We start from the raw sequence: 131,471 nt of genomic DNA, 5'->3' as shown, positions 1-131,471 counted from the left end.
AATGTCTGCATTACAAATTTTACCCAAACTTAGCAGCTTAAAACAACGCATATTTATCATATGGCTTTCTCTGTGTCAGAAGTATGGGTGTGGCTTCGCTGGGTCCTCTGCTCAGGGTCTCACAAGGCTTCAGTCAAGCTGTCGGCTGGTGCTGTGGTCTCATCTTAAGGCTTGACTAGAGAAGGATTCATTTCCAAGCTGGCTCACGAGCTTGCTGGTAGGTGTTGTGTTGGTCTCAACCTATTGATGGTGAGTGATGCTGTCGTCTAGGAACCCCTGAGGCACTCACCTGGGCCATTCTACTTGTAGTGAGCCCCCCCCGATATTTCCCTGGCTGGAGCCAGTGTTGTGGTTGGGCCTGCCCTTGTGTCTCTTATTATGATTGCAGGACACACTTCAGCAAAAACCATCAGGGAACTTTGAGGAAGAAGATTTATTACTCATGGGTCCCTAGGGTACACGGTGCACCCGAGGGCCACACACTGAGTTCTCGGGGGGAGAGAAAGAGAGAGTGCACACAGACCTGGGGCGCTGCCTTCATTAGGGTCCAAGATTGGGGTGTCTAGGGTTTCCAGGGTTCACTCTTTTTTGGCTGATTTAAAGCATAAAAGTGGGAATTAGGGCATGGGAAGGGAGAAGTGGTCAATTATCTGGGTTACCCAGGGCTCTCTGAAAGTGGGACCTTCATGGGTGGGGACAGCCTAATTCCTTATCTGGTTGTTTGGCCAGTAGCTGTGTCACACAGCTGCCCATACATTTATGCCAGATGCCTGTCTTTTGAAATGGATACCTTGGCAATCAGAAGCTTAGTGTCAGGCTCCTACACTATAATAAAAAAGCTTAATGTCCGGCACTTACTCCAGAGTGGACTTCAGGTCCCTGCCGGCTGTTGGCAGAAGATGTCCTTCAGTGTCTTGCTGTGCGGGCCTCTCTATGGGGCCACTCACAACATGGCAGCTGGCTTCCCTCAGAGTGGGCGAGGGAGAAAGCAAGAGAGAGCAAAGAGGATCGGAGTTACATTTGTCCTGTAACCTACTCTCAGAGGGCACCTCCCATTGCTTTGGCTGTGTCCTGTTGGTTGGAAGTGAGTCACTAGGTGCAGCCCACACTCAGTGAGAGGGGACCACGCAGGGCACAATGATCAGGAGGCAAGAATCACTGAGGAGGGGGCAGCCGAGAAGCTTTGAAGCTGTTTGGGGCAGTGGCTTTCAAAGTGGGGTGCTCACACCTCGGGGTCATGCAAGTCAACTCATGGGGTACAGCCAGAAATTCTTATCACTTCTATTTAAATTTATTTTGATCTAAAAATTAAGAAATGAGACCCTACTAATTTTCAATATATGGATTGATACCACAAATATATAACCTATAAATAATATATGCTGTTGATACATGCTCTAAAGACATTTCGTGGTATGTGTGCACCATGGATATGGGGCACTGCGCTCTAAGCTCACATCCCCTCCTGACACCTGGCGAGGTGATTAAAAAACAGGTTCATCTTCCACTTCTGACCTTGGACACCGCATTTTCATATGTGGTGCCCGGGAATGAGTAGGAAGTGAAGACATGCAGGGATCCAGCTCGGATGCTGCTGTTTAGGAGTCTGTCAATAAAGGGAAGGAAAGAGAGCAGTACTGGAGGGGGGCTGGTGTAGGACAATCAAGAGAAACATTTTTAAAGAATGACCAGTCTTGAGTAGGTCTGTGAGTTTCAAAGATCAGAGATGTGGGATTAAAGGTTATTTCCTTCCCTATTTACTCATTTATTTTTTTCTAGTTTTTAAATAATGAATATATACTTCTTTGTGAATAAAATGGTAAAGTTCCACAAGAGAAAAGTAATAATGAGGATAATTTATTGGGGCTGCACTGTCCTGCTTGATAATAAAGGGACTCGAACATGGTATAACAAAAGCCTAACATTTATTAAGCACTTACTGTATGCCAGATCCTCCTCTCTACGTTTACAGTCATGGGCTCACCTTATGAGTAGGGGCTCTTATAGTTCCCATTTTGCAGATAAGGAAACTGAGTCTTGTCTAATGTCACAGTTAAAAAGTGTCTGAGTTGGAGGCTGAGCTCAGGCAGTCTTGTTATGCAGTCCCCCGGGACATCGTGCCATGCCACACAGGGAAAAGTCAGGAGCATCCTTGGGCAGAATGGGGACCAGTGAAAAGGGAGGAATCTTGTCCTTCAGAGGGCTGGCCCAGAAAGTCATTTACGGCCGATCCTTGAGTATGGCTCATAGTTTGTCTCAGGTCAGGAAAAAATTGTAGAGAAAAAGAGGAAAGACTGGTTTTTCCTTTTTATTTTTAGCTAGCACTTTCATTAAACATCTCAATTAATCCTGACAGCATCCTTGTATAGTAATTGCAGTCTATTTTCATTTTCATCATACCCATTTTACAGTTGAGCACGCTGAGATTCAAAAAGCTTAAGTGACTAATGTGAGGTCACAGCCAGTAAGTGGAGGAGCTGGGACTCAAGTTTTGGGCTGTCTGACTCCAAAACCCACTTTCCACTTACATGCCCTGGAGCAGGTAGAGGAATAATCCTAGGAGAGAAATCCTCAAAGAGAAAGCAGATTTCTACCATTGTCTGGGTCTGGGTAAAGGCACTCCCATCTGAGGACTTTCTCCTTTAATATTTACCCCCTCCATTGGGAGAGGTTGGAGTTTCTAAGAAGTGTCCCTGTCACCAGCTGTGTATGTTCTGTCCCCTCACCTGCAGCACCTGAGGTGCCATGAGGGCTTGTGTCTGTTGGTGACTGATTCCTCGGGGAGTCCCCAGAGATGGATGGGAAAGGCTGAGCCTATGATTCCATGCAAAATGCAGGAACCTGGTATAAGGAGCCTCCAGGATCCTGCTGGAAAGCTGTGGGCTGCAGGCCCAGAGCCTCGGAGTCGGGAGGCAGTGGCCATAAGGACAGGGGTTGAAATTGGAGCTTGACTCTCCTTTCTGTCGCTGCTCTGTCTTTCTGCCCCAGGGCTCTCTGTGCTGCTGCTGCCATTGGGAGCTGCAGCCCTGAACCCTGGAGGTGAGTCTTCGCAGCCAGCCCCATTAGTGACAGAAGGTGGGGGATGCATGCCAGGGTCTGGGTTCCTTCACCAACAAAGGGAAGTGGGGGAGAGGAAGCTTATTTTGCAAACGAGCCTCAGAAATGGTCTTCCTCTGGGGATAAGAGAAAACATTTCTTCCTCCCCAAAAGCCCAGTTTCCTGAGCACTTCCTCTTCTGACTGCAGCCATCCCTCGCCTCCATTCTCCGGCCCCCAGCTGGCAGCTGGCATCCTCCACTGCTGACCACGGTCTCCATCCCCACAGTGTTCTGTGGTCGGACGTGCCCTGCTTACTCTGCGTGTTTAGTGGCTCTGCCTGTCGCTGTCACCCCAGATTCATATCTCCATCTGGGGAGATCCTCAGCAATCACATGGTGGGTTGTGAAGGTACAGAGGCTCGAGGGTGGCGGAGGGGCACATCAGAGCCTGCAGGGCATCTGAGGCCTCAGCCCTGGGAGCAGCGCGGAAGCACCTTGTCAGGGAACACAGGTGGAAGGACGAGTGGAGGACACAGGGCAGTGGTGGTGTCACGGCCAAGAGATGTACAGTGAAGATCTCGGGCTTTAGCACCAGGGACTGGGTTAATGTCCCAGCTCTTCCCTGCCTGCTGGGTGAGATGCAGCAAGTTCCTTTTCCTCTCTGCTCTAAAGTGGAGACAGTTATGGTGATTACCCCTCATGAATGTCCTGAGATGCACAGTCAAACTATCTGATCACATGTTTCGTCGGGCAGAATGAATGCTGGGGGTGCCCTGCTGTGCTGCCTGTTAGTGCTTTAGAGGCTAGAAGTGATGAGGTCTGGGGATACAGGGAAAGGAGCTGTGGTGGTGTGTGGGGTGCTCCTTAGGGACCCCAGGCAGCAGCTAGTTGCTAACTGGGATGAAAGTATTTAACTGTTTGACAACCTGTACATCTGTATGGGGCTCACATGCTGTGTCTCAGGCCTCTGCACACTTCCCGTAATCTCTGCATCCACCGTTCAAGGATGTGTGGTCACCAGGTAGCATCGCCTCCAGCCAAGAAGGGGCACTAATATGGGAAAAAGGGGGTGGTGCAGGGAGAGGAGAGCGGCCTGACCCCATCTTCGTGTCCCCAGATGAGGATAAGTGCAGCTCTGGGCGGCATTGATGCCACAACTCCACTGTCTGCGTCAACGCTGTGGGCTCATACACGTGCTGCAGATGCCGAGGGTGTGTGCCCGAACCAGCATTCGTGAATAAGCAAATGACCACTCTGTGCGGAGGTACCTGTCCTGACCTAACCCCAAACTCCACCCCCAACACACCTGGACACTGTCACACCTAGTGACCCACTGTTCTGTCCCCTGCAGAGATCTTCCCCCCCTGGACTCCACTCCCTGGAATCAAGAGCCAGGTGAGTGGCCCCAGCAGGGCCCAGGAGGCAGGAATCCCTCTGTGCAGCCCACTCTGCCCACCCCTTTTCCCCAAGCTCCCCCGCCCACCCTCGAGGCCCCCTGACCCTCTGATCTCCGCTCTCCCCAGCGTCTCCTGCTTCTTTGAAAGAGTGTAGAATCTCAGCCCAGGACACCATCCAGGTGAGGGCAGGACCCAGAGGAGGCAGGGTGGAGGTACCCATAGAGGCCGGGGGAGGCTTTTTTTTGGAGGAGGCGGACCCCAACACCAGGACGCCCTGCTTGGAGGCCCCGCCTCTCCCGGGTGGGTGGGAATAGCAGACTCTACAAATTTGTTCTTCTTTTTTTCTTTTATTTACTGTATTTTCTTTCTTTTTTTTTTTGTGAGGAAGATCAGCCCTGAGCTAACATCCATGCTAATCCTCCTCTTGTTTTTTTTTGCTGAGGAAGACCGGCCCTGAGCTAACATCTATTGCCAATCCTCCTCCTTTTTTTTTTTTTACCCCCCAAAGCCCCAGTAGATAGTTGTATGTCATAGTTGCACATCCTTCTAGTTGCTGTATGTGGGAGGCGGCCTCAGTATGGCTGGAGAAGCGGTGTGTCGGTGCGCGCCCAGGATCCGAACCCAGGCCGCCAGTAGCGGAGCTCGAGCACTTAACCGCTGAGCCACGGGGCCCGCCCATGTTCTTTTTTTTCAGATTGTTTCAGCTATTCTGGACCCCTTGAAGTTGCATATAAATTTTAAGATGTGCTTGTCTATTTCTGAGAAAAATGTAACTAAGATATTGATAAAGATTGTGTTGAATCTGTTGATCAATTTGGGGGTGCTGCCATCTTAACATATTAAGTCTTCTGACCCATGAACATGGATGTTTTCCCATTTCTTTAGGTCTTCTTTGACTTCTTTTGACAATGTTTTATAGTTTTCAGTGCTCAAGTCTTGCACTTTTTAACATAGTATCATTTTTATACCTTTCTTCTCAGGAGAATTATAATGAACAGGTAAACCAGATGATGTTGTCTCCTGGAAAATGAGGAAAACACTTTGGACAAAGAGTATAAAAAACACTTTTTCATGTTTGTTACCAGTAGCTCTTCATGGCCCATTGAGGGAGAAAGTATGCAGGAAAGGTTAGACCTTCAGTTGCTGGAGGATTTGGGTTTTCTGGTCCATACGCCACGCTCATCTCACTTCCAGCAGAGTCAAGGAGCTGTGACCCAATTCCCCAGTTGCCTTGGATGAAACCCTCTGCCCCAACCTCTTTTTCTACAAAGATTCTTCCTCTGTTTGAAGACATATAACAAGGAAAGCCAGCTGCAAAGGACTTTCTTAAAATAGCATAAGAGAGGAAAGTCGTGTTCAGTCAAATACCTTCTTGTAGGATAAACAACTAATGCCAATTGTCCAAGACTTTCCTGATTTTAGTCCCAGGAATCACCTCAGTCATAGGCACACTAGGACAGTTGGTCTCTCTACTGACCTGCCTCAACTTCTTCACTCTCCATTTCTAAGGTTTACTCATTTATTCATTCAAAAAATATATTTTAGGGGCCAGCCCCATGGTGCAGTGGTTAAGTTCGGCACGCTCCACTTGGGCGGCCTGGGTGCATAGGCTCGGATCTCGGGCGTAGACCTGCACCACTTGTCAGCCATGCTGTGGCAGCGACCCCCATGCAAAATAGAGGAAGACTGGCACAGATGTTAGCTCAGGGAGAATCTTCCTCAGGAAAAAAATTATATATATATATTTTAACTCACCATGTGCTGCACACAGGTCGAGATGGATCCAGTTCCTAGTTTCACAGAGCTCACGGGTAAAAGCAAAAAAGTTTCTTCAGTTAGAGTAAAATCAGAATCCTGTGAATAGAGTCTCTCCATCCTTACGTTTTATAAGCTGAGCTGTGGGATAAGGTGCAAATTGTTACTGCACATTTTGTAAGTTGTATTTATACATTGCATATTATTTCATCCTCAGCATGTGATCTAGGCAAGATCTAAATCCACAGCAGCTACACTTACAAGAAATTCCCTGTGGGCTCCCAGTGACCAATTCTTTATCAAATTGAACATCAAGGAAAAAGATTGTAAATGATTATAACATATTAAATAAAAAATATCCATGAGTCCATAGTGACACCTGAAATATCAGCCAATAAATGTGGAAGATATGATAAAATTAGAATATTGGATTTTTTTTTCAATATCCAGTAAATGGCCACTAAAAGCATTGGGTGAAAGGCTGTTGGAGGACAGACCAGGGCCACAGTGCCAAAGAATCACCTCACAGATTACTGCTTCATTACAAGGGCCAAGGAGTACATCTACAATGTGGACATCTGACAGTCACCATCTGAGCTTAATGATCAGGCTTATAGTCATCAATAGTGGGCAACCTGACGTTAGATATCTCCTGATAAGACGTGAAGTTACAACATCCCATTTGTGGTAAATAAAGAATTACTGACAAATAAATCTAATCTAAACCTAATCCAGCCTCTAGACCAAGGGCTGACAAACTGTAGCATGCAGGACAAATGCAGGCAGCTGTCTGCTTTTGTGAATAAAGTTTTATTTGAACACAGCCACACCCATTCACTGATGTATTGTCTATGGCTGCTTTCTTTCTACAGTGTCAGAGTTGAGTAGTTGTGACAGAGAAGGTAAGGACACCGAGCTGAAAAAACATACTGCCTGGCTCCTTATAGTCAAGCTTGGTGGTAGCTGTTGTTTCAGACCTAACCTTCAGTATTCACGAAATACAGAGGACAGAAGGACAAGTTAATGACATCAAGAGGAAACAATCGGGAAAATCCAGAACTTGGGGCATTCAACAAGCCAATGGGCCTGGACCCTTCTAAAGTCAATATCATTTAAAAAAATGACTAGAGGCTATTCCATATCAAAAGAGACAAAAGTGACATAACAATCAAATTCAATGTCAGTTTTAGTGGGACTGGGTTCAGATGTACAGCCATTAAAGACATTTTGGAGGCAATTGGGATAATAAATATGTATCATATGTTAATATGTATGTATGTAATGTATCATATATTAAAAGTTATTATAAAATTGTTAATTTTCTTGGGTTTAATAATCATATTATGGTCGTGTAGAGAATATTATTGGAAATCTTCAACATTTGTTGAAGAAATATTGAAGAATGGAGTGTCATGATGTCTGCCAGTGACCATCAAATGTTTCAGTGAGAATATATACGTGTGTGTGTAGATTGAGAAAGACTTTTTACTGTGGCACTATGTTAATAGTTGCTGAATCTAGATGAGTGTCTATTGTATCACTTTTGCAAATTCGTTCTATGCTTAAAAATTGTAAATAAAAAAGTCTGAAAAATAAATATATTAATTAGTTATAAATTCATTAAAGATATGCTCTCATAAATTCCTAGATGTCCAGATCAAATTCCTTTTCTTCTGCGCAATGCGATATTTTATAAAACTCTGAATTTGTATGGCTATATGGTGATGGATTTAAAATAAAAATTAGAGGAGGAAGTCAAGATGGCGGCGTAAGCAGACTCTGAACTCACCTCCTCACGTGGACACAGCCAATTTACAACTATTCGTGGAAAAATTACCCCTGAGTCAGAACTGAAAACTGGATAAGAGGAACTCCAGCAACAACGGACAATCCTAATTGAGGTGGAAGAGGCAGAAACTCCCTTCTGGAGAGGAAAAACGCCGCCTTCACAAGCCGCCAGCTTCACGGCCGCCGGGAGCAGCGCACAGGTCCACAGCCTCCCTGGAGGCGCAGGGCCCTGAGCCGGGGAGCGCCTCCGCTGTGGGCATTTTATGGACCCAGCACAATCGAGACGAGTGGCATAATATCTGACTTTGCCTGCTACTAAAGCATTGGGGAGTAACCCCAGAAACGGTGGCTCACAAAGAAACTAAAACCGGCTCTTAAAGGGCCCACGCACAAACTCACCCATTTCAGAAAGCATCCTAAAATCATCAGAAAGGTGCACAGTGCTGTGGTGAAAGGAGACTCACCTAATAGGCCCTGAGTGCATCTTGGTGAGAGGTGAGACCCCTCCAGGGACTGGGACATTGGCAGCGGCCATTGTTGTGGCCTGGTGTGGGCGTGCTGACACAGACACCATTGGAGTTCTCCCTGGGGCCTGCTAGCCCAGGTCTGCCCCACCTGCTAGAGCACTGATTTAATCCAGCTCAGCCAGGGCAGGCAGCCCACCCTAGAGACTGGCCCCACCCAACAACAAGCCCTCAGGCAACTTGTGGGCCTGCATAGATTGGTGACTGGATTCTCTGCAGCCTGGCAACTGAGCCGACTTTAGCGGGGCAGGGCATGCACAAGGAGCGGGCGGAGTGTGTGGGGCTCCCACCGTGGAGAGAATGGGTCCACTTCGGGAGGTCGGGGCACGCACACGGGGCAGGACTGTGTTGACTGTGTGTGTGGACCTGTGGGCGGCAGGGCTTCTCAGCTGCAGAAGACTTGTGCTTCTCAAAGACCCACATAGGGGGTTTGCCCCACCCTCCAAAGCCTGAAACAATTGGGTGCTCCTGTGCCTGAGGCCAGCCCCACACAGCTGCAATCCTCAGAGAGCTGACAAGAGACCTAAAGGCTGGAGGCTTATAGCAATTGTAAGCCCCTAAGCCTAACAACCTGCCACGCTGGGGGCCTACTCACTTAAAAGAAATACTGCAACACAAATGTGGTATTAGAACTTGCAGCCAACTGTGCTGGGGCTCCCCACACCTGATAAAGAGACTGAAGGGCCCAAAACAACTACCAGCAGCTGAGCATTACAACAGCTGGCCAGGAGCATAACTCAGCCTCCCGGGGTGCCTACAGGGAGAGCAGACAGGCCACAACAGAAGGACACACGTAGCACACATAGGGGTCACCCCTGGAACATTGAGAACTGAGGGAAGCACACTGGAAGCCTCCTAAGGCATCACTTACATAAGGTCACCTATCCAAGAGCAGGAGACGTAGCTGACCTACCTAATATGTAGACACAAGCACAGGGAAAGAGGCAAAATGAGGAGGCAAAGGAATACATTCCAAGTAAGGGAACAGGACAAAACCACAGAAAAGGAACTAAGTGAAACAGAAATGAGCAACCTACCCAACAGAGAGTTCAAACAAAGAGTGTTAAGGATGCTCACTGATGTGGGGAGAAGAATAGATGAACTCAGTGAGTTCATCAACAAAGAAATGGAAGATATAAAAAAGAACCAATCAGAAATGAAGAATACAATACTGGAAATGAAAAATTCGCTAGAGGGACTCAAAGCAGAGTAGAGGATACAGAAGAACGGATCTGTGAGTTGGATGAAAGACTTGAAGAAATTACCCAAGCAGAACAGGTAAAAGAGAAAAGAATTAAAAAGAGTGAGGACAGTCTAAGGGACCTCGGGGACAACATCGAGTGTGCTAACATCCGTCTTATAGGTGTCCCGGAAGAAGAAGAGTGAGACAAAGGGGCAGAGAGTCTATTTCAAGAAATAATAGATGAAAACTTCCCTAACCTAAGGAGGGAAACAGACATCCAGGTACAGGATGTACAGAGAGCCCCAAACAAGATAAACCCAAAGAGGCCCACACCAAGACACATCATAATCAAAATGTCCAGAATTAAAGATAAAGAGAGAATCCTAAAAGCTGCAAGAGAAAGTCAAGTTACATACAAAGGAAACCCCATAAGGCTATCAGCTGACTTCTCAGCAGAAACCTTACAGGCTAGAAGAGAGTGGCATGATATATTTAAAGTGCTAAAAGGAAAAAACTTACAGCCAAGAATACTCTACCCAGCAAGGTTATCTTTCTATTTTTTTTCTTTTTCTTTTAATTAAGGTTATCTTTCAAAATGGAAGGAGAGATCAAAAATTTCCCAGACAAGCAAAAATTAAAGGAATTTGTTAACAAGAAACCAGTGCTACAAGAAATGTTAAAGTGACTGATTTAAGGGGAAAAGAGAAGACCACAAATAGGAAAAATTATCTATTTCCATGATAAGAATGTAATGGATACAAATGCACAAAAAAGAGGTTAGATATGATATCAAAAACATAAAAGGAGGGAAGAGGGGAGTTAAAGAATACAGCTTTCAGACAGAGGTCAAACTAAAGAGACCATCAATTCTGTATAGAAGAAGAAAGGAACAGAGAAGGACTACTAAAACACTGAGAAAAAAAAAGTTAAAAAATGGCAGTAAGTACATACTTATCAATAGCTACTTTAAACGTCAATGGACTAAATGCTCCAATTAAAAGGCATAGCGTGGCTGATTGGATAAAACAACAAGACCCATGTGTATGCTGCATACAAGAGACACACTTCAGACCTAAAGACACTCACAAACTGAAAGTGAAGGGATGGAAAAAGATACTCCACGCAAATGGCAATAAAAAGCAAGCTGGGGTAGCAGTACTCATATCAGACAAAATAGACTTTAAAACAAAAACTGTAAAAAGAGACAAAGAAGGGCATTACATAATGATCAAGGGAACAATCCAACAAGAGGATATAACACTTGTAAATATCTATGCACCCAATGTAGGTGCACCTAAATATATAAAGCAATTATTAACAGACGTAAAACCAGAAATAGACAGTAACACAATAATAGTAGGGGACTTTAACACTCCACTTACACCAACAGATCATCCAAACAGAAGATCAATAAGGAAACATTGGCCATAAATGACACACTAGAACAGATGGACCTAGTAGATATATACAGAGCATTCCATCCAAAAACCGAAGAATACACGTTCTTTTCAAATGCACATGGAATATTCTCCAGGATCGATCACATATGAGGCCACAAAACAAGTCTCCATAAATTTAAGAAGATTGAAATAATACCAAGCATCTTTTCTGACCACAACAGTATGAAACTAGAAATCAACTATAGGAAGAAAATCAGAAAAGCCACAAATACGTGGAGATTAAACAAAATGCTACTGAACAATGACTGGGTCAACGAAGAAATCAAAGAAGAAATAAAAAAATACCTGGAGACAAATGAAAATGAAAATACGACATGCCAGAATTTATGAGATACAGCAAAAGCGGTTCTAAGAGGGAAGTTTATAGCAATACAGGCCTATCTCAACAAACGAGAAAAATCTCAAATAAGCAATCTAACAATGCACCTAAAGGAACTGGAAAATGAATAACAAACAAAGCCCAAAATCAGTAGAAGAATGTAAATAATAAAAATCAGAGCAGAAATAAATGAAATAGAGACCAAAAAACCAATAGAAAAAATTAATAAAACCAAGAGCTTGTTCTTTGAAAAGATAAACAAAATTGACAAACGTTTAGCTAGACTCACCAAGAAAAAAAGAGAGAAGGCACAAATAAGTAAAATCAGAAATGAAAGAGGAGAAATTACAACAGACACCTCAGAAATACAAAAGATTATAAGAGAATACTATGAAAAGCTATATGCCAACCAATTCGACAATCTGGAAGAAATGGATAAATTCTTAGAATCATGCAACCTTCCAAAACTGGATCAAGAAGAAGTAGAGAATTTGAATAGACCAATGACCTGTAAGGAGATCGAAACGGTAATCACAAACCTCCCCAAAAATAAAAGTCCAGGACCAGACGGCTTCCCTGGTGAATTCTACCAAACATTCAAAGTAGACTTAGTACCTGTCCTTCTCAAATTCTTCCAAAAAATTGAGGAGGGGGGGAAGCTCCCTAACTCATTCTACGAAGCTGACATTACCCTGATACCAAAACCAGAAAAGGACAACACACAAAAAAGAAAATTACAGGCCAATATCACTGATGAACATCGATGCAAAATTCCTCAACAAAATACTAGCAAATCGTATACAACAATACTTTGAAAAGATTATACACCATGATCAAGTGGGATTTATTCCAGGTATGCAGGGATGGTTCAACATTCGCAAATCCATCAATGTGATACACCACATTAATAAAATGAAGAATAAAAATCACATGATCATCTCAATAGATGCAGAGAAAGCATTTGACAAGATACAGCATCCATTTATGATAAAAACTCTGAATAAAATAAAACTCTAAAAATAGAAGGAAAGTACCTCAACATAATAAAGGCCATATATGACAAACCCACAGCTAATATCATCCTCGATGGTGAAAAACTGAAAGCCATCCCTCTAAGAACAGGAACCAGACAAGGATGCCCACTGTCACCACTCCTATTTAACATAGTACTGGAAGTCCTAGCCAGAGCAATCAGGCAAGAGAAAGAAATAAAAGGGGTCCAAATTGGAAAGGAAGAAGTGAAACTATCACTATTTGCAGACGACATGATTTTATATGTAGAAAACTTTAAAGAATCCACCAAAAAACTTTTAGAAGTAATAGAAGAATATGGTAAAGTTGCAGGATACAAAGTCAACATACAAAAATCAGTTGCATTTCTATACACTAATAACGCAGTAGCAGAAAGAGAAATTAAGAATACAATCCCCTTTAAAATTGCAATAAAAAGAATAAAATACCTAGGAATAAACTTTACCGAAGAGGTGAAAGAGCTGTACACCGAAAACTATAAAACATTGCTGAAAGAAATTGAAGAGGAACAAAGAAATGGAAAGATATTCCGTGCTCTTGGATTGGAATAATTAACATAGTTAAGAGGTCCATACTTCCTAAAGCAATCTATAGTTCAATGCAATCCCTATCAAAGTTCCAACAACATTTTTCACAGAAATAGAACACAGAATCCTAAAATTTATATGGAACAACAAAAGACCCCGAATAGCTAATGGAATCCTTACAAAAAAGAACAAAGCTGGAGGTATCACACTCCCTGATTTCAAAATATACTACAAAGCTATAGTAACCAAAACAGCATGGTACTGGCACAAAAACAGACACACAGATCAATGGAATAGAATCAAAAGCCCAGAAATAAACCCACACATCTATGGACAGCTAATCTTTGACAAAGGAGCCAAGAACATACAATGGAGAAAAGAAAGTCTCTTCAACAAATGATGTTGGGAAAACTGGACAGCCACATGCAAAAAAATGAAAGTAGACCCTTACCTTACACCATACACAAAAATTAACTCAAAATGGATTAAAGACTTGAATGTAAGACCTGAAACTGTGAAACTTCTAGAAGAAAACATAGGCAGTACGCTCTTCAACATCGGTCTTAGCAACATATTTTCAAGCACATGTCTGACCAGGCAAGAGAAACAACAGAAAAAATAAACAAATGGGACTATATCAAACTAAAAATCTTCTGCACAGCAAAAGAAACCATCAACAAAACGAAAAGACAACCTAACAATTGGGAGAATATATTTGCAAACCATACATCTGATAAGGGGATAATCTCCAAAATATATGAAGGACTCATGCATCTCAACAACAAAAAAACTAACAACCCAATTAAAAAATGGGCAAAAGACCTGAACAGACATTTCTCCAAAGAAGATGTACAGATGGCCAACAGACACATGAAAAGATGTTCAACATCATTAAGTATCAGGGAAATGCAAATCAAACTACAATGAGATATCACCTCACACCTGTCAGAATGGCTATAATTAACAAGACAGGAAACAACATGTGTTGGAGAGGATGTGGAGAGAAGGGAACTCTCATACACTGCTGGTGGGAGTGCAAACTGGTGCAGCCGCTATGGAAAACAGTATGGAGATTCCTCAAAAAATCAAGGATAGAACTACCATATGATCCAGCTATTCCACTGCTGGGTATTTATCCAAAGAACTTGAAAACACCAATGCATAAAGATACGTGCACCCCTGTGTTCATTGCAGCGTTCTTCACAATAGCCAAGACTTGGAAGCAACCTAAGTGCCCATCAAGGGACGAATGGATTAGGAAGTTGTGGTATATATACACAATGGAATACTACTCAGCCATAAGAAACAATGAAATCCAGCCATTTGTGACAACATGGATGGACATTTACGGTATTATGCAAAGTGAAATAAGTCAGAGGGAGAAAGTCAAATACCGTATGATCTCCCTCATTAAGTAGCAGGTAACAACAACAACAAACAAACACATAGAGACAGAGATTGGATTGTTGTTTACCCGAGGGGAAGAGGAGAGGGAGGAGGGTGAAAGGGATAATTCGGCACATATGTGTGGTGATGGGTTGTAATTAGTATTTGGGTGGTGAACATGATGTAATGTATACAGAAACAGAAGTATAATGATGTACTCCTCAAATTTATACAATGTTATAAACCAATGTTACTGCAATAAAAAAAAATAAATGTAGAGGTATTTAACAGAAAAAGAAAAGCAAGTTCTAATTAATATATAGTAACCAAGGAAATCAAAATTAATATAACAAGGAGCTAATAGTGTCCAGCATTAGATTGTAAAAATCTACAAGGTTGAATAACATGGAATGTTGGCGAGACCAGAGTGAAATGGGTATTCTCATATGGTACTGGGGTAAATGGATATAGACACTTTATGTTGCAATTTGGTACTAGCTATGAAAATTTAAGATGCATACACCCTAGGGCCCAGCAATACCACTTCTTTTAATCTACCTTAGAGAAACACTCCCATTTTCACAGGAAGATATTTACAAGAAGGTTTTTTGCAGTATATTTGCCAAAGGGAAAGACTGAAAATATGCAGCAGTGGAATGGGCAACAGCAACGTGAGCCCTGGTGTGAACTGCAGAGTTTGGGTGACTATGACGCGTCAGTGTAAGTGTATCAGTTGTAACCAATGTACCACTCTGGGGAGTGATGTTGAAAACGGGAGAGGCTATACATATGTGGGGGTGAGGGGCATATGGGAAATCTCTGTACCTTCCTCTTGATTTTGATGTGAACCTAAAACTGCTCCAAAAAAACTGTCTATTTAAAAAAAGAGCAATTTGGCCGAGGCTCAAATCTCTTTTGGCTGCCCAGTTGCTCTCCTGCCCTCTAAGGTGCCCCTGAAACTATTACACTAACGTGGTCATTCTTACATTTTGGTTCTGAGCTCACCAGTGGGCTGGGAAAATCTTCCCAAAGCACTGTAATCCAATAAAAATCAAAAGCCTTTTTGTGTGTGTGTGTGTGTGAGGAAGATCAGCCCTGCGCTAAAATCTGTGCCCATTTTCCTCTACTTTATATGTGGGATGCCGCCACAGCACGGCTTGATGAGTGGTGCATAGGTCCACACCCAGAATCAGAACCCACAAACCCTGGGTCACCGAAGTGCAGCGTGTGAAATTAAGCACTAGGCCACCAGGCCAGCCCCACAAAAGCTTTGCTGTTTATGGTATTTAAGAGTGCACATTGATAGCCATTCCTTTTACTTAAAAATTAGTAAATTACAAATAACCAATTGGCAAGTAAAAATATGCATTTCCAGATTAAAAGTAATGTTTTTAGAGTTTTCTGAGGACTCTAAATTCAGTATTCTACCATGAAACCACCCTCACTGCTTGGCAAAGTTGGGAAAGTCTTTCAGCACAAGCGTGTTTGCAGATAAGTGAAGTTCCTCCATTTGTGGGGAAGAATGCTTTGTCAGATGTACAGCATCAGGACTGTTCTGAGTTGGTTTTGCTTTTCAATTACTGCTATTCTTGCTTTCTAATTACAAATGGCTGTTAATTTTTCTTAACAATCAGGAATGACAAAGTAAATGGGGATATATATGTTAAAATAAAAAAGCATAAAATACATCTGTCTATAGTATAGCTTCTATACCGACATGAAATGACCTACAATATACATAGTTGAGTGTAAAAAAGCAACTTGAAATTCAGTATGCACAGTATTGTTGAGTTAATTCTTATAAATAGTAAAATATTGTACATTCTTACAGGTGCAAAGTGAAGAGCCTAAGTTTGGGGGCAGTGATTAAAAGGTATGATAACTTCTGTAATGTCTGAGATGTTTCAACAAGAATATATTATTATTAATGTGGATTAAAAGGTTATAAGTTTTGCCTTGAGTTTCTAAGGAAGAATACACATTTTATTCATAATGGATAAAATTTCTGCTGAGGGAACTAGCATTGGGACAGGGTTCAAGAGAAAATGTGACAGAATCTCTAATTTGTGGGTGGTTATTTAAAACAACAACATAAGCAGACAGTATTTATGTACAATAAATAGAGGTTACAATAAGAGGTGTCTTCTGGGTGTTTGGAAGACTAGTCAGGTGTTCTCAGTAATTACCCATTTTTGTTTTGACATGAAGAGCAAGGAGAAATACAGAAAAAAGACAATGCCAAAATTTCTAAGGAAGAGCAGTGGTGTGGGAACACAGGCAGCTCTGGGGACCAGCCTCCCTGGGCCTTGTATGTGTGACTGTAGGAGCCACTGGTCTCACCTCAGTGTGGGGGCCATGATGCTCTGGGTGGAGGGGAACAGTAAGATACGAGTGTGCACGGACTCTCCCTCTCCCCACCCCTCCAGGACAATTCAGTCTTAGGTTGTTCAGTTCTTCTGCTTCCCAGAAACAAGCGCTAAGTTCTGTGTTAGATCATGGGGCTTAATTCTTCATATGAGGACAGGAGGTCAAGGATTTCACACACAGGTGTGGGGTCTCTGCTCTCCTCCACCCTCAATATCATGTGCACATGTCTGTCAAATAATCACCTATGCACCCAGTTCAGATTTCCAATTCCTCCTTCAAAACTAAAATATTTACTAATAGGGAGCAGTTTAACAAATTAGAGTTCAACTATAGTAGGAAAATCTATGGATCTGTGAAAAAAGATTGAAGGAATATGTACATGTGTACATAAAAAGGAATATTTTCATGTGAATATTCTAGTCACAGAATGTTACACATAGTTTAATACAGGTTTTTAAAACATATAGAAACATAAAAATATGTAGATGAATATTTAGAAAACTTATTGGGTGCATTACAATGTGTAAGTCATGAGAACCTCTGTAACAGAGAAAGAAAATGCATGTTCACATGGGCCTGTGGACTGCAGGGTCAGCTATGCGATGTGGAGGATATTTTTCATATTCTGCTGTATACATACATTGCTTGTCATTTAAAAAGAGAACACTCATATATTTCTTTTGATGGGAAAAAGAAAATTAAAGTTCTAAGTTTCTACAAAGCAAAAAGAAAGAAATTCACATATATGGAAAATTATCCACTTCTCACATGAAAGTGTTCACATCTAGAAGGGGCATCTTCTCTGGATTATGGGGGAATTTACAGGTTTTTCTTGGAGTGTTTGTATTTTCCAGACCAGTTACTCTGCCTGCAATGGCTCCCCCTGGAAACCACTAATTCTCCACGAGGCACACAATATCCATTGGACTGGGGTGAAGAGGAGCCACAGAACCAGACCCAGTCACCCAGTATGATACTTTCACTTCACTGCTTGAAAATGTCGAGCTGCTTCCTGAAGCAGACGGTATACAGCAATTTTCCCAACATGCAAATCCCCTGAAAACAAGGCCCCATAAAAAAAACCCCACTGCAATACAAAGGCCCAAGCAGTATTCCAGGTTCACCTTCTACCACGCTCTTGGGGTGCCAGAGCTGGGAAATTCGGCTTGTACTGACTGGGGTTTAAGTCCTGGCTCACCTGTTGGCTATTTATTTCACCTTAGACTAATTATTTCCCGTCTAGACGTCTCAGCTTCCTCGTCTCAAAGCCCTCTCATCATCTCCCCCAAGTCTCCCAGGCGTCGCTCCAGATTTTCCCATGCAGCTCTTCGGAGCCCCCACACTCTTCCCGCCATCAGTCTTGCACGTTCTCTCATCAGGGCTCCTCACCCACACACGCCACTCTGGCTGGGCCCTCCCGGCCCGCAGTGGTCTCCCTCTTTCCCTCACGTCAACTCCTTTCCAGGCTGTTTCTGCGCATTTCTCACACCGACCACGCACGCAGCTCCTGTTTCCCGGGTTCTCAGAATCCTCAACACCCAAGCGGTGGATTCCGAGTGGTGGTCCTGGATTCCTGCACGCTCTGCGCTGCAACTTCAATTCCACTGAGTGCACATCCACCGTCTCCGATTTCCAGGTACAGGAAAGAAGGAGTTCTGCTTCCCCGGCTCTGAAGGTCGCACACTTCCGTTTCCGGAAGCTGAGGACACCAAATTCCGGGAATCAGCCTGGCGGGGCTGAATCCTAGCTAAGGTGCCTTTTGTCCTCCAGACCAGGTGGAAGTCTTCCCTGCTCTTAAAACCCTCTGAAGTAGGGAGCTCGACAAGAAAGCTGTCTGACCTCATTATGATCGTTGTGGCATTGTAAGAGGGAAAGTCACAAACTACTCAAACGATCCATTGGTAAGAAATGGCAAAATGAGAAGCTATTTTGACTTCTTTAAGGAATGCTTACAGTCACAAAGACTGAATTACTTCCATCCATGTTGACAAAGAAAAATCTCCACGTAGAATTGAAAGAGAACAAGTTGTCAGGTGTTTTTAGTAAAATACTGTATAATTCTAAAAGTTTATGTTTATGAACATTTGAATGTTTGCAAGGCTATACACTTATTTAACTTTTATAATTAAAATATAGTTTTTTTCAGGTGTACATCATTATATTTCAATTTCTGTGTAGATTCTATCATGTTCACCACCCAAATACTAATTACCTTTCACCACCACGCACATGTGACTAATCACCCCTTTTGCCCTCCTCCCTCTCCCCTCCCCTGTGGTAGCCACGGATCCAATCTCTGTCTCTATGTGTTTGTCGTTCTTTTTGTCTTCTATTTATGCGTGAGTTCATGCTATATTTGACTTTGTCTCTGACTCGTTTCACTTAACATAATACCCTCAAGGTCCATCCATGTTGCCCAAATGTCCAGATTTCATCCTTTTTTTATGGCTGAGTAGTATTCCCTTGTGTATATATACTACATCTTCTTTATCCATTCGTTCCTTGATGGGCACCTAGGTTGCTTCCAAGTCTTGGATATTGTGAATAATGCTGCAATGAACACAGGGGTGCATGTGTCTACACACATTTGTGTTTTCATGTTCTTTGGGACAATACCCACCAGTGGAATAGCTGGATTGTATGGTAGCTCTATTCTTAACTTTTTGAGGACTCACCATACTGTTTTCCATAGTGGCTGCACCAGTTTGCCCTCCCACCAGCGGTATATGTGAGTTCCCTTATCCCCACATCCTCTCTAACACTTGTTGTTTCCTGTCTTGTTAATTATAGCCATTCTGATAGGTATGAGGTGATATCTCATTGTAGTTTTGATTTGCATTTCCCTGATAGTTAATGATGTTGAACATCTTTTCATGTGCCTGTTGGCCATCTGTATATCTTTTTTGGAGAAATGTCTGTTCAGGTTTTTTGCCCCTTTTTTAATTGGGTTGTTATTTTTTTTGTTGTTGTGATGTATGAGTTCTTTATATATTTTGGATATGAACCCATTATCAGATATATGGTTTGCAAATATCTTCTCCCAATGGTTAGGTTGTCTTTTAATTTTGTTGCTGGTTTTCTTTGCTCTGCAGAAACTTTTCAGTTTGGTGTAGTCCCATTTGTTTAATTTTTCTATTGTTTGCCTTGCCCAGTGAGACATGGTACTTGAAAATGTGCGGCTAAAATTGATGTCGAAGAGTACACTGCCTATGTTCTCTTCCAGAAGTTTCATCATTTCAGGTCTTACATTCAAGTCTTTAATCCATTTTGAGTTAATTTTTGTGTGTAGTGTAAGATAATGGCTTACTTTCATTCTTTTGCATGTGGCTGTCCAGTTTTCCCAGCACCAGTTATTGAAGAGACTTTCCTTTCTCCATTGTATGTTCTTGCCTCCCTTGTCAAAAATTAACTGTCCATAGATGTGTGGATTTTTTTTCTGGGCTCTCGATTCTGTTCCATTGATCTGTGTGTCTGTTTTTGTGCCAGTACCATGCTGTTTTGGTTACTATAGCTTTGTAGTATATTTTGAAACCAGGGAGTGTGATACCTCCAGCTTTGTTATTTTTTCTCAGGATTCCTGTGGCTATTCAGGGTCTTTTGTTGTTCCATATAAATTTTAGGATTCTTTCCTCTATTTCTGTGAAAAATGTTGTTGGAACTTTGATAAGGATTGCATTGAATCTATAGATTGCTTTAGGAGTATGGACATCTTAACTATGTGAATTCTTCCAATCCAACAGCATGGAATATCTTTCCATTCCTTTGTGTCTTCTTCAATTTCTTTCAGCAATGTTTTATAGTTGTCAGTGTACAGGTCTTTCACCTCTTTGGTTAAGTTTATTCCTAGGTATTTTATTGTTTTTGTTGCAGTTGAAATGGATTGTATTCTTAATTTCTCTTTCTGCTACTGCGTTGTTAGTGTATAGAAATGCAACTGAATTTTGTATGTTGATTTTGTATCAAGCAACTTTACTGTATTCATTTATTATTTCTAAAAGTTTTTTGGTAGATTCTTTAGGGTTTTCTATATATAAAATCATGTCATCTGCAAATAGTGACAGTTTCACTTCTTCCTTTCCCAAGTGGATCCCTTTTATTTCTTTCTCTTGCCTGATTGCTCTGGCTAGGACTTCCAATACTATGTTAAATAGGAGTGGTGAGAGTGGGCATCCTTGTCTGTTCCTGTTCTTAGAGGGATAGCTTTCAGTTTTTCATCATTGAGGATGATATTAGCTGTGAGTTTGTCATATATGGCCTTTATTATGTTGAGGTACTTTCCTTCTATCCCCATTTTATTCAGAGTTTTTATCATAAATGGATGCTGTATCTTGTCAAATGCTTTCTCTGCATCTATTGAGATGATCATGTGATTCTTATTTTTCATTTTATTAATGTGGTGTATCACGTTGATTGATTTGCAGGTGTTGAACCATCCCTGCATCCCTGGAATAAATCTCACTTGATCATGGTGTATGATATTTTTAATGTATTGTTGTATGCGATTTGCTAGTATTTTGTTGAGGATTTTTCCATCGATGTTCATCAGTGATATTGGCCTGTAATTTTCTTTTTTTGTGTTGTCCTTGTCTAGTTTTGGTATCAGGGTAATGTTAGCTTCATAGAATGTGTTAGGGAGCTTCTCCTCCCCTTCAATTTTTTGGAAGTGTTTGAGAAGGATAGGTATCAAGTCTTCTTTGAATGTTTGGTAGAATTCACCAGGGAAGCCATCTGGTCCTGGACTTTTATTTGTGGGGAGGTTTTTTTTTTTTTTAAGTATTGTGGAGGTTTTTTTTTTTTTTTATTTATTTTTTTATTGCAGTAACATTGGTTTATAACATTGCAAAATTTCAGGTGTACATCATTGTACTTCTATTTCTGCATGGACTACATCATGTTCACCACCAAAATACTAATTACAACCCATCACCACACACATGTACCGAATTATCCCTTTCACCCTCCACCCTCCCCTTCCCTCTGGTAACCACCAATCCAATCTCTGTCCCTATGTGTTTGTTTATTGTTGTTATTATCTACTACTTAATGAAGGAAATCATACGGTATTTGGCCTTCTCCCTCTGACTTATTTCACTTTGCATTATACCCTCAATGTCCATCCATGTTGTCACAAATGGCTGGATTTCGTCGTTTCTTATGGCTGTTTTATTTATTTTTATTTTTTTAATTAATTAATTAATTTTTAAATTATATATATATTTATTTTTTGTTTCTTGTGGTAACATTGGTTTATAACATTGTATAAGTTTCAGGTGTACATCATTATACTTCTATTTCTGCATGGATTACATCATGTTCTCATGTACGCCACCCAAATACTAATTACAATCCATCACCACACATGTGTGCCTAACTATCCCTTTCCCCCTGCTCTGGCGAGGTTTTGGATTACTGTTTCCATCTCCTTACTGGTGATTGGTCTATTCAAATTCTCTATTTCTTCTTGATTCAGTTTTGGAAGGTTGTATGATTCTAAGAATTTATCCATTTCTTTCAGATTGTCGAATTTTTTGGCATATAGCTTTTCATAGTATTCTCTTATAATCTTTTGTATTTCTGAGGTGTCTGTTGTAATTTCTCCTCTTTTATTTCTGATTTTACTTGTTTGAGCCTTCTCTCTTTTTTTTTCTTGGTGAGTCTAGCTAACGGTTTGTCAATTTTGTTTATCTTTTCAAAGAACCAGCTCTTGGTTTCATTAATTTTTTCTATTTTTTTAGTCTCTATTTTGTTTATTTCTGCTCAGATTTTTATTATTTCCCTCCTTCTACTCATTTTGGGCTTTGTTTGTTCTTTTTTTTCCAGTTCCTTTAGGTGCATTGTTAGATTGTTTATTTGAGAGTTTTCTTGTTTCTTGAGATAGGCCTGCATTCCTGTTAACTTCCTTCTTAGAACAGCTTTTGCTGTATCCTATAAATTCTGGCACATTGTATTTTCATTTTCATTTGTCTCCAGGTATTTTTTGATTTATCCTTTGATTTCTTCCTTGACCCAATCGTTGTTCAGTAGCATTTTCTTTAATCTCCATGTGTTTGTGGCTTTTCTGATTTTCTTCCTATAGTTGATTTCTAGTTTCATACCGTTGTGGTCACAATAGATGCTTGGTATTATTTCAATCTTCTTAAGTTTATGGAGACTTGTTTTGTGGCCTAATATGTGATCAATCCTGGAGAATGTTCCATGTGCATTTGAAAAGAATGTGTATTCTTTGGTTTTTGGATGGAATGTTCTGTATGTATCTACTAAGTCCATCTCTTCTAGTGTGTCATTTAAGGCCAATATTTCCTTATTGATTGTCTGTTTGGATGATCTATCCGTTGGTGTAAGTGGAGTGTTCAAGTCCCCTACTATTATTGTGTTACTGTCTATTTCTCCTTTTATGTATGTTAATCATTGCTTTGTATATTTAAGTGCTCCTACATTGGGTGCATAGATATTTACAAGTGTTATATCCTCTTGTTGGATTGTTCCCTGGATCATTATGTAGTGCCCTTCTTTCTCGCTTGTTACAGTTTTTTTTAAAAGTCTATTTTGTCTGATATGGATATTGCTACCCCAGCTTTCTTTTCATTGCCATTTGCATGGAGTATCTTTTTCCATCCCTTCACTTTCAGTTTGTGAGTGTCTTTAGGTCTGAAGTGTGTCTCTTGTATGCAGCACATATATGGCTCTTGCTTTTTTTATCCAATCAGCCACCCTATGCCTTTTAATTGAAGCATTTAGTCCATTGACACTTAAAGTAGCTATTGATAAGTATGTACTTACTGCCAGTTTTTTAACTTTTTTTCTCAGTGTTTTAGTAGTTCTTCTCTGTTCCTTTCTTCTCTTGCTCTCTTCCCTTGCAGTTTGATTGCTTTGTTTAGTATTATGTTTGGGTTCCTTTCTCTTAGTCTTTTATGTATTCATTATAGGTTTTGGTTTGTGATTACCATGAGGTTCATATATAGTAACCTACATATATAGCAATCTATATTAAGTTGATGGTCTCTTTAGTTTGACCTTTATCTGAAAGCTCTACTCTTTTACTCCCCTCATCCCACATTTTATGTTTTTGATATCATATCTGTCCTCATTTTTGTGCATGTGTATCCGTTACCCTCTTATCATGGAAATAGATAATTTTTCCTATTTGTTTTCTTCTCTTTTCCCCTTAAATAAGTGCCTTTAATATTTCTTGTAGGACTGGTTTCTTGGTGATAGAGTCTAATTTTTGTTTGTCCTGGAAACTCAATATCTCCCCTTCCATTTTTAATGACAACCTTGCAGGGTAGAGTATTCTTGGCTGTAGGTTTTTTCCTTTTAGCACTTTAAATATATCATGCCACTCTCTTCTAGCCTGTAATGTTTCTGCTGAGAAGTCAGCTGATAGCCTTATGGGTTTTCTTTGTATGTGACTTGTCTTTCTCTTGCAGCTTTTAACATTCTCTCTTTATCTTTAATTCTGGACATTTTAATTGTGATGTGTCTTGATGTGGGCCTCTCTGGCTTTATCTTGTTTGGTGCTCTCTGTGCTTCCTGTACCTGGAGGTCTGCTTCCTTCCTTAGGTTAGGGAAGTTTTCAGCTATTATTTCTTTAAATAGATTCTCTGCCCCTTTGTGTCTCTCTTCTACTTCTGGGACACATATAACACAGATGTTAGTGCACTTGACATTGTCCCAGAGGTCCCTTAGACTCATCCTCGCTCTTTTTAATTCTTTTTTCTTTTATCTGTTCAGCTTGGGTGATTTCCTCTAGTCTTTCATCCAGTTCACTGATCCGTTCTTTTGTATCCTCTACTCTGCTTTTAAGTCCCTCTAGTGAATTTTTCATTTCCAGTATTGTATTCTTCATTTCTGGTTGGTTCTTTTTTATATCTTCCATTTCTTTGTTGACGTTCTCACTGAGTTCACCCATTCTTCTCCCAAGATCAGTGAGCATCCTTATGACTCTTTGTTTGAACTCTCTGTTGGGTAGGTTGCTCATTTCTGTTTCACTTAGTTCCTTTTCTGGGGTTTTGTCCTCTTCTCTTACTTGGAACATATTCCTTTGCCTCCTCATTTTGCCTCTTTCCCTGTGCTTGTGTCTATGTATTAGGTAGGTCAGCTACATCTCCTGATCTTGGAGAGGTGACCTTATATAAGTGATGCCTTATGCCAACTCTAACTCTTAATGTGTTCTCTGCCCACAACATTTCCTGAACTTCATTATGCTTACAGAACATTATACATAGAGAACATCTGGTATCTTTTGTTAAACTGCAGATTCTGATCAGTAACCCTTAGGCCTTTACCTTTGGTTTGGAAGCAAGGCTTACTGTGAGGCAACCTCATGGTCCACATGTTAAATATTCACATAAGAATACTTTAAAAATTGATGTCTGAATTGGCCTGTAGTTCTTTCCTCCAACTCCAACACCAACCCCATGCAAACAGAAAATAAAGAAAAACAGGTACAGGTACTTTAAAGAAACACACCAAGCAGTCATTATCTGCAGATGGCATGAGTGTATACCAAGAGAACTTCAGAGAGTTCGAGAAATATTGAGAGTTCAATAAGATACCCATAGCAAGATCAACATTCAAAATCAATGGTTTTTTGATCAAAAGAAAATGCAATTTTAAAATACAATAAGAAAAACTCTTTATAGTTTTGTAAAAACTTCAAAAATACCTGGGAATAATCCTACAAGAGATGCATGAAGTTCTCAAGGAGTAAAGTGAAACTGGAAGGAACCATAACCTCCAGAGAGACAGAGTTTACTGGTGGGGTGGGGAATTCTTAATATTATGAGAAAGCCATTACCCCCAAATTCCTCTCCACAGTCCATGCAGTCATACAGTTCTAAGACATTTTTCATGGAACTTAGGAAACTAACTATAAAGTTTACTGTACATAGAAGAAAAGATGTGAAAGAAGAGGAAGCACAGTTGTGAAGAATAATTAGTGATCAAGTGTTCACATTTTCCCATTTCCTGCCCTCAGCTTTGTCTTGATTAAACTTTAATCAGCTTCTCTCTTTCCTACAGGCCCCACAATTCTGCTTACCCTCAAGTTTGAATAAAAACAAGAAAGTGGAACTTGCCCATCCCCCTTCAGCTTCTTCTGGGAATTGGCTGATGACAGGGAGACTCTCTCCTTGTCAGAAGTCATTGGTCATCTCCTCTTATCTGCCCAGCTTTCCCTCCAGATATTCTGATTTTCTCTGCCTGCCTCCTTCTTTACCCTATAAAAGAAAACCCTTGTCTACACGGTTATGAGAAGGTCACAGAGTTCTGAGGTCTGAGCATTCTCCCTGTTGCAATAGTCTTTCTACTTAAAGTGTCTCCTTATCCAACCAGATTTGGTTTTATTTGACATAGAATAGAGAGATGTGCCTCATGAGATTTATAAAATCAATAAAAGTATGGAATTTTAAAAAGTGTGGAATTTTTCTAGAAATAAAAATGTGGATCAATGAAACAGAATAAAGAATACCTCAAATACAGCAATTTAGTGTTCAAAAGAAATGGAATCTCAAGTCAATGTGTGAAAAGTGTCATGGGAAATCAGTATAGGAACAATTTTCTTTCCAATAAATGGTGTCAGGACAACAGGCTATTCATTTAGGTACAATTATTTACTAAACAAATTCCAGGTACATTAAAATCTACCAAAATTATAAAAGTATTAGAAAATGAAGGACAATATCCTAGACAAGAACTAAAGGAAAAATCCATACAGTAAATAATGGAAAAACTGGAGCAAAATAAAATTAAGTTTATGGTTACACCACCCTCAATTTCCTCTTTATCCCAATTGTCATGGGAATGACATTTACCCCATTTACATCAGTGTGAGCATGGACGTGTGGCATCGTTGAGTGAGACTGAGTTCCAAGGTACTCCTGGCCATGGTGGTCGGAAATTGTGCAGTGAACAGGGTGTGCACATCTTCCCTGACCCAGTGCCCAGCGTTCGACTCTGACTGGTGGCATCCTTAGTATCCATCCTCCCTGACAGCACGGTTACTGCATCCAGTCCCTGGGGGCAGCCCTGAGCTAGGCCAGTCCATTAGCAATCAGATTCCTGTTTGGGGGGCAGCTGGATTGTGTGTCTGGTTAATAACACACATACTCTTCAGGTTCTTGGGGCTTCTGTTAGGGGTGGGAGAAGGATCGAATCAAGAGACAACAATTATGATTTGTTAAAGTAGTTTAATGTAAAAATCTGCATTTGAAAGGAGTACCATGGCCCTATTTTCTGTGTTAAAACTCCAATTGATGTTTTGGGCTTGTGGCCCTCTATTCTTTTAACCCAGCAAATGTGGATGATCTTGCTCTAGGGGAAAATTTAAGTTCCAAACAAGGAAGTGCCAGCATTCCCATATGAATCAGAGGAACCCTAGAGACCTAAAATTGTTGAGACTGTTGCTTCCAGTTTAGCTGCCCCTCAAAGTCAAGTGAATATTTTCTCTTCTCCCCTTACCCTTCCCCAGAAGTAAAGCAGGTGACGTGGTTTTCAAGAAGAGAAGTTTATGTGACAAAAGACACCATAATCAGAGTTTGCAGACATGTGATACAATAAAATGTTTTGCATATTTAACAAAAGATATACAGATATAGATCCATATGACACACAAACACATACATACACGCACATATTGTTTACTCCTTAAAGTCAATAAGAAGAATGAATGAATAAAATAGAAAGTGTGCAAAATATAAAAGCAGATAATTCACAGAGAGAATCATTAATACAAAAATGCATGAAATTTGTTGAAATTTACACTGGTCAATGAGAAAAGTACAAATTGATGTGATAATAAGATAAACAGTTTACCCATCAAATTGGGGAAAAATGAAAACATTTAATAACGTGTAATTTCAAGATTCCAAGACATCTGTAATCCTTAAGCCCCCTAAGGGTTAACTACTAAGCTTATAGAATCTTAGAATTGTAAAGTTGAAAGGCACTTCACAAATCACCTAGTCTGGCCTTGTCATTCTGTGGAGGAAGGAACCTGTGCACCGTCAGAGAGGCTGGTTTGTATTCTTGAAGTATCTGACTTTTTCCATCCACAAATATATAATGAACAGACCTTCTTGACATTTTAAAGTCCCTATATCTCTCTTCTTTTATTAATTTTCTTCTAAAAGAGAGAAATGATTGACTAGAGCATAGAAACACCTAAGCCACAGGTCAACAAAATTTTTCATGTTAAAAATGAAAAATAGAAAAGTATGATAGTAGTATATTGATTGGATGTGGGCAATTGATCCTCTACTTTATCACATGGGTAATTTTTTTTTTTACTTTTCCTCATGTCTTTTTCTTTTATAGAGGTAACATTGGTTTATAATATTATATAAAATTCATGTGTACATCATTATACTTCTGTTTCTGCATGCAATACATCATGTTCACCACCCAAAGACTAATTACAATCCATCACCACACACATATACCTAATCATCCCTTTCGCCCTCCTCCCTCTCCCCTTTCCCTCTGGTAACCACAAATCCAATCTCTGTCTCATGTGTTTGTTGTTGTTTTTATCTTCTACTTATGAGTGAGATCATACGGTATTTGACCTTCTCCCTCTGACTTATTTCACTTTGCATAATACCCTCAATGTCCATCCATGTTGTCACAAATGGTTGGATTTCATCGTTTCTTAAGGCTGAGTAGTATTCCATTGTGTATATATACCACAGCTTCTTTATCCATTCGTCCCTTGATGGGCAATAGGTTGTTTCCAAGTTTTGGATATTGTGAATAACGCTACAATGAACAGAGTGGTGCATGTATGTTTATGCATTTGTGTTTTCACGTTCTTTGGGTAAATACCCACCAGTGGAATAGCTGGATCATATGGTAGTTCTATTCTTAACTTTTTGAGGAATCTCTGTACTGTTTTCCATAGTGGCTGCACCAGTTTTCACTCCCACCAGCAGCGTATGAGAGTTCCCTTCCCTCCACATCCTCTCCAACACTTGTTGTTTCCTGTCTTGTTAATTATAGCCATTCTGACAGGTGTGAGGTGATATCTCATTGTAGTTTTGATTTGCATTTCCCTGATAGTTAATGATGTTGAACATCTTTTCATGTGCCTGTTGGCCATCTGTATATCTTCTCTGGAGGAATGTCTTTTTAGGTCTTTTGCCCACTTTTTAATGGGGTTGTTAGTTTTTCTTATTGTTGAGATGTATTAGTTCTTTATATATTTTGGATATTAACCCCTTATCAGATATATGGTTTGCAAATATCTTCTCCCAATTGTTATCACCTGGGTAATTTGATAGGTCCCACTTGATAGATGTTTGGCAGAATTTAAGACAATGTAAAATGTGTATGCTCTCCAACTCCATATTTGAACCACTTGATACCTATTCTAAGGAATTTACAAATGTTCTCCCTATGGTGTTTTTGAGACATTCACTGCAGAATTATTGCAGCAATGAGAAACAGGAGGCCATCTAAATGTGCATCAAAAAAGGGAAGGAGAAAATGAAATTTATTCATATTGTGCAATCTAAATGTATGCAACAGCAGCCAAACAGAAAGATGGGGAGCTAGATGTATGACATGCAAACAGTCTTCAAGAAATATTGTTGACTGAGGGGCCAGTTCACAACAAAGTGCATAGTGTGAAAACTTTATGTTAACACATAACTACAGCTAAAGTAAATATAAATATTTCATACATAAAACAGCCATAAGAAGACTCTGAAAGGTGCAGAGAAGGCAGACAGCACAGGGACCCTGGGACCCAAGGAAGTACACAATGTGAATTCTGAGGGTTTTCTTTTTGCCTCACATACCCCAGGCTTGGAACTGAAGAGGTTACAGCCCAGAAATACCAACAGGTGCAGATACAAAATGTGTCCCCAGAAAAGCCTGCTCTCCCTAGCCATAGACCAAGAAAGGGGCAGCCTAGCACAACAGGAACCACTTCAGCAGTAACTGCCCCACTCCACCCAATCACCACAGAAAGAACTGTGGCCCCACCCTCACCCTGATCAGGAAAGATCAAGTGGGAAGCCCTGACCCCCACCCTCGCCCAGCTGTAATGAAGCACTCCTCCCACCCCTATGGGGTTGCATCAGAGAAGGAGCTGGGACTTGCATCGCGCCCATTGGTAAAAGCCCCTCTCTGTGGTGTTAGTGGAGGCCATGTGGGGAGGCATCTCCACAGCCCCAAGTCGGGTGGTGTAAGCAGAGTCCTCGTTGTGAGTGTGAACATCCACCCCACCCAGCAGTAACCAGGTAGCCCTCCCCCACTGGGGAGTCAGTGGAGCCCAAGTGGGAAACCTGGATTCCATCCTCACTTGCAGCACCAAGATGGCAGCCTTTTCCCCACTGGATGACGTCAGGGGAGTCGCCAAAACAGAAGGTTTTAATAATGTAATCTCTTAAGTTTATGAGTTTATGGTTTCAAAACATAACACCTGACATATAATACAAACGTGATTGTCATCCTAAGAACCAAGAAAATCTCAATTTCAGATGACACAAATGTTAGAATTATCTGACAGGTATTTTAAAGCACCAATCATAAAAAATGTTCCAATGTTCAATCAGAAACAAACCTTTGTGAAACAAATGAAAAAATAGACAGTCTCAGTGAAGAAATAGAAAACGCTGACAAACACAGATGATATAAAGAAGACCTAAGTGGTAATTTTAGACCTGAAAAGTCCAATAACTGAAATGAGAAATCTATAAAATGGGCTCAATAGCAGAATGGAGACAAAAGAGGGGGAAAAAATAAGTGAACTTGAACACAGAACAATAGAAATTATCCAATTTGAACATAGAATATAGAATACAAAAAATAAAATGAGCAGAGTCTCAGGGACTTTGGGGACTATAACAGAAATCTAATATTTGTGTCATTGAATTCCAGAGGGAGATTAAAAAAGAATGTGGATATGAAAAGTTATTCAGTAAACATGGCTAAAAATTTCCCCAATTTCCCAAAAGACAAAACCCAATAGATTCAAGAAGCTGAGGTTTCTCCAAACCAGACAAACTCAAATCCATGCCACGATACATCACAATCAAACTTTTGAAAACTAAAGACAAAGAAAAACCCTTGAAAGCAGTGAGAGATAATGATACCTTATCTTTAAGGGAAAAACAATTTGAATTACAGCTAATTTGTCATCAGAAACCACGGTGCCAGTGCAATTTAGCACATTTCTCAAATGTTGAAAGAAAAGAGTTGTCAGCCTAGAATTCCATATGCAGAAAAGATATCCTTCTGGAATTAAGGGGAAATCAAGACATCTTTTTTTTTTTGATAAAATTTACTTTTTCCCCAAATATTAAATAAACATGATATAATGGACTAAGTTGTGTCCCCCTAAAATTCATATGTTGAAGCCCTGACCCCCATGGGTGTATGGAGATAGGGGCTTTTAGGAGTGATTAAGGTTAAATGAGATCATGGGGTGGGGCCCTAATCACATAGGACTGATGTCCTTAAAGAAGAGGAAGGGACACCAGAGCTCTCTCTCTTCTCTTCCACCCGCAGAGGAGAGGCCATGTGAGGACACAGTGAGAAGGCAGCCATGTGGAAGCCAGGAGGCGACCTCACCAGAAACCAGCCCTGTTGTCGCCTGGATCTTAGACATCCAGCCTCCAGAACTGTGAGAGAATAAATTTCTGTTGTTTAAGCCACCCAGTCTATGCTATTTTGTTGTGGCAGCCCTAGCCAAGTATCACACATGGACCCTTAGCAAACAAAGAAAGTGTAGAATATGAAAACAAAGAAAATCACCATAATCGCACCACACAGACTACTGGAAAATTGGGGGAGTATGTTTTTGTCATCTTCTAAAACATATCACAAATATTTTTCTTTATCCATATGAATCAAGGACTGTTTTGACATCGTTGAAGAGCAAAACAAGTTAGTTTTATACCTGTCAGGGTTTAGGAAAGTTTGGGTAGCATGAGGGAAATCTTTGTGGTGATGGAATATTACATATCATGATTGCAGTGACAGTTACAGGAATCTACACACGTGATAAAATGACACCAAACTACAGACACGTTGTCCCGGTGTCAATTTCTTGGTTTAGATATTGGAGTATCATTACCTAAAAATGTAAACTTTGCAGGAAACGGAGTGAACGGTACACATGAACTCTTGGTATCATTTTTGCAACTTCCTGCGAATCTATATTTATTTCAAAACAGGAACTTAAAAATAAAGAAATCTGTTAATAGATAGTAAACAGATAGGTCTTTTCACTTTGAAGCAACGTCCTTGTAGGGGCAAAAAGACAAGCAGAATGATTCTTCACATCTGGGACGTCTTTTAGACACAGTATCATGCTTCCTATATCAAAAATGTGTGAAAACCAGCCTCAGGCAGGCTTTCATAACAAATACTAGTGATGCTGTGAAAAACTTAAAAACAGAACTGTGAGTTTCAGAGAAGTTAATCATCGGGAAGATTAGGGGGAAGACCAGGTCAGTGGTTTCCTAAGTCATCCCAAGAAGACAGAAGACATACTAAAAACTGGAAGTCGTTTTCACACGGACAGACCAAGATCAGACGTCCTCTGTGGCTGGGCTTGCTGGACTCTGCAAGATGAGAAACATATTTCTAAGGTTGCTGCCAGGTAGGAAGAACTATAACGATGGAGAGAGAAGACTAAAGCTATCTGGGAACTGTCTGTCCAGTTTGAGAATATTCTGTGTTCTTTGCCTGATTTCTGACTTGTTTTTCCACTATCTCTGTAAGGAAGAGCAGGGAAGAAATTTTAGGAAGGATATTACCTCAATTATCTTCAGTTTTCAAAGGAGAAACTTATTCCTACGGCAGACGTGGGGACCTAGAGATATTTCTCATTTTACCACCTGTATTAGTTCAGGTTCTCCAGAGAAACAAAACCAACAGCATGTATCTCTCTCTCTCTCTCTACATATCTAGATTTATTTTAAAGAAGTGGCTCATGAGATTGTGGAGGTTGGAGAGTCCAAAATCTGTAGGGAAGGCCAGCAGGCTGGAAACCTAGGGAAGATTTATTGTTGGATCTTAAGTCTGAAGCCAGTCTGGAAGCAGAATTCCCTCTTCCTTGGAGGTGGTCTGTCATTTTTCTCTTAAAGCATTCAACTCGTTGGATGAGGCCCACCCAGATTGTGGAGGGTAATCTGCCTTCTCTAAGTCCACTGATTTAAATGTTGATCTCGTCTAAAAAATACATTCACAGCAATATCGACACTGGTGTTTGATCCAATATCTGGGTACCATGACCTAGCCAAATGGATACATAAAATTAACCGTCACATCACCTATACTATTGTTTTTCAGAAGAGTAGACAACCAAATGCTCATAAAAATCTAATATGCTAAGAAAAACATAGTCCTTTAGTCTATCAGCTTTGTGTGGGTCGTGGAATGATTTGAAGGACAATAACAGTGAATTAGTAAATACTGATATCAGTGAGGTAGGCTTAATTCTGATTACTCTGTATGTCCTTCAATGCTTGGGATAGTACCTGTCCCCTAGTAGGTTAGGCGTCCCTTGTATGTTGTCCTCCTTGGTTGTAATTAGTTTCCAGGTTTTTATGAAAACAGCCACATTTCTTATCATCTGCTCTGTGGAACATGATTTTTTTAAAAAAAACTGAGTACATTTTGGAGTAACCATTGTGCAAAATGCTGTGGGAATTTGAAAGCAATGGAGAGCAAAGCTAGTTTCCTCCAGATATTTACATTTTCAGGTGTCTATGTAGAGTGTGCTCAGCAGACTAAATGACCTTATTCATACACATGGGACATTGGGACTCATCTGATCCTGCTCTGGTGCCACAGTTTAGAAAACAGAGGCGTGGTTGGTGGGGCATCTGAGGCATGGAATGCCTGCACCACTTTCCCAAGGGGCAGCTCCAGGCTGGTTTGGACTCAGCCCATCTGGCCCCGGAGCCTGGCCCTCTGCAGCACTGGACAGAGCTGTAGGAGAAAAGGACATTTTGTGGGCAAGGAGGGAACATTAGGAGTCTAGGACTCTGACCCCTGAGAGGACCAAGGTGAGCATGTGATTCTGCCTGACCCTAGAGTCTGACCCAGACACAGTGGGTCTCAGGTACCAGAAAGGTCATAGAGGAGCCGGAGAGAAACTCTGCTCTTCGTTTTCTTCCTTCACTCTTTCCCTTTAGCTGACCTACGTTGTCTGTTTACTCTGTGTCGGGCTCTGTGCTAACCCTTTGTTAGTCTTCACTAATCTACAAGCAGAGTAAAGATCAGCCTATTACGCTGTCATTGTACCCATTTTGCAGTGGGGAAAGTGTGGCTCAGAGAATGAGTGTTGATCCCAAAGCCACGCAGCCACCATGTGGACGTCTGGGATGCAGACTTGAGCACGTCCATCTCCTAATCCATCCTCCAAAAGTGTCCTCTGTCACCTTACACAGTGTGAAATGGCAGCACAGCCTTAAGAGGAATTCGTCTTTGTCTTTCCCTAGGAGGAAAGATCCTAAGCACACACAGATCTGAAAAGATTTTCAGAAAGTTTTTGGTCACATGATTGGGATGACAGATCCTAATAGGTAGACTGGTTATTGCCTGTAAAGCAGATTTCATTCCTTCAACTCATAGTTGTTTTCACACCACAAAGCTTGTTGCTGTCAGTTACTCACTTCTCAGGACTGGACTGGGAGACAAAGGGGGAAGGCTGTGCCCTCAGTGCACTACAGGAGGCCAGGACCTCAGCTGGAGGAAGCACAGAAGCTGTGGGCACTGCACCTGGAGAGTCCACTCACCAGGAGAGGGTGGGTCCACCTGCAGGCTCCTCAGTTCTCACTCGTCACCCGTCATCAGCTCCCCCATCTTGATTCCAGGGCTCCACGTCTTGCTGATATCACTGTGAGCTAGGGCTCACAATTCGGGCTGTCTGACCCCAAACCCACACTCTTCTTGTATGCCCAGAAGCATGTACTCTAAACAGGGGGGTGATCCTGGAAGAGAAATCATTGAAGCAGATTTCTGCCATCACCAGAGAACAAAGAACCTGGGTCTGGGCAAAGGCACTCCAATCTGAGGACTTTCTCCTTCAAGATTTCCCCCCTCCACTGGGAGAGGTTGGAGTTCCTAAGCTGTGTCCCTGTCATCAGCTGTCTGCGTTTATTCTGTCCCCACCACAGGCTCCACGAGGGCTGGGGCTGTCAGTGACTGATTCCTCGGGGAGTCCTGGAGATGGAGGGGAGAGGCTGTGTCCTCAATTCTGAGTCGAGTACAAGAGGCTCGGGGAGGCTGCTGGAAAGCTATGGGCTGCAGGGCCAGAGCCACCTCCCCAGGAGGCAATGGCCATCGGACAGGGGTTGAAGTTGGAGCTCGACTCCCCTCTCTTTGTCTTCTCTTGGTTGTTCTGTCGCAGCACTCTCACTGCTGCTGCTGTCGTCATTGGGACCTGCAGCCCGGAACCCTGGAGGTGAGTCTGCCCAGCAGCCCCACTAGTGACATAAGCTGGGAGCCCATTCTGGGGTCTGGGTTCTGTCCCCAACAAGTGGGGGAAGGAAGCTTATTCTGCACGTGAGGCTCAGAGACGGTCCTCTGGGGACAAGAGAAGCTGTCTCTTCCTCCCTAAATGTCCAGTGTTTTCTGAGTTCTCCCTCTTCTGAGGGAAGCCATCCCCCTCTTCCCTCCTCTCCTCTACTCAGGGTCCTCCCAGTTGGCAGCTGGCTTCCTCCATTTCTTGGGATCTCTGACCTTGGTCTTTGTCCCACAGCCTCTGCCCCCACAGCCTGTGCTCGCTGGTGCCCTCGGAACTCCACATGTGTCAGTGCCACCACCTGTCGCTGTGATCCCGGATTCAGCTCTTTGTCTGGGGAGATCATCACCAGCCCCGCGGAGAGCTGCGATGGTACAGAAGCTTGGGGGTTGCACAGGGGCATATGGAGATCGTGGGGGGAGAGTGTGGGACATCCAGTGTCCTCAGCCCTGAGAGCTGCACAGAAGCACTTTGTCAAGGATAAGAGAGGAGACAGGGCAGGGGAGGGTTGAGGGAAGTGAGCATCGGGTTTCATGATCAGTAGTGGAGTGTTGAGAGCTTACACAGTGGAGCTGGGCTATGTGGGTTCAAAGCCTAGCTCTGCCACTGGCTGGCTCTCTGACCTTTAGGAAATTATTTCTCCTCTATGTGCCTCAGTTTGGTTGTCTGTAAATTAGGGATAATCATTGTACCTAGCCCACATGGATGATGTGAGATTTAATATTTAGACTAGTACAGAGCAAATTATCAACAAAGGTGAGCTATCATTGTTGTTATTGCTGTTATTATTATTATTATTATTGTTCTCATAGCACAAAGAAAGGGGAGGAATAATGGCAGAAACAGGAGGAAAGAAGCACCCAGGGCCTGGAAGCTCAGGCTCTCCTATTAGAGGGAGCTCGCCAGGAACTCCTGCCCGGCTCACGATCATGGTCTCCCACCTTGTCCTCACAGCAGACCCGTGAGGCAAGGAGAGCCAGGACTGTGGTTTAAAGATCAAATTTGGGCTCAAAGAGGTTGAGTGACTTGTCTGAACTCCCACAACTAATAATGTGGTAGAATCTAAATCCAGGTGGAAAACGCAGGAGTTTTTATTATTCAGCAATGCAGGATCACAAAAGGAAATTATACAACCTCAAAGTGGTTAAGATGGTAAATTTTATGTTATGTACATGTTTCCACAATTTTAAAAAATGGGAAAAAAGGACAATCTATGGTTTTTACCAAGACACTTTCTTCATTGACTTGAAATAATCTTAGATGCATATTTACTGATAATAAAGGAAAATATTCCTAATATGTTAGAAAATATAAGTAAAAAATACCTCTAAAATTACCAGTGGTGTGTAGTGGACTTACGGGTCCATGATACTATATCAGGGAGATAGTAATTTCATCAGGGGAAAAAATGATGTTGTTTTGACACCTTCCCAGCCCACCCATGACCCTGGAGGTGTTCCTAAATGTTCCCTCATGCATTGGCACGTGTGTGTCTCATGGAGATTTGTAGGCTGGTTGACTATGCAGAGATCCTGCTGCTAATGTAGCTGGATCCCAGCTCCTTTCTGGGAACACACTTGTAGGGCTGAGAATTTCCCATCCTCATGTCTCCTTGCCTATACACCTCACTCTGAACGGTCCCCCACTCGACTCCACCCCATCCCATCAACCTTGAGGATAGGTCTCCAGCCATCGCAGCCATCACAGAACAGGAGGGAAGCCCCGTTGCCCAGGTGGGGGCTGAACAGGAACCCCTCAGTGTGTGTCCCTCCTGCTCCTGTCCTGTCCTGTCCTGGTGTTGACACCCACAGACTGGGTCGGGGGCCTTAGAAGGGAAATCTGCAGGCACAGAGAGGAGAGCTCTGATCTCGGGGAGACCAGTCATCTGTCCTGACTCGTTGTGATGCTGAGAGTCCTCTCAGGCTCTAAAGTCTTTGGTCCCCTGATGGAACGTACAGGAACCAAACATTTTTGTTACACAACAGTGTATAGACCCTGAGCTGCTCAAAGGGGACCTGGGTCATGGGCATCTTTCTTCTTGTATTTGGAGAACAAGGAGACCAAAATGCCAGAAAACACCCCCAGTGACTCAGTTGTAGCCGTTTTGTGCTACTTCCTCATTTCATATCCGACTCAGGCTCTGATAAGTGGGGACTTCCCTCAGGGGTGGAGAGAGCAAGACTCCCCCAGAGGCATCCTGGGGCATCTTCACAAGGCCTGACCCTGGGAGCTGGGGGAGTGCCTGATGAGGAGTGTGGGGTGTACTTGGGCCACTGTGAGTAAAGGGGGCTGGAAGCCAGCAGTGGGCAGGCTCCTGACCTCCTGGCTTCTCCCCAGGGGTCAATGATGAGCGTGACCTCCGGCCATGAGTCCCTCCACTTCCTCAGCATCAAGGGCGGCCTTCAATGCCAATGTCACCCTGACTGCAGCACACTTCCAGGTCCCCAACAGTGCAGAGAACTCCACAGGGGAGGGTCTGGAGCTGAATCAGTGCCTCCATCTATCCCTCAAGGAGAGGGGGATGCAGACATCTCCCCAGCCCCCGTCGTGGCACAGCAGAGTGTCTGAATCTATGTGCCCTCAGGCCCAGCCAGAGAGCAGTGATGGGCAGAGAAGTAGCAGAATTTCTGGCGTAGATGGCTCCAGCCCAGCCCAGTCCCAGGAGTGCCACCTGGGAGTTGAGTTCAGTCCAGTCCCTGTGTCAGGGTCAGGCTGGAGGCCAGGGTCTCTGCTCTGTGGGAACTCACCCATTGAGAGGTGACCCTTTATCCTGCTGTGTTCTAGACATCAATGAGTGTGGACCACCCTCGGCAGTGTCCTGTGGGAAATTCGCAGGCTGCCAGAACACGGAAGGGAGCTACTACTGCACATGCAGCCCAGGATATGAGCTTGTTTCTGGAGGAAGAATGTTCAGGAACGAGAGTGAGAACACGTGTCAAGGTAAGAACCACCCCACGTGTTCCGTCTCCTCGTCCATGAGGGTTGGGGTCACTTGTACCACTTTCTCCAGGCAGCAGAGAGCCGTCCTGGGCACCTGCCTAGTCACTCACCCCCTCTGAACTCCAAGGCTCAGAAGCATACATACAGGGTCATTTCAGTGACTTTGGAACATCGTCCTTGCCCACCTGGCATCTTATTTTCAGAAAACAAAAGAGAGGGATGCCATGAAGATACCTCATGTTCTCACAGTGTATTGCGCTGCAACGCAATATTCATCCTCTTCATCATTCACTGCCAGAAGCCTACACGGGCTCGGCCAAGCCAGGAGCCCTCTCAGATCCCCAGGCTATGATGGACTCAGCATCCCCATCCAGAAACTTGAGAGGGGGAGATTCGAGGGCAGGTCCACCTTCCCCGGCCAGCCTATCCATGGTCAACAACCACACCTGGTGAGGACGCCTCCGGGCCGTGACTTGGCTTCTTGGCTGCTCAACCTCCATGTAATCTCTGAACAAATCTCTGCCCTGACCCTCCACAATAATTTCAGTTCATGGGCCTGTGGACAACTCGGATGACCGGGACCCGGGAGGAAGGTGTGTTGACAGGGGTTGACAGGGTGACATGGACCCCATGCACTCACACTCAGAGAGGCAAGGGAACAGAAGAGGCTCCCATCTGGACCAAATGGCAAGAGAGGGTGCCGTCAGGAACCATTGCCCCAGGCTGACCCTCTCCTGAGGAGGTCAACCCAGGCCCCATGTGGATCTGTACCACTTGGGGACAGAAAATGGAGGCTGGACCCCACTCCATGGGGCCCACAGGTCTGCGTCCCTGGTGGGAGGCCAAGGGCTGAGAAAATGAAACATCTGCCACTCCTCGCCCATCAGCACCTTCTCCCCTCACTGGCCACCCAGCCCTCACCCACCACGGGCCTTGCTCAGCTGTGATTCTCTCCACTTCCTGCCAGTCCAGAGGATGTCTTCATGGGGATCAGAAAAGGCACCTTCACCACCCCAAGGCCACCTGGCTGGACCTCAGCCTCCACTGGCCACCCAGCCTGGTGCCCGCTGTCTGGGTGGCCCTGGACGTTCAGCATCATCTTCATTCTCCCTTCTGCTGCCAAAAGCCTCCTTCTTGATGGGCCAGGCTCAAGGGAGGGTCTTGGTCCATCTTCATGGAGCTGGATTCTCAGAGTTAGTGTGGATGGGACAGCACTGTCCCATCAGAACAACCGAGATTCTGAGGAGAACTCAGCGGGCGAGCAGCCACCCTGGGAAATGAGGACAAAGGCCATCCCTGGGAGCCAAGCTGGTCCTGCTCGGGGAATGCAGCATTTCCCCTGCACTCAGGCCCCAGTAAGGCCCAGCCTGGCTGCTGTCCAAATGCGCAGGCTGGGACACAGGTGGCCATGATGTACCCACCACAGCTGGAAGCTGCCCAGGGAGGCTGAGGGAGTCGGACCTGGCAGACAAGGAGGACTCAGGCCATTTCCAGCCACATCTGGACAACAGAGCGTCTAGGCCACCACATGCACCCACAAGCCTCCATGTGAATAAGAAAAAGCACCCACTCACCCGGGAAGAGACAGTGGCCCCTTCCAGATGCTTCTCTGCTAGGAAACATGCCAGACTCTCAGCCCCGAAGGCTGCCCGCAGCTGCAGGCGTCCGTCACCCTCTCTTCCCTTTGCAGACGTGGACGAATGTCAGCAGAAACCCAGAATCTGTAAAGGCCGCAGTGTCTGCATCAACACCCAGGGCAGCTACACCTGCAGGTGCCCACCCGGCTTGGAGCTCAACCTGACGGACCCGAAGCTGTGCACAGGTAGAGGCCCCGGGAAGACACAGCCTGGACCGGAGCTGGGGACGGAGCCAAGGCTGGTCCTGCAGCCCGAGGAGGAGGGAGAGGATCCTCACATTCCTGGAACAGCAAGGGCCTGCCGAGACCCTGCCCAGGGCTCACCTCCCAGAAAGGTCCCACCACAGAGCAGGGAGGTGTCGGGTCCTCTGGGCCTGGAGATCCCTTGTGGGCGCCCTCTCCCTGTGAGCACCCCCCAGACCTCGCCCTCTCCTCATCTGTCACGTGGGAGCAGAGGGAGGTGTCACTTCTGGCTCTGAGAAGGAGAACCTCGGTCCAGGGCTAAGGAGGAAGTGGATAAGGACCTTGATCAGGAAGTCCAGCTCTCATGACTCAGTTTCCCTTTTTGCCTCTCTTTTCGCCTGAAAAATGAGAACAGGTACCTGCTGATCCCATCTTAAGGGAAGCTGCCAGAGCAAGCTTTCACAGGAGCGTTGTGTCCTCAGCGCAGGCAGTGAGGAGACAGGGGACCTGGGTGGGGAAGGGCTGACCCTCTTGGTTCTGCTCTAACAAGGGCAGAGGTGTGGCACTGGGTGGCAGTGATGCCACAGCCCCACCCCCTCTGTCAACAGGTGCATAGCCATGGTGTCACAGCCGCCCTGGTTAGAGGCCTGTCGCAGGTCCCTTCAGTCCACCCTGCACCGTGCATGAGGGACTCAGTGTGTCTGGGATCACACTTGCACTCACAGTTGTGCCCTGTCCACCTCAGAGGTGCACATAAGCTCTGAGCTTAGGGAGTCTTTACAGTGGAAAATGCCATCACACAGTTGTGTCCTGACAGGCTAGGTGCTGGAAAGCGGGGCTTGGGGGTGTCTGCAGTGTGAAGTGCTGAGGAACTCAAGAGAAGGGGCAGTGAGAGGAGGGCAGAGCTGACCCTCCAGCTTTGTCCTCAGACGTGAATGAATGCACCTCGGGGCACAGTCCGTGTCACAATTCCACCCACTGCCTCAACGTCGTGGGCAGCTATGAGTGCCGCTGCCGCCCTGGCTGGAAGCCGGTTCCTGGGTCCCCTGATGGCCCCAACAACACCGTCTGTGAAGGTCTGGAGCTCAGACGCTGCCCTCCTGGAGACCCACACTCAGAGCATCTGATCACATCAGTGGCACCCACACAAACCTAGCAGACTGAGCAAGGGGGTGCCCTGCTGTGCCAGGCGTTAAGCCTTTGGAGACTAGATGTGAACAGATCTGGGGGTCCCGGGAGGAGCTGGGGTACCAAGGGGAAGCCTCCCGGGGCCCCCAGGCAGCATTAATCACTGACTGGGGTGAAGGTGTCACACTGTTTCACAACCTGTACGTCTGACCCGGCTCACCTGCTGCTGCGTCACCTCTGCACCTCCCATAACCTCGGGTCCCCCACTCAGGGGTGTGCCCTCACCAGGTGGCATCACCTCCCGCCAAGGGGGGAGGGGACACAACACGGAGAAAGGGGTGGGACGTGGAGAGGAGAGGGGCCTGATCCAGGCTGTGACCTGGCCTGACCCCATCTTCGTGTCCCCAGAGGAGGACAAGTGCAGCTCCGGGCGGCATCAGTGTCACAGCTCCACTGTCTGCTTCAACACCATGGGCTCCTACGGGTGCCACTGCCGCCCAGGGTGGACGCCGGTTCCTGGGTCCCCCGATGGCCCCAACAACACCATCTGCCAAGGTACTTGTCCTGATCCGACCCCAGACTCCACCCCCAGCACACACAGACACGCTCACACCTAGTGACCCACTGTTCTGTCCCCTGCAGAGATCTTCCCCCCCTGGACTCCACCCTCTGGAATCAAGAGCCAGGTGAGTGGCCCCAGCAGGGACCAGGGGGCAGGAATCCCTCTGTGCAGCCCACTCTGCCCGCCCCTTTTCCCCAAGTTCCCCGCCCACCCTCGAGGCTCCCTGACCCCCTCATCTCCCCTCTCCCCAGCATCTCTCCCGCTTCTTTGAAAGAGTCCAGAGTCTGCGCAGAGACTTCACGTCAGTCCCGGCCCAGGACACCATCCAGGTGAGGGCAGGACCCAGGGTAGGCAGGAGGAGGCACCCATAGAGGCCAGGGGAAGCTGTGGTCTGGAAGGAGGCAGACCCCAACACAAGGCGCCCTGCTCGGAGGCCCCGCCTCTCCTGGGGGGTGGGACGAGCTGACAGCAGGTATTTGTACTCGGTTAGACACCCAAGAGCACCTGCTGACACCTGCCCTCTTGCTTTCCTGGACTTTGGGTTTGTGTCATGGTTGACCTCTGAGTGGCTGGATTCCAGGGGCAAAGACCCAGGGAATCCCATCCAGTACCACCTTTATCCCAAAATAGATAGTCTCTGGGGTCTGTTCTCTGTGCTGAGTGGGCAGGGACTTCATGTAGACCCTCTGGCCCATGGCCCACTGGCTCTGTATCTCCATCCCCCAGAACCTTGTGCAGGAGGTGGATGATCTGTTGGAGACCCCAGAGGAACTGGAGACCCTGCCCCGCTCAGAGCAGCACTGTGTGGCCTCTAACCTGCTCTTTGGCCTGGAGGATGTCCTGAGAGGGCTGAGCAAGGCCCTGCCTGGTGGGTCATTTACCTTTAATTCAGCTGCAGGCACAGGTAAGTACTCGGGTCTGCCCAGGCTCCTGCTCTGCCCGTCTTCCACCTCACTCCTCCCCAACCTCACCGGAGCCGAGTGACCATGCTTGTATCTCAGTGTTACTCTTATTAACAAATTAAAATAGGGGGTTAAAAAGAAATGAAGAAAAACTGTATTAATAGCCGTTCTTATTGTAATATAAATTATCAGCAGATCAAATAATCATAATGAAGAATACAAGATAAAATAGGAATTGCTTTGAAAGATTACAGATTATTAAATTTGGAAGATTGTAAATTTAATATTATTTGATATTTAAGTATGATTTGTTTTATTGAGGTAAAATTCACATAACGTAGAATTCACCATGTTAATCAAAGTGTACAATTCAGTGGCATTTAGTACATTCACAGAGTTGTGAGCCATCGCCTCTATTTCTTTTTTTTTTTTTTTGTGAGGAAGATCCGCCCTGCGCTAACATCCATGATAATCCTCCTCTTTTTGCTGTGGAAGACCGGCTCTGAGCTAACATCTATTGCCAATCTTCCTCCTTTTTTTCCCCCAAAGCCCCAGTAGGTAGTTGTATGTCATAGTTGCATGTCCTGCTAGTTGCTGTATGTGGGACGCGGCCTCAGCATGGCCGGAGAAGCGATGCGTTGGTGTGCGCCCGGGATCCGAACCCGGGCTGCCAGTAGCGGAGCATGTGCACTTAACCGCTAAGCCACGGTGCTGGCCCCATTGCCTCTATTTCTGAAATATCTTCACCCAGAAGTAAGCACTGCACCCGCTAGGCAGTCACTCCTCATGCCTCCCCTCTGCCAGCCCCTAGCATCCACTAATCTGCTTTCTGTCTCCATGGATTTGCATATCCTGGACACATCACACACATAAAATCATACAACACGTGACCTTATAGTCCAGCTTCTGTCACCTAGCATAATGTTTTCAAGGTTCATCCATGCTGTAGCATGTATCAGTATTTCTTTCCTTTTTATGGTTGAATAATATTCCATTATAAGGATATACCACTCTGTTTATCCATTCACCCATTGATGGAAATTTGAGTTGTTGCTACCTTTTGACTGTTGTGAGTAGGTTACTATGAGTATTGGCGTGCAAGTTTTTGTTTGAATATCTGTTTTCAGTTCTTTGCATACATACGTAAAGTGGAATTGCTAAGTGATATGCTATTTTTTCAAAATGGCTGTACCATTTTCCTTTCTCACCAGCAATGTACAAGGGTTCCAATCTCCTCATCCTCAGAGACACTTGTTACTTCCCTTTTGTTTTTTTATTATTGCCTTTCTAGTGTCTGTGAGGTGATATCTCATTATGGTTGTGATTTTCATTTCCCTGATGACTAATGATATTTAACATCTTTTCATGCAATTGTTGAATATTTCTGTCTGTTTTTTGGAGAAATGTCTACTCAAGTCCTTTGCCTATTTTTTAACGTGGTTGTTTGATGTTTGGTTGTTGAGCTGTAAGAGTTCTTTATATATTCTGATAGTAGACCCCATGAGACATGTGATTTGCAAATATGTTCTCCCATTCCACAGATTTTCTTTTCACTTTCTTCATGGTCTTTTCAATTCAACGAACAGATGTTTCAATTTTGATGAAGTCCATTTTATTTATTTTTTCTTTTGTTGCCTGTGCATTTGGTGCCCTATCTAAGAATCTATTTCCAAATCCAAGGTCATGAAAATTTATCTCCTTATTTTCTCCTAATTTTGTTAGTGTTAGCTCCTAAATTTAGGTCTCTGACCCATTTTGAGGTTTTTTTTTTTTGTGTATTGTGTGAGGTAGGGGCCACCTTCCTTCTTTTGCTTGTGGATATGCAGATGTCCCAGCCCCATTTGTTGAAGAGACTATTCTTTCTCCATTGAAGGGCCTTGGCATTCCTTGTTGAAAATCAATTGACCGTAGATACATGGGTTTAATTCTGGACTCTCCATTCTATTTTGTTTGTCTATATGTCTATTCTAATGCTGGTACCATAGTGTTTTGATTACTGTAGGTTAGTAGTAAGTTTGAAATCAGAAGGTCTGAGTACTCCAAATTTGTCTTTCATTTTTAAGATTATTTTGGATGTTTGGGCCTCTTGCAATGCCATATAAGTTTTAGGATGAGCTTTTCCATGTCTCCAAAAAAATAATAAAATGTTGTTGGGACATTGATTATATTGCGTTGAATTTGTAGGTCATTTTGAGGGGTACTGCCATCTTAACAATATTAAGTCTTCCAATTCATGAACAAAGGAAGTCTTTCCATTTATTTAGAGTTTTTAACTTCTTTCAACTATCTTTTGTAGTCTTCTGTGTACAAATATTGAGCCTCCTTGGATAAATTTATTCCTAATATTTCATTGAAGATTTTTTTGAATTTACACATTTATCTTTATTTAGTTTTTATTTATTTTATTTTATTGAGGTCATAATAGTTTATAACATTGTGAAATTTCAGTTGTACATTATTATTTGTTGGTCACCATATAAATGTGCCCTTTACCCCTTATGCCACCCCCACAACCTGATTCCCCTCTGGTAACCACTAATCTGTTCTCTTTGTCAATGTGTTAGTTTATCTCCACATATGAGTGAAATCACGTGATGTTTGTCTTTCCCTGTCTGGCTTGTTTCACTTAATTAATGCCCTAAGGATCCATCCACATTGTTGTGAATGGACCAATTTTGTCTTATTTTATGGCTGAGTATTATTCCATTGTGTGTGTGTATGTATATATATATATATATATATATAGAGAGAGAGAGAGAGAGAGAGAGAGAGAGAGAGAGATATGTATATCATGCCTTCTTTATACAATCATCAGTTGATGGGCACCTGGGTTGCTTCCATGTCTTTGCTATTGTGAATAAATGCTGTAATGTACATAGGGGTGCATAAGTCTCTTTGAGTTTTTGATTTCAAGTTCTTTGGATAAAAACCAGTAGTGGGATAGCTGGGTCTTATGGTATTTCTATTTTTAATTTTTTGAGGTATCTCCATACTGTTTTCCATAGTGCCTGCACCAGTTTGCATTCCCACTAGCAGTGTATGAGGGTTCCCTTTTCTCCATATCCTCTCCAACATTTGTTATTTTTTGCCTTGGTGATTATAGCCATTCTAATGGGTGTAAGGTGATACCTTAGTGTAGTTTTGATTTGCATTTCCCTGATGATTACTGATGTTGAACATCTTTTCATGTGCCTGTTGGCAATCTGTATCTCTTCTTTGGAAAAATGTCTGTTCATATCCTCTGCCCATTTTTTTATTTGTGAGGAAGATCAGCCCTGAGCTAACATCCATGCTAATCCTCCTTCTTTTGCTGAGGAAGACTGGCTCTCAGCTAACATCTATTGCCAATCCTCCTCCTTTTTCTTTTTTGGTCCCCCAAAGCCCCAGTAGATAGTTGTATGTCATAGTTACACATCCTTGTAGTTGCTGTATGTGGGACGCGACCTCACCATGGCTGGAGAAGTGGTGCGTTGGTGTGCGCCCGGGATCTGAACCCTGGCCGCAAGTAGCGGATCGCATGCACTTAACAGCTAAGCCACGGGGCCGGCCCTCCTCTGCCCATTTTTTGATCGGGTTGTTCATTTTTCAGTTTTTGAGTTGTGTGGCGTCTTTATATATTTTGGAGGTTAATCCCTTGTTGGATGTATGATTTTCAAATATTTTCTCCCAGTTGATGGGTTGTCTTTTGTTTGTTCCTGGTCTCCTTTTCCTTGCAGAAGCTCTTTAGTCTGATGAAGTCCCATGTGTTTACTTTTTCTTTTGTTTCCCTTGCCCGAGTAGATACGGTATTGGAAAAGATCCTTCCGAGACCGATGTCAAAGAATGTACTGCCTATATTTTCTTGTAGCAGTTTTATGGTTTCATGTCTTACATTCAAGTCTTTGATCCATTTTGAGTTAATTTTTATGTACAGCGAAAGATAATGGTCAATTTTCATTTTTTTGTATGTGGCTGTCCAGTTTTCCCAACACCATTTATTGAAGAGACTTTCCTTTCTCCATTGTTATGTTCTTAGCTCCTTTGTCGAAGATTAGCTGTACATAGTTGTGAAGTTTTATTTCTTGACTCTCAATTCTATTCCATTCATCTCTGTGTCTGTTTTGTATCAGTACAATGCTGTTTTGATTACTATCGCTTTGTAGTATGTTTTGAAGTCAGAGATTGTGATGCCTCCAGCTTTGTTCTTTTCTCTCAGGAGTGCTTTGGCTATTCCAGGGCCTTTTGTTGTCCCATATGAATTTCAGGATTCTCTGTTCTATTTCCATGAAGAATGTCATTGGGATTCTGATTGGGATTGCATTGACTCTGTAGATTGCTTTAGGTAGTATGGGCATTTTAACTATATTTATTTTTCTAAACCATGTGCATGGAATACCTCTCCATTTATTTATATCATCATTGGTTTCTTTCAGTAATTTCTTAGAGTTTTCATTGAATAGGTCTTTCACCTCCTTGGTTAAATTTATTCTTAGATATTTTATTCTTTGATATTTTATTCTTTTTGTTGTGATTGTAAATGGGACTGTATTCTTGAGTTCTCTTTTTGTTAGTTCATTATTAGATTATCAAAATGCAACTGATTTTTGTAAGTTGATTTTGTATGCTTCAACATTGCTGTAGTTCTTGATTATTTCCAATAGATTCCTGATGGATTCTTTAGGGTTTTCTACATATAAGATCATGTCATCTGCAAACAGCAAGACTTTGACTTCTTCATTGCCTGTTTGGATTCCTTTTTCTTGCCTAATTGCTCTGGCCAAAATCTCTAGTACTGTGTTGAATAAGAGTGGCAGGAGTGGGTGCCCTTGTCTTGTTCCTGTTCTCAGAGGGATGGATTTCAGTTTTATCCCCATTGAGTATGATGTTGGCTGTGAGTTTGTCATATATGGCCTTTATAATGTTGAGGTGCTTTCTTTCTATATCCATTTTATTGAGAGTTTTTATCATAACTGGATGTTGGATCTTGTCAAATGCTTTCTCTGTATCTATTGAGATGATCATGTGGTATTTATTCCTCATTTTGTTAATGTGGTGTATCACATTGATTGATTTGTAGATGTTGAACTATCCTTGCATCCCTGCTAAAAGTCCCACTTGATCATGGTGTATGATCCTTTTAATGTATTGCTGTATTTGGTTTGCCTATATTTTGTTGAAGATTTTTGCATCTGTGTTCATCAGTGACATTGGCCCGTAATTTTCCTTCTTTGTGTTGTCCTTGTCTGGCTTTGGGATCAGGGTGATGTTGGCCTCATAAAATGTGTCAGGAAGTTTTCTGTATTCTCCAGTTTTTAAGAATAATTTGAGAAGGATAGGTATTAAATCTTCTTTGAATGTTTGGCAGAATTCTCCAGAGAAGCCTTCTGGTCTTGGACTTTTACTTTTTGGGAGGTTTTTGATTACTGTTTCATTCTCTTTTCTTGTGATTGATCTATTCAGATTCTCTATTTCTTCTGGATTCAGTTTTGGGAGATTGTATGAGTCTAAGAATTTATTCATTTCTTCTAGATTGTCCAATTTGTTGGTGTACAGCTTTTCATAGTATTCTCTTACAATCTTTTGTATTTCTGTGTTGTCTGTTGTAATTTCTCCTCTTTCATTTCTACTTTTATTTATTTGAGACTTCTCTTTTTTTTTCTTAGTGAGTATGATTAAGGGTTTGTCAATTTTGTTTATCTTTGCAAGGACCACCTCTTAGTTTCATTGATACTTTTCTTTTTTTTTAAATTTCATTTATTTCTGCTCTAATTTTATTATTTCCCTCCTTCTGCTGACTTTGTAAGCTGGCTTTCTTTGTTCTTCTTTTTCTAGTTCTGTTAGGTGTAGTGTAAGATTGCTTAGTTGAGAGTTTTCTTAGTTGTTAAGGTGGGTCTGCATTGCTATGAATTTCTCTCTTAGGATTGCTTCTGCTGCATCCGATATGAGTTGGTATGGTGTATTTTCATTCTCACATGTCTCTAGATATTTTTTGATTTCTATTTTAATTTCTTCAATGATCCATTGCTTGTTCAGTAGCATGTTGTTTAATCTCTACCTATTTGTAACTTTCCCAGCTTTTTTCTTCTTGTTGATTTCTAGTTTCATATCCTTATGGTCAGAAAAGATGTTTGGTATGATTTGAATCTTCTTAAGTTTATTCAGGCTTCCCTTGTTTCCCAATATGGCCTATCCTTGAGAATGTTCCATATACACTTGAGAAGAATGTGTATTCTGCTATTTTTCGATGGAATGTTCTATATATATCTATTAAGTCCATCTGGTCTAGTGTTTTGTTTATTCCACTATTTCCTTGTTGACACTCTGTTTGGATAATCTATCCACTGATGTAAGTGGGTCCCCTGCTACTATTAAGGTCCCCTACTATTATTCTGTTGTTGTTAATATCTCCTTTTAGGTTTGTTAATAGCTGCTTTATGTACTTTGGTGCTCCTGTGTTGGGTGCATATATATTTATAAGCGTTATGTCTTCTTGGTGGGGTGTCCCTTTTATTATCATTATATACTGCCCCTCTTTGTCTCTTATTGCCTGTTTTATCTTGAAGTCTACTTTGTCTGATATAAGTATGGCAACAGCTGCTTTCTTTTGTTTGCCGTTAGCTTGGAGTATCGTCTTCCATCCCTTCACTCTGAGCCTGTGTTTGTCTTTAGAGCTGAGATGTGTTTCCTGGGGGCATCATATTGTTGGGTCTTGTTTCTTCATCCATCCTGCCAGTCTCTGTCTTTTCATTGGAGAATTCAATCCATTACATTTAGAGTCATTATTGATATATGAAGGCTTAATGCTGCCATTTTATCACTCATTTTCTGATTGTTCTGTATTTCCTTTGTTTCTCATCCCATGTATTTTGGACTGCCTATTCAGTTTGGTGATTCTCTATGATGGTTCTCTCAGTTTTCTCTTTATTTATCATTTGTGTTTCTGTTCTGATTATTTGTTTAGTGGTTACCATAAGGTTTGTATAAAAAATCTCATAGATGAGATAGTCCATTTTCTGATAGCCTCTTATGTCCTTATTCTAAGCTGATTCCATCCCTTTCCTCGTCCCCTTCTAAGTTATTGTTGTCACAACTTATTCCATCTTGTGTTGTGAGTTTGTGGTTAAAATGAGGAGATTATAGTTATTTTTGGTTTTCCTTCCCTTTAGCTTTAATGTTATAATTAAGTGTTTGCTAACCGGTTCTGATAGAGAGCTACAATTTTCAGATTTTATCTGCCTATTTATCTCCTTTCTCAAGGCTTTGTAAACTCTTTCTTTTTTTTTTTTCAAGTATGAGGGCCTTCTCAATCATTTCTTGTAGGAGGGCTCTTGTGGCAATGGACTCTCTCTGCTTTTGTTTATCTGGGAAAGTTTTTATTTCTCCATGACATCTGAAGGATACTTTCAATGGATAGAGTATTCTTGGCTGAAAGTTTTTGTCTTTCAGAATTTTGAATATATCATCCCACTGTCTCCTAGCCTGTAAGGTTTCTGCTGAGAAATCTGTTGAACTCCTGATAGGGGTTCCTTTGTAAGTTACTTTCTTCTGCCTTGCTGCCCTTAATATTTTTTTTCTTTGTCATTGACTTTGGCAGTTTTACTACTATATGCCTTGGTGAAGGTCTTTTTACTTTGGTATAATTAAGAGTTCTATTAGCTTTTTTACTTCTAATTCCAGCTCCTTCTCAAGGTTTGGGAAGTTCTCAGCTGTTATTTCTTTGAATAAGCTTTCTGCTCCATTCTCCCTCTGTTCTCCCCTGGAATACCTATAATCCTTATGTTGCATTTCCTAATTGAATTGGATATTTCTCAGAGAATTTATGCATTTATTTTTAGTCTTAGTTCTCTCTCATCCACCATCTGAAGCATTTCTATATTTCTGTCCTCTGGATAGCTAATTCTATCCTCCATATTATCAGCTCTGGTACTCAAGGACTCCAGATTTTTCTTTCTCCCATTCATTGGGTTTTTCATCTCCTACATTTCTGATAGGTTTTTCTTTATAGTTTCAACCTCTTTTGTGGAGAATTCCCTCCATTCATTAATTTTTTCTTGATTTCATTGAACTATCTGAATTTTCTTGTAACTCGTTGAGTTTCATGATAGCTATTTTGAATTCTCTGTCATTTAGATTGTAAATTTCTATGCCTTCAGGATTGAATTCTGAGTGCTTGTCACTTTCCTTCTGGTCTGGAGTATTAATATTTTTCTTCATACTATTTGATGGCATGGATTTGTGCCTTCACACAAAGATAGTATCTGGTCACATTTCCACCTGCCACCCCTGAGAGTGGTGTCAGGAGCTGTGTATTCTGAGCCTTCCACGATCCCTGGCATCTGTGCTAGTCCTTTGGAATCTATGCTGACAGGTCCTGTCTGAGATTTCCACCTCCAGCTGCTGCTTTTCTGACACATGCATGGACACTCTGGTGGGGATCCTGTGCCCTGGTCTGCCAGGCAAGCTGATGTGCCGGGCCGTGGGAGGGGTGCTTAATTTTGCATGCACAATCCCGGGGGCATTCTAGCTCTGTCCTCGCTATCTGCCCTCCTGGGGTGCTGGCTTGATGAAGATACCCCCAAAATAGCTCAGTGTCCTCTGTGTGGAGCTTTCCCTCAGGGTGTGAGGGAACTTGAGAGCAAAGGAATTCCCATAGAGAGCTGCCCCTCTCCCCTCTTTTCTCAGAGCTGCATGTGGTGCTTCACCCTAGATTGCTGTGGGAGAGGGAGAGAAGATCCCCTTACCTCCTTCCACTTCCTCTGGGGGGTCCAGCACCTCCACCTTCAGAAGTATGCCTGCCTGGGTCTCTCTGATGTAGTTTCTGTTGTTCAAGTGTCCTCTGTTGGTTTATGAATTTCCTTTTCATTGTCTCTTGGGGTAAAGTCTAAGGGGAGAGCTCACTCCACCATGATGCTTGCACCACTCTCATTAAAGATTTTTGCATCTATCTTCATAAGGGATATTGGTTTACAGTTTTGTTTTCCTGTGATGTCTTTCTCTGGTTTTGTTTTCAGGGTAATGGTGATCTCATAGAATTATTTAGGTAATGCTCCATCCTCTTCTATTCTATGGAGGAGTTTACAAAGGATTCATGTTAATTCTTCCTTAAATGGTTGGTAGAATTCACCAGTGAAGCCATCTGGTCTGAGCTTTTCATTTTGGGAAGTTTGTGATTACTGATTCAATCTCTTTACCTGTTGTAGGCCTGTTCAGACTCTTTATTTCTTCTTCAGTCACTTTTGTAGTTTGTGTGTCTCTAGGAATTTGTCCATTTCATCTAGGTTATCTAATTTGTTGTTGAAAAATTACTCATAGTTTCTGCGACAATCCTTTGTAAATTCAGATGATATGCATATATATATACCATTATTATTTATACCAAATATTATATGCAATATTGTAGTATATATGAAATAATGGTTTTGTGTGGGACAAGAAATAATAGTATTACACATAATTTTGGTGTATATATATATATGTATATATATATACATACATCAAATAATGGTATTATGTCAACTACTGTGGCACAATTACTAATCTCACTCCCACAACACATAGAATGTCTCTGGAAGTGCATATATAAAGTAGCGGTACTGTTTTGTACACAAAATGATAGTATTACACGTAGTATTGTGACTATGCATATATATAAAGTCATGCTATTAAAGCACCACTACAGTCACAATTACTAACCTAAGTTGATTGTGTAACTCCCACATTCTATGTGTAACTCATAGAACTGTCCATGGAGGTGCTGGAGCAAGGAGACAGGAATGTCATCTTGAGTCAGAATCAGGCAAAGATGCTGCTGAACTGGGATGTGGTGCAGAAATCTGGTGACTCAGGTAACAGCTGAGATGGGGAGAAGGTCACTGAGGCTTCATAGTATAAGTGCCCAGGGATGTGACAAATAGAAAATTAAATGTTAAAGGGATATTTGGGATCTGGTGGAGACACAAGGAAAGAGTTCATCAGAAGAGAAGGGGTCCTGTTGGGGATGCCAAGACATCAACCTTAGCCTTCTCCTGCAGGCCCTTCTGTGGTGGGCCTTGTCTCCACTCCAGGGATGGGTAAGTTGCTGGCTGAGGCCCCCGTGGTCCTGGAGCCTGAGAAGAGGGAAGTTGTACATGAGACGCACAAGCAATTGCTGCAGGTAGTCTCCCCTGTCCTGTTCTCTGATGTCTTCACCGCCTTTATGAGCAACAAGGACACCCAGAACCTTAGCTCCCCAGTCACCTTCGTCTTTAACCACGTGAGTCCAGGTGGGATGGGCTGTGAGTGTGGAAGAGGTCTGAGTCCTGGGCACAGCCTCGGGGTTCAGGGAGGCTCCCTTGTGGGTGTGTCAGCTCCCCAGGAAAGCCCTTCATGTGCCAGCTTTGTGTCATCCCTTCTGAGCACCAGAACCACCAGCTCACACCTTCACCCTGTTCCTACAGTCAGTGAACACTGGACAAAGGCAGAGGGAGTTCTGTGTCTTCTGGGAACAAAGCCCAGATGGATGTGGTCATTGGGCCACCACAGGCTGTAGGGTGGTGAGCACCAGAGACACCAGCACCACCTGCCAGTGCACCCACCTCAGCAGCTTCGCCGTCCTCATGGCCCACTATGACATGCAGGTGAGGGCCCTGAGAGGGCTGCATTCAGTGTGCATCGCACTGTAACAAATTCCCACAACATAGCTGTTCAATAGAACCACAAATGTATTATCTCCCAGTTTCTGCAGGTCAGCAGTCCTGTGTGGTGTAGCTGGTTTTTCTGCTTAGGATCTTACAAGTCTTACAAGCCTCTCCTCTGAGGCTTGGGATCCACCTCTAAGCTCACTGGTCACTGGAAGAACTCAGTTCCTTGCAGTTGTAGGACTCAGGGCCCACTTTCTTGCTACTTGGCAACAGGGGACCATGCTCAGCATCTATGGGCTACCTGTGTTCCTTCTCACGTGGCCCTTTCATAGGATATCTCACAAAGTATCGGTGTTCCTGTCTGGAGGCAGACAGCAGAAGTTCCCTCACATAAAAACTCTCTCAAAATTTGAACCTTATCCTCCAGTAAGAGCCCAGATTTTAAAGGATTCACCTGGTTAGATCAGGCCCACTCAGGGTAAACTCCTTTTCTTAAATTCAGTTGATGTAGGACCTCCATCTGCAAAATCCCTTCACAGCAGCACCTAGATTGCCTTTTGATTAAAAATCTGGAAGAAGTTGTGTGTACACCGGGTGACCTGCTTACTTTCTTTGCGTCTCAAAAGCCAGAGACTCAATCAGGTGACCTCTAAAGAAAAATAAGCCCTTGTGAGTACCAGAGCTTGGTGCAGGGTCTGAGTTAATCAATTCAGAATCCCCTAAAATTCTAACATTGTGACCCTGTATGTACTTAGCCATAAAGATTACAAATTTACCTGGCTTCTCCATTCCTAATTTTTCTATGCCTAAAAATAAAAATAAAAATGGTGGAAGCAGTATCAGGAAGGCGTGACTGTGATGTCCTCTTTGCTGGGTCCCAGGAGGAGGACCCCGTACTGGCTGTGATCACCTATGTGGGGCTGAGCCTCTCTCTGCTGTGCCTCCTCCTGGCGGCCCTCACCTTCCTGCTGTGCAGAGCCATCCAGAACACCAGCACCTCGCTCCACCTGCAGCTCTCCCTCTGCCTCCTCCTGGCCCACCTCCTCTTCCTCACGGCCATCGACCGAACCGAGATCAAGGTACTGACCCTGTCCCAGTGGGCCCTCTGCCCTGCCCCAGGGGTGCTGAGTCCACGGAGCCACGCTGAACTGGACACTGTAATAAATGATCTTGTGTCTCGGGGAAGGTGAGGGGTGAGTAGCCAGTTTCACATTGACTGATGCAACTGGAAGACAAACCCTCTCTGACAACTCCTTCATGCTCCTCAGAGTCCTCCCCAGGGGCAAGGTGCAGGAGAGGTCCTGGGCCACCCTCCACCCTGACTATCCCTCCTGGTGACACCTTCCTCCACCCCCAGGTGCTGTGCACCCTCATCGCGGGTGCCTTACACTATCTCTACCTGGCCTCCTTCACCTGGATGCTGCTGGAGGGCCTGCACCTCTTCCTCACTGCTCGCAACCTGACGGTGGTCAACTACACCAGCACAAGCAGGTTCATGAAGAAGCTCATGTTCCCTGTGGGCTACGGGGTCCCGGCTGTGATTGTGGCCATTTCTGCAGCATCCAGGCCTCACCTTTATGGAACACTCACCCGGTAAATGCAAATTTCCTCTGTCCTTGTCTTCCCCAGCATGACCATGGTCATCGTAGAACCAACAGAGCACTTTGATCACACCAGAGCATAATATGGAGAGAGACACTAAGTAATAATCCAAAGGGCATTTTTCTGGGGGAAGATATTAATAGTTAAGGAGAATGTTTTCAGATCTCTGTCCTTGAAATTGCAAAGATGAAATCAAAAGAAGTTCTTAGGACGTCATTTAAAAAAATCTAACCTGCTTCTTTATCTAAATACAAAGGATATTCCAGTTTTTCATTTGTAAAAGTAGAGCTTTTCTTTTTTTTTTTAAAATTTTTTGTTTATTGCAGTAACATTGGTTTATAACATTGTAAAAATTTCAGGTGTACATCATTATACTTCTATTTCTGCATAGATTACATCATGTTCACCACCAAAATACTAATTACAACCCATCACCACACACATATACTGAATTATCCCTTTCACACTCCTCCCTCCCCCCTTCCCCTCTGGTAACCACCAATCCAATCTCTGTCCCTATGTGTTTGTTTATTGTTGTTATTATCTACTACTTAATGAAGGAAATCATACGGTATTTGACCTTCTCCTTCTGACTTATTTCACTTTGTATTATACCCTCAATGTCCATCCACATTGTCACAAATGGCTGGATTTCATAGTTTCTGATGGCTGAGTAGTATTCCATTGTGTATATATACCACAGCTTCTTTATCCATATCCATTCGTCCCTTGATGGGCACTTAGGTTGCTTCCAAGTCTTGGCTATTGTGAATAACGCTGCAATGAACACAGGGGTGCATGTACCTTTACAAATTGGTGTTTTCATGTTCTTTGGATAAATACCATAATCAAAATAATAGACTCTATCATAGTTAAGGTTTACAAGGTGCTTGTTGTGGGCCAGGCACTTTTCTAACCATTTTTACATGTGTTAATTAATCAACCCTCACACCAATACTATGAAGCAGATGCGTACTGTCATTTGCCCCATTTTACAGAGGGGTAGACTGAGGCACAGATAGTTTAAGTAAATGCCCAAAGGTGCACAGATAGAAAGTAGCAGAGCTGTGACTTGAATCCAGGCAGTCAAGCTCCTGAGCTTGCAGTCTTTTGTTTCCATCTTTTACTACCAGGTTTACTGTTTTTACATTTTTGTTGAAATATATTTCACATACCTAAAATTTACCCTTTTAAAGTGTCCAGATCAGAGGTTTTTAGAATAACCAGAGTTGTGCAGCCATCACCACAATCTAAGTTTAGAATGTTTTCAATTCCCCCAAAGAAACCTGGTGTACAGTAACCTTCACTCCCCATTCCCGCCACCCACGCCTCCACGCAGCCCCTGACAGTAACTCATCTGCTCTGTGTCTCTGAGGATCTGCCTATCCTGGATATTTCACTAAAGGGACTCATGCATGTGGTCTTTGTGACTGGATCCTTTCACTTAGCATGATGTTTTCGTGGATTGTCCATGTTGTAGCAAGTTTCATGAGCCCATTTTTTGTTGTTGTTGCTGGTGGTGTTGTTTTGTAAGTAATATTCCGCTATAAGGATATACCACATTTCGTTTATCCATCCATCAGTTGATAAACATTTAGATTATTTCCAATTTTTTTTCCGATTATGAACAATGCCACTATAAACATGCATGTACAAGTTTTTGTGTGAGTATATATGCTTTCATTTGTCTTGGGTATATATCTACAAGTAGAACTACTGGGTCATATGGCAAATCTATGTTGAGCATTCTGAAAAACTGCCACCTGTTTTCCAGTGGTGTACCATTTTACATTCCCACCAGCAGTATATGAGGATTTCAATTTTTCCACATCATTGTCAACAGTTATTGTCTACATTTTTATTCTAGCCATCCTAATGAATGTGCAGTGATATTTTATAGGGGTTTAGATTTGCATTGCCTTAGTGACTAATGATGTTGAGCATCTTTTCACGTGCTTATTGACCATTGGCATGTCTTCTTTGGAGAAATACTCATTCAAATTTTTTACCCATTTTTAATTGGGTTTTTGTCCTTTTATTGTTGAGTTGTAAGAGTTCTTAATATATTCTGGATGCTAGTCCATTATCAATACATGATTTAAATATTTCTTCCAATCTTTGCCTTTTCACTTTCTTGATAATGTGCTTTAAAGCGGAAAGTTTTTAATTTTAATGATGTCAAATTTACCTGTTTTCTTTTGTTGGTCATGCTTAGGATGTCATATCTAAGAAACCATTGCCTAACACAAGGATGCAAAGACTTATTCCAGTTTTTTTTTTCTAGAAATTTTATGGTTTTAGCTATTACAATTATGTCTATAATAGCTCTTGAGTTAATTTTTGTGTATTGCATGAGGTAGGGGCTTAATTTTGTCATTTTGCATGTGGATACTCAGTTTATTTATAATGTAATTACTGATATGGTAGGGTTTGTATGCCATTTGACTTTTCTTACCTGTATATCTTATATCTTTTTTTATTCTCCTATTCCTCATTTCCTGTCTTCTTTTGTGCTAAATAGACATTTTCTAATGTACCTTTTCAATTCCCTTGTTTCTTTTACTATGTGTTTTGAGTTGCCCTGCGGATTGCAATTAGCATCTAAATTAATTTCAATACTATACAAAAACTTTCTTCCAATATTTCTCTATTCCCTTCCTCCTCTTTTGTACTATTATTTTCATAAACCATTGATGCAGTTTTATAAGTACTGCTTTGTGCAGTTGTCTTTTAAAACAGGAGAAGAAAAGATTTACAAACAAGAAAAAGTTTATAGTGCCTTTCCTGATACCCATGTAGTTACCTTTACTGGCACTCTTTAGTCCTTTGTGTGGATTCAAGTTACTGCCTAGTTTCCTTTCCTATCAGCTTGAAGGTCTCATTTAGTATTTCTTGTAGGACAGTTATGCTAGCAAGACTTATCTTATTTTTGACTATCTTGAGATGACCTATTTTCTTTTTTTTTCAAGGAGAATTTAGCTAGATATGGAAGGCTTGGTCGATTAACTTTTTTTTGACTCTTTGAAGATGTCATCCCACTGCCTTCTGACCACCATGATTTCAGACAAGAAGTCATTTGTTAATCTTATTGAGGACCTCTTGTACGTGAAAAATCAGTTTTCTCTTGCCACTCTGTAGATTTCGTCTTTGACTCTTGTCAGTAGGTCTCTGATGTGCTGAAGTGTGGTTCTCTTTGAGTTTATTCCACTTGTAGTTCTTCAAATTTAGGGAGTTTTTGGCCATTCATTCTTTAAGTAATTTTCTGCCCTTTTGCTTTGTCTTTTTCTGGGATGTCAATTATGTCCATGTTGGTGCACTAGGTCTTGTGCCACAGGTCTCTGAGGTCCTGTTCATTTTTCTTCATTCATTTTCTTCCTCTCCCTGAGACTGCATAATCTCTATAGACCTATATTCAAATTCATTAATTCTTTCTTTTTGTTGTTTCTGAGGAAGATTTGCCCTGAGCTAACATCTGTTGCCAATCTTCCTCTATTTTGTATGTTGGTTGCCACCCTAGCACAGCCACAAGTGGTGTAGGTCTGCGCCCGGGATCCAAACCCGGGCCACTGAGGTGGAGCATGCCAAACTGAACCACTACGCCACTGGGGCTGGACCTCTAAAGTCTTTCCTTTGCCTGCTCTATTCTGTTGTCCAGCCCCTCAGAATAATTTTTCAATTCAATTATTGTACTTTTCAACTCCAGAATTCCTATTTGCTTCCATTCATAATTCATTCATATTCTTTATTTGGTGAAACATTGTTGTCATACTTGCCTTTAATTTTCCAGACATGGTTTATTTTAGTTCTTTTAATATATTTATAGTAACTCATTTAAGACCTTGTGTACTAAGCCCAAAACCTGTGCCTCCTCAGGGACATTTTCTTTTGACTGATTTTTTTCATGTGTATGATGCATACTGTTTGGTTTCTTTGTGTATATCATAAATTTTTGTTTAAAACCAAGTGTTATAGATCATATATTGTAACACTCCTGTTATCAGATTCCTCAAAGGTTGGTTGTTATTTCTAGTTTGTTGTTGTTTGTTTGTTACTGACTTTCCTGAACTAATTCTGTGCATTGATCATTCTCTGTAGTATGTGGCCTCTGAGTTTTCTGCTAGCTTTTTAAAGTTCTTGTTTTTATTTTTAAACCTGGGTGCCTAGGAGGTCTTACTTGGTTCAGGACAATTTAGTGGCGACTCAATCTTTGGGCATAAGATTTCCTTACATGCCTGGCCTATATGCTTTGAACTCTTTTACAAGGTATGTGTGTGAGAAGGCACACCTGCAAACTTCAGGAAGCTTGTGTAACAGACTGAGCTCTCACTTCCTGATGGCACAAAGCCTCAAGGTCAGCCAGAGGTGAGAGACTGGTGCCTTCTTTATTCCCAGTCCTTTCCTGAGCATGGGCACAGCCTTGTGCATCCTTATGTTTCCAGGAAGATTTCAGAGCTTTTCAAGATTCCCTGTGGTCCTTTAGTGCTCCAGTATTTTCTTTATATTCCCAGACAAGTTCTTGTTGGCTCATCCTGAAGTCACAGCCTTAGACAGCTAGTGGTGTGACAGTAGTTTGCTATTGTTTTGGTAAAGCCCATGGAGTAGGCCTTTTTGTCCCCCACTCAGAAGAGCTTTCAGTCAAATCAAATAGCCACCAAATTTTGAGAATAAAATGTTCCCAGGGAGTCAAAGTCTGAGAAAAAACTACCAGCTGTGCTGTCAGGATGATGGTGACGCCTTTAACAGATCTCTAAAAATAGTCATATCTCTCTGTTGTCTGAAAGGCTAGCAAGTCTTGGCTGCTGCACCACTAAGCTGGGGAGAGAACGAATGGAAATGGCTCCACGTTAAAACATCACAGACTCCTTCCTCTTTAGTCTCATTGAGGTTCAGTAGTTTCTCTTGGATAGACTACTTCTAGTTTGTTCTGTGGCTTTGGATAATTGCTAGAGTCTTGAAATTGTTGTTTTAGTCGTTTTGCTTATATTTTTGTTGTTTTAGATGGAGAGCACATTTACCAAGGTCTTCACTCCTCCATTCAGGAAGTCAGTCCCCCAGAACGTGCACTATTAACCAGGATGAACTGCTAAAATTCATGTTCACCTGTGTCAGCTGAGCTCTTTCCAGGTGTCCTCCTTGGACACATCAGTTCTTTCTTGATTACATTCTTCTCAGTGTGTGCTTCGCTGTCCTGAGATGTCTTGAGACACTCTCCTTGTCCTGAGTTGTCTTCCCCACTATCCACTTTACGCTCATGTGGGATCTAGAGTGGATTCTCTCACTCTGACAGTAAAACCTTGAGCAACAGATGTAAGCTGTCTATGCCTCAGTAACCAATCTTGATCATAAGAGAACTTTTGTTTTGCACTGTTGTTAAAATTAAATTGAGTAACTCAACAGCAAAAGACAAATAATGCAATTTAAAAATTGACAGATTTGAATAAACATTACTTTAAAGATATAAATGACCAATAAGTGCATGAAAAGGTGCTCAACGTCATTAGTCATTAGTGAAATGAAAATTAAAAACCACAAAATGCAGTATCACTTCACACCCATTAGGTTAAATGGCTAAAATTAAAAAAATGAAAGACAGGAAGAAACTGTTTGCAAGGATGTGGAAAAATTAGAACGCTCATACATTGCTCACTAGAATGTAAAATAGTGCAGCCACTTTGGAAAACAGTTTGACAGTTTCTCAAAGGTTGGACATATAGCTACCACATGAGCCAGCAATTCCACTCCTAGGTACATACCCCAAACAAGTGGAAAGATGTCCACACAAAAACTTGTACATGAGTGCTCACAGCAGCATTATTCAATATAGCCAAAAACTGGAAACCAACTAAATGTCTGCCAATTGATGAATGGATAAATAAAATGTGACATATCCATAAAAGGGAATACTATTTATCCATTAAAAAAGACTAAAAAATATTATTCATTCATGAAAACATGCTGCAACATGCATGAGCCTTCAAAACATTATGCTAAATGAAAGAATCCAGTCATAGCAGATCACATATTTTATGATTCCATTTATGTGAAATGTCCAATATAGACAAAACCATAGAGACAGAAAGAAGGTTAATGGTGCACTGGGGCTAGAGTCAGGGGTGGGATGCCTCAAATTCACTATGAGGTCTGACTGCTACTGTAAGTGAAGTTTCCTTTTTTTCTATCAAAAACATTTTATTAATATAAAATCTCATATTTTTAAAAATATATTTTTAGTACCAATGTTTGCATACCATACACTTTTTTCTTCACTTTGATTTTTTTCATTTAACAATGAATCTCAAAGATTCTTCAGCTATACATATAGAGCTTCTTTATTCCTTTTTTATAGATGTATAATATTTTGTTATATAAATGTTTCATAATTTGAATAACTAGCCCTATATTGGTGTGCATTTAGATTGTTTTCAGTCCTTTAGTTTTACAAACAGGTAGCAATTCCTGGAGTGGCGTCCGTCATTTTTAAAAAATTATTTTATTGAGGTCATATTGGCTTATAACATTGTGCAAATTTCAGGCGTACATTATTATATCTCACCTGCGTGTAGACTGCAACGTGTTCAGCGCCAATAGTCTAGTTTTTGTCCATCACCATACATGTGTGCCCCTTTACTCATTTCACCCTCCCCCACTCCCTTTCCCGGTGGTAGCCCCCAGTCTGTTCTCCTTATCTATGTGTTTATCTTCCACATGTGAGTTAAATTATACGGTATTTGTCTTCCTCTGTTTGACTTATTTTGCTTAGCATAATACTCTCATGGTCCATCTGTGTTGTTGCAAATGGCATGATTTTTATTTTTTATGGCTGAGTAGTATTTCATTGTATATATATGCCACATCTTCTTTATCCATCCATCGTTGATTGGCAGTTGGGTTACTTCCATCTCTTGGCTATTGTGCATAATGCTGTGATGAACTTAGGGCTGCATATATCTTTTTGAATTATTGATTTCATGTTCTTTGGATAAATACCCAGTGGTTGAATAGCTGGATCATATGGTATTCCTATTTTTAATTTCTTGAGAAATCTCCATACTGTTTTCCATAGTGGCTGCACCAGTTTGCATTCCCACTAGCAGTGTATGAGGGTTCCTTTTTCTCCAAATCCTCTCCAACATTTGTTATTTCTTGTCTTGTTAATTATAGCCATTCTGACAGGTGTGAGGTGATATCTCATTATAGTTTTGATTTGCATTGCCCTAACAATTAGTGATGTTGAACATCTTTTCATGTGCCTGTTGGCCATCTGTATATCTTCTTCAGAAAAATGTCTGTTCATATCCTCTGCCCATTTATTGATTGGGTTCTTCATTTTTTTTGTTGCTGAGTTATATGAGTTCTTTATATATTTTGGAAATTAACCTCTTGTTGGATATATGATTTGCAAATATATTCTCCCAGTTGGTGGGCTGTTTTCTTGTTTCATTGATGGTTTCCATTGCTGTGCAGAAGCTTTTTAGTCTGATGTAGTCCCATTTGTTTATTTTTAATTTTTTCCCTCACCTGAGTAGACATGGTATTCAAAAAGATACTGCTAGCACTCCATCCAAAAAGAACAGATTACATACTCTTCTCAAGCGCACTTGGAACATTCTCAAGGATAGACCATATGTTGGGAAACAAGGCAAACCTCTATAAATTTAAGAAGACTGAAATCATAACAAGCATCTTTTCTGACCATAATGCTACGAAACTAGACATCAACTACAAGAAAAAAGCTGGGAAAGTGACAAATATGTGGAGACTAAACAGCATGCTACTGACCAACGAATGGATCATTAAGGAAATTAAAAGAGAAATAAAAAATATCTAGAGACAAATGAGAATCAAAATACACCATACCAACTCATATGGGATGCAGTAAAAGCGGTCCTGAGAGGGAAATTCATAGCAATACCAGCTCACCTTAACAAACAACAAAAATACAAGTAAGAAATCTGAAACTACACCCAGCAGAATTAGAAAAAGAAGAACAAAAAAAGCCCAAGGTCAGCAGAAGGAGGGAAATAATAAAAATTAGTGCAGAAATAAATGAAATTGAAACCAAAAAAAAAAGAAGAAAGAATCAATGAAACGAAAAGCTGGTTCTTTGTGAAGATAAACAAAATTGACAAACTCTTAGCCAGACTCACTAAGAAAAAAAGATAGAAGGCTCAAGTCTATAAAATTAGAAATGAAAGAGGAGAAATCACACCAGATACCACAGAAACACAAAGGATTATAAGAGAATACTATGAAAAACTATATGCCAACAAATTGGTCAATCTAGAAGAAATGGATAAATTCTTAGAATCATACAACCTCCCAAATCTGAATCAAGAAAATTAGAGAACCTGAATAGACCAATCACAAGTAAAGAGATTGAAACAGTAATCAAAAACCTCCCCCGAAATAAATGTCCAGGACCAGCTGGCTTCTCTTGAGAATTTTACCAAACATTCAAAGAAGATTTAATACCTATCCTTTTCAACTATTCCAAAAAATAGAACAAGATGGAACACTTCCTAACACATTCTATGAGGCCAACATCACCAAAGCCAGACAAGGACAATACAAAGAAGGAAAATTACAGGCCAATATCCCTGATGAACATAGATGCAAAAATCCTCAACAAAATATTGACAAACTGAATACAGCAATACATTAAAAAGATCATACACCGTGATCAAGTGGGACTTATACCAGGGATACAGGGATGGTTCAACATCCACAAATCAATCAATGTGATACACCACATTAACAAATTGAGGAATAAAAACCATATGATCATCTCAATAGATGCAGAGAAGGCTTTTGACAAGATCCAACATCTGTTTATGATAAAAAACTCTCAACAAAATGGCTATAGAAGGAAAGTACTTCAACATGATAAAGGCCATATATGACAAACCCACAGCCAACATCATACTCAATGGGGAAAAACTGAAAGCCATCTCTCTGAGAACAGGAACAAGACAAGGGTGCCCACTCTCACCTCTCTTATTCAACATAGTGTTGGAAGTTCTGGGCAGAGCAATTAGGCAAGAAAAAGGAATAAAAGGAATCCAAATAGGCAATGAAGAAGTGAAACTCTTGCTGTTTGCAGATGACATGATTTTATATACAGAAAACTCTCAAGAATCCATCAGAAAACTATTAGAAATAATCAACAACTACAGCAAAGTTGCAGCATACAAAATCAACTTATAAAAATCAGCTGCATTTCTATACTCTAACGATGAATGAACAGAAAGAGAACTCGAGAATATAGTCCCATTTACAATCACAGCAAAAAGAATAAAATATCTAGGAATAAACTTAACCAAGGAGGTGAATGACATATACAATGAAAACTATGACATTATTGAAAGAAATCGATGATGACATAAAGAAATGGAAAGATATCCCATGTACATGGGTTGGAAGAATAAACATAGTTAAAATGTCCATACTACCTAAAGCAATCTACAGATTCAATGCAATCCCAATCAGAATCCCAATGACACTCTTTGCAGAAATAGAACAAGGAATCCTGAAATTCATATGGGGCAACAAAAGACCCTGGAATAGCCAAAGCAATCCTGAGAAAAAATAACAAAGCTGGAAGCATCACAATCCCTGACTTCAAAACATACTACAAAGTGATAGTAATCAAAACAGCATGGTACTGCTACAAAAATAGACACACAGATCAATGGAACAGAATTGAAACCCCAGAAATAAAACCTCACATCTACGGTCAGCTAATCTTCGATAAAAGAGCAAAGAACATACAATGGAGAAAGGAAAGTCTCTTCAATAAATGGTGCTGGGAAAACTGGACAGCCACTTGCAAAAGAATGAAAGTAGACCATCTGCTTTAGCCATACACAAAAATGAACTTAAAATGGATCGAAGACCTGAAGGTGAGACCTGAAACTATAAAACTCCTGGAAGAAAATATAGGCAGTGCACTATTCATCTTTGGTCATAAAGGGATCTTCTCGAATTCCATATCTACTCAGACAAGGGAAACAAAAGAAAAAATAAACAAGTGAGACTTCGTTAGACTAAAGAGCTTCTGCAAGGCAAATGAAACCAGGATCAAAATGAAAAGACAACCCATCAGCTGGGAGAAAATATTTGCAAACCATATATCCAACAAGGGGTTAATCTCCATAATATATAAAGAACTCACACATCTGAACAACAAAAAAACAAATAACCCAATAAAAGAATGGGCAGGGGGGGCCAGTCCCATGGCGTAGAAGTTAAATGTGCACACTCCGCTACTGGCGGCCTGGGTTCAGATCCCAGGCACGCACCGATGCACCGCTTGTCAGGCCATGCTGTGGCGGCGTCTCATATAAAGTGGAGGAAGATGGGCATGGATGTTAGCCCAGGGCCAGTCTTCCTCAGCAAAAAGAGGAGGATTGGCATGGATCTTAGCTCAGGGCTGATCTTCCTCACGAAAAATAAATGGACAGAGGATATGAACAGACATTTTTCCAAGGAAGATATACAGATGGCCAACAGGCATATGAAAAGATGTTCAACATCACTAATCATCAGGGAAATGCAAATCAAAACTACACTAAGATATCACCTTACACCCATTAGAATGGCTATAATCATCAAGACAAAAAATAACAAATGTTGGAGAGGCTGTGGAGAAAAGGGAACCCTCATTCACTGTTGGTGAGAGTGCAAACTGGTGCAGGATCTATGGAAAAAGTATGGAGATACCTCAAAAAACTAAAAATAGAAATACCTTATGATCCAGCTATCCCACTTCTTGGTATTTATCCAAAGAACTTGAAATCAAGAATCCCAAAGAGGCTTATGCACCCCTATGTTCATTGCAGCATTATTCACTATAGCCAAGACATGGAAGCAATGCAAGTGCCCATCAACAGGTGATTGGACAAAGAAGATGTGGTATATATGTACAATGGAATACTACTCAGCCATAAAAAAAGAGAAAATTGTCCCATTCACAACAACATGGATGGAGCTGGAGGGTATTATGTTAAGTGAAATAAGCCAGACAGAGAAAGACAGTGTATGACCTCTCTCATATGTGGAATATAAACTAACACACGGACAGAGAGAACAGTTTGGTGGTTACCAGGAGGAAGGGAGTTGGGGGGTGGGCACAAGGGGTGAAGGGGTGCATTTATATGGTGACTGACAAATAATAATGTACAAGTGGAATTTCACAATGTTATAAACTATTGTGATATCAATTAAAAAAAGGAAAAAAAGATACGGATAAGGTCGATGTTGAAGAGCATACTGCCTATGTTTTCTTCTAGGAGTTTTATGGTTTTAGGTCTTACATCCAAGTCTTTAATCCGTTTTGAGTTAATTTTTGTGTATAACGTAAGATAATGGACTACTTTCATTCTTTTGCATGTGGCAGTCCGGTTTTCCCAACACCATTTATTGAAGAGACTGTCCTTTCTCCATTGTATGTTCTTGGCTGCTTTGGCAAAGTTTAGCTGTCTGTAGATGTGTGGTTTTGTTTCTTGGCTCTGAATTCTGTTCCATTGACCTGTGTGTCTGTTTTTCTGCAAGTACCATGCTGTTTTGATTACTATAGCTTTGTAAGATATTTTGAAGTCAGGGAGTGTGAGACCTCCAGGTTTGTTTTTTTTCCTCAGGATTGCTTTGGCTATTCAAGGTCTTTTGTTGTTCCACATAAATTTTAGGATTCTTTGTTCTTTTTCCATGAAGAATGTCATTGGGATTCTGACTGGGATTGCATTGAATCTGTAGATTGCTTTAGGTAATATGGACATTTTAACTATGTTTATACTTCCAATCCATGAATTTGGAATATCTTTCCATTTCTTTATGTCTTCTTCGATTTCTTTCAATAATGTCTTATAGGTTTAAGTGTATAGATCTTTCACCTCCTTGGTTAAGTTTATTCTTAGGCATTGTATTCTTTTTGTTGTGATTGTTAATGGGATTGTAGTCTTGATTTCCTTTTCTGCTAGTTTGTTATTAGTGTATGGAGATGCAACTGATTTTTGTAAGTTGATTTTGTATTCTGCAGCTTTACTGTATTTGTTGATTATTTCTTATAGCATTTTCAGATTCTTTAGGGTTTTCTATATATAGAATTCTGTCCTCTGCAAATAGTGACAGTTTTACTTCTTCCTTTCCAATTTGGATGCCATTTATTTCTTTTTCTTGTATAATTGCTCTGGCTAAAACTTCCAGTACTATGTTGAATAAGAGTGGCAAGAGTGGGAATCCTTGCCTTGTTCCCATCTTCAGAGGAATAGCTTTCAGTTTTTTAACTGTTTAGTATGGTGTTGGCTGTGGGTTTGTCAAAAATGGCCTCTATTATGTTGAGATATTTTCCTTCTATTCCCATTTTATTGAGAGTTTTTATCATAAATGAATGTTGGATCTTGTCAAATGCTTTCTCTGCATCTATTGAGATCATCATGTGATTTTTATTTTCCATTTTTTTAATGTGTTGGATCACATTGATTTGTGGATTTTGAACCATCCCTGCATCCCTGGAATAAATCCCACCTGATCATGGTGTATGATCATTTTAATGTATTGTTGAATTCTATTGGCTCATATTTTGTTGAGGAATTTTGCATCTTTGTACAGTAATATTGGTCTGTAATTTTCCTTTTTTGTCTCATCCTTATCTGGTTTTGGTATTGGGCAATGTTGGCCTGCTCTGACTTTCTGTATTGTAGTTACCATGAGGTTTGTATAAAAGAGTTCATAGATTAGATAGTCCTTTTTCTGATAGCCTCTTATCTTCATTAGCCTGTGCAGGTGCCATCTCTTCCCTCTTCCCCTTCTATGTTGTAACTCATTCTAACTCTAGAATGAGTTAGGGAGTGTCCCATCCTCTTCCATATTTAGGAATCTTTCAAGAAGGATACGTATTAAGTCTTCGTTGAATGTTTGGTAGAATTCTCCAGAGAAGCCATCTGGTCCTGAACTTTTGTTTTTTGGGAGTATTTTGATTACTGTTTCAATCTCTTTACTTGTGATTGGTCTATCCAGATTGCCTGTTTCTTATTGATTCAGTTTTGGGAGGTTGTATGATTCTAAGAATCTATCCATTTCTTCTAGGTTATCCAATTTGTTCGTGTATAGCTTTTCATAGTATTTTTAAAATAATCTTTTGTATTTCTGTGATGTCTGTTGTAATTTCTCCTTTTTCATTTCTGATTTTATTTATTTGAATCTTCTCTCTTTTTTTCTTAGTGAGTCTGGGTAAGGGTCTGTCAATGTTATCTTTTCAAAGAACCAGCTCTTAGTTTCATTGATCTTTTCTATTGTTCTTTTAGTCTTGATTTCATTTATTTCTTCTCTGCTATTTATTATTTGCTCCCTTCTACTGACATTAGGCTTTGTTTGTTCTTCTTTTTTTAGGTCTTTTAGGTATAGTGTAAAGTTGTTTATTTGAGATTTTTCTTGTTTGTTGAGGTAGGCCTGTATTGCTATAAACTTGCCTCTTAGTATCACTTCTGCTGCAGCCCATAAATTTTGGTTCATTGTGTTTTCATTTTCATTTGTCTTGAGATATTTTTTGATTTCTCTCTTTTTTTTTGTGAGGAAGATCAGCCCTGAGCTAACATCCAATGCCAATCCTCCTCTTCCTTGCTGAAGAAGATTGGCCCTGGGCTAACATCTGTGCCCATCTTCCTCTACTTTACATGGGACGCTGCCACAGCATGGCTTAACAAGCGGTGCATCGGTGCGCACCTGGGATCCGAACTGGCAAACCCTGGGCTGCCACAGCGGAGCATGTGCACCTAACCACTGTGCCACTGGGCTAGCCCCTTGATTTCTCTTTTGATATCTTCATTGATCCAATGGATGTTCAGTAGCATGTTGCTTAGTCTCCACATATTTTTGACTCTTCCAGCTTTTTTCTTGTACTTGATTTCTAGTTTCATAGTATTGTGGTTGGAAAAGGTGTTTGATATGATTTCAATCTTCCTAAATTTATTGAGGCTTGCCTTGTTTCCCAACATATGGTCTATCTTTGAGACTGTTCCATGTGCACTTGAGAGGAGCGTGCATTCTGCTGTTTTTGGGTGGAATGTTCTATATATATCTATTGAGTTCGTCTGGTCTAGTGTTTCATTGAAGGCCACCTTTTCCTTGTTGACACTCTGTCTGGATGATCTATCCATTGATGTAAGTGGAGTGTTAAAGTCCCTTGCTATTATTGTGTTGCTGTTAATATCTCCCTTTAGGTATGCTAATGGTTGCTTTATATGCTTTGGTGCTTCTGTGTTTGGTGCATATATATTAATAAGTGTTATGTCTTCTTGGTGGAATGTCTGTTTTCTCATTACATAATGCCCATCTTGTTCTCTTTTTATCTTGAAGTCTGTTTTGTCTGACATAAATATGGCTGTACTCATTTTCTTTTGGTTGCCATTTGCTTGGGGTATCATCTTCCATCCCTTTACTCTGAGCCTATGTTTGTCTTTAGACCTGTGTTTACTGGAGGTAGCATCTTGTTGTGTCCTGTTTTTTAATCCATCCAGCCACACTGTGTCCTTTGATTGGTGAATTTAATTCATTTACATTTAGAGTGATTTTTGATATATGAGGGCTTAATATTGCCATTTTATCTCTTGTTTTCTGGTTGTTCTATATTTCCTTTGTTTCTTTTCCCTTCTATTTATGACTGCCATTTCAGTTTGGCAGTCTTCTGTTATGGTTTTCTCAGTTTTCTCTTTATTTATGATCTGTGATTCTGCTCTGACTTTCTGTATTGTAGTTACCATGAGGTTTGTATAAAAGAGTTCATAGATTAGATAGTCCTTTTTCTGATAGCCTCTTATCTTCATTAGCCTGTGCAGGTGCCTTCTCTTCCCTCTTCCCCTTCTATGTTGTCCCAAATTATTCTTTTTTGTGTTTTGAGTTTGTGACCAAAGAGAAGTTCTTTTTGATGCTTTCTTTCCCTTTATCCTTTATGTTATAATTAAGTCTTTGCTCACTTGTTCTGGTATACAGCTGCAATTTTCTGATTTTGTCACTTATGTCTTTGCTGCAAGCTTTGTAAACCTTTGCCTTTTTGTTTCAGGTAGGAGGTCTCCCTTCATTATTTATTGAAGTGGCAATGAACTCCCTCAGCTTTTGTTTGTCTGGGAAAGCTTTTATTTCTTCATACTATCTGAAAGGTTATTTTGCTGGATATAGTATTCTTGGCTAATAGTTTTTGTCTTCCAGTATTTTGAATATATCTTTTCACTCTCTCCTAGCATGTAATGTTTCTGCTGAGAAATCTGCTGAAAGTGTGATAGGATTTCCATTGTAGGTCATTTTCTTTTCTCTTGATACCCTTAATATTCTCTTTCTCATTGACTTTTGACAGTTTTAATTTTATATGCCTTTGAGAATGTCTCTTGCATTGAGATATTAGGAGTTCTATTGTCCAGAACTCCTATAGCTTCATATGTCTAGTTCTATATGCTTCCTATGTCCAGTTCCTGCCCCATGTTTGGGAAAATCTCAGCTAATATTTTTTTGAATAAGCCTTTTGCTCCTTTCTCTCTCTGTTCTCCTTCTGGGATGCCTATTATCCTTGTGTTACTTTTCCTTATTGAGTCCAATATTTTTCGTAGAATTTCTTCATTTTAAAAAAATCTTAGTTCTCTCTCTCTTCCTCCACCTGAATCACTTCTAGATTTCTATCTTGAAGCTCACTAATTCTCTCTTGCATATTCTCTGCTCTATTTTTAAAGCTTTCTATTTCTCATCTCATTAATTGTGTTCTTCATCTCAAGAATTATTTGTTTTTTTGAGTTTCACTCTCTTTGATATTGTACTCCTTCTGTTCATTAATTTTATTCTTGAGCTCGTTGAACTGTCTTTCTATGCTTTCCTGTAACTTCTTGAGTTTATTCTTGACAGCTATTTTGAATTCTCTGTCAGTTAGACTGTAATTTTCTGTGACTTCAGATTTGGTTTCTAGAGGGTTGTCACGCTCTGTCTGTTCTGCCGTGTTACTGTAGATCTTCGTGGTATTTGATGAATTGATCCTCTGCCAGTGCATTTGTAGTAATAACTACCTTTCTTGTTTGGGTACAGCTTTGGGTACCCAAACAAGCATACCCAAAAGCTGAGTTCTGAGCTGCTTCTGGTTGTATTTGAGAGCCTGCACTTTCCACCCTGCACTGCCTCTGCTAGAGGCGTCATCAGTGCCCTCCTTGTGCCACTTGTGCCTCTGAGGTTGCTGGTGCCTTGCTGCTTATGCTGTTGCTGCAGTCTTGGGTGTCTGCATGGGGGTCACCAGGCTGTGAGCACTTCTGCTGCTTCTGGGGTCACCTGGGTCTCATGTTCCTCCACTGGCTCCCTATGGACTCTCCATGGGCTGAGATGCTGCTGTCCTGTGCACCACCTGTGCTGCTGCTCCCTGTTTGTCAGAGTGTGCTGCCTGCACTGCTGCCAGGTGCCATGGGTTCACAGGTGTCACTGTCAGTGCTGGTGGCCCAGGGCCCTGGGAACTTGTAAACAGCCCCTGCTGCTGGTGGAGCCAGTGTTGCAGGTGCTGCCACTGGGGCTGGGTCACTGGTTCTGCTGTGACTCCTGAGGCCTCTGGTTACAGGTTCCACCTGCCACTACTGGGAGGGAGCAGACAGGCTATGCAGGGAGCCGTTGTGGTTGCTGCTTGATGGTGTGGCCTCTGGTCTCTGGTGTTCACTGGTCTGTTTTGCAAATTCAAGTCATGGTGACCTTCCCCAGGCAGGAAAATCCAAATTTTGCATACTGTCCCCATGTTGGAAAGTGTGGGCCACTGCTGAGGGTGGGAAATGGGACTGGGTCACTGGCTCCCCTGTGTCCTGAATTCTCAGGGCATTGTGCCACCTGCCAGTGCTGGGTGGGGGTGCAGGGGCTAAGGCACACCTAGTGTTTCAGCTCCCACAGTGTCTGTTCACAGGTGCATGCACTGGATCCATGGGGGATGGGCAAGGATCAAGCCACACCTCTTGTTTCTGGCCCCATAGCATCCGCTTGTAGGCACATGCACTGGCGTGGGGACCACTGCCCTGGGCCACTGCTGCCAGGGGAGGGAGTGGGGGCTTCTCCCCTGGTTCTACTGCTTCCTTGGGGTCCAGTCCACCCACCTTCAGATGTATAGATGCATGGATCTCTTAGGTGTCCTGTCGTGCTGTGTAGGGAGTCCTCTGTTGGTCAATGGATTTCCAAGTGGTTGTAACTTAGAGGGGAGAGACAAAGGGAACAACTCACTCCACCATGGTGCTGACATCACTCCAAAGTTTCTCTTTGAGGAGTTGAAAATGTTCTAAAGTTAGAATGTGATTATGGTTGCACAAATCTGAATATTCTGAAGATCATTGAGCTGTACAGTTTAAGTGGGTGAATTTTATGGTATGTGAAATATATCTCAATAAAGCCAGAAAAATTATTTTAAACTCAATGGATGGGTTTTGCAGCGGATGAATAATGAATAAATTGAATAGTGTAGGAAAGGCCCTTTAGAAGCACTCTTGAAAACTTGAGTCCTATGAACCTAAAAATTTACAGACTTCTCCCCTGCTTCAACATTGTTTATCTCAGTAATGTCCACTCATTGTTCATATCTCAACTGAACTATTATTTCACTGAGGAACCTTCCCTAAAAATCCTAAACTCTTAGACCCCAAACTAAGCATGACATCTATGATACATTCTCATAGCCTCCTGTTTTTGTTTTATTGTCACAGTGTGCCTAATTGTGTGTCTCCTACCCTATGTGAGATTTGTGGAACTTAAAATGATGTTTACTTTCTTCACCACTAGATCTTCAGAGCCAACCACAGAGCCTATCACAGAGAAGGCACTCAATATTTGTTGAAGGATGAATGAATGGGTGAATTTGCGTAATTGTTCTATATCCCTAAGGACCAATGCATATTTTTATTCTCTCTCTTGCTCAGCTGCTGGCTCCACTCAGAAAAGGGATTCATATGGAGCTTCCTTGGACCAGTCTGTGCCATCTTCTCTGTGAGTGATGACATCAGAGCCTCCTTAATGCTCAGCTGAGGGTAATTAGAAGAGCAGAATTATAAGTAAGGGGACAGGAGCAGGAATGTCCTTGGCTTCTCATGGATTTGGTTTGGTTTTCTAAACTGCTCTCAAACTACAAACTCTAACACTGTTGCTAAATATTAAAACTAATTAATTGTGTAATTGATGTTGGACAGGCTAGGATACAGAAACAGATGGAAATTTTACTCAATAGACTTTCTGTTGTTTCCTGAAGGTCAATGTAGCTTTCTTTCTGGTGACCCTCTGGATTTTGAAAAGCAAACTCTCTTCCCTCAACAGTGATGTGTCCACCCTCGAGAACACAAGGTAAGATGGAGAAGAGAGTGACAACCCCACAGACACGCGTGGTCCCAAAGCAAAGCCAAGTGCTTCAGTAACCCCTGATGTCCCTTCTCAGGGTCTTCTGAGGGAACTCGAGTAAACAAAGCCATTTATGCCTCAAAGGCAGCCCGATCAGATTCAGTGGTGTTTGTCTGACACGCAGCCAAAATGTTCTGTCCATCTGTAATCCCAGCTTGTAACTCCCTCAGAAATGGGAAGGATTGACATTTGTTGATAAACATTCTTTGGACTTTTGTCAGCAGTCCTATGACAAAAGTGCAAAGAACATTTATGTGCCTATGAAGAACTTAGAAAAATCTGTGACTGCTCCCAAAGCCCAGTCTACACTTTTATACCTCACTGTCAGTTAAGGCTCCTTCTCATCCCCCATCCATTTCTCTCTCTGGAAAAACTCCTAGTCACCATCAAATCTAGGAGACTTGGGCAGTCCTTTGCTCCAGGAACCCTTGTGCAAATTTAATGCTCTTTCTTCTATGTCCTATCATTATCCTTCCCAAATGAAAATAGAAATCTTGCCTTTGTTATTTTTAATGCCCAGGCCCCAGCACATGGCCTAAGGTGCAGTACATCCTCATTAGTGTTGGTTGAATGAAAGCAGGGATCTGTATGGAGCATCAAAAAATTTTTTGAAACTTACAATTTGACCCTTTGGATTTTGAAAAGCAAACTCTCAATCCAAATTAGAATGCTGTCCTGGACCCGAGTGGCACGTCTACTGTGTGGAATCATTGACAATAAAGACCAAATTGATCACAATGCAGTCTGAGAATTCATTACCAGCAGGGGAATGCAAGAGCATCCATGGGGCGGAGATGAGAATGGTTTGATTGTGTTGCTCTGGGTGCATCACGATCCTCCTTCGTTCTCCTCCCCAGGATGCTGACATTTAAAGCAACAGCTCAGCTCTTCATCTTGGGCTGCACGTGGTGTCTGGGAATCCTGCAGGTGGGTCCAGCTGCCCATGTCATGGCCTACCTCTTCACCATCATCAACAGCCTGCAGGGCGTCTTCATCTTCCTAGTGTACTGCCTCCTCAGCCAGCAGGTACCACTGTTCGACTCCCACTCAGGACTTTTCCCATCCTCACTCCTCTCAGTGAGCTGACCCAGAGTATACTTGCCTCTGCAGGTCCGGAAGCAGTATGGGAAATGGTTTAAAAGGGTCAGAAAAATCAAAGGCGAGTCTGAGACGTACACACTCTCCAGCAGGGCCATGTCTGATGCCTCCAAACCCAACATGGTAAGATCATGAAGTGCTCCCAGAATACTCCACTGACTGATCTGCTTGAGTAGCATGTGCCTCCCACACTGGGCAACCTGTGTATGCAGCAGGGGATGCCCTGGGTTGGCCCACACTTGGTTTACTGCTGGACTCATTTACCATTAGCAATTGGCTCAGTTTAAAAGCTATTTAAAAAAACATATTTTGCTCTTACTTCTTAGGGAATGGTGTTCATCTAGACTTTTATACATCACACTCTTACTGAACACCTGCTAGCTGCCGTGCATCTTACCTAAACAAGCAAGAATCCATGATGTAAAGTGGTGATGCACATTTCCTCAGAGCCACATTACTCTATCCTTTTCCTCTACACCCACTTCTATCTCACAGTCACTCAGCAGTACTCACAAAAAGGCTGAAATGGAGGAAAATGATGTACGCATTTATGAATTAAACAGAAATAAGTGGTAGCTAGCATATTAGGCTTTCTTAAAAACACTGCCTGATATTTCAGCACCCTCTACCCACTGCAAAACCAGCAAGGAAAAGCAGGAATGGCATGGGATGATTCATGGCAGTGATTAGTAAGAAGCGACACTTACTGGATTAAACTTTCAAAGTTCTTTTGCCTACATTTTCTCACCTCTTCCATATTCTATTAAATCCCTTGAGTCGTCCTTCCCATTTGAAAGAGCCTACTATGCTGCCAGGAAGTCCTTCTGCATTTCTCTTGTTACCTTGTTCACCCAGCAGTGGTTCTGCTGCTGAATCTTCTATCTCCTCCCTTTCTCAGCAAATTGTCTCATCACAGAGCAAGTCAGTTATTACCATGATACTTTGCATACCTCTTGCCATCAGCCATACCAACCAAACACCACGTGCATCCTCTCCACATCCTTGTGTCATTGACACAATTTCCCTTTTCTTTTCTGAAGACAGTGCTTCCACCTCCACTTTGGATCCCATCCTTCATGTCTTATCAATTATCCTTACATTATTGTTCACACATCCCCTCTCTCTCTCTTTCCCTTCCTCCCTCGCTCCCTCTTTCCTTCCCTCACCTTCTCAACAATGTTCTTCCCATAGTCATGGAAACACGTTTTATTCTCTTTTATCTTACAAACATGTATTAATTGGCCCTGTGATAGCTACCAGCCAAGAGTTGACTTTTCTCTGTGTCTCCATTTCCCTGCCTTAAACTCACTCCCTCAGCCCACGCAAATATGGCTTCTTTCCAGCATCCTTCCACCAAAACATACATCTCTTAGGCCTACAATGATCTTCATGTCCCTAAAAGTCCTTTCAGAAACTTCTGACACTATTCATCACTCCTTTCTCATGAAACTCTCCATCCTTATCCTTTCTAGATTCTACTTAAACCAGGCCCCACCCCCATATCTTTCTTTCATTCTCTCTACTTTTTCTCTCTGTCTCCTTTATAGCTCCATCTGGTGGTTTGGTTCCAGAACAACTTCAGTTCTCATGAAATTCTTTATTCCCAGACAACAGCAAGCATTCCTATATTCAGTCACCATCTAGATACAAATGATGGCCTTGTATGTTTCTCTAGCTCTGACTTATCCTCTGAGATCTCGAGGGGTATTTCCACTTGTTTATTTGACATTTTTGATATCTCAAAGACACCTTCAACTCAGCCTTCCAATATAAGACTTGCAATCTTTATCCTAATGCAATCCTTTCCCATGGTGTCTTTCTCTCTGAATGGCACTGCATCCATCCTGTGGCACAAGTTTGGAACCTGAAAGTTGCTCTCAACAATTATCTTATTTCCCATCACAACCTATCCATTATACAGTCCTATTGTTCTTATCTTCTCAACATGTCCCCAGTGTGTCCAGCTGGCTCAATCCCCATCACCCCATCCTCAGCTAGGCTGCCGTCTTTACCTGCTTGAACAGCTGCACTATCCTCCTAACTGACAATTCCTTTCTCCTCTTGTCACGTCCGAATGCATCCTTTACACAGAAGTCAGAGGGATCTTTTCAAAACACAAATAAAATCATGTCACTTCTTTGTTAAACCCATTACATGTAGGATCAAACCTGAAATCCATGAATCAATGAGAATTTTCTTGGGTTGTTCCCTGCTTACCTCTCCAGCTTCATCTATCACATACTCCCCATTATTCCACCCACATGAAATTCCTTTGAATTTTTAAAATTCACTTTGCTTCTTTGGAACAAAGGCTTTGCACATATTCCCTCTTCTTGAAACACTGTTTTGTCTTCCTTGAGTCAAAACTATGTAGGCCTTAAGACCTCAGCTCATATGTCAATTCCTCCAAGGAGCCTTCTCTGTCTGCTCGTATTAGGTCAGATTCTCTTGTTTTTCACTCTGATAGCCCTTGTACCTTTCCTGCACAGCATTTGTCCAGGTCATTTTACTCTTGGTTTTCACTGTATGATTAATGTCTGTCTTCCTCTTGATTTCAGCCCCATCAGGCACCATGTTGCTTTTCCTTCCTATTGTATCCCCAACATTTCACACAGGGCCAGACATGTAGAAATGCTCGATACATAATTGCTTCATGATTGACTAAGTTAATGAATGAACAAACTGCAGCTGCAGAAGGTGGCAGGAACTGTCTTGTTCATCAATCTCTCTCCAGCATCTAACACTTCCCACAGTTGTCTACTGAACAAACAAAAGAATGAATGAATGAACTGTCTGACCATGATGAGGGTAAAATATTAGAACAAACTATTGATCAGTTTATGGTGCCTCTTTCGGGAATTTCAAGATAATTCTCTGCCTTAGTTACTGCTTTATTATTAACCCTCATGGCTACATATTAACACCCAAATATTTCCTTATGATCTAGAGCTTTGAGTAGATCTTAGTTCCCAGACTGAAACAGATCTGGAATGAATTATCAGCTCTACCAAGTGCTTGCTACGTGAACTTTGTAAAATTGCTAAACATTTTAAATCCTCAATTGCCTCCTTCCTCTCCTCCCTTCAAATGAGACAGTTTTCTTAGACTCAGGACTAATTACTTGCGTCCATTTTCTGGCTTTCAAGTGGATTGTTCTTTGCTGGGAGGGGCTGAACACCCCTCCCACACGCTGTAAATGTTGATTCAGCCAAGGATGCACAATGTAACGGAGCAGGAGCTGATGCAGCATCCCGCAGTATAGCTGATGTCGTCCACACAAGGGAGGGTCCCACAGATCTGAGAGGCTCCATTCTTGCTGCATCACAGCCCTGGCCCACTCAGCACTTGCACTCATTCAGGAAGAATATAACAAATAATCCACACCTTTTTGTTTAAGGGAATGCTAACAGTACCTGACCCTCTACATTCCTGAGTCAGCTCAGCCTCAGCAAGGCCACATCCTCATCCCTGGGAGCTAGTTCCTAGGAGCCCCTGAAGCAAATTGAAGCTTCCCTCACTCCAGAATCCCAGAAAACTGATACTTTCACATCTATACTTTGATTGTATTTGTTCCATGCTGCTGTTGTAACAAATTACCACAGACTTACTGCTGAAAAGAACACAAATTTATCTTATAGTTCTAGAGGTAGAAAGTCCAAATGGTCTCATGGGACTAAAATCAAGGTATCTTCAGAGCTGCGTTCCTTCTGGAGATTCTAGAGGAATATCCATTTCCTCACCTTTCCCAGCTTCTAGGGGCTGCCTGCATTTCTGGGCTAGTAGCCCCTTGATCCACTCAATCTTCAAAGCCTGCAGTGTAGCATCTTCAAATCTCTCTGTCTCTCTCTCCTGTGCTTCTGTCATTATGTCTCCTTTCCCATGTTTGACTCTTTTGCCTCCTTCTTTTCTTTTTAAAAACCCTAGTCATTACATTGGCTCACCTGGAAAATCCTCGAAAATTTTTCCACCTCAAGATCCTCACCTTAATCCATGTTCCATGTAAAGTAACATACTCATAGGTTTCAGAGATTAAGATGTGGGCATCTTTGGGGATCATTATCCTGTCTACTACACCTGGTACATAGGTTTCGTCTACCTATTGTAGAGCCACCGAAATCTCCATGATATTATAGATATTTGAAGAAATATTTACCACCACTCCCACATTGACATACATATGAAGAAAGGAAACATATACTTTCTGTGAGAGAAATACAGTAATGGCATCAGAGAGCCACCGAAGTCTTCTAAATTCAAGTAATCTCATCAACTATTTCTACTATTTCTGGGCAAAGGACCAAGAAAATCCATTGCTTAGTATAACGTTATTTTCTGCTCTCTCCTAAAATTTGTAGTCTCTGTTGTGTTAAGATGTAAAGATGTCTCACTCTCATTCTGGCATCTCTTCCCTGGCTTCCTGCAGTCTCCTTCAAGAATAACACAATATTTTCACTTGTGCTCAGGTGTGAATAATTTCCTGAAGTACAGTATTTATAAACTTCTTGAGTAGACATAGGCATGTGTAGTTACCCATCTCAAAACCGGAAATTACACTGAGATTCCTATAGACCTAGAAATAAATGACTCATATTGGGGCTGGAAAGAATTACGGGAACAAAAGAGAATTTACTTCTTCCTCCTTTCTATCTTAAGTGAATAACAATAAATAATATTTCCCACGTTTCATTAATTTCTCACCTGCCCTCTTTTATGACTCCATGCATAAAGCAACATATCACAAACTCTGAAGCAGAGGGATCAGGAAACACACTTTGAAACAGATAGATTATTTTTTGTAGCAGATTTAGTGGATGTTATCTTCCGTAACTTAGGGGTTAGGAAATGCAGGGAGAAGGGACTTCTGAGAAAGACCAGGGTCTAGCAGAATGCAATCTGATAAGGCCTTTTGATCTTACACTGACAAATCCATCTGGCAAGGAAATTTTGTGATTAAGCCTTTCTTAAATTCTTATTTTTTTCAAAGGAAACTTTTAAGTTTCTTTCTGTAGTCTTATATATCATGTCTAAAATATTATCTTTCCAGGTTAATTAAAATATCTTTTCAACTATATCCTCTTATCCCATGGAAAATCAGAACTCTCATTCCTTGAGCCATTAAGAGATGATAAAAGAAGACTTTGTGGTGTGTGTTTCAAGAAATCCATGGTGTCAGCAATGTGAACGATGTCATTGTGGACATGCTTGACACTCAGTTCCTGTGAAATCTGGAATTTTCCTGTGCCCTACAGTATGCTCAGAAAACATTCAAGATATAAAATGCCAGGTGTGGTCCTATTCTAGGGGTTCAGCCCTTTTCTGAAGCCTCTCCTTCCTACAAAGATTCTTCCAGATGCTGAAAGTCTATGAGCAGGAAAAGCAGCCTCAGTGGATTTTCATACCAACAACATCCAAAAGAACAGGGATGTTCACACCATAGTCTGGATTTCTTAATTCCTTTGTTCTGTTTTCTATGGGTTTAATTATTCACTCATTCAAAAATATTGACTAATCACCGTGTCCAAGCCAGAGATCAGGAGAGACACAAGTCCTGCCTTGATGGAGCTTTCAGGGGGAAAGGAAGTGATTTTTACAGCTGGAGTTGACACTGAGGCAGAAAGGTTTCTATAAACCAAGTCACACAGCTGGACCCTTGAGTATAAACTATTTCACAGACACCATCTCCTTTCATCCTCACACCAAGATACAGATAGTTTGAAAGCTCAGATCATGATATGTATATTTTAGGCTTTGTGGGCCAGTGTATTAGTCAGGGTTCTCCAGAGAAATAGAACCTATATATACATATATATATATATATATAAATATATATATATATATATACATACACACACATATATATATAAACACCCATACACACTCGCATACATATATATGTATATATGAAAAGATTTACATATTATAAAGTAATGACTCACATGATAATGGAGGCTGAGAAGTCCCCCAATCTGCCACCTGCCATTTGAAAACCCAGGAAAGCCTGTGGTATAGTTTGAAGGCCTGAGAGCTAGAGAGCGATAGATTCTGGTCTGGGTCTGAAAGCCTGAGAACCAGGAGCACCGAGGGCAGAAGACTGATGTCCCAGCTCAAACAGTCCAGCTGAGTTCATTCAAACTTCCTCCGGTTTTTTCTTCTATCCAGACCCTCAATGGATGGATGATGCCCATCCACACTGGAGAGGGCCATCTACTTTACACAGTCCACCAGTTCAAATGCTAATCTCTTCTGGAAAACCCTCACAGATACACCCTGAAATCATGCCTAACCAGCTATGTGGGCATCCTGTGGCTCAGTCAAGTTGTCACATAAAATTAACCATCACAGCCAGGTATCTATAGCAACAACTCAACTCTGCCATTGTAGCAGGAAAACTGCCATAGACACTCACAGATGAATGATCATGGCTGTCTTTTAATAAAACGTTATTTATGGACATACTATGGGTATTCAGGGAAGCTCTTCATCCTACACCAATTTATTCATTGACTCTTCAAATATTTAATGAGCACCTACTCCTTTGAAAGGCATCATGCTAAACTGAAAGAAACTAAAATGAACAAGGCAGACATGATCCCCATGCCCAGGGATCTTGAGGACCTGTGTATTAGTCAGCTCAGGCTGCCATAAAATCATACCATAGACTGGGTGGCTTAAACAACAGACATTTGTTTTTTCACAGTTCTGGAGGCAGGGAAGGCCAAGATCAAGATTTGACAGGATTTGATTTCTGGTGAGAGCTCTCTTCCTGGCTTGCAGATGGCCATCTTGTTGCTCATGGCATTTTCTTCCCGTTCAAGCGTGGAGAGAGAAGGAAATCAAATTCTCTTGTTTCTCTTCTTATAAGGGCGCTAATCCTACTATGAGGGTCCCACTCTCATCTACCCCTAATTATCTCCCAAGCCCCCATATACCATCACATCAGGGGTTAGAGCTTCAACATATGAATTTTTGGGGCAGGGGGACATAAACATTCAACCCTAGCAATATGTAAGGTGGAAAACCAGGAGAAAGGGAAAATGCAGTATAGTAGATACTGTGGTCTAGGAGACACACAACCACTCTTGGGACATGGCAGAAGGGGAAACAGCTGTGGTTGTAGAGGGCAGGTGAGAGTGTTCTCTCGGGTCCACTGATTGCCACAATTCTCGATGGTTATGGTTTGGGAGGCAGATCTCAGCATTTGCCTCCATATCTTCGCCTTTTAAAATCTATCAAATCTATTCTCTTATTTATAGCGGGAATAACAGTACTAATTTCCTCCTGGGTCATGTTTGAATGTTAAGTGAGAAAGTAAAGATTAAGCTGTAGTATGAAAACCAAAGATGAACAAGAGTTAACCAGGGCAAGTTAGCATGGGGCTTTCCCAGCTCATTTCTCTGGAATTCTGTCATCATGTCAGAAACAGCCATGAGAGAAGTCCCTGCAGTGGTGTTCCACTTCTCACGACAGAGTTCCAGTACAAAACCATGCCCATTAAACAGAGCAGGTGGGAAGACGGGCTAAGATACAAGGTTGAAGAGATCTTTCTCTTCAGCTCTCCACTTTGGGGGGTCTGCTGTGAGCAGCTCCCCTCACTGGTTGCCCCTCTTCCTGGATCTGATGGTCACTGTGTGGATGAGGAAACAGGGACTCATTCAGGATTTAGCGCCTTCGTGGAGAACATAGCATCTGGACACTGGAATTATGTAACCAGCTGCTCTCAGAAGCCAGAAGTTAAGGAGACCATGTGTCACGGAACCGGAATTTCAAAAGTCACGTGCCACAAAACTTGAAACAGGAAAATCTCCAGAGTTGGAGTCCTCAAATCTCAGGGATGACTTTGATATCCAGAGGATGGGCACTTGGGTATTAGTGATCTGAGCATGCAAGAGTGAAAGTCTGGGGTATGGAAGTTCCTCGGGATTAGAGGGGTGGCCTAAGAAGTGAAATGGAAGGAAGGTCATGGAGGAAGAAGAAGAAAAATGGAGTGAATGGAGGGGACCATCGGGGCTGCTCTGGACTGCAGGAACCTGTAAGAGACCGAGCTAGACCAGCCAGTCTTCTTTTGGGGCATTCTGGGGTGGGAGTTTGAAAGACTGATCGTGAGATAGGGACAGGGGCCTGGGAAGAAGTGGGTGGGAAATTTTGTGAATGAAGATGGTAAGATTGGGGAAATAGTAATGGGATCCTTTAGGAATTGGGCTGTATTGGAAGAGACTAGGATTGGGGGTCCTGTGGAGGCACTAGGTGCTGTGGAAGGGCTGGGGAGAAAGTGGGAGCAACAGGGAGTTGGAGAGAGACTGCACGAGGGGCAACTGCAGTCACAGAGAGGGGTAGGGGTTGGACGGGGGAGACTAGGAGGGACAGAGGATACAGGGAGACACGCGGGAATGGAGGGCTCTGAGGGCTTCTGGGGATTCAGGATGGTGGGCTGAATAGGTCTGAGGTGGTTCAGCAAATGGAGGAACAGGAGGGGAGGGAGCGATGAATTGGGGAGATCTAGGGGCCTGAGGGAAAATGAGGAGATCTGCCGGGACTGGGAAAACTCGAGACATTCTGAGGATTATGGACTCAGCAATCCGAGATGGACAGAAGTCCTATGGTTGTCAAGTGGCTGGGACCACTGAGGAAAAACAGGATGGGGGACGGGGAGAACTATGAGAAACTGGAATGTGTGGCTGACAAAGAAGAGAGCGAAGTATGAGGGTCCTGGAAGAATGAACAGGAGTGAGGATTAGGAGAGGGATTAGAGTGACTCGGATATGGGGTGGAGCTTTGGGGGGAGACAGGAAGGCTTGAGGCAGATGGATATCTGGTAGGGCTCAGGGGACCAGGTGAGGGGCTGAGAGGCTGCTGCTGGAATGGGGATGTGGGGGATCATGGAGAGAATGGGGCAGATATGTGAGGCCAGGAAGGGAAGTAGGAGATGGGTGTATGGAAGGAATCAGAGTGTTCCCAGTGCCCTTAGGCAGCCGGGGCCTGGGGGATTCTGGGCTTGGTGGAGATGACTGGACTCGGGAGCTTCAAATGGGAGAGAATATGGGACAATGAGGGGATGGGTAAGGGGCTTAGATAGGGTGGGGTTTTGCAGACTTAGGGAGGACTAGGGAGACAAAGGTAAGAGAATACAGTGATGGCTGCAGGAGAGAGTGGGGAGGGTGGTGGAGAAAAGGACTGAGAAGTGGTGTGAAGAGGGGAGAACTGGAGGAGCCAGGTGAAGAGACCAGTCTTACGAGTTCCTCCAAGAAAAGACAAGGAAAAGGAGTATCTGTCCCCACACCTCTCTTCTCTCATCCACGGGCAGATTTGCCATATAACGCCTTTGAGCAACTACTGTTTGGATTATAAATAGAGTATTGACTCCTTATTCACAGAGAACATAGGATGGTTTTTATGATTTCACAAAGAATGAAGGGAAAATGCAGAACATTTGGAACTGTTTGAAAAGCACAAAGAAAAACTAAATGCCAGGAACCTCACACTGAAAACATCATGGTTGATTCCTGGAGTGCATTTCTCTCTGTCTCTATCCCTAGTCCTTTGATTTTCTTGTCATCCACACTGAAATGGGTAATACCACCCAGGGCATGCTTGATTCTCATCCCTTCTAGGTTGTTCTGAAGCCAAAGATCATGGCTTGGAGCTGGTCCAGGAGGCTTCCACTGATGACAATCACCACTCACTGAGAAGTGACCCCTGGTGTGTGAAGCCCTTTGGATTAAGTCAACGTTCTCCAACTTCAGGCACTCCTCTGACAGCATCGTGGTTTTCTGTATATGATGTCCTCTGTCACCTGCCTTTATCTTTACCTTGATTCTCGGGTTTTTTTTTTTTAACTTAACATCATCCTAAACAATCATGAATTTTCTTCCTCAATATACATTAAAAGAAATTCAAGTTTATAAAAACTGAAAAACATCCATCTATATATTAAGTAACATCTCAAGGATTACAATCTGGAAAGAAGTTATAAAGGGTGCTCCTTTTATTCATAGCACTCGCCTCAATTAGTGCTGAGGTCCCTTCATTTGTGCAATTACTAACTCACAGGTGTCTCTTTCACCAGATTTCCGGCTCTACAGGAGGGAGAACCATGTTTATTTTTCCTCCCCATTGGATATCCAGTGCCAAGCACATAGCATAGTGCCAGACTCATGATAAGGGCTCAATTGCTATTTGTTAAGTGACCAAAGAGATTATTTATACATCAAACAACTCTATAAGGAAAGTATTGTTTACTCTCATTTTAGGGTGAAGAAAGTGAGACTTATGGATGTGAACTAATTTGTCCATGGTCTCACAGCTGGCAAGTAGTCAGCCAGGATGTGTTCCCAGTTGTAGAGAAACTGTAGATAAACACAAATGCTCAAAATGCTACTATACTAGACACTGCCTGGAAGGGGGTTGATAGGAGATGAACTTGGAAAGTCTGCTTGGAGTGGTGTTTGGAAGGAGTCTACATGTAGGGAAAAGGAGGAGTTTGGAGTTTCTGCATCTGCCTTAGAAAGCAATCTGAAGCTTTAAGACAAGAAAGTGACATCTCTCCTCCCCCAAAATATTTATCCTTCTGCAGGATTATTGTTTTTGTGGAGAAAAATGAGTAAAATAAAGAGTCTGGGAAATATTAAAATATTTTTCTATTTCCAAAACCCAGAGATGGAGCCATCATCTAGAGTGAGAATCAGAAGAGTCAGGGCTTGCATATCACTAGCCCTAGGCAGAAGTTATTTCCGTCCATTATCCACCTACATGGGTTTCTTTCTTTCTTTTTAGTAGCTTAAGGGTTTAGCATTTTAATTTTCATTGCACAGACATGTATAAATTGCTTCTTGTTGTCAATCATTTAAACAGCACAGAAATCTATATATTGAAAGTTTCTGCTCACATCCCCTTCTGACCCATCTCTCACTCCAGACACACACACAGTCATTCTTCCTACAGGCCTGTACTCTTTACAACTTTATATCTGTCCTTCTAGTCATTATTTCTATACATGCACATATGTATTGACATATCTGTATGAATCTTATAGAAATGGGTTCATACTACGTGTAGGATTGTTGAATTTACTTTTCACATATAGCTTTCACACAGTGTAGAGTATTCCCTAGTAAGACTGTACCGTGTTTAACTACCTCCTATTCATGAAGATTTGGGTCAACGCCCAGCAGTGAAAATTCTGAATATAGAAGTTGCATATTTGACCTTTTGATGGACTTTTGAGTCTGGGACTAATGTTCTGTGTGCGTTCATGATGATGGAAGGGGATGAGGCCGGTCTCTGAGGTTCTTCACATACTGCTCCAGAGGTCAGACAACCTGTAAGGGCCCAGACAGGAAATGTTTTCAGCTTTGTGATCCATGCAGTCTCTGTCACAATGTCAACTCTGTGGTTGCAGCAAGAAAGCAGCCATGGACAACACACAGGCAAATGGGCATGGCTGTGTGCCAATAAAACTTTATTTACAAACACAGAGACCCAGCCCACGAGCTGCAGTTTGCCATTCCCTAAGATAAGCAAAGGTAAGTCCTAGAGGCAGAGTCACACTTCAGGGGCCTCTGTGTCTGAGAGGAAGGAGGAGAAATTGAATAGGGTATGACAGAGCGCTCATATGTTACTGCCCCTCCTCGCAGCCCTGGCCACATCAGCACACCCCACCCTCAAGCTGGGCTGGCTGGATTCATGGAAGCATGGATTCAGTGCATCCACACGTTCCACTTGCTACTGCCCTTTGATGTCCACTGTCTTCAATTGTTTCTGACGAAAATCAACAGAAATTTATATTGCTGTTTCCCTGTACGTAACATGCCATTTTTCTTTGTCTGCACTTAAGACTGTCTCTGTGTCTGTGGTTCTCAGCAGTTTGATTATGATGTGCTGAGGTGGGCTTTTTATTGGTGTTTATTATGCTAGGGTTTGCTGAGCTTCTTGAATCAATAAATTACATCTTTCAACAAATTTGGGGAATTTTTAGCTGCTATTGAAATATTTTTCTGCTCCATATCTCTCCTCTCCTTCTTGAATACCGGATATTTAGAGTCCTCAGAAAACTCTAAAAAAAGTCACTTTTAATTTGGAAATAGGTATTTTTACTCATGTTATAGGTTATTTGTAGTTTAGTAATTTTTTAAGCATATTGAATGGCTATCGATGTGCACTCTTAAATACCCATAAGAGGGCATATGTTTTTGGATTGGATTACAGTCCTTTGGAAGAATTCTCTCAGCCCACTGGTAGGCTCATGTCACTGTAGTAGTTTCAGGGGCACCTTAGAGGAGAGGAGAGCAAGTGCGAAGCCACAAGGGAAGATTTGGGCCTCAGTCACATTGTTCTCTTTTAAAACTAATTTTTTAAGAGCAGTTTTAGGTTCACAGCAAATTAAGAGGAAGAAGCAGCAATTTTCCATATAACTCTTGTCCCTACACATGTATATCTTCCGCCACTATCAACATCACTCCCCAGAGTGGTATCCATTGGTTATACATTGACACTTTATAATCACCCAAAGTCCACAGTTTACACTAGGGTTCACTCTTAGTGTTGTCCATTCTATTGCTTGCATGTTTTTCAATCTTTCACTCTTGTAAATTTACTGTAAAAAACCTTCTTGTAAATATCTTCCTATGAACAGGCGAGTGTTTCTCTAAGGTGGATTAAAAGAAGTGGGATTGCTAGGCTCCAGGGTATGTGCATCTTAAATTTTCATAGGTAGTACCAAATTGCTGAATAAAATGTTTATATCAATTTACCCTAGTACCATATGGGAATATCCATTTCACCTTGGCCTAACCAATATGAACTGTTATCCAACCCTGTAGATTTTTCCAATCTGATACTTGACAGCATTAGCTCCTTGTTGTATTAATTTTAATTTCCTAGATTACTGTGTATTTGCTAGCAATTTGTTTTTTTCTGTTAATGACCTACAAATTTCTCTTTCTAATATTTTGTTAACCTTTTTATTATTGGATTTTGGAAGATCTTTGTATGTTATAGATATTAATCTGTTATTAACATGCAACTATTTTATTGTCTTCAGGCTTTGTTAATAGTGACTTTTATTATCCAGAAACTTTAAGTGATAAAGCTCTTCAGTATTTTTCAATGCCTTTGGATTTTGATTAAAGGTATGTTGTTAATGAAATTCTATGTTGTGGCTTCCATTTTCTTTTCAAATTTACCATATGTTCATATTGTCTACCTTTTCCAGTAGAATAGGGCTTCTCGACCTTAGATGTAACAGAGGAGAACACGAAATTTCGTGTTAAAAGTTACTTTCTCTTTACACTTTATATGTTGCTACAGAAATATTCCTGTTTCTAGTGGAGAAAAGGAAGACACCTGTTTTTAGCATCTGTGTAATGTGAGGGAGTTTAGGGCAGAGTTTCTCAACTTCAACATTATTGAAATTTGGGAGGCTGGAAATTGTTTGTAGCTGAGGCTGTCCTGTGCATTGTAGGATGTTGAGCAGAATCCCTTGCCTTCACTCACTAAATACCAATAGGTCCCCCTCCAGCTGTGGATACAAAGATGTCTCCAGAAATTTCCACATGTGCCCAGGGGCAAAATTGCCCCTCAGGTGAGAACTACTGCACCAGAGCCTTTAGCATATTAATCATAGTTATTTAAAATTCCCTGTCTGGTACTCTATCTTTAACTCTGGTTCTGTTATTTTATTCATGGGTTGTTTTTTCTTGCTTTTGCTTGTGTTTCATAATTTTTGATTGAATGCTGGACAGTGTGTGTAGGACAGTGGACACTGAGGGATATATTATTTATTACTGGAAATGTGCCCGCTGTTCCTCTGCTAGGCTAGTTTTGAGGGAGCTTGAGTCCATCTGCTCAGGAGTCCTTGCGCCCTGGCCTTCAGTTTACTCTCATGTTTCCTTGTGATCCTGTGCTCGCAGAGGGGCTGTTTTGCCAGAGGGTTTTCCTCATTGGTCCTCCTTCAGCTGTAGATCTGCCCAGTGTGGCTGCAGCTCAGAGACGGTCTCTGCACATTCTTGCCTCTGCCTCAGAGAGTCTACACTCTCACGATGGCCCAACCTTGGCCCTTAGCAATTCATTAAAAGATGTGGGTGAATTCTTCTTAACCATTTGTGTGGCACCCAGACCACTGCCTCTTGTGCTGTGCCATACAGGGGGCCCGTGCTCCTGAGAGGCTCTCCTTGGACGACTCTGTCTTTCCTTAGACTTTAGGCTACTTTGTTGTCCTGTTACCTCAGGTTTCTTATGGGTTCAAGAAAATGAATGATTTGATAGTTTATACGGATTTTTCTTATTGTTAGGTTGGGAGTGATACTCATTTCCACTTTCTATTTCCTAGGTGGAGGTGGAGATCCCCTCTATTTTCTTCTAATATTTTAATAATTTTATTTCTAATTTTCAGATTTTAAATTCATCACCATATAGCCATGCAAATTCATATATTTATGATATTTATTTACAAAATTAGTTTTGTGTAGAGGAAAAGGTATTTTCTGGACATCTAGGAATTCACGACGGTATATATTTTAATGAATTAATAACTAATTAATATATTTATTTACTTTTATGATAGATTTTACTTACAATTTTTAAACATAGAGAGAATTTGGGAGAACGATACAATGACCACTCAAATATCCTCCATCTAATGTCAATAGTTATTAACACAGTGCCACATTTAAAAAATCTTCCTTAATGTATATTCACACATTTTCTTGCTAAAACATTTGCAGATCAGAGGCAGACATCATGACACTCCATTCTTCAATATTTCTTCATCAAATATTGAAAAATTTAAAGACTGTGGTCTATATAACCACTTTTATTACACTCAAGAAAATGAACAATTTCATAAAACATTAGTATCTGACACATATTCAAATTATCCCGATTGCTCCAAAATATTTTTTATGGGTGTATATCTGAATCAGAGTCCCACTAAAATTTACATTGAATTTGATTGTTATGTCGCTTTTGTCTCTTTTAATCTAGAGCAGCCTCCAGTCACTTTTTAAAATGATATTGACTTTAGAAGGGTCCAGGCCCATTGGCTTGTTGAATGCCCCAAGTTCTGCATTTGCCTGATTGTTTCTTCTTGATGTCATTTAACTTGTTCTTCTGTCCTCTGTATTTCATGAATACTGAAAGTTAGGTCTGAAAGAACAGCTACTAGCAAGCTTGACTCTAAAGGGCCAGATAGTATATTTTCAGCTTGTTGGCTTTAGAGCCTCTGTCACAACTACTCAACTCTGACACTGTAGCATGAAAGCAGCATAGACAATACATCAGCGAATGGGTGTGGCTGCATTCCAGTAAAACTTTATTTACAAGAGCAGGCAGCTGCCTGCATTTGTCCTGCAGGCTACAGTTTTCCAACCCTTGGTCTAAAGGCTGGAGGAGGTTCAGGTTAGACTGATTTGTAAATAATTCTTTATTTACCACAAATGGGATGTTGTAACTTCACATCTTATCAGGAGATATCTAACGTCAGGTTGCCCACTATTGATGACGATAAGCCTGAGCATTAAGCTCAGATGGTGACTGTCAGATCTCCACATTGTAGATGTACACCTTGGCCCTTGTAATGAATCAGTAATCTGTGAGGTGATTCTTTGGCACTGTGGGTCTGTCCTGTCCTCCAACAGCCTTTCACCCAATGGTTTTAGTGGCCATTACTGGATATTGAAAAAACCATGATTTTCTAATTTTATCCTATCTTCTACATTTATTGGCTGATATTTTAGGTGTCACTATGGACTCATGGATATTTTTGTTTAATATGTTAGAATCATTTACAGTCATTTTCCTTGATGTTCAAATTGATGCAGATTTGGTCAGCGGGAGCCCACAGGGAATTTCTTGTAAGTGTAGCTGGTCTGGGTTTATATCTTGCCTTGATCACATGCCGAGGATGAAATAATATGCAATGTATAAATGCAACTTACAATATGTGCAGTAGCAATATACACCTTATCCCACAGCTCAGATTACAAAATGTAAGGATGCAGAGACTCTATTCACAGGATTCTGATTTTACTCTAACTGAAGAAACATTTTTTTACCTGTAAGCTCTGTGAAATCAGGAACTGAATCTGTCTTTTTTTTTTTTGTGAGGAAGATCAGCCCTGAGCTAACATCCATGCCAATCCTCCTCTTTTTGCTGAGGAAGATGGCCCTGAGCTAACATCTATTGCCAATCCTCCTCCTTTTTCCCCCCTTTTCTCCCAAAGCTCCAGTATATAGTTGTATGTCATAGTTTCACATCCTGCTTGTTGCTGTATGTGGGACACCACCTCTGCATGGCGAGACAAGCGGTGCATCGGTACGTGCCTGGGATCCGAACTCAGGGTGCCAGTAGCATACTGCGCGCACTTATCTGCCAAGCCACGGGGCCGGCCCCCAACTGAATCTATCTTGATCTGTGTGCAGCACATGGTGAGTAAAAAATATATGTATTTTTGAATGAACAAATTAGGAAGCCCTAGAAATGAAGAGTAAAGAAGTTGAGGCGGGTCAGTAAGGAGACAAACTGTCCTAGTTTGACTCTAACGCAAGTGTTTTATGGGACGGGGGACTTTCAATACTAAAACCAGGAAAGTTGGGCAACTGGATTAAATATTTACATTACATGCAGGTACTTGAATATTATTTTCCTCTCTTATGCTATTTTAAGAAAGTCCTTTGAGGCTGGCTTTCCTTGTTATATATCTTAAATTTGAGGAAGAATCTTTGTAGCAGAAGAGGTTGGAGCAGAGTGTTTAATCCAAGGAAACTGGGGATTGGGTCACAGCTCCTTGTGTCTGCTGGGAGTGAGATGAGCATGCCATATGGACCAGAAAACCCACATCCTCCAGCAACTGAATGTCGAACATCTCCTGCATACTCTCTCCCTCAATGGTCCCATGAAGACTTACTGGTAACAAACATGAAAAAGTATTTTTTATCCTCTTTGCCCAAAGGATGACAGTTCAGAATTTTCCAGGATACAAGATCTTCTTCTTTAGCTGCTAATTTAATTCTCCTGAGAAAGAAGGTAAAAAAATGATAATGTTAAAAAGTACAAGACTTGTGCACTGAAAACTATACAACATTGTCAAAGAAGCCAAAGAAGACCTGAAGAAACGGAAAAACATCCCGTATTCATGGATCAGAAGACTTAGTATAGTTAATATGGCAGTATCTCCCTCCCAAATTGATATACATATTTAACGCAATCCTTATCAATATCTCAGTTAAATTTTTCTCAGAAATTGACAAGTAATTCCTAGTATTCATATGGAACTTCAAGGGTCCAGAATAGCTGAAACAATATTGGAAAAGAAGAACAAATTTGTAGAGTCAATTCTCCAATTTCAAACATACTACAAAGCTACAGTAATCAAGAGAGATGAGCAGAATAGAGTTAAGAGTCCAGAATTAAACCCAAACATTTATGATGAATTAATATTTTGACAAGGATGTCATGACAATTTATCAGGAAAAAGAAAAATCTTTTTGATAAATGACAATAGGACAACTGGATATCCATATGCAAAAGAATGTGGACCTCACACCGTTTAAAAATATTAATTCCAAATGGATCATATATGTAAAAGTAATAACGAAGACTATAAAAGTCTTGGAAGAAAAAATATGTGTAAATCATTGTGACCTTGGTTGAAGCAATTCTTTTTAGATATGACACCCAAAGCATAAGTGAACAAAGAAATATAGATAAATTGGACTTCATCAAAATTGAAAACTTTTCTGCATCAATGGCCACTATCAAGAGAGTGAAAAGTCAACCCATGGAACAGAAGAGAATAATTGCAAATCATATATCGGACAAGGGATTTGTATCCAGAACATATATAGAGTTCTTACAACTTAATAAAAGAGAAATGACTCAATTAAAAAAAGGGAAAGGATTTGAATAGATATTTCCCCAAAGAAGATATGCAAATGAACAATAAGCACATGAAAAGATGCTCAACATCATTAGACGTTAGGGAAATGCAAATCAAAACCATAATGAAGAAATATTTCACATCCACTAAGGTATAAAAAAACAGTAACAAGTTTTGGTGAGGATATGGGGGAAATTGGAACCCTCAGATATTTTCGTCATGCTCCTAGTGGCAATGGGAAGCCATTTGGGGGATTTCTATGCAAGGTGGTACGTGATTAAATTTTTGTTTAGAGAACAAAAAACTAATTAGAAGAGGGAGAAGAGAAGAGAGGAGAGACCAGTTAGGAGGATATTGCAATCTAGTCTAGGGAAGATGGCAGCTGGAATCAGGAAAAAGGTGACAGAGATGGTGTCAACAAGATAGATTTGTAAGCTACTGCAGGGAAATATTAGCACAATTTAGCCATGGATTGGCTTGGGGTGGAACAGGGTAGGGAAGAGGATAATGTCAAGGATGTTCCAGGTCCTGACTGGTGCAAAAATATGTTATGTAGATGCCACCCAACTAGATGAGAAGCCCTGAAGAGGATTAAGTTGGTGAAAAAGATGATAAGTTCTGTTATGACCATGTTGGGCTGCCTCTGAGATATCTAAGTGGGAATGTCAAGTAGGCAATCGGAAGTCGTGGTCTCAGGCTCTTATGGACTTCATGGCTAGAGAAATCTATTTGTCCATCATTTCCTTCTGCATCGTGCATTGCGTCTCTGCAGACAAGGCTGTCTTTGAGGCAGGTATTATGTGAGAATAGACGTGTTTCTAGAACCAAGCCAGGTACAGTAGATGAAATCTAAAGAAGATGAAGAAACCTTGGCTAGAGAGATAGGAAGAATTCCATGGAGTGTTGAGAGATAGAAGCCAGGGACAAAAAAGAAGTTTCATGGTGGAGGCAGTAACCACAGCATCCAATACTACCAAGAGGACCAAAAGATATTTATTTCATCCAGTGATATGAAGGTTACTGGATGCTTAAGAGAGACTTTTTTGTGATGCAATGAAGGAAGCAAAAGACAGTTTTGAATGTATAGAGGAAGAAGATGGAGGGATCAAATGTATAACAATCATTTTTAATAAGAGAGAGACAGCATGTTGCAGTGGAGGTGAAAAAGATGCTGTCGAGAGAGTGAGACTGTGCAGGTCCAGAGAGATAATGTGTGAGCAATGATGTAAAGTTATTGAGAAGTCAAGAGTTCAGGAACCACAGTACAGGTGGAGGAATTAGCCTTAAAAAGTAGGAAGCACATTTTGTCTGTCTGTGGGAAAAGGTGGAACGAGGAGAGAATGAACCAGATGCCAAATGTCTGGTGTTTTTGAGAGCACAAAGTTAGCCCTGTTTTATCCTGTGGAGTTTATTTTCCCTGTCAACAAGTTGGTAGGAACATCTGCTGGGAAGAGGAAACAGTTAGAAGGATGAGACCCCCGAGGAGTGGAGAATTTGGGAAGGAGCAGTTGTAGAGAGTGGACAAGTATGTAGATGAGAGAAATGCAGAAGGCTTGCCGGCGGGGAGGGGGGGGCTCATGAAAGTTGGGAGAAAGACTGAATTGGCTCAAGTCTTTGCACAATCCATGCAGACCCCATGAGTCTCACTTTTTTCATCTACCAAATGGGAATATAATAAAACTTACCTCCAAGTGCTGATGTGAAGATCATGTGAAGAAAAATACTAGAAAAAGTTTTGTAAACCCCAAAATACAAATGCTTGGTCTGATTCACATCACTAGAATCTCTTCTATGTCCTCTATGATTCTCCTTCCTGGTTTTGCATTGTTTGTGTGTGCTGATAGCACCAGGAACGGTTGCAGACTTTTAAGGACAGTCTCAAATCCAACTTAATACTTATTTCACTTTACTTTTATGACTATATGTACCATGTATTCACTGTTCTTTATAGAGCGGTAGCATGGAATGACTTGGGAGAAAGGATGGCGCTGTGTCTCTGAGAAACTCATGCACCACTGCTTCAGATCGTTAGTTCCTACCTATAGAGCTTACTATAGCATCTTTCTCTGCTTATGAGTAAGTGTTTTCTATCTTCTCACTAAAGAAAATTAAAAAGCACACGCTCCAGTTCTCACAAGGTGGGTGCTCTACACATGTGGGAGTAAGGTAGCCATGTGCGAGGGTCAAGGTGACCATAGAAACAGTGAGTGAAAGCAGAGAAAGACCTCCTTTCATGACAGGCAAGTGTCTGAATGAGTCCAGCAGTAAACCAAGTGTGGGCCACCCCAGGGCATCCCCTGCTGTATACCCAGGTTGTCCCATGTGGGAGGCAAGTGCTGATCAAGTGGATCTGTTAGTCAAGTGCTCTGGGAGCAGTGCATGATCTTACCACACTGTGTCTGGAGGCCTCAGACATGGCCCTGCTGGAGAGCGTGTACTTCTCAGACTCCACTTTGGTTTTGCTGACCCCTTTGCACCATTTCCTGTATTGCTCCCAGACCTGCAGAGACAAAGAAGGCTCTGGGTCAGCTCACTGAGAGGAGTGAGATGGGCAGAGTCCTGAGTGGGAGTCAGACAGTGGTACCTGCTGGCTGAGGAGTCAGTGCACCAGGAAGATGAAGACGCCCTGCAGGCTGTTGATGATGGTGAAGAGGTAGGCCATGACGTGGGTGGCTGGACCCACCTGCAGGATTCCTAGACACCACGTGCAGCCCAGGATGAAGAGCTGAGCTGTGGCTTTAAATGTCAGCATCCTGGGGAGGAGGAGGAAGGAGGCTCATGATGCACCCAGAGCAACACAATCAAACCATTCTTATCTCCACTCTTGCTTTCATCTGCTGGTAATGAATTCTCAGACTGCATTGTGATCAGCTTTGATCACTGACAGTAAATCAGTGATTTCTTAAAAAGAAATTCTATTTGGGTCTGGGATGGCATTTTGATATGGGCTGAGCATGGTAGTGACACCTCATATTGTGTGTTTCAGAAAGATCCTGACATTTCATGATGATCTCTAATTTCATTCCATTCATGTTACTGAGGGCCTTCTCTGCACCCGGCTCTGTGCTCGGGCCTGGGTACTGAAAATAATAAAGACAAGATCTCTGTTTTAACAGATCTTACAATCTAGTGGAAGGACAGAAACAAATGATCGCTTACAACATTTGTGACGTGCAACGTACTCTGCCCTGGTCCCCTCCAGTACTGTTCCCATGCTCACCTTCTCCGTGAACTGACCCAGAGCATCCTATGCCCAGAATAGAGACCTTAATTCTGTGCAAAGTTGAGGAAAGCAAAGAACACCCCCAAACTCTTAGAAGAGGTAATAAGTGGTAGACAAACCTGATCTCCTCAGGTGGAAGAGTAGGAGAGGGCAGAGGGAAGAGCATGCATAGAGGTGTGGGCATGAAAGGGCATGCTGGGCGCTGGGGACAGTGGTGGGATTTCCTCCGTGTGTTATAAAGATATCAGTGTTCTTAGGACCATTTCCATAGAGCCACAAAAGTAATCCCTGTTTATCAGAACACAGTCAAGTCTCTGTGTAGCTCAGGTGCTTTCACGCTGGTGGTTATGGATGGACGGAATGCCCTCGGTCTGGGTGTCAGCAGCAAACTACAGTATCAGAGCTGACTTCCAAGGAGGGTGGGTGCACCTCTCTCCTCCAGTTCCCTCAGAGTCCCCGTGAAAGGACTTCAGGAGCTTGGGGCCATATGGCCTTGCTCCTGGACCATGCTTGGTGTGGGAGGGATGGTGTGCGCCCTGTGATCCATCCTCACCTCGTGTTCTGGAGGGTGGACACATCGCTGTTGAGTGAGGAGAGCTTGTTTTTCATGATCCAGAAGGTCATCAGAAAGAAAGACAAATTGATCTGCAGAAGAATATCCCCACAAGGCATATTAAATACATTCCACGTCTGCTCAACCTTCCTCCTAGCTCATCCAACACCTAACCCAGCAGGTGAGAAGATTCGTATTTCACAGCAGTCCTAGAAAATCAGACCTAACACTTGGTAACTCAGACACTTTCTTGTCCTGTAATTTGGGTGACCAACTTGTCCCAGTTTGCATGGGAATGTCCATGATTTAGCAATGACAGTCCTATGTCTCATGAAACACTTTAATCCTGGTTTTCAAACTGAAATTCCTACATCCTGGGAGCCCCCTCAGTCCTGGGATACTGGAACGATTGCTCACTCTACCCATAACCCTCCTTATACACCTGCTCTTTGAATGACCCTCAGCTGGGCAGGTAGGAGGCCCTGATGTCATCTATTACTCACTGACAAGATGGTGCAGATGGGGCCAAGGAAGGCCCATATAAATCCTTCATGTGTGTCGAGCCAGCATCTAAGAAAGATGAAAGAGATTCAAGAATATGTTGGTCTTTGTGGATCAAGAATTGATAATCAAACATATCCTTCACCTCCCAAAGTTTCCTCCTGCCTCCTTTATTATTATTATCACTATTATAGCATTATCATTGCTTTTTTGATAAGAGTATTTAACTTAAGGTCTACCTAGTCAGTAAATTTTAGTTATACAATACAGTATTGTTAACTATAGGTGCTACGTTCTATAGTAGATCTCCTGTAGTTATTTATCATGCATAACTGAAACTTTGTATATACCCTTGATGGTGGTGATGGTTTCATAGGTGTATACTTATCCCCAAACTCATCAGGTGGTATACATTAAATATTTACAGCTTTTTACTTGTCAATCAGACCTTAAAAAGTGGTTTTAAAAAAGAGATAAATTCATTTTAAAATCTCTTTTAAGTCTTGGCATCAAGAAATGCTAGCAGAATAACATATACATTTTTAAAGAAAAAAAGAATCAAAAATATATTAATTTATGGTTTATTTGACAAATATGGACTATCTCCTCTATACCAGGATGTATGCTTGGCTCTGAAGCCCCAGTTGTGATTAAGATAGAGTGGTCTCAGTCCTCTGGGGGGTCCCAGCTGGGTGGAAGGTCAACAATCAGGCAGTAAAAACAGTCAAAATGAGGAGTTTTATGATCAAAATATGAGGATCTGTGAGAACGTGGAGCTGGAACCATAGCCTAGTCTGGGGTGTAGAGACTCAGAGGGTTGGGAAGGTTTCCTGAGAGAAATGAATGGTGTTTACACTGAGATAAGAAAGATGAGTCGGTGTAGGCAAGGTGAAAAAATTTGGGACATGACAGAAGAGAAATGAAAAGTAACGGTTACCCTGACACAGTACTGAGCAGGGCTCCTGTGCTTTACAGACTGTCTTCCTGACGAGGACATAGGTACTCAAACCATCACAGGTCAGGCGTCTGAGGCCGAAGGGAACAGAGGCAGTAACTCAAGGCCACACTGATAGAAATGACAGAATTGGAATCTGATCCCAGTGAGGGGACTGAGAGTGAGGAGGGAGGTGTGAGGACCATGGAGAGGTGGATCCACGAAGAAGAATGGAAGAGAAAGGTGGCAAACTGCAGCCTGTGGCCAAGTCGGGCTGCCGCCTGACTTTGTGGATGTGTTTTCCTGGGACACAGCTGCAGTCACTCCCTTACGTGTTGTCTATGGCTGCTTTTCTGCTACAAGGACAGAGGCGAGTAGTTGGAACAGAGACCGTATGGCCCACAAAGCCAGAATATTTACTATCTGGCCTTTTCAGATAAAGTTCTCTGACTTTTACAGTAAGCTATCCAGGAAGGCTAGCTGGCCTGTGGTCATCTGGTGCAGGTGAACATTAATCTTATTGTATAGGACTACGTTGTGAGTGTCAGACGGGATTTGATCCCACCTCTGCCACCAGGCAGCTCAGTGATCTTGGCCATGTCAGTTAATCTCTTTGCGCCTCAGTCTCCTCATCTGTAATATTGGCATAATACTAGTCTCTAACTCAGAGGGTGTTGGGACAATGAGCTGACACATGAAAAACATTCAGAAAAGTTATTGCACATCAGAGGTGATTTATAAATCTTAGCTCTTGTACTAATAATTTCATCATCTAAATTATTCTCCATTTTTTTTAATTAGGAGAGAGAAATAGGCTACACAAACCAATTCCATCCCTTCATTTCAGTTTTGCTTTCTTGAAGATTTAAAACAGTCTCCTCAATTAATGCAATGATTATTAAATTAATATACATTTACTAATAATGAGATGCAATTAATATTATACCCATACATAGTCATTAATATAATACATAATTAATATTTAAAAGACGAATCTAAAAATCAAAAAGTCACCTTATTTATTTTAACTATGTTTTATTTATAATTATTAATATATGATTTCTTCATTTTATTGTAGTTATTAATATAATAAACAGTTAACATTATATAAATATATCATTATTAACATAATATAATGAACATTTAAAACAATTAAATCTTGAGGACTTAACACAGTCACTTCAATGAACACAATCATGACACCAGGAAGACATCTCTGGAGTGATTACTGAGTTTTTCTCTGCCTATCATATTCTGGTGAAATTAAAGTGCTCTGTTGGTTCTACGATGGCCATGGTTGTGCTGGAGAAGCAAAGGACAGAGGGAATTTGCATTTACTGGGCGGGTGTTCCATAAAGGTGAGGCCTGGATGCTGCAGAAATGGCCACAATCACAGTCGGGACCCCATAGCCCACAGGGAACATGAGCTTCCTCATGAACCTGCTCGCGCTGGAGTAGTTGACCACCATCAGGTTGCGAGCAGTGAGGAAGAGGTGCAGGCCCTCCAGCAGCATCCAGGTGAAGGAGGCCAGGTAGAGATAGTGTAAGACACCTGCGATGAGGGCGCACAACACCTGGGGGTGGAGGCAGGTGTCAGCAGGAGGGACAGTCATGGTGGAGGGTGGCCCAGGACCTCTCCTGCACCTTGCCCCTGGGGAGGACTCTGAGGAGCATGAAGGAGTTGTCAGAGAGGGTTTGTCTTCCAGTCGCATCAGTCAATGTGAAACTGGCTACTCACCCCTCACCTTCCCCGAGACACAAGATCATTTATTACAGTGTCCAGTTCAGCGTGGATCCATGGACTCAGCACCCCCTGGGGCAGGGCAGAGGGTCCACTGGGACAGGGTCAGTACCTTGATCTCAGTTTGGTCGATGGCCGTGAGGAAGAGGAGGTGGGCCAGGAGGAGGCAGAGGGAGAGCTGCAGGTGGAGCGAGGTGCTGGTGTTCTGGATGGCTCTGCACAGCAGGAAGGTGAGGGCCGCCAGGAGGAGGCACAGCAGAGAGAGGCCCAGCTCCACGGAGGAGACCACAGCCAGCACGGGGTCCTCCTCCTGGGAGTGGCAAAGAGGAGATCACATTCACAGATTCCTGTTCTTGGGTAATGACCCTTCCACCACTTTTTTTTTAAGCATAGCAAAATTAGGAAGTAGGGAATCAGGTAAATTTATTCTATTTACATATGTTCCTCCAGGTTCGAATGTTAGAATACCATGGGATTCTGAACTGATTATTCAGACCCTCTAAGAACTGAGGGCTGAGAGTCCTTACTCAAGACCAAGCACTGGAACTCACAAAGTTTGTTTTCCTTTAGATGTCTGGGCATGGCTAAGCACGTGGGTTCACATGTGAGGTCCATATTGGTAGAAACCTCCATGTTCAGCGCCATCCTCCATCACATTACGTGATGCTGTGTGACAGAGTCTCCACCTGGAGGCTAGATGTGCAGGTGCCAACTCTCCACCATGAACTCCACTCAACTCATCCCAGCAACACCTGTTCCTTACAGATTTAGAACTGATCCTTGGTTAAGGGAAAGAAACTACTATGCTTTGATGATGGTGGTGGCTTAAAATCAGTATTTCCCTGCCTCTTTTTGCAAATCATCTTAAATCCATGAGAAGAATGGGGAAAAATTTAAAACTTCACCAATTCCATTTCAGTATAATGAGGGGAGAGAGAGGTGGTGGAGGTTGGGAGAATGTGCAAATGGTAAGGAAAATGGAGGTAAAATGTTTGAAGTAGGTTCATCTGGATAAAAAGCAATTGGGTATTATTTGCACTATTTTAATTTTTGCAACATAGCTGTAAGACTGAAATAGTTTCCTAGTGAAATGTTAAAAAAACAAATAAATAACAAGCCCTCCAGATGATTTCAATGCATACTAAATTTTGAGAATCTTTAGTGTAACAGCAAAACCTAATTCCCCTACCATATAGACAGATCCCACAAATCCATAATAAATGCATCAATAAGCCAATAGGAAAATGGACCAAGGATGTGAACAAATTGTTTCCAGAGGAGAGGCTTGTAAGACTTGTAAGATCCTGAGCAGACAACCCAGCTACACCACGGAGGACTGCTGACCTGCAGATACTGGGGGATAATACATTTGTGGTTTGCTTGAACTGCTATGTTGTGGGAATTTGTTACAGTGTGATGCACACTGAATGCAGCCCTCTCAGAGCCCTCACCTGCACATCGTAGTGGGCCATGAGGACGGCAAAGCTGCTGAGGTGGGTGCACTGGCAGGTGGTGCTGGTGTCTCTGGTGTCCACCACCCTGCAGCCTGTGGTGGCCCAATGACCATTTCCATTCTGGCCACGCTCCCAGAAGACACAGAACTCCCTCTGCCTTGGCCCAGGGGTCACTGACTGTAGGAACAGGGAGTAGGTGTGAGCTGGTGGTTCTGGTGCTCAGAAATGATGACTTAACCTGGCTCATGTAGTGCTTTCCTGGGGAGATGATGCACCCATAGGGGAGCCTCCCTGAACCTTGAGGCTGTACCCAAGACTCAGGAGTCTTCCACACCCACACCTCCATCCCACCTGGACTCACGTGGTTAAAGATGAAGGTGACTTGGAAGCTGAGGTTCTGGGTGTCATTGTTGCTCATAAAGGCGGTGATGACATCTTAGAGCAGGTTAAGGGAGACTACCTGCAGCAAGTCCTTGTGTGTCTCATGTACAACTGCCCGCTTCTCAGGCTCCAGGTCCAGGGGGGCCTCAGCCAGAAACTTACCCATCCCTGGAGTGGAGACAAGGCCCACCACAGAAGGGCCTGCAGGACGAGGGAAAGATTGACACCTTGGCATCTCCAACAGGACACCTTCTTCTGCACATGAACGTTTTACTTGTGGCTCCACTGTACCCCACACTTCCCTTTAGCATTTAATTCTCTAACTGTCACATCCCTGGGCACTTGTCCCACTGTGAAGCCTTTTTGACCTTCTCCCCATCTCTGCCATTACCTGAGTCACCAGATTCCTGCACCACATCCCAGTTCAGCAGCATCTTTGCCTGATTCTGACTCAAGGTGACATTCCTGTCTCCTTGCTCCAGCGCCTCCATGGACAGTTCTATGAGTTGTGGGAGTTACACAATTCAGTTAGGTTAGTAATTATGACTATAGTGGTGCTTTAATACCACGATTTTATATTTCTACATAGCCCCAATAGTATGTGTAATATTATCATTTTGTGTATGAAACAATACTGCTACTTTACAAATATACTTCCAGGGACAGTTCTATGAGTTGTGGGAGTGAGATTAGTAATCGTGCCACAGTGGTTGATATAATACCGTTATTTCATATATAGATACACACACATATATATATATACACCAAAATTATGTGTAATACTATTATTTTTTGTCCCAAACAAAACCACTATTTCATCTACATTATAATATTGCATGTAATATTTGGTATAAATAATAATGGTATATATATGCATATCATCTGAATTTAGAAAGGATTATAACAGAAACTGAGTAATTTTTCAACAACAAATTAGATAACCTAGATGAAATGGACAAATTCCTAGAGACACACAAACTGCAAAAGTGATTGAAGAAGAAATAAAGAGTCTGCACTGCCCTATAACAGGTAATGAGATTGAATCAGCAATCAAAAACATCCCAAAATGAAAAGCTCAGACCAAATGGCTTCACTGGTGAATTCTACCAGGCATTTAAGGAAGAATTAACATGAATCCTTTGTAAACTCTGCCATAGAACAGAAGAGGAAGGAGCATTACCTAAATAATTCTATGAGGCCACCATTACCCTGAAAACAAAACCAGAGAAAGACATCACAGGAAAACAAAACTGCATACCAATATACCTTATGAACATAGACGCAAAAATCTTCAATGAGACTGATGTCAGCATCATGGTGGAGTGAGCTCTCCCCCTAGAATTTACCCCTAAGATACAATGAAAAAGACATTCATATACCAACAGAGGACATTCACACAACACAAAGACATCTGAGAGACCCAGGCAGACATACATTTGAAGGTGGAGGTGCTGGACCCCCCGGAGAAAATGGAAGGAGGTAGGGGGATCTTTTTTCCCTCCTCAGCAGCAATCTAGGGCACAAGACCATGTGCAGCTCTGAGAAAAGACTGAGGGAGGGGCAGCTGTTTGTGGGAATACTTTCACTCTCCAAGTTCCCTCACACCCAACAGGAAAGCTCTACACAGAGGAGACTGAGCTATTGCAGCAGTATCTTCATCAAGCCAGCACCCCAGGAGGGGAGACAGTGAGGGCAGGGCGAGAATGCCCCCGGGATCATGCACACAAAAGAGAATGCCCCTCCCCTTGCCCGGCGCATCAGCTCGGCAGGTCGACCAGAACAAGCCATCCCCACCAGAGCACCCACACATATGTTAGAAAAGCAGCAGCTGCAGGTGGGTAGTTTCAGACAGGCCCTGTCAGCATAGATTCCAAAGGACAAACACAGATGTCAAGGATCGCAGTGTGATCAGAATACACAGCTCCTGACACCACCCCCAGTGTTGGCAGGTGGAATCTGTGAGCAGATACTATCACTATGTGAAGGCACAAATCCACATCATAAAATACTGTGAAGAAATATAGTAATACTCCAGACTAGAAAGAAAATGATGAACACTCAGAAATCAATCCTGAAGGCACAGAAATTTACAACCTAAATGGCAGAGAATTCAAAATAGCTATCATAAAAAACTCAACAAGTTACAAAAAAATTCAGGTAGACAGTTCAATGAAATCAGGAATAAAATTAATGAACAGAGGGAATTCTTCACATATGAGACTGAAACTATAAAGAAAAACCAATCAGAAGTGTTGGAGGTGAAAAACACAGTGAGTGAGATAAAGAGAAATCTGGAGTCATTGAATGCCAGAGCTGATAATATGGAGGATAGAATTAGCAATTTGGAGGACAGAAATATAGAAATCCTTCAGATGGAGGAGAAGAGAGAATTAAGACTAAAAAGAAATGAAGAAATTCTCTGAGAAATATCCTACTCAATGAGGAAATGCAACACAAGGATTATATGTATTCCAGAGTGAGAAGAGAAAGAGAATGGAGCAGAAAGCTTGTTCAAAGAAATAATAGCTGAGAACTTTCCTAATCTGGAGGAGCTGGAATTACAAGTAAAAGAAGCTAATAGAACTCCTAATTATATCAATGTAAAAAGACCCTTGCCAAGGCATATAGTAGTAAAACTGGCAAAGTCAATGAAAATATATTACGGGCAGCAAGGCAGAAGAAAATAACTTACAAAAGAGCCCCTATCAGGCTTTCAGCAGATTTCTCAACAGAAACCTTCAGGCTAGGAGAGAGTGGAATGATATATTCAAAATTCTGAAAGACAAAACTTTCAGCCAAGAACACTCTATCCAGTGAAAGCATGCTTCAGATATGATGGGGAAATAAAAACTTTCCCAGATAAACAAAAGCAGAGGGAGTCCATTGTCACAAGATGCCCTCTACAAGAAATGATCAAGATGGCCCTTCTACCTGAAAAAAGCAAGAAAGAGTTTACAAAGCCTTGAGCAAGGAGATGAATAGGCAGCGGAAATCAGGAAATGGCAGCTCTCTATCAGAACAGGTTAGCAAACACTTAATTGTAACATTAAAGATAAAGGGAAGGAAAACTTCAAAAATCTCCATAATCTCCTCATTTTAACCCAAACAAAGATGGAATAAGTTGTGACAAGAATAACCTAGAAAGGGAAGAAGAAAGGGATAGAATCAGCTTAGACTAAGGACACAAAAGGCTATCAGAAAATGGACTATCTCATCTATGAGATTTTTTATACAATCCTTACAGTAACCACTAAACAAATAATCAGAACAGAGACACAAAAGATAAATAAAGAGAAAACTGACAAAACCATCATAGAGAATCACCAAACTGAGTTAGCAGTCTGAAATACACAGGACGAGAAACAAGGGAAATACAGAACAACTGAAAAATGAGTGATAAAATGGCAACATTAAGCCCTCATAGATCAATAATCATTCTACATGTAAATGGATTGAATTCTCCAATCAAAGGACAGAGACTGGTGGGATGGATTAAAAACAAGACCCAACAATACGCTGCCTCCAGGGAACAGCTCTCAGCTCTAAAGACAAACACAGGATCAGAGTGAAGGGATGGAAGGCAATACTTCAAGCTAATGGCAAACAAAAGAAAGCAGGTCTTGCCATACTTATGTCAGATAATGTAGACCTCAAGATAAAACAGGCAATGAGAGACAAAGAGGAGCAGTATATAATCATAAAAGGGACATTCCACCAAGAAGACCTAACACTTACAAATATATATGCACCTAACTCAAGAGCACAAAAGTACATATAGCAACTACTAACAAACCTAAAAGGAGATATTAACAATAATACAATAATAGTAGGGGACATTATGACCCCACCTACATCGATGGGTAGATCATTAGGACAGAAAATCAGTAAGGAAATAGTGGAATTAAATAAAAAACTAGACCAGATGGACTTAATAGATATATATAGAACATTCCATCCAAAACCAGCAGATTACACATTCTTCTCAAGTGCACATGGAACATTCTCAAGAATAGGCCATATATTGATAAACAAGGCAAGCCTCAATAAACTTAAGAAGATTCAAATCATACCAAGCATCTTTTCTGACCATAATACTATAAAACTAGAAATCAACAAGAAGAAAAAAGTTGGAAAAGTGACAAATATGTGGAGACTAAACAACATGATACTGAACAACAAATGGATCATTAAAGAAACTAAAGGAGAGATCAAAAAATATCTGGAGACAAATGAGAATGAAAATACACCATATCAACTCATATGGGATGCAGCAAAAGTGGTCCTAAGAGGGAAATTCATAGCAACACAGGACCAACTTAACAAATGAGAAAACTCAAATAAGCAATCTTAAACTACACCTAACAGAATTAGAAAAAGAAGAACAAACAAAGCCAGCTTACTAAGTCAGCAGAAGGAGGGAAATAATAAAAATTACAGCAGAAATAAATGAAACAGAAATTTAAAAAAACCCCAAACCAAAAACCAAAAACCAAACACCAAACAAACAAACAAAAAAACAGTAGAAAGGATCAATGAAACTAAGAGCTGGTTCTTTGAGAAGATAAACAAAATTGACAAACCCTTAGTCAGACTCACTAAGAAAAAAAAAGAGAAGGCTCAAATAAATAAAATTAGAAATGAAAGAGGAGAAATTACAATGGATACCACAGAAATACAAAGGATTATAAGAGAATACCGTGAAAAACTAAGCGCCAACAAATTGGACAATCAAGAAGAAATGAATAAACTCTTAGACTCATGCAACCTCCCAAAAATGAAGCAAGAAGAAATAGAGAATCTGGGTGGACCAATCACAAGTAGAGAGATTGAAACAGTAATCAAAAACCTCCCCCAAAATAAAAGTCTATGACCAAAAGCCTTCTCTGGAGAATTCTACTGAAGATTCAAAAAAGATTTAATACCTATCCTTCTCAAGCTATTCCAAAAAGTTGAAGAAGATGGAACACTTTCTAACACATTTTATGAGGACAACATCACTCTGATACCAAAGCCAGACAAGGAGAACACAAAGAAGGAAAATTACAGGCCACTATCGCTGATGAATATAGAAGCCAAAATCCTCAACAAAATATTGGCAAACCAAATACAGCAATACATTAACAGGATCATACACCACTATCAAGTGGGGCTTATACCAGCGAAGCAGGGATGGTTTAACACCTGCAAATCAATCAATGTGATACACCACATTAACAAAATGAGGAATAAAAATCACATGACCATCTCAATAGATGGAGAGAAAGCGTTTGACAGGATGCAATATCCATTTATGATAAAAACTCTCAACAAAATGGATACAGACGGAAAGTACCTCAACATAATAGAGGCCATATATGACAAACCCACAGCCAACATCATACGCAGGAGGAAAAAACTGAAAGCCATCCCTCTGAGAACAGGAACAAGACAGGGTGCCCATTCTCACCACTCTTATTCAATATAGTACTGGAGGATTTGGCCAGAGCAATTAGGCAAGAAAAAGAAGTACAAGGAATCCAAATAGGCAATGAAGAAGTGCAACTCTTGCTGTTTGCAGATTACATGATTTTATGTATAGAAAACCCTAAAGAATCCATCATAAAACTATTAGAAATAACCAACAATTACAGCAAAGTTGCAGGGTACAAAATCAACTTACAAAAATCAGTTGCATTCTCTTTACAGAAAGAGAGCTCAAGATTAAAACCCCATTTACAATCACAACAAAAAGAATAAAATATCTACGAACAAATTTAACCTTGGAGGTTAAAGACTGCTACAATGAAAACTATAAGACATTACTGAAAGAAATCAATGATGACATAAAGAAATGGAAAGATATCCCATGCACATGGATTGGAAGAATACAGTTAAAATGTCCATACTACCTAAAGCAATCTACAGATTCAATGCAATCCCAATCAGAACCCCATTCTTCATGGAAATAGAACAAAGAATCCTGCAATTCATATGGGGCAATAAAAGACCCCGAATAGCTAATGCACTCCTGATAAAAAAAGAACAAAGATGGAGGCATCACAATCCCTGACTTCAAAATATACTACAAAGCAATGGTAATGAAAACAGCATGGTACTGGTACAAAAACAGACACACAGATCAATGGATCAGAACTGAAAGCTCAGAAATAAAACCACACAGCTACGCACAGCTAATCTTTGAGAAAGGAGCTAAGAACATTCAATGAAGAAAGGACAGTCTCTTCAATAAATGGTGTTGAGAAAACTGGACAGCCACATGCAAAAGAATGAAAGTAGACCACTATCTTTCACCATACATAAAAATTAACTCAAAGTGGATCAAAGACTTGAAGATAAGACATGAAACCATAAAACTCCTAGAAGAAAATATAGGCAGTACACTCTTACATTGGTCGTAGAAGGATTTTTTTGAATACCACGTCTACTTGGGCAAGGGAAACAAAAGAAAAAATAGACAAGTGGGACTTCATCAGACTAAGGAGCTTCTGTAAGGCAAAGGAAACCAGGAACAAAACAAAAAGACAACCCACCAACTTGGAGAAATAGTTTCAGATTATATATCTGACAACAGGTTAATCTCCAAAACATACAAAGAAATCACAAGACTCAAAAACAAAAAACAAACAACCTGATCAAAAAATGGGCAGAAGATATGAACAGACATTTTTCCAAAGAAGACATACAAATGGCCAACTGGCACATAAAAAGATGTTCAACATCACTAATCATCAGGGAAATGCAAATCAAAACTACACTAAGATATCACCTTACACCCATTAGAATGGCTACAATCATCAAGACAAAAAATAACAAATGTTGGAGAGGTTATTGAGAAAAGGGAACCCTCCTACACTGCTGGTGGGAATGCAAACTTGTGCAGCCACTATGGAAAACAGTATGGACATTTCTCAAAAAATTAAAAATAGAAATACCATATGACCCAGCTATCTCACTGCTGGGTATTTATCCAAAGAACTTGAAATCAACAATCCAAAGAGATTTATGTACCCCTATGTTCATTGCAGCATTATTCACAATAGCCAAGACATTGAAGCAACCCAAGCACCCATTGACTGATAATTGGATAAAGAAGATGTGGTATATATATACAATGGAATAATACTCAGCCATAACAAAAGACAAAATTGTCCCATTCACAACAACATGGAGGGAACTTTAGGGTATTATGTTAAGCAAAATAAGCCAGACAGAGAAAGATAAACACTGCGTGATTTCACTCATGTGTGGAAGATAAACTAACACGTGGACAAAGAGAACAGATCACTTGTTACCATAGGGAAATGGGGTTGGAGTGTGGACACAAGGGGTAAAGGGGTACATTTATATGGTGACTGACAAATATTCATGTACAACTGAAATTTCACACTGTTATAAACTATTATGTCCTCCATAAAATAAATAAATAAATAAACAAATAAAACTAAATAAAGATAAATGTGTAAATTCAAAAAAATCTTCAATGAAATATCAGGAATAAATTTATCCAAGGAGGCTCAAAATTTGTACACAGAAGACTACAAAATATAGATGAAAGTAATTAAAAACCCTAAATAAGTGGAAAGACACCCTTTTTTCACGATTTGCGAGACTTAATATTGTTAAGATGGCAATACTCCCCAAAATGACCTACAGAGTCAATGCAATGCAATCAATATCTCAACAACATTTTATTATTTTTTTTGTAGAAATGGAAAAACTCATCCTAAAATTCATATGGCAATGCAAGACGCCCAAATACCCAAAACAATCTTGAAAATGAAAAACAAATTTGGAGTACTCAGACCTTCTGATTTTAAACTTAATACTAACCTACAGTAATCAAAACACTATGGTACCAGCATTAGAATAGACATATAGACCAACAAAATAGAATTGAGAGTCCAGAAATAAACCCATACATCAACAAGGAATCAACAATGATTTTCAACAAGGAATGCCAAGACTCTTCAATGGAGAAAGAATAGTCTCTTCAACAAAAGGTGCTGTGACATCTGCATATCCACAAGCTGAAGAAGGAAGTTGGCCCCTACCTCACACAAGACACAAAAAACTCAAAATGTGTCAGAGACCTAAATTTAGGAGCTAAAATGAGAAAAATTAGGAGAAAATACAGAGATAATTTTCATGACGTTGTATTTGGAAATGGATTCTTAGATAGGGCACCGAATGCACAGGCAACAAAAGAAAAAATAAATAAAATGGACTTCATCAAAATTGAAATATCTGTTTATTGAAGTGAAAAGACCATGAAGAAAATGAAAAGACCATCTGTGGAATGGGAGAACATATTTGCAAATCACATGTCTCATAGTGTCTACTGTCAGAATATATAAAGAACTCTTACAGCTCAACAACCAAATGCCAATCAACCAAATTAAGCAATAGGCAAAGGACCTGAGTAGACGTTTCTCCAAAAAACAGACACAAGTATTCAACAATCATATGAAATGATGTTAAATATTATTAGTCATCAGGGAAATGCAAATCACAACCATAATGAGATGTCACCTCACAGACACTAGAAAGGCTGTAATAAAAAATCAAAAGGGAAGTAACAAGTGTCTCTGAAGATGAGGAGATTGGAAGACTTGTATGTTGCTGGTGGTAAGGGAAAATAGTACAGCCATTTTGGAAAAACTGTTTGGTGGTTCCTCAAAACGCTGAACATAGAATTACCATATCACTTAGCAATTCCACTCTATGTATGTATGCAAAGAACTGAAAACAGGTATTCAAGCAAAAACTTGTACACCAATAGTCGTAGTAACACTACTCACAATAGTCAAAAGGTAGCAACAACCAAATTTCCATCAATGGGTGAATGGATAAAGAGAGTGGTGTATCCTTACAATGGAATATTATTCAACCATAAAAAAGAAAGAGATACTGATACATGCTAGAGCATGGATGAACCTCGAAAACATTACGCTAGGTGACAGAAGCTGGACTATAAGGTCACGTGTTGTATGATTCTGTGTGTGATATGTCCAGGATAGGCAAATCCATGGAGACAGAAAGCAGATTCCTGGTTGCCAGGGGCTGGGGGAAGGGAGGAATGAGGTGTGACTGCCTAGTGGGTGCAGTGCTTACTTCTGGGTGATGAAGATATTTTGGAAGTAGAGGCGGTGGCTGCACAACTCTGTGAATGTACTAAATGCCACTGAATTGTACACTTGGTTAACATGGTGAATTCTATGTTACATGAATTTTACTGAATAAAACAAATCACATTTAAATATCAAATAATATTAAACTTATATTCTTCCAAATTTAACAATCTGTTTTCTTTTGAAGCCATTCCTATTTTATCTTATATTCTTCATTATAATTATGTTATATGCTGATAATTTATATTACAGTAAGAATGGCTACTAATACAGCTTTCTTCATTTCTTTTTAACCTCATATTTTAATTTGTTAATGAGAGTAACACTGAGATACAAGCGTGGTCACTCGGCTTCGGTGAGGTTGGGGAGGAGTGAGGTGGAGGACGGGCAGAGCAGGAGCCTGGGCAGACCCGGGTACTTACCTGTGCCTGCAGATGAATTGAAGGTAAATGACCCATCAGGCAGTGCCTTGCTCAGCCCTCTCAGAACATCCTCCAGGCCAAAGAGCAGGTTAGTGGCCACACAGTGCTGCTCTGAGTGGGGCAGGGTCTCCAGGTCCCCTGGGGTCTCCAGCAGAACATCCACCTCCTGCATGAAGTCCTGGGGGATGGGGACACAGAGCCAGTGGGCCAGAGGGTCTACATGAAGACCCCGCCCACTCAGCACAGAAAACAGACCCCAGAGACTCTATTTTGGGATAAAGGTGGTACTGGATGGGATTCCCTGGGTCTTTGCCTCTGAAATCCAGCCACTCAGAGGCCAACCCTGTTCATGAATGCCAACGATGACGCAAACCCAAAGTCCAGGAAAGCAACAGGGAAGGTGTCAGCAGGCACACGTGGGTGTCTAACCTAGTATAAATACCTGCTGTCAGCTCGTCCTACCCCCCGGGAGAGGGGGACCTCTGAGCAGGGTGCCCTGGTGTTGGGGTCTGCCTCCTCCCAGACCACAGCTTCCCCTGGCCTCTATGGGTGCCTCCCCCTGCCTCCCCTGGGTCCTGCACTCACCTGGATGCTGTCCAGGGCTGAGGCTGACGTGAAGTCTCTGCGCAGATGCTGGACTCTTTCAAAGAAGCGGGAGAGATGCTGAGGAGAGGGGAGATGAGGGGTTCAGGGGGCCTCGATGGTGGGCAGGGGAACATGGGGAAAATGAGCAGATGGGGTGGGCCGCACAGAGGCATTCCTGCCCCCTGGTCCCTGCTGGGGCCACTCACCTGGCTCTTGATTCCAGACGGTAGAGTCCAGTGGGGGAAGATCTCTGCAGGGGACAGGACAGAGGGTCACTAGGTGTGAGCGTGTCTGTGTGTGCTGGGGGTGGAGTCTGGGGTCGGGTCAGGACAGGTACCTTTGCAGACGGTGTTGGGGCCATCGGGGGACCCAGGAACCAGTGTCCACCCAGGGCGGCAGTGACACCTGTAGGAGCCCACGGTGTTGATGCAGACAGTGGGGCTGGGACACTGATGCTGCCCGGAGCTGCACTTGTCCTCCTCTGGGGACATGAAGATGGGGTCAGGCCAGGTCACAGCCTGGATCAGGCCCCTCTCCTCTCCACGCCCCACCACTTTCTCCATGTTGTGTCCCCTCAGCCCCTTGGTGGGAGGTGATGCCAGCTGGTGACAGCACACCCCTGAGTGGGGGACCTGAGGTTATGGGAGGTGCAGAGGTGACGCAGAGGCAGGTGAGCCGGGACAGATGTACAGGTTGTGAAACAGTGGGACACCTTCACCCCAGTCAGTGATTAATGCCGCCTGGGGGCCCCGGGAGCCTTCCCCTTGGTACCCCAGCTCCTTCCCCGGGACCCCCAGATCTGTTCACATCTAGTCTCCAAAGGCTTAACACCTGGCACATCAGGGCACCCCCCTGCTCAGTCTGCTTGGCTTGTCTGGGTGCCAATGATGTGTGATCAGATGCTCTGAGTGTGGGTCTCCAGGAGGGCAGCGTCTGAGCTCCGGACCTTCACAGACGGTGTTGTTGGGGCCATCGGGGGAACCAGGAACTGGCATCCAGCCAGGGTGGCAGTGGCACGCGTAGCCACCCATGACGTTGAGGCAGTGGGTGGAATTGTGACACGGACTGTGCCCCGAGGTGCATTCATTCATGTCTGAGGACAAAGCTGGAGGGTCAGCTCTGCCCTCCTCTCACTGCCCCTTCTCTTGAGTTCCTCAGCACTTCACACTGAAGACACCCCCAAGCCCCACTTTCCAGCACCTAGCCTGTCAGGACACAACTGTGTGACGGCATTTTCCACTGTAAAGACTCCTTAAGCTCAGAGCTTATGTGCACCTGTGAGGTGGACGGGGCACAACTGTGCGTGCAAGTGTGATCCCAGACACACTGAGGCCCTCACACACGGTGGAGAGTGGATTGCAGGGGCCTGTGACGGGCCTCTAACCAGGGAGGCTGCAACACTGTGCTTATGAACCTGTTGACACAGGGGGTGGGGCTGTGGCATCACTACCGTCCAGAGCTGCACTTCTGCCTTTGTTAGAGCAGGACCCAGAGGGTCAGCACTGCCCTGCCCAGGTCCCTGTCTCCTCACTGCCTGTGGCAAGGATGCAATGCTCCTGCCAAAGATTGCTCTGGCAGCTTCTCTTAGGATGGGCTCAGCAGGGACAATACTCCCATTTTTCAGGCGAAAACAGGCTAAATGGCAAAGTGAGTCATGAGAGTTGGACTTCTCGATCAAGGCTCTTCTTATCCACTTCCTCCTTAGCCCTGGACTGAGGTTCTCCTTCTCAGAGCCAGAAGTGACACCTCCCTCTGCTCTCATGTGACAGATGAGGAAGGGTCGACGTCTGGGGGTGCTCACAGGGGGAGGGCCACCACAAGGGATCCCCAGGCCCAGAGGCCCTGCCACCTGGTGGGATCTTTCTGGGAGGTGAGCCCTGGGCAGGGTCTCGGCAGGCCCTTGCTGTTCCAGGAACGTGAGGATCCCCTCCCTCCTCCTCGGGCTGCTGGACCTCCTCTGCCCCTTCCCCAGCTCTGGTCCCGGCTGTGTCTTCCCGGGGCCTCTACCTGTGCACAGCTTCGGGTCCGTCAGGTTGAGCTCCAAGCCGGGTGGGCACCTGCAGGTGTAGTTGCCCTGGGTGTTGATGCAGACACTGCGGCCTTTACAGATTCTGGGTTTCTGCTGACATTCGTCCATGTCTGCAAGGGGAAGAGAGGGTGACGGACACCTGAAGCTGCAGGCAGCCTTCGGGGCTTAGAGTCTGGCATGTTTCCTAGCAGAGAAGCATCTGGAAGGGGCCACTGTCTCTTCCCGGGTGCGTGGGTACCTTTTCTTATTCACATGGAGGCCTGTGGGTGCATGTGGTGGCCTAGACGCTCTGTTGTCCAGATGTGGCTGGAAATGGCCTGAGTCTTCCCTGTCTGCCAGCTCCGACTCCCTCAGCCTCCCTGGGCAGCTCCCAGTTGGGGTGGGGACATCATGGCCACCTGTGTCTCAGCCTGAGCATTTGGACAATGGCCAGGCTGGGTCTTCCTGGGGCCTGAGTGCAGGGGAAATGCTGCATTCCCCGAGCAGGACCAGCTTGGCTCCCAGGGATGGCCTTTGTCCTCATTTCCCAGGGTGGCTGCTCGCCCGCTGAGTTCTCCTCAGAATCTCGGTTGTTCTGACGGGACAGTGCTGTCCCATCCACACTAACTCTGAGAATCCAGCTCCATGAAGACGGACCAGGACCCTCCCCTGAGCCCGAACCCCTCAAGAAGGAGGCTTTCGGTAGCCGAAGGGAGAATGAAGATGATGCTGGACGTCCAGGGCCACCCAGACAGTGGGCGCCAGGCTGGGTGGACAGTGAAGGCTGAGGTCCAGCCAGGTGGCCTTGGGGTGGTGAAGGTGCCTTTTTCTGATCCCCATGAAGACATCCTCTGGACTGGCAGGAAGTGGAGAGAATCACATCTGAGCAAGGCCCGTGGTGGGCGAGGGCTGGGTGACCAGAGAGGGGAGCAGGTGCTGATGGGCAAGGGGTGGCAGATGTTTCATTTTCTCAGCCCTTGGCCTCCCACCAGGGACGCAGACCTGTGGGCCCCATGGAGTGGGGTCTAGCCTCCATTTTCTGTCCCCAAGGGGTCCAGATCCACATGGGGCATGGGTTGACCTCCTCAGGAGAGTGTTGGCCTCGGGCAATGGTTCCTGATGGCGCCTTCTCTTGCCATTTGGTCCAGATGGGAGCCTCTTCTGTTCCCCTGCCTCTCCGAGTGTGAGTGCATGGGGTCCATGTCACCCTGTCAACCCCTGTCAACACAGCTTCCTCCCCGGTCCTGGTCATCCGAGTTGTCCACAGGCCCATGAACTGAAATTATTGTGAAGGGTCAGGGAAGAGATTTGTTCAGAGATTACATGGAGGTTGAGCAGCCAAGAAGCCAAGTCACGGCCCGGAGGCGTCTTCACCAGGTGAGGTTGTTGATCAGGGACAGTGTGTGAGTGCATGGGGTCCATGTCACCCTGTCAACCCCTGTCAACACAGCTTCCTCCCCGGTCCTGGTCATCCGAGTTGTCCACAGGCCCATGAACTGAAATTATTGTGAAGGGTCAGGGCAGAGATTTGTTCAGAGATTACATGGAGGTTGAGCAGCCAAGAAGCCAAGTCACGGCCCAGAGGCGTCTTCACCAGGTGAGGTTGTTGATCAGGGACAGTGTGTGAGTGCATGGGGTCCATGTCACCCTGTCAACCCCTGTCAACACAGCTTCCTCCCCGGTCCTGGTCATCCAACTTGTCCACAGGCCCATGAACTGAAATTATTGTGAAGGGTCAGGGCAGAGATTTGTTCAGAGATAACATGGAGGTTGAGCAGCCAAGAAGCCAAGTCACGGCCCGGAGGCGTCTTCACCAGGTGAGGTTGTTGATCAGGGACAGGCTGGCCGGGGAAGGTGGACCTGCCCTCGAATCTCCCCACTCCCATGTGTCTGGATGGGGATGCTGAGTCCATCATGGCCTGGGGATCTGAGAGGGCTCCTGGCTTGGCCAAGCCCGTGTAGGCTTCTGGCAGTGACTGATGAAGAGGATGGATATTGCGCTGCAATGCAACACACTGAGCTCGTGAGGCATCTTGATGCCATCCCTCTCTTTTGTTTTCTGAAAATAAGATACCAGGTGGGCAAGGATGATGTTCCAAAGTCCCTGAAGTGACCCTGTATGTATGCTTCTGATCCTTGGGTTCAGAGGGGGTGAGTGACTAGGCAGGTGCCCAGGACGGCTCTCTGCTGCCTGGGGAAAGTGGTGCAAGTGACCCCAACCCTCATGGACGAGGAGACAGAACACACGGGGTGGTTCTTACCTTGACACGTGTTCTCACTCTCGTTCCTGAACATTCTTCCTCCAGAAAGAAGCTCGTATCCTGGGCTGCATGTGCAGTAGTAGCTCCCTTCCGTGTTCTGGCAGTCTGCGTACATCCCACAGGACACTGCCCAGGGTGGTCCACACTCGTTGATGTCTAGAACACAGCAGGACAAAGGGTCACCTCTCAATCGGTGATTACCCACAGAGCAGAGACCCTGGCCTCCAGCCTGACCCTGACACAGGGACTGGACTGAACTCAACTCCCAGGTGGCGCTCCTGGGACTGGGCTGGGCTGGAGCCATTTACTCCAGAAATTCTGCTGCTTCTCTGCTCATTGCTGCTCTCTGGCTGGGCCTGAGGGCGCCTAGATTCAGATACTCTGCTGTACCACAATGGGGGCTGGGGGATGTCTGCATCCCCCTCTCCTTGAGGGGTAGATGGAGGCACTGACTCAGCTTTGGACCCTCCCCTGTGGAGTTCTCTGCACTGTTGGGGACCTGGGATTGTGCTGCAGTCAGGGTGACCATGGCATTCAAGGCCTTAATGCTGAGGAAGCAGAGGGACTCATGGCAGGTGCCTGTCCAGGGTCACACTCACCATTGATCCCTGGGGAGAAGCCAGGAGGTCAGGAGCCTGCCCACTGCTGGCTTCCAGCCCCCTTTACTCACAGTGGCCCAAAGTACACCCCACACTCCTCATCAGGCACTCCCCCAGCTCCCAGGGTCAGGCCTTGTGAAGATACCCCAGGATGCCTCTGGGGGAGTCTTGCTCTCTCCACCCCTGATCAAGTCCCCCCTTATCAGAAGCAGTCAGGGATGTGAAATGAGGAAGCTGCACGAAGCTGCTCACAGCTGAGTCTCTGGGGGTATTTTCTGGCATCTTGCTCTCCTTGTTCTCTAAACACGAGAAGAAAGATGCCCATGACCCAGGTCCCCTTTGAGTAGCTCAGATACCCCCAGAGCAGGGGTGCACACTGTACCTAAAAACAATGTCAGCTTAATATGAACCCCGGCCATAAAAATGAATCAAAATGCAGAGACAAAATGTTTGGTTCCTGTATATTCCACTCAGGGGACAAAAGACTTTAGAGCCTGAGAGGACTCTCGGCATCATGATGAGTCAAGATAGGCAACTGGTCTCCCCCAGATCAGAGTTCTCTTCTTTGCATCTGCAGATTTCCCTTCTAAGACCCCTGACCCAGGCTGTGGGTGTCAGCACCAGGACAGGACAGGAGCAGGAGGGACACACACTGAGGGATTTGTCTTCAGCCCCCACCTGGGCAACGGGGCTTCCCTCCTGTTCTGTGATGGTGGCGATGGCTGGAGACCTGTCCTCAAGGTTGATGGGATGGTGTGAGTTGAATCTGGGACCGTTCAGATTGAGGTGCATAGGCGAGGAGACATGAGGATGGGATATTATCAATCCCATGGTTGTCTTCCCAGAAAGGATGTGGGATCCAGCTACATTAGCAGCAGGACGTCCTCTCCATGGTCACCCAGCCTACAAATCTCCATGAGACATACACGTGCCAATGCACGAGGGAACATTTAGGAACACCTCCAGGGTCATGGGTGGGCTCGGAAGGTGTGACAAGAACATATTTTTTTTCTCTGATGAAATTACTTTTCCCACAATATTTATTAACACACGGATGCTTAGAAAACAAAATGTAAACAACGAGAACAAAGAAAATCACCCATAAGTCCACTACACAGACTACTGGAAATTTTAGGGATATTTTTTACTTACATTTTCTAACATATTAGGAATATTTTCCATTATGATCAGTACATATGCATCTAAGACTAGTTCAAGTCAATGAAGAATGTTTCTTGGTAAAAATAGTAGAATTTCATTTTTTTGCTTTTTTAAAAATTGTAGTAAAATGCACATAACATAAAATTTACCATCTTAACCATTTTGAGGTTGTATAATTCCCTTTTATAACCCTCTATTGTTGAATAATAAAAACACCTGCGTTTTCCACCTGGATTTAGATTCTAGCACATTATTAGTTGTGGGAGTTCAGACAAGCCACTCAATCTCTTTGAGCCCAAATTTGGTCTTTAACCCACAGTCCTGGCTCTGCTTGCCTCACGGGTCTGCTGTGAGGACGCGGTGGGAGACCATGATCGTGAGCCGGGCAGGAGTTCCTGGTCAGCTCCCTCTGGTGGAAGAGCCTGAGCTTCCAGGCCCTGGGTGCTTCCTTCCTCCTGTTGCTGCCATTATTCCTCCCCTTTCTTTGTGCCATGAGAACAATAATAATAATAATAATAATAATAACAGCAATAACAACGATGATAGCTCACCTTTGTTGATAATTTGCTCTGTACTAGTCTAAATATTAAATCTCACACCATCCGTGTGGGGCAGGTACAATGATTACCCCTAACATACAGACAAACAAACTGAAGCACAGAGAGGAGAAATAATTTCCTAAAGGTCAGAGAGCCAGCCAGTGGCAGAGCTAAGCTTTGAACCCACGTAGCCCAGCTCCACTGTGTAAGCTCTCAACACTCCACTACTGATCATGAAACCCGATGCTCACTTCCCTCATCCCTCCCCTGCCCTGTCTCCTCTCTCATCCTTGACAAAGTGCTTCTGTGCTGCTCTCAGGGCTGAGGGATCTGGATGCCCCACACTCTCCCCCCACAATCTCCATATGCCCCTGTGCAACCCCCAAGCTCCTGTACCATCGCAGCTCTCTGCGGGGCTGGTTATGATCTCCCCAGACAAGAGCTGAATCCTGGATGACAGTGACAGGTGGTGGCACTAACACACGTGGAGTTCCGAGGGCACCAGCGAGCACAGGCTGTGGGGACAGAGGCTGTGGGACAAAGACCAGGGTCAGAGACCCCAAGAAATGGAGGAAGCCAGCTGCCAACTGGGAGGACCCTGAGTAGATGAGAGGAGGAAAGAGAGGGATGGCTCCCCTCAGAAGAGGCAGAGCTGGGAAAACTTTTAGGGAGGAAGAAACAGCTTCTCCTGTACCCAGAGGACCGTCTCTGAGCCTCACGTGCAGAATAAGCCTCCTTCCCCCCCTTGTTGGAGACAGAACCCAGACCCCAGCATGGGCTCCCAGCTTATGTCACTAGTGGGGCTGCTGGGCAGACTCACCTCCAGGGTTCCGGGCTGCAGGTCCCAATGATGACAGCAGCAGCAGTGAGAGTCCTGCGACAGAATGACCGAGAGAAGACAAAGAGAGGAGAGTCGAGCTCCAACTTCAACCCCTGTCCGATGGCCATTGCCTCCTGGGGAGGTGGCTCTGGCCCTGCAGCCCATAGCTTTCCAGCAGCCTCCCCGAGTCTCCTGTACTCGACTCAGAATCGAGGACTCAGCCTCTCCCCTCCATCTCTAGGACTCCCTGAGGAATCAGTCACTGACAGCCACAGCCCTCATGGAGCCTGAGGGGGGGACAGAATAAATGCAGACAGCTGATGACAGGGACACAGCTGAGGAACTCCAACCTCTCCCAGTGGAGGGGGGAAATCTTGAAGCAGAAAGTCCTCAGATTGGAGTGCCTTTGCCCAGACCCAGGTTCTTTGTTCTCTGGAGATGGCAGAAATCTGCTTTGAGGATTTCTCTTCCAGGATCACTCCCTCTGTTTAAAGTACATGCTTCAGGGCATACAAGAAGAGCATGGGGGCCAGCCCCCGGGCATGGTGGTTAATTTCGGTGTTATGTGCTTTGACAGCCTAGATTTGAGGGTTCAGATCCTGGGTGTGGAACTACAACACTCGTCAGCCATGCTGTGGCAGTGTCCCACAAACAAAAAATAGAGGAAGATGGGCATGGATGTTAGCTCAGGGCTAATCTTCCTCAGCAAATAAAAAGGATCGTGGGTTTGGGGTCAGACAGCCCGAAGTGTGAGCCCTAGCTCACAGTGATTTCAGCAGGGCCTGGAGCCCTGGAATCAAGAGCGGGGAGCTGATGACAGTTGACGAGTGGGAACTAAGGAGCCTGCAGGTGGAGCCACACTCTCCTGGTGAGTGGACTCTCCAGGTGCAGCACCCACGGCTTCTGTGCTTCCCCCAGCTGAGCTCCCGGCCTCCTGTAGTGCACTGAGGGCACAGCCTTCCCACTTTGTCTCCCAGTCCAGTCCTGAGAAGTGAGTGACTGACAGCAACAAGCTTTGTGGTGTGAAAACAACTATGAGTTGAAGGAATGAAATCTGCTTTACAGGCAACTACCAGTGTACCTATTAGGGTCTGTCATCGTAATCATGTGATGAAAAACTTGCTGAAAATCTTTTCAGATCTGTGTGCCTTGAAGGATCTTTCCTCCCAGGGAAAGGCAGACGAATTCCTCTTAAGGCTGTGCTGCCAGTTCACACTGTGTAAGGTGACAGAGGACACTGGTGGAGGATGGATTAGGAGATGGACATGCTCAAGTCTGCATCCCAGACGTCCACATGGCGGCTGTGCGGCTTTGAGAACACCACGCATTCTGTGAGCCACACTTTCCCCACTGCAAAATGGGTACAATGACAGCGTAATAGGCTGATCTTTACTCTGCTTGTAGATTAGTGAAGACTAACAAAGGGTTAGCACAGAGCCCGACACAGAGTAAACAGACAACGTACGTCGGCTAAAGGGAAAGAAAGAGTGAAGGAAGAAAACGAAGAGCAGAGTTTCTCTCTGGCTCCTCTATGACCTTCCTGGTACCTGAGACCCACTGTGTCTGGGTCAGACTCCAGGGTCAGGCAGAATCACACGCTCACCTTGGTCCTCTCAGGGGTCAGAGTCCTAGACCCCTACTCTTCCCTCCTTGCCCACAAAATGTCCTTTACTCCTACAGCTCTGTCCAGTGCTGCAGAGGGCCAGGCTCCGGGGCCAGATGGGCTGAGTCCAAACCAGCCTGGAGCTGCCCCTTGGGAAACTGGTGTGGGCGTTCCATGCCTTAAATGCCCCACCAACCCTGTCTCTATTTTCTAAAGTGTGGCACCAGACCAGGATCAGATGAATCCCAACGTCCCATGTGTATGAATAAGGTCATTTAGTCTGCTGAGCACATTATACGTAGACACCTAAAAATATAAATATGTGGAGGAAACTAACTTTGCTCTCCATTGCTTTCTTTCTTTTTTTTTTTTTTTGCTCTCCATTGCTGTCTAATTCCCACAGCATTTTGCACAATGGACCCTCGAAAATGTACTCAGTTTTTTTTTTAAATTGTGTTACACAAAGCAGATGATTAGAAATGTGGCTGTTTTCATAAAAACCTGGAAACTAATTACAACCAATGAGGACAACATATAAGGGACGCCTAACCTACTAGGTGACAGGTACTATCTTAAGCACTGAAGGAAATAGAGAGTAATCAGAATTAAGTTGACCTCACTGATATCAGTATTTACTAATACTGTTATTGTCCTTCAAATAATTCCACGACACACACAAAGCTGATAGACTACAGGGCTATGTTTTTCTCAGAATATTAGAGTTTTCTGAGCATTTGGTTATCTACTCCTCTGAGAAACAATAGTATAGGTGGTATGATGGTTAATTTTAGGTATTCGTTTTGCTAGACCACAGTACCCAGATATTGGATCAAACACCACTCTCAATGTTGTTGTGAAGGTATGTTTTAGACAAGATCAACATTTAAATCAGGATACTTAGAGAAGGCAGATTACCCTCCACAGTCTGGGCTGACCTCATCCAATCAGTTGAAGGCCTTAAGAGAAAAGCGCCTGAACTCCTCTGAGGAAGAGGGAATTCTGCTTCCAGACTGGCTTCAAACTTGAGATGCACCATCAAGTCTTCCCTGGGTTTCCAGCTTGCCACCCTGCCCTGAAGATTTTGGACTCTCCCCCTCCACAATATCATGAGCCAATTACTTAAAATAAATAAATCTAGATAGACAAAAAGAGATGGAGAGAGGGAGAAAGAGTGCGAGAGAGATATACATCCTATTAGTTCAGGTTCTCTGGAGAAGCTGAACTAATACACGTGGTAAAATGAGAAATCTCTAGGTCTCCATGTTTAGCCCTAGGAATAAGTTTCTCCTTTGAGAACAGAATATAACTGAGGTAATATCCTTCCTAAAATTTCTTCCCTGCTCTTCCTTACAGAGATAGTGGAAAACCAAGACAGAAATCAAACACAGAACAGAGAATGTTGTCAACCTGGACAGACAGTTCCCAGATAGCTTTAGTCTTCTCTCTCCATTGTTATAATTCTTCCTACCTGGCAGCAACCTTAGAAATCTCTTAATCATGGTGCAGAGTCCAGCAAGCCCAGTCACGGAGGACGTCCGATCTTGGTCTGTGCCTTTGAAAATGACTTCCAGTTTTTAGTATGACTTCTGTCTTCAAGGGCTGACTTAGGAAACCATTGGTCTGGGTGCTTCCTTCCCCCTACTCTGCCTGATGATTAACTTCTCTGAAACTCACAGTTCTGCTTTTAAATATTTGCACAGCATTACTAGTATTTTCACTGAACGTCTCCTTGAGGCTGGGTTTTATACTTTTTTGATATAGGAAGCGGGATAGTGTGTTTAAAAGACCTCCCAAATGTGAAGAATCATTCTACCGGTTTCTTAACCCCTACAAGGACCTTGGTTCAGAGAGAAAAGACATCTATTTATTATCTATTAACACATTTCTTTATTTTTAAGCTTTTATTTTGAAATAAATACGGATTCATAGGAAGTTGCAAAAATGATACCAAGAGGTCCTGTGTACCCTTCACCCAGTTTGCTGCAAAAGGTACATTTTCATGTAATGATAGTCCAATATCTAAAGCAAGAAATTGACGCCGGGACAATATGTGTGTAGTTCGGTGTCGTTTTAACACATGTGCAGATTCCTGTAACTGTCACTGCAATCATGATATGTAATATTCCATCACCACAAAGATCTCCTTCATGCTACCCCAACTTCCCTAAACTCTGGCAGGTCTATAACTAAGTTGTTTCACTCTTTAACAATGTCAAAACAGTCCTTGATTCATATTTATTGATAAAGAAAAATATTCATGATATGTTTTAGAAGATGACAAAAACACAACCACCCAATTTTCCAGTAGTCTATGTGGTGGTATTCTGGTGATTTTCTTTGTCTTCATATTCTACACTTTCTTTGTTTTCTATGTGTTTATATGTAATAGTTGGCTAGGGCTGCCATAACAAAATAGCATAGACTGGGTGGCTTAAACAACAGAAATTTAGTTTCTCACAGTTCTGGAAGCTGGATGTCTAAGATCCAGGCGACGGCAGGGTTGGTTTCTGGTGAGGTCTCCTCCTGGCTTCCACATGGCTGCCTTCTCACTGTGTCCTCACATGGCCTCTCCTCTGCATGTGGAAGAGAAGAGAGAGAGCTCTGGTGTCTCTTCCTCTTCTTTAAGGACATCAGTCCTATGTGATTAGGGCCCTACCCCTTGATCTCATTTAACCTTAATCACTCCTAAAAGCCCCTATCTCCATACACCCATGGGGGTCAGGGCTTCAACATATGAATTTTAGGGGGACACAATTCAGTTCATAGCATCATGTTTACTTAATATCTGGGAAAAAGTAAATTTTATCAAAAAAAGTTGATTTCCCCTTAATTCCACAAGGATATCTTTTCTGCATATAGAATTCTAGGCTGACAACTCTTTTCTTTCAACATTTGAAAAATGTGCTACTTTGCACTGGCACCGCGGCTTCTTATGACAAATTAGCTATAATTCAAATTGCTTTTCCCTTATAGATAAGGTATCATTATCTCTCACTGCTTTCCAAGGTTTCTTCTTTGTCTTTAGTTTTTCAAAAGTTTGATTGTGATGTATCTGGGCATACATTTGAGTTTACCTGGTTTGGAGTAGCCTCAGCTTCTTGAGTCTATTGGTTTTTGGCAAATTGGGGAAATTTTTACTGACTTTTAATCTAAATAACCCTTCAGATCTACATTGTTTTTTAGTTTCCGTCTAGAAGTCAAAGACACAAATATTAGATTTTTGTGATAGTCCCACAGGTCCCTGAGACTCTGTTCATTTTTTTGGGTGTATTCTATTTTCTCTCTATGTTCAGATTGGATAATTTCTATTGTTCTGTGTTCAAGTTCACTTATTCCCCACCCCCTCTTTTGTCTCCATTCTGCTATTGAGCCCATGTGGTAGATTTCTCATTTCAGTTATTGGACATTTCATATCTAAAATTTCCATTTAGGTCTTCTTTATATCATCTGTATTTGTCAGAGTTTTCTATTTCTTTGCTGAGACTGTCTATTTTTTCACTTGTTTCACAAAAGTTTGTTCGTGATTGAGCATTGGAACATTTTTTATGATGGGTGCTTTAAAATACATGTCAGATAATTCTAACATTTGTGTCATCTGAAATTGAGATTTTCCTGGTTCTTGGGGTGACAATGACTTTTTAAATTGTATCCTGGATATGTCAGGTATTATGTTTTGAAACCATAAACTCATAAACTTAAGGGATTACATTATTAAAAACGTCTGTTTTGGCTGACTCCTCTGACATTGTGCCAGCGGGGAAAAGGCTGCCATCTAGTTGCTGCAAGTGATGGTGGAATCCAGGTTTCCCACTTGGGGTCCACTGACACCCCGGTGGGGAAGGGATACCTGGTCACTGCCGGGTGGCGTAGATATTCTCACTCACAACCAGGCCTTTGCTTACACTGCCTGACTTGGGGCTGTGGAGATGCCTCTCCACATGGCCTCCCCTGACACCACAGAGAGGGGCTTTTACCAACGGGCGTGTTGCAAGTCCCTGCTCCTTCTCTGATGCCGCCCCATAGGGGTAGGAGGAGTGCTTCATTACAGCTGGGCAAGGGTGGGGGTCAGGGCTTCCCACTTGATCTTTCCTGATCAGGGTGAGGGTGGGGCCACAGTTCTTTCTGTGGTGATTGGATGGAGTGGGGCAATTACTGTTGAAGTGGTTCCTGTTGTGCTAGGCTGCCCCTTTCTTGGTCTTTGGCTAGGGAGAGCAGGCTTTTCTGGGGACACATTTTTTATCTGCACGTGTTGGTATTTCTGGGCTGCCACCTCTTCAGTTCCAAGCCTGGGGTATGTGAGGCAAAAAGAAAACCCTCAGAATTCACATTGTGTACTTCCTTGGGTCCCAGGGTCCCTGTGCTGTCTGCCTTCTCTGCACCTTTCAGAGTCTTCTTATGGCTGTTTTATGTAAAAAATGTTTATATTTACTTTAGCTGTAGCTATGTATTAACATAAAGTTTTCACACTATGCACTTTGTTCTCAACTGGTCCTTCAGTCAACAATATTTCCTGGAGAGTTTTCCATGTCATACATACAGGTCTGCATCTTTCTTTTTGGCTGCTGTTGCATATATTTAGGTTACACAATATGAACAAATTATATTTTGCCATTCCATTTTTTTGATGAAAATTTAGATGGCATCTGTTTCTCATTGCTAAAGTAATTATGCAGTGAATGTGTCAAAAACACCATAGGGATGCTGGCCCGGTGGTGTAGGGGTTAAGTTTGCATGCTCCATTTGGCAGCCCAGGGCCCATGGGTTCAGACCCTAAGGCGTGCACCTACACACTGCCCATCAAGCCATGCTGTGGCGATGTCCCATATACAAAGTAGAGGAAGATTGGGCATGGATGTTAGTTCAGGGCCAATCTTCCTCACCAAAAAAAGGAAAAAAAATCATAGGGAGAATTTGTGTAAACTTTCTTAGAATAGGTATCAAGTTGTTCAAGGACTTGGTTGAAGAGCATATATATTTTACATTGTAATAAATTCTGCCAAACTTCTGTTTGGTGGGACCAACCCAATTACCCAGGTGCTATATGAGAGGATCAATTTCCCACATCCAATCAATATACTACTATCATATGTTTTTATATTTCTTTTTTTTTGTGAGGAAGATCAGCCCTGAGCTAACATCCATGCCAATCCTCCCCTTTTTGCTGAGAAAGACTGGCCCTGAGCTAACATCTGTGCCCATCTTCCTCCACTTGGTGTGTGATGCCACCACATCATGGCCTGACAAGTGGTGCGTCGGTGTGCACCAGGGATCGGTACCCAGGCCGCCAGCAGTGGAGCACGTGCACTTAATGCTACGCGATGGGGTCAGCCCCCAATAATTTCATTTTTAACATGAAAATTTTTGTTGCCCTGTAGCTTAATTGACTTCTATGCTCTAGTCAATCACTTATCTCACTTAGAAGGAAATTAATAAAAGAAGAGAGATACGGGGACTTTAAAATATCAAGAAGATACATTTGTTATACATTTATGGATAGGAAAAAAGTCAAAGACTTCAAGAATATAAACCAGCCTCTCTGAGGATGCACAAGTTCCTTCCCCCACAGAACGACAAGGCCAGACTAGATGATTTGTGAAGTGCGTTTCAACTTTACAATTCTAAGATTCTATAAGCTTAGTAGTTAACCATTAGGAGGCTTAGGGATCAAAGATATCTTGGCATCTTGAAATGATACATTATTAAATGTTTTCATTTTCCCCTATTTGGAGGGTAAACAATTTATCTTACTATCATAATAATTTTTACTTGTCTCATTGACCAGTGCAAATTTCAACAAATTTTCATGTATTTTTGCTTTTTCATTGTTCTTTCTGTGAATTATCTGCTCATTTCTTTTGCACATTATTTTATTCATTAATTCTTATCATTGATTTTAAGGAATTAACAATATGTGTTTGTATGTATGTGTTGATGTGTCATATCTATATCTATATATCTTTTGTTAAATAGTGAAAAACTTTTATTATATTATGTCTCCAAACTCTGATTATGGTGTTTTTTTTTCATAAACTTTTCTTCCTGAAAACCTGTCACCTGCTTTACTTCTGGGGAAGGTTAAGGGGAGAAGAGAAAATATTCACTTGACTTTGAGGGGCAGCTAAATTGGAAGTAAGAGTCTCAACAATTTTAGGTCTCTAAGGTTTCTCTAATCCATAAGGGGATGCTGGGTCTTCCTTGTTTGGAGACTCAAATTTTCCCCTAAACCAAGATCATCCGTTTTTGCTGGGTTAGAAGAATAAAGAACCACAACCCCACAACACCAATTGGGGTTTTAACATAGAAAATAGGGCCAGAGTACTCCTTTCAAATGCAGATTTTTACATTAAACTATGTTAACAATCATAGTTGTTTTCTCTTGATTCGACCCTTCTCCCACCTCTAACAGAAGCCCCAGGAACCTGAATAGCATGTACATTACTAACCTGACACACAATCCAGCTGCCCCCCAAACTGGAATCTGATTGCTAATGGACTGGCCTAGCTCAGGGCTGCCCCCAGGGACTGGAAGCAGTCACCGTGCTGTCAGGGAGGATGGATACTAAGGATGCCACCAGTCAGAGTAGAATGCTGGGCACTGGGTCTGGGATGACATGCACACTCTGTTCACTGCACAGTTTCCGACCGCCATGGCCAGGAGTATCTTGGAACTCAGTCTCATTCAATGATGCCACATGTCCATGCTCACACTGATATAAATGGAATAAATATCATTCCTATGACAATTGGAATAAAGATAAAATTGAGGGTGGTACAGCCATAAAATTTTAATTTTATTTTGGTCCAGTTTTTCCATTATTTACTGTATGGATTTTTCCTTTAGTTCTTCTCTAGGATATTGTCCTTTATTTTCTAATATTTTTATAATTTTGGTAGATTTTAATGTACCTGGAATTTGTTTAGTAAATAATTTTATCTAAATGAATAGCCTGTTGTCCTGACACCATTTATTGGAGAGAAAATTGTTTTTACACTGATTTCACATGACAATTTTCACATGTGGATTTGAGATTCCATTTCTTTTTCTTTTTTTGTGTGTGTGAGGAAGATCGGCCCTGAGCGAACATCTGCCAATCCTCCTCTTTTTTTGCTGAGGAAGACTGGCCCTGGGCTAACATCCATGCCCATCTTCCTCCACTTTATATGGGACGCCTGCCACAGCATGGCCTGACAAGTGGTTCATTGGTGCGCGCCCAGGATCCGAACCGGTGAATCCCAGGCCACTGCAGACGAGTGCGTGCACTTAACTGCTTGTGCCACCGGGCCAGTCCCAAGATTCCATTTCTTTTGAACACTAAATTGCTATATTTGAGGTATTCTTTATTCTATTTCATTGATCCATTATTTTATTTCTGGAAAAATTCCATACTTTTTAACATTCCGTACTTTTGTTGATTTTACAAATCTCATGAGGCACATCTCTCTATTCTATGTCAAATAAAACCAAATCTGGTTGGTTAAAGAGACACTTTAAGTAGAAAGAGTATTGCAACAGAGAGAATGCTCAGACCTCAGAACTCTGTGACCTTCTCATAACCGTGTAGACAAGGGTTTTCTTTTTTAGGGTAAAGAAGGAGGCAGGCAGAGAAAATCAGAATATCTGGAGGGGAAGCTGGACAAATAAGAGGAGATGACCAATGACTTCTGACAAGGAGAGCGTCTCCCTGTCATCAGCCAATTCCCAGAAGAAGCTGATGGGGGATGGGCAAGTTTCACTTTTTTTTGTTTTTGTTCAAACTTGAGCGTAAGCAGAATTGTGGGTCCTGTAGGAAAGAGAGAAGCTGATTAAAGTTTAGTCAAGACAAAGCAGAAGGTAGGAAATGGGAAAATGTGAACACTTGATCACTAATTATTCTTTACAACTGTGCTGTCTCTTCTTTCACATTTTCTCTTCTATGTACAGTAAACTTTACAGTTAGTTTACTAAGTTCCATGAAAAATGTCTTAGAGCTTTGTGACTGCATGAACTGTGGAGATGAATTTGGAGGTAATGGTTCCTCATAGTATTAAGAATTCCCCACCCCACCAGTAAAATCTGTCTCTCTGGAGGTTATGATTCCTTTCAGTTTCACTTTACAGTTTCTCCTTGAGAACTTCATGCATCTCTTGTAGGATTATTCTAGGTACATTTGAAGTTTTTACAAATCTTTAAACAGTTTTTCTTATTGTATTTTAAAATTGGATTTTCTTTAGATCAGAAAACCATTGATTTTGAATGTTGGTCTTGCTATGGGTATCTTACTGAACTCTCAATATTTCTCGAACTCTCTGAAGTTCTCTTGGTATACACTCATGCCATCTGTAGATAATGATGGCTTGGTGTGTTTCTTTAAAGTACCTGTACCTGTTTTTCTTTCTTTTCTGTTTGCATGGGGTTGGTGTTGGAGGTGGAGGAAAGAACTACAGGCCAATTCAGGCATCAATTTTTAAAGTATTTTGAATATTTAACATGTGGACAATGAGGTTGCCTCACAGTAAGTCTGGCTTCCAAACCGAAGGTAATGACCTAATGGTCACTGATCAGAATCTGCAGTTTAACAAAAGATACCGGATGTTCTGGATGTGTAACGTTCTGCAAGCATGACGAAACTCAGGAGACACTGTGGGCAGAGCACATATTAACAATCAGAGTTGGCATATGTCATGCCTTAGAGTTTGCTTTTCACCCACTGTATTCTTGCCTTTTCCTGGATAGGGCACATTTAAAAAAATTTTTTATTTATTTTTATTACAAGTAAAACATGAATACACTCTTGTTGTAAACATACCGTACCTCAAACACAAAAACGTACGTACCTCAAACACATTATCTGATTGATATCTGATTGAGATATCTGATTGATCCCTACCTCGTTCTAATCTCCTTTAAAGAGGTATCCTCAACTATCACAAAATCGTAATTTGTTCTGCTAAACACAGAAACTGTATCTTAATTATGAAAGTTAAATAAGTGTATAGCCTGGTAAACATTCAAATATTAATAAACTTTTAGAATTATACGGTATTTTACTAAAAACACCTGACTACTTGTGCTCTTGCAATTCTACATGGAGATTTTTCTGTGTCAACCTGGACGGAAGTAATTCAGTCTTTGTGGCTGTGTGCCAGCATTCCTTAAAGTCAAAATAGCTTCTCATTTTGCCGTTTCTTGCCAATGGATCATTTGAGTAGTTTGTGACTTTCCCTCTTACAATGCCACAACGATCATACCGAGGTCAGACAGCTTTCTCGCCGAGCTCCCTACTTCAGAGGGTTTTAAGAGCAGGGAAGACTTCCACCTGGTCTGGAGGACAAAAGGGACCTTAGCTAGGATTCAGCCCCGCCAGGCTGATTCCCGGAGGTTGGTGTCCTCAGCTTCCGGAAACGGAAGTGTGCGACCTTCAGAGCCGGGGAAGCAGAACTCCTTCCTTCCTGTACCTGGAAATCGGAGACGGTGGATGTGCACTCAGCGGAATTGAAGTTGCAGCGCAGAGCGTGCAGGAATCCAGGACCACCACTCGGAATCCACCGCTTGGGTGTTGAGGATGCTGAGAAGCCGGGAAACAGGAGCTGCGTGCGTGGTCGGTGTGAGAAATGCGCAGAAACAGCCTGGAAAGGAGTTGACGTGAGGGAAAGAGGGAGACCACTGCGGGCCGGGAGGGCCCAGCCAGAGTGGGTGTGTGGGTGAGGAGCCCTGATGAGAGAACGTGCAAGACTGATGGCGGGAAGAGTGTGGGGGCTCCGAAGAGCTGCATGGGAAAATCTGGAGCGACGCCTGGGAGACTTGGGGGAGATGATGAGAGGGCTTTGAGATGAGAAAGCTGAGACGTCTAGACGGGAAATAATTAGTCTAAGGTGAAATCAATAGCCAACAGGTGAGCCAGGACTTAAACCCCAGTCAGTACAACCTGAATTTCCCAGCTCTGGCACCCCAAGAGCGTGGTAGAAGGTGAACCTGGAATACTGCTTGGGGCTTTGTTTTGTAGTGGGGTTTCTTTATGGGGCCTTGTTTTCAGGGGATTTGCATGTTGGGAAAATTGCTGTATATTGTCTGCTTCAGGAAGCACCTCGACATTTTCAAGCAGTGAAGTGAAAATATCATACTGGGTGACTGGGTGTGGTTCTGTGTCTCCTCCTCACCCCAGTCCAATGGATATTGTGTGCCTCGTGGAGAATTAGTGGTTTCCAGGGAGAGCCATTGCAGGCAGGGTAACTGGTCTGGAAAATACAAACACTCCAAGAAAAACCTGTAAATTGCCCCCATAATTCAGAGAGAGGAAGCCCACTCTAGATGTGAACACGTCCATGTGAGAAGAGGATAGTTATCCACATATATGTGTTTATTTCTTCTTGCTTTTAAGCAAGCTAGAGTTTTATTTTTATTTTTCACATCACAAAATATATATGAATATTCTCTTTGTGAATGACTTAAGCAATGTGTGTATTCAGCAAAATATGAAAATTTTTCCCTACATCGCATAGCTGACCCCTGCAATCCACAGGCCCATGTGAACATGCATTTTCTTTCTCCTTTGCAGAGGTTCTCATGACTTACACTTTGTAATGTACCCAAGAATGTTTCTGAATAGTAATCTACATAACTTTATGTTTCTATATGTTTTTTAAAACTTGTTTCAAACAGTGTGTAAGATTCTTAGACTAGCATTTTCACATGAAAACATTCCTTTTTACGTACATATTCCTTTGGTCTTTTTTTACAGCTCCATAGATTTTCCTACTATAGTTGAAGTCTGATTTGTTAAACTGCTCCCTGTTAGTAAATACATCAGTTTTGAAGGAGGAATTGAGAATTTGAAGTGGATGCACAGGTGGTTATTTGACAGACATATGGACATGATATTGAAGGTGGAGGAGAGCATAGACTCCATACCTGTCTGTGAAATCCTTGACCTCCTATCCTCATATGAAGAATTAAGCCCCGTGATCTAATACAGAACTCAGGGCTGCAGTCTCTGGGAAGCAGGAGAACTGAACGGCCTAAGACTGAATCCTCCTGGAGGGGTGGGGAGAGGGAGAGTCTGTGCACACTCGTATCTTACTGTTCCCCTCCACCCAGGGCATCATGGCCCCCACACTGAGGTGAGACCAGCGGCTCCTACAGTCACACATAGAAGTCCCGGGGAGGCTGGTCCCCAGAGCTGCCTGTGTTCCCACACCACTGCTCTTCCTTAGAAATTTTAGAATTGTCTTTTTTCTGTATTTCTCCTTGCTCTTCATGTCAAAATAAAAATATAATTTACTGAAAAAATGTGAACTAATCTTCCAGACACCCAGGAGACACCTCTTATGCTTCACGCTCTATTTCCTGTTAAGTACACAGTACTACGTTCTTTCTTGTCCATGATACAGGCTACACAACAGGACAATCAAGTGCTGAGGTATGCCCA

At 42.4% G+C, this 131,471-nt stretch overlaps 2 protein-coding genes across 2 annotated transcripts; one reads left to right on the top strand and one right to left on the bottom strand.

The window, feature by feature from the left end:
* Positions 1 to 32,881: 32,881 nt before the first annotated feature.
* LOC101401814 (adhesion G protein-coupled receptor E2-like) lies at positions 32,882 to 74,418 on the top strand. The gene is made up of 19 exons (XM_087425272.1): positions 32,882 to 32,906; positions 35,137 to 35,190; positions 35,488 to 35,622; positions 38,035 to 38,190; positions 39,881 to 40,012; positions 40,939 to 41,085; positions 41,546 to 41,692; positions 41,780 to 41,823; positions 41,951 to 42,028; positions 42,426 to 42,603; positions 52,318 to 52,425; positions 52,612 to 52,832; positions 53,017 to 53,196; positions 54,081 to 54,278; positions 54,557 to 54,792; positions 72,714 to 72,780; positions 73,040 to 73,131; positions 74,043 to 74,211; positions 74,296 to 74,418. Exons 1-19 carry the CDS (start codon positions 32,882 to 32,884, stop codon positions 74,416 to 74,418), a joined length of 2,490 nt encoding a protein of 829 aa, XP_087281398.1.
* An 8,826-nt stretch (positions 74,419 to 83,244) lies between these two features.
* Positions 83,245 to 121,565, bottom strand: LOC106800139 (adhesion G protein-coupled receptor E2-like). Its single transcript, XM_087425271.1, is given in 21 exon segments — positions 83,245 to 83,301; positions 94,543 to 94,653; positions 94,738 to 94,906; positions 95,930 to 96,021; positions 96,433 to 96,499; positions 98,703 to 98,938; positions 99,218 to 99,415; positions 100,557 to 100,736; positions 100,921 to 101,141; positions 101,332 to 101,439; positions 110,491 to 110,668; positions 111,076 to 111,153; positions 111,282 to 111,325; positions 111,413 to 111,556; positions 112,022 to 112,168; positions 113,083 to 113,214; positions 115,345 to 115,500; positions 118,040 to 118,081; positions 118,084 to 118,158; positions 118,464 to 118,517; positions 121,535 to 121,565. Coding segments are annotated over 21 exon segments (2,520 nt in total).
* Between the last annotated feature and the right edge of the window lie 9,906 nt (positions 121,566 to 131,471).

The sequence above is a fragment of the Ceratotherium simum genome, chromosome 39, assembly GCF_057802395.1.
Source record: "Ceratotherium simum simum isolate JZ-2026a chromosome 39, ASM5780239v1, whole genome shotgun sequence".
NCBI lineage: Eukaryota > Metazoa > Chordata > Mammalia > Perissodactyla > Rhinocerotidae > Ceratotherium > Ceratotherium simum.
The sequence above is the reverse complement of the archived record's forward strand: the minus strand, read 5'-3'. Positions and strand labels throughout refer to the sequence as shown.

Excerpts from the sequence above, each read along its gene's own strand:
- LOC101401814 (XM_087425272.1), top strand. The coding sequence starts at position 32,882 with ATGAGGCCCACCCAGATTGTGGAGG. Across the intron at positions 35,191-35,487 it reads TGCAGCCCGGAACCCTGGAG|CCTCTGCCCCCACAGCCTGT; the intron begins GTGAGTCTGCCC and ends TTTGTCCCACAG. Across the intron at positions 73,132-74,042 it reads TCCACCCTCGAGAACACAAG|GATGCTGACATTTAAAGCAA; the intron begins GTAAGATGGAGA and ends TCTCCTCCCCAG.